Genomic DNA, 121,848 nt, shown 5'->3' with positions numbered 1-121,848 from the left:
TATCTGGACCCACCTACCCAGCTGAGGGCCCAGACACTCCTCCTTCCTGGTGAGCAGAGCCTGGGGCTCAAGCTGCCCCACCAGCCCCTCCGCCTTTATTTCACTCGTTCATGCATGCTCATCTCTCACCTTCCACTGTTTTACACCATCCCCAGGGCACATGCATTCCCTTTCAGAAAACCTCTCCAGGAACCCCTTAAGCAGAAGCAGAGACACAGACCGTGGTGGGGTGTCAGAGAGGCCCATGCAGGGAGGGATGAAGGAGGCAGGTGCACACCCTCAGCAGACATCTGAGGAAGCTTTACGTAGAGAGTGGCTTTTAAGATATTCCTTGAGCCTGACCTGTGGTGGTGCAGTGGGTAAAGCATTGACCTGAAACTGGTCAAGGCATGTAAGAGAAGCAACAAGTTCATGTTCCTGCTCCTTACCTTCCTCCTATCTCTCTCTCTCTCTCTCTCTCTCTCTCTCTCTCTCTCTCTCTTCTCTATAAAATCAATAAATAAAATCTTTAAAAAAAAAGAAATGCCTTGAATGTGGCAGTGGCCAACCACAGGTTAAGATGGGGGAGTACTTCCAGCAAGGGTATACAACCTCCAATTCTATTTGAACATTGGTATAAATTATAAATACACTGTTGAGGAAGCAGTATGAACCAATCCATTGAGGCAGAAAAACACACATCTGACAGAGTGGTCTCTGATGTCCTAGTGACCAGCCTGTCCCCAGCACCATCTACCTGCACCTCCATACCTATGAATTGCCTTGTGTCATCCCCACCCCCGGCCTGGTGAGGTGAGCAGAGTCATCACATTCCTCTGACAGATGCAGAAGCAAAGACCAGAGAAGCCAAGAGACTGGCCCAGGTTCACATAGCAGAAAGTGGTAGAGCCCAAAAGCAAAGCCTAGATCTACTCTCTAGATAGCCTGGAGCTTGTGGCCACCGTGCTCCCAGTCAATAGGGACTCTGGGGCCCCCCTGTACAACAAACCTCCACAGAAAACTGGGACTCTCCACAGCTTAACTCACAGCATTTACTTCTGGGGCACAGAGCTTCCCTCTCTCAAAAGAAAAGAAACACATAAAACTGACACACAAACCAACACATTCACACAGACTGCACAAACACCGCATGCACCCTCACACATACACCCAAACAACTTATATCGTTTTCATTAAATACACTCTCACACCAAAACACAAATTCACAGATACATTCATACTCCCTCTCAAGTACACACAGCATGTTATTATTATTAAGTTCACACAAACACAAAGGCAAGTGCAAATATGCCCTTTTTTAAATGCACTCAGGAAGAGGAGAAGACATATTGAGGTGTTAGAGAAAAGAAGAGAAAGAGAGTCAGAAGGAAGACAGATGAATCAAAGAGAAAGAAATAAGGAAGGAATCAGCAGATCAGGGAGCGAGTATAGAGCATCCAAAAAGGAGAAGGATTTAGGAAGAAAGATGGAGGGAAGAGGGGAAAAATGGGAAGAAGGAGATATGGAGGCAGTGGGAGACAGAGCAAGAAAGAAGACAGGAAGAAAGAGGGGAGAGGGAGCTGCAATTGGAGCCTAACTTTAGCTGCAGCAGCACTGATGACTCACACTTGAGGGGGGGAGCGTTGAGTTGGCTCCAGGTTTCTGTTTATATACCTCAATGAGCTAAATATATAGGCTAAGGGGTTCTTCTGTTCTGGTCCAGCAGCTCCTGTGTTCTTCCTCCCGCCCTCACCTCTCCTCCCCAACACACACACACACACACACACACACACACACACACACACACACACACACACACACACTGTGCTGCCTGCCTCTCTCTCTCCCAAGCCCACAGGGCTCTGCCTGTGCCCTCCTGCTGCACTAGCACACATCTTGCCCTTGCCTGCAGCTCTTCCTACCCAGCGCTGACCATGGGGTTTGGCTGCAGGCTCAAAAATAACATGGTCCACACTGCCCATTCTGATACCAGGCAGTCAGGGGGTGACACTTGTCCGAAGTTACACAACATTCAAATGGATGAGCTACACCAGAGCCTTCTGTAATTGTCAGGCCAGAAACTCCCCCAGGAGATGGGGGTGAGGGTCTGTGGTGATGAGGCTGAGTTCCCAGGGGTAGGCAGGCTGGGGGTTGGTGAAGAGAGAGTCAAATGTAGAAGGAAAGAGAGAGAGCACCAGTCAAGGCCCACAAACCAAAGAAGTAATAGAATTGAGGTAGGAGGGGGCAGGGGAATGTGATCAAGAGTCCTGGGAGCAAAATAGAGAGAGAATTCCATTGGCAAAATTATCTCCAAACCCACAGAAAGCTCTCTGGCACCAGCTCCCTGCACCAGACCTCCCAAGTAGGCATTCAAGGCCACCCAACCAACCCAATTCGCTTCCTGACAAGCCTGAGCTGTGTCGCTGTCCGCGGTGCTGAATCTTTTCTTTGTCTCTCCCCAATCTGGACAGTGTCCACTCCCAGGAGTTCAGTAGGATCGAAGGTGGTGGGAAGGAAGGGAAGAAGGAAACAAAAGACAGGGATTATTGAGGAGGTGGCCCCAGCCAGAGATTTTCACGGAGAGAAAGCAGTTTCTTCTTTGATATGGTTTTCAAATAGCCACAGTTACCAAGAACACCACAAGTGAAGATGGCTGACAAATCAAGGAAGCAAGGCAGAATGAGATGTCTGCAAAGCAGAGCAAGTGTTGACATGCACAAAGGAATCCAGGCTGGAGGGCGGGAGCTGGGTGGGCTGAGAGTAATGGCCTGAGCAGAGTTCAACCAAAGTGCTTCTAGTTTTCCTGTGTTTTATTACCCGTCTTGATGAAAAGGTTGTGAGTTTTCACACTGTCACAGAACAAACCAATCTATGACTTCCATTTCCCAGAATGCGTGGCTGTTTCATGTACTCCTGACAGTTCCATCACAATTCTGACAGTTTTAAAATTTTGTTTTCCTTTGGAAACATAGAACACTAACCCTCTTTTTCTCTGGCATATGCCAGGCTCAGGAACCTTGTTCCCTGGCACACACATGACCCCCTCCTCCATGCTCCAGTCACACTTGCCCCATCACTACACTGTCTTGTGCCTCCAGCCCTTTGCACATGCTGTTCCCCCCACTCAGAGTGCATTCTAGACCCACATTCTCCTTTCAGCTCTTCTGTCTCCTCTGGGACACTGCAGGGCAGGAAGTACCCCCAGAAACTAGCACAGAGCCTGTCATATACATTCACTTAATTTCCTTTCCTTCCATATGAATGAGCTGAGCCAAAAAAATTTCTAGCTACATATCCTAGGATTGGGGGGATGGGTGAATATTGATGCCTGGGGCAAGGAGAGTGTCTGAGGTGTTCAGAAGGAGAGGTCTCCATGTTCTTAAATAGAAAAGTACTGCCCAAAGCAACCTGAAAGACAACTTAATATTCTCTTCCTAGCCTTGTCCAGGTGGCTCAGTATTTGATTCCCCAGTCAGGGCACATAAAAAAAGCAACCAGTGAGTTTAGAACAGCTAAATAGAACAACTGAGTAGAACAACAAGCCCTGGCAGGATGGTTCTATTGGTTGGGATTTTGTCCTGAAGCACAGAAGTTGCTGGTTTGATCCCCAGTCAAGGCACGTACAGGAATGGATTAATGTTCCTGTCTCTCTTTCTCTCTCTCTCTCTTCTTCTCTCTCAAAAATCAATAAATAAAAATGTTTTTAAAAAGTGGAACAATAAGGCTTGACTTGTGATGGTGCAGTGGATAAAGCATCGACCTGGAACACTGAGGTCGCTGGTTCGAAACCCTGGGCTTGCCTGGTCAAGGCACGTATGGGAGTTGATGCTTCCTGCTCCTCCCTCCACCCTTCTCATTCTCTTTCTTTCTCTCTCTCTCTCTCACTCACTCTCCCCCCACCTCTCTTAAAAAAATGAATAAATAATAAAAAATATCTTTAAAAAAAGTGGAACAAGTTGATGCTTCTCTCTCTCCCTCCTCTCTCTCTCTCTCACTCAAATCAATGGATATATATGTTATATTTTATATTATATATAATATTTTATGTAATATATGTTATATATAGCACTATATATAATATATGTTATAGATGTTATATATAACATTATATATACACACACACACACACACACATGTATAGTCTTCCCTCCTTACTTTGTCTCATTTTGCAGATGAGAAAACTGAGGCTGAGAGAAAAGGGCTTTGTACAAAGTTGACCAGGGAGATAGTGGGCATCCTGAAGCTGACCAAGAGTGTGGGGATGTCCTTCTGAGCGGCAGCAGGCGGGGAGGGGGCCAGCTCGCTCTCCCAGGCCCCTGGGCCCTATTTGGCCACAGATGCCCCTCAGGAGAAAATCTTTGAGCCCCTGGCAGAAAGATGGCCCTGCCTCCCCTCCTCCACTACCTTACCTGCTACATTTCCATCTTTAATTAATCTGAGTCTCCGAGGAGATTTGAGTTGGAGTCTGAGGAATCGCTCAATAGTCCCTGAGAGGGTGGAATAAAAGTAGAGGGAGGGAAGGTTTTCTTTCCTGTTTCAAGGAAGGGAGAAGGCCAGGGTCTGGTTGTCCTCTGAGACCAGGTATGCCCTCTACTTTGCCAGCAGGGAGTCCCTCCATCATGTTTGGGCTTTGGGACAAGCAGGGTGCTGGGTAGAAGGTGAGGAGGTGGCTGGGAGAGGAAGCAAGGGGCTGAGGGGAAAACCCCGCTTGGTGTTTCCAGAGCCCAACTTACACGCACAGCCAGAGAATTGGGCATGAGAGCGCCATCATTGTGGTCATTACTTGAGGGTCTTCTCTTGTCAAGCACTTCATCCAACAGACCTTAATAACCTCACAGTATTACCATCTGCACTTTGTAAAAGAAGGAACTGAGGCTCAAAGGACAAGAAGAAACTTACCCAAAGCCACAAGATAGGTAAGGGCCACAACCAGGACTCAAAAATGCTCTTGCCTGACCAGGCGGTGGTGCAGTGGATAGAGCATCAGACTGGGATGCGGAGGACCCTGGTTCGAGACCCCAAGGTTGCCAGCTTGAGCGCGGGCTCGTCTGGTTTGAGCAAAGCTCACCAGCTTGGACCCAAGGTCACTGGCTTGGACAAGGAGTTACTCAATCTGCTGAAGCCCACGGTCAAGGCACATATTTGAAAGCAATCAATGAACAACTAAGGTGTCGCAACGAAAAACTGATAATTGATGCTTCTCATCTCTCGTTGTTCCTGTCTGTCCCTGTCTATCCCTCTCTCTGACTCTCTCTCTGTCTCTGTAAAAATAAAAATAAAAATAAATAGAATGCTGACTGGCAAATAATAAGAAATAGATAAGTGTTTTTAAAAATGCTCTTTCTGGGTCCTGGCCTGTTGGCTCAGCAGTAGAGCGTCGTCCCAGTGTGTGGAAATTCCAGGTTTGATTTCAGGTTAGGGCACACAGGAGAAGCGCTCATTTGCTTCTCCGCTCTTCCCCTTCTCCTTTCTCTCTATCTCTCTCTTCACCTCCTGCAGCCAAGGTTCCATTGGAGCAAAGTTGGTCCCGGGCTCTGAGGATGCCTCCATGGCCTCAGTTTCAGGTGCTAGAATGGCTCCAATTGCAGCGGAGCAACACCCCAGATGGGCCAAGCATCACCCCCTGGTGGGCATGCCAGGTGGATCCCAGTCAGGCGCATGCGGGAGTCTGTCTATCCGCCTGCCCACCCCCATCCCCATCCCCCGCTTCTCACTTCGGAAATATACGAAAAAGGAAAAAAAATGTTCTTTCTGGCTTGAAGCCCCTGCTGACAAGCTCCACTTCCACAGCAATCTCTCACACATATGCACTGCATCTCTGACAGGGAATCCCAGGGGACATCTAATCCAAGGATGTTGACACTCCAGGGACGAACCTCCTGGCAATGTCTGGAGATCCTGAGTTATGTGCAAATTACATCAACAAGTAATAATATTAATAATAACAATAGCAAACACCTGTACAGTCTTCGTTATGCACCAGACCTTGCTAAGCACGTTCACGTATAAACTCATTTTGCCTTCACAACAACCTATGACGTAGGTGCTAGTATCATCCCCTCCGTTTCACAGGTAAGGAGACTGAAACAACGAGAGGCAGGTAACTGGCTAACGGTCACAGAGCGAAAAAGTGGTGGACTCTCCGAGTCCTACAAAGTAAGGCTGGTTATCCTGATTCTAAAGAACAAGAAACAGGCTCAGAAGAGGGAGTGTGTCCCTCAAAGACATACAGGAAATGGCCAAGCTTAAACTCACACCCAAGTTTGATCTCTAAGTCCCAGCCTTTCCACTGAACTGAGTAGGTGGGGATCTCAAATTCCACATTTTTCAAGTGGGTCTGACACCTGTGTCACAGGTTAAGTGTGAGGACCAGATGGTAACTAGTAAATGAATGGGCACAAAAAACATGATCGCAATGTTCACAAAGCATGTGGTCATTTAATCCTCGCAACCATCTACAGCAGTGGTAGTCAACCTGGTCCCTACTGCCCACTAGTGGGCGTTCCAGCTTTCATGGTGGGTGGTAGCGGAGCAACCAAAGTATAAATAAAAAGATAAATTTATGCAGGAGTCCTGAGTTTGATTTCCGGCCAGGGCACACAGGAGAAGCACCCATCTGTTTCTCCACCTCCAGGCAACTTCTGCCCTGAGGAGGCCTCTGAAGGGGGCAAGCCTAGAGGCAGAAGGAGATATGTGGGGGAGGGCTGATGACCTGGGCTGGGAACATGGTTCTGGGGGTGGAGAAAAGGAGAGTCTGAGGGTGATTTAGAAGGTTCAGTGGACAGGACGGGTGACTCTTCTCATGTGCCGTGAAAGAGAGGGAGAGTGGCACCCCGGTTTCTGACTGGGGTGAGACAGAGGAAGGAGGAGCAGGTTTGGGGGGAGGTCAAAGCTGAGACAAGTCAAGGCTGAGAAGTCTGTGGGATATGTAGAACAGGAGGACAAGCTCAGGAAGCTTTGCAGATGTGAGTCTGGGGGTCGAGAGAGAGGTCTGAGCTTGCACGGATGGCTCAGCCAAGGGCAGGCAGACTCACCAGCCCTCCTTGTACCGGCTTCTCAGGAAAGGAGTTAAGTTGAGCTGCCAGAACCCACTGGGACAGAAATCACCCCACAGGTCCTCCTGCTAGCGTGCATCAGGCCAGGGCCCCAGCAAGCGGTGGCCACCTAGTACTCCCTCCTGAAGGGAAGTTGTCATGATGCCCATCTTCAGAGCCCCCCCAAGCAATTCTAGTGACATGACCTCAAGCCCAAGATGGCAGACACCATGGGCACCAGGCACTAACTCCAGCTTCAGGGAGACTCTCCCAAATCTGAAGGCCATCCTGCCAGGGCTATCTACGAAAGAGTAGTCTCCCGTGACAGATTATAGCCACGGTTTTAATAAACACCCCTCCTTCCCACACAAGCCTTGCCATCCATCTTCCCATCCTTGAGTCTGTGGACACCATATGCACCCTTCCAACCCCTCCAGGCTTTACCATCTCTCGTCTACACTGTCCCCTGCTCCCCTCCCATCTTCCTACCTCAAGCCTGGCTCATGTGAATCCCCAAAATAGTCCCTGGCACATTGCAGGTGCTAAATACATATTTTTTTTTACCTAATGAACATTTTTGTTTGACATGTATCCTAGAAACATCTGTCACGTACCTACTATGTGCTAGGCACCATTCTAGGCTCTGCAGCTACAGAAGAGAACAGATATATGTACTGTGATTGAGAAGACACACAACAAACAAGACTATGAAGCACCATGTGGTAATCAGAAAGTGGTATGTGTTGTGGAGAAAAGCAGCAGGGAAGAGCATGGGTAGGAGCGAGGGGTCGGGGTGCCGATGGCAGTCTGAACCTGTGCAGTGATTTCTGTCCCAGCCCCGGGCTCAGGCTTTAGCCACTTTAGCTCACAGAATCCTCACAACAAATCTTGAAGGTGGGTGTTATTATTCTTTTCATTTTGCAGGTGAGGAAACTGAGGTACAGGCAGTATCTGGCCCCTGTTCCCAGCCAGATCTGCACCAGGCCCTCTGGCTCCAGTCTGTGCTAGAAGCCACCAGGTTAACTGGGGTGGGGTGGAAAGTGGCTTAGACAATATCCAAGCTGAGAATCCTCTCCATGCCCTTGGGACAGCCACACAGGGTTTTTCCCCACACCCCTAACTTACTCAGAAGGTCCTCCTTCTTCGTTTATTTTTTTATTTTTATTATTTTTTTGTTTTTAGAGAGAGAGGACAAACAGGAAGGGAGAGAGATGAGAAGCATCAACTCATAGTTGCAGCACTTTAGTTGTTCACTGATTGTTTCTCATATGTGCCTTGACTGAAGGGCTCCAGCTGAGTCAGTGACCCCTTGCTCAAGCCAGAGGCCTTGAGCTCAAGCCAGTGACCTTTGGGCTCAAGTCAGCTACCACGAGGTCATGTCTATGATCCCACACTCAAGCCAGCGACCCTGTGCCCAAGCTGGTGACCTTGGGGTTTCAAACCTGGGTCCTCAGCGTCCCGGCCTGACGCTCCATCTACTGCACCACCACCTGGTCAGGCCTCCTGCTTGGTTTAATGCTCTGCTCTCGCCATCTAAATAATTTTTTAACAAGGGGCCCCGAATTTTTATTTTGATTCTTTTTTTAAATATTTTTTCACCATATTTGATAATATTTTCATCCATAGTATGCTTGTTTTCCAATACTGAGTAACAAATTCTCATAAACTTAGTGGCTTAAAACAACACCCGTTTCTAGGTCCCAGTTCCGTAGGTCCGAAGTCTGGGGCAGGCATGCCTGTGCCAGAGCCTTCTGAGGCTGAAATCAGTGTCTGCAGGACTATGTGTTCTCCTGGAGCCTGGGGTCCCTCTTCAGGCTCTGACGGTTATGGCAGAATTTATTTCCTCGCAGTTGCAGGACTGAGGCCCCTGTTCTCTTGTTGGCTGTGGGATGGAAGACGTTCTCAGCAATCCAGGCTGATGACAGATGGTGGCATTTTATTTTGCACTGGACACCACAATTGTGTAGTCAGCCCTGCCTGTAGGGTCACAAGGCCTCCAACAGACACCCTCCCCTTCCCCCCCTCTTCCTCTGGCCTGCCAGCCCTGTCACACCAAGTCAAGAGGCACTGTCGGGTGTCTCCCTCACCAACTCCTTCGTGGTAGTGGGCACAGATAATTCTCTGTGTCTCTTGCAAAGCCCAGCACAGGGCCAGGCACCAAGCAGAGACTAGAGCATATCGGCTGGGTCAGACCAGCTGCGGTGGGATGGAACGAACCAGCCCTTTCGGAGGTCCTTGGTGGAGTTGTCGGTGCAATTTCTGACTCTGCTTTCTACTTGGCGATCCTGCAATTCCTCTCTGGCCACGTCCTGACTCCTGTCCTGGGCTCCTCATCCAGATGCAGCCTCTCAGTACAAACCCAGTTAGGGGCTCTGGGGTCCAGAGGAGTATCCCCTGCCCCCTCAGCACCATCTGTTTGGAGTGAAGAGATTCAGACATTTCATGCCTCCCTTTCACAGGTTGGTGAAGAAGGCCCAAGGGGGATGACTCCTGCCAGCGAGGACAGGTAGGGGCAGGATGCGGGCCCCTGTCTCTGACCCTGTTCTTCTCTAAATGCCCCCTCCAAGCCATCCCGGGACCCTCAGATTTTTTCCTCTGAAGAGGAAGTCCCAGGGATCTGGCCAAAAGCTCAGCACACCCATAGGCCTCAAGCCCCAGCTCCTGGCCAAGGAAGTGGATGGGCAGAGGGGCGGGTTTCCTGGGCCTCTGCATTCTGAAGTCTGAGCCTTCAGAGGACTGGGATTCTGCCCACCGAGCAGACATAGGACTCTGAAGCCATGACAATGTCTGCTCCTCCTTGGTCTTCCTCTGAGAATGCCCCTCGCCTGACACAAGTCATCCCAGAGCCCCAGCCTCACCTCCTGGGGGCTCCTGGGGGCTCCCGGAAACTGTCAGGAGGAGAACTGGGGGATGTATTAGTCAGGATATGATAGGCTATGTTGTAGTAATAAATAGATCTCAACACTCTCAGAGCTTTATTACAACAATAATTTACTGCTTATTTGTGTCACCGTCCAACTGGACAGTTCCCTGCCACCCACATTGTACCAAGGCCATGGTAACAAGGAAAATGAGCTGGAGAGTGCAAGGGATGCTTTCAAGAGCCAGAACTCAATTCCTGGACCCATCTAATTGCAAAGAAAGCCATGGTAGAAGTGGGGAGACCAGTGAACACCACGCTCTGTCCTCGCCAAACTGACAAGGGAGGTAACGTGCGGCCCCTTCTGGGAACCGAGCCCCATCTTGCTCAATAACAGTCCCCTCTAAAACCAGCTCTTCAGCCCTACTCAAAACCAATCATCAGACAAAATGCCATCATCCTCACCCCACCTTCCCCTCCTGGCAGGCACTTGGCATAAGGTCAAAATCCCCTAGCAGTGTAGGAGCTGAGAGGTTTGTGCCGGACGGCCATGTTCATTCTTTTTCTCTCTGTCACAATTGTTAATTTATAATTTATACTCTCAGCTATTTCTAAAGAGGATTTCTTAAAAAGTAAAATAAAAGATCAGAAATCATTTAGGGAACAGGAGTGAGCTAGATGTACTAGAAATTTGAAATGAATATTTATCACAGTTGAATAATTTAGAAATGTAATACAATAATGTAATAAATTACATGTATTACCATAATACAGTCAAAATACTATTCAATCTGAGCTTCCTAGATGCCCAGACAAAAAAGGAAATAGAACTTCCTCCATATATTCATCTCTTCCTGCTTTTTTTGCCAGTTCCCGTTTCCCTTCCGAAAGTTTCTTCTCTCTTTTCTCCCTTGTTTTCAGATCCACTTGAGGCAGAAAGATCTTTCCCCCACCCATATCCCCTTGCAAGAAAAACAACAACATAAAGTCAAATGGCTACAGGATTACTGTAAGAAAGCCTAGGCCTACAGAAGTGAGCCTACAGAGGACTAGAAGGCCATTCCCACACTGACTTTTGGAGGGCAGACCACTTTCCCTGATGTACTATACATTAATTCACTGAATTCCCAGGATGACCCTGCAAGAGAAGTCTATAATGTTTTCCCCAATACACAGATGGGGAAACTGAGACCAATAAGGGGAAATGACTTTTGTAAAGTTATTCAGCTCCCTTCCCCTGAAGACCCAGCCTCAGGGCAGGAGAGCACCAAGCAGTGGGTGAGATGCTAAGAGTTCTGAGAGGGAGAGAAGAGGGGCATCCAGGCAGTCCCCAGCACGGTCAGGAAGGATCAGGAGGTGGAGATGACTCCCCTCTCCCTATTCCCAGATCCAGTTGCCGTGACAACAGGGCCGCCAGTGCCTGTTGTTGGGAATTTGTATTTTAATGAAGATGTAATTAGAATTAAGAAGCTGAGGCTGAAAGGGACAGAACCCATCCCATTCCTTTAGGAACCAGAACCCACTCTCACTCCTCACCTGATACTTTTCCTACCACCGCACCCCTAATGTCTGTCCTCCCTGCCCAGATGGGTACCGTGAGGTCCTAAGCAGAGAAGGGACTTATTCAAGGTCTCAAAGTGAGGCCAACTCCCCAGAGTCTAGCCTCTATCTGCTCTATCTGAAGAACCCCTTTATGTCCCCATCCCTGAGGGTGGGGTAAGAGTTGGCTGGGGAGGAGTGTTGGCTTGCTTAGGGTCCCCAAAGTCCTCCTCTTAGTCTTCCAAGTTTACTCCTTCCCCTCCCTGTAACTTCTCACACCTCACTGGCCCTGGGGGCCTCACAGGGCTGGGTGTCCCCTCCCATCTTACCTCAGGGGGAACTGAGGCCCAAGAGGGAGGGCATGTGCAAATGTCACACAGGAACGTAGTGGCAGAGCTGTGTCTTTGGCTAGTCAGGTTAGCACCATTAAGAAGATCCCAGCCTATGGTTGGTCTGAAATCCTTGCAAGAGGATGTTGCATGTTGACATACTCAACATGAGGGGTAAGGCGGTGTTTTTTTAACTGTTCACAGACTTCTGTAAAATGCAAGATAAATTAAAGTTATTATAACTGATTCTTTCAAAAAAAAAAAAAGAAGAAGATCCCAGCCTAAAAAAAAAAAAAAGAAGAAGATCCCAGCCTGAGTGGTAGTGGCGCAGTGGATAGAACGTCAATCTGGAACACTGAGGTCCCAGGTTCAAAACCCTCAGGTCTCCAGCTTGAGTGCAGAATTTCCAGCTTGAGCTTGGGATCATAGACATGACTGCATGGTAGCTGACTTGAGCCCAAAGGTCGCTGGCTTGAGCAAGGGGTGACTGGTTCTGCTGGAGTCGCCCAGTCAAAGCACATATGAGAAGCAATCAATGAACAACTAAGGTGCTGCAACTATGAGTTAATGCTTCTTATCTCTCTGTCTTCCCATTTGTCTCTGTATCTCACTCAATGAAATAAATAAATAAATAAATAAATAAATAAATAAATAAATAAATAGTTTAAAAAGAAGATTCCGCCCATGACCCCACCCAGCATCATTGTCTGACCCAGGCTCTCCATGGAGAATTTCCAGCCGCTTCTTCCTATGTCTTAATTGACTTCTTAAAATCAGTGATGTCAATAATTTGATCTTTTCATTACCAAATAATTGAAAAGAAGCCACCCTGTCTCCACCTGGAACATACCCCCAGATGGGGCCACTGTTTCCAGGTGCCACCCTGAACCCTGCACACCCTGAGATCACAAACACAGGCCCTTGAAGGGCAGCAGAGGCCCACACTAGCTGAGAGCGCAGCGTGAACGTGTGAGTGCCACCAGGCCCACAAGCAGCCCTGTGTTTCCTCCAAATCCAGCTCTCTGCACACTGTATGTACTCAGATGTTTCCTGAGTGAGTACATGACTGAGTGTCAGGCATGCTGCCTCTCACTGCCCCAACCCAACTCCCACCCTCCCGCGAAGCTCAGAGAGGTGATATAACCTCACCAGCTCCCACAGCTGGTGAGTGCCAAATGCTGCAGTTGAACACCGACCTTCTGACTCCAAGCTCTTGAACATTACTCTCTATGGCCTCAACCTACCCCCTGTGCGGATCACAAGAGCGTGGGGCCCAGCAGCTACATACACATCATGCACACAGACACAGGCACAGGTCCCAGCGGCACACTTCTGGCCCATATGGACATCATTTATTTATAAACATATAGCACTTACACTGTGTTCAGTGCTATTCCAAGTGCTTTGTACTCAATCCTCACAGCAATGCTATGATGATTATTATATTCAACTCACAGATAAGGGCATCAAGTCACAAAAAGGTTATGTGACTTATCCAAGGTCACACAGCTAGTGAGTGGAAAAGCCAGGATTTAAACCAGCACAGCCTGGCTCTAGAACCCATGCTCCCTCGAGCCCTCAGGATCCAGGAACTCTGGGCTCCTACTACCCCGAGCCCTGGGAAAAGGGCTAGATCATACTGCTCAAAACCCAATTCACAGAGGAGGAAGCAGGTCCAGAAAAAAAGGCAGCTTGCTTTTGGACACACAGCTGTGTGTGCAGTCTGTCAACCCCAAGCATCGGTGTCAGCCCTGAGGATTCCTCCACACACAGCCCTGCCTATCTCCCAACATCTCTCACCCAGGAGGACATTGATCTGGGGCACTGAGGAGAAGTAATTGCCTTGTGAGAGCATGGTCAGGAGGAAACAAGATGTGAGACACAAGCATCAGTTTTTAGAAAAGAAAGTCGAAACAGAGCCAGAGCCGGGAGACCTGAGAGGGACAAACAAGACCAGACCAGAGGCCAAAAGGAACCCCCTCCACTGACAATCTAGAACCAGACAGTGCAGAAATGGATTTTCTCTCAAGCTCTCAGGTAAACGCACTTCAAAGCCACTGATGACAGGAGTCAGAGGTGAGAGGGAGAGAGGAAGGCTGTACTCAGCAATAATGCAGGACAAGGTAGCAGAGAGAACGTGGAAGTACCGACACGCAGAGACTGGATCACTTGTCCGAAAAGACAACTGAAAATTCCATTCAGGTTTTCAGTTGAAGGTGGAGAGAGGCCAGGAGTTTCAGGACGGGGATGACTGAGGAAGAGCTGGAAAGAGAGAGGACTCAGTCAGAGAAGAGAGGACAGAGACACGAGAGACAAGAGTCAGAGATGAAGAAAAGAAGATAAAGGACACACAAAGACAGAAGGAAGAGAGAAAAGCAAATGCAAATTACAGGATCCTCGGTGTGCCCAACACACAATTCAAAAAGGCCACGCGTACAGACACCAGCACTCTCCCCACAGGCTCACACACATACTCATGCACACTCCTGCTCAGGACTCAGGGACCTGGGTTCTAGTGCTGACTCTGCTCTTGAAACACACTGTGACTTTACAGAAGACCCGTCTCCCTCTGAGCGTCAGGTGTCTCCTGAGCATTGGTGAGGTCAAGCTGGTTCTGGGAAGGCCAGGGCATGTGGGCAACAGGATCTGGGAAGGCAGCAACCACCCCATAATGTTTCTTCTATGTGGCAGAGGGCCCAGCTGAGCAGGCACTGAGGGGGACCTAAGGAAGGGCCACGGGCAGGTAGGGACCCAGTGCTTCCGTTACAGATAAGGAAACCGCTCTCTCAACGTAATACAGACAGGACTGGAACCCACTGTGCGACCCCAGATGCACCCTCTGCCAGGGAGAGGGACAGAGCAGGAGGGAGCTGCCTTTCCTGAGCCTGTCCTCCCAAGGGGTCCAGGGCAGGTCTGCCACTTCGGAGGTGCCCAGATCTGGGCACCTCGTTCTTGTCCAGAGTGGGAGTGGAGACATCTGTAATATTGACGCAAACAGTGTCTGGGCCCTGACCCATCCACTCCCTGTTCTAGCCGCTTTACAGTATTAGTTTACTGACTCTTCACACCCACCTTGTTAAGAAAAGCTAAGCCTCATTTAACAGAGAAGGAACCTGAGGCACCCTTTAAGAGATTGCTAGGGTCACACAGTCCCCTGCAGCCTCCCCAACAGTGAGGAAGGGGAGGCTCCCCAACAGTGAATGCCCAGCTGCTGCCGTTCGCACACCTTTGCTGAAGGAGCCCTCATCTCCTCCCGAGCAGTCCAGCCCCGCACTCTGCCTCAACTTCTCACCCACTCCTCCAAGCCAGGCCCAGCAAGGGTGTGTAAGCCCGGTCTTGGAAGGCCGCTGAGCAGGGACAGGAAGCTGGGGCCACGGGTGTGTGTGTGGGGGGGGGGGGGAGGCTGGCTGCAAAGAGCCAGCTGAGACTCGGGGTGGCCCGACCCCACACTCGGCCTGGACACCCCAACCGGGATGGCGGCACACCGCATCGCGGAGGGGTGCGGCGCGAGAAAGCTGTCCTGCGGCGCCACCTGGTGGCCGAAGAGGACTCCTGACCCCGCGGGTCTGGATGAGTGAGGTACTTACTGTGCTGGGAACGCCGCAGGAATCGCCCCGGCTCTAGGCGTCCCTGTTCATTCCGATATTAGAATGCAAAGAATTCCTCTGCCCCGGGGCCGACTGCTGACCATCCCAGGTCTGGAGGAGGACCAAGTACAGTAGAGCTTGGACCTGACCTTCCCGAGAGGCAGACTCACACATCCTACGACTACCTAGACATCTCTACCCACCGCCCAGAGACGTTCCAAACTCAACCTTCATCTATCTAATTCTTACATTTATGAAGCGCTTATATATGCCATGCACTGTTCCAGGCGCTAGAGATAAAACATGAACAAAACAAAGATCCCTGCCCTGGCTTGATGGTTCGGTTGGTTGGAGCATCTTCCCAATATTCAAAGGTTGTGGGTTTGATCCCTCATCAGCGCACACAGAGGAAGAGATCGATGTTTCTGTCTCTCTCCCTTCCTGTCTCTCTAGAATCGATTTTATTTTTTAATTTTTAAATAAAGTAAAATAGACTTTAAAAACAAAGCAAAGCAAATAAAAAAAGATCCTTGCCCTTGTGTAGCTTAAAATCAGGCATGGTGGGGAAACACAATAAACATCAAACAGAACAATCTAGGTATTTTAGAAGCAGTGGAACAGAGCATGTCTGACAAGTCACTAGGCTAGACACACACACACACACACACACACACACACACACACACACACACACACGGCCCTTACAGCAAACTCATGGAGTCTGTTGCCAATTAGACCGTCCTGCCTTCTTGGCTGCTCTAGGGCCACTCCTGTCCCAGGGAATGTAAACTCACCATGGGGTCCTCCTGCCAGGGACTCTGCCTTTTCATATAGCTATTCTTCTCTTCTGGATGTCTCCTGACCCCAGACATGCCAGCCCCATCCAGTGCACAAATGCTCAGGCCAGGCTGTCTTGATTCCCAGCTCCCATACCACCAATGTGACCTGGTCAGATACCTCGATCTCTCTGTTTCTTTATGTATAAAATGGGAAAACAATTATTTCTATTTCAGAATCTTCGGGAGGGGGGAGTGGGTTAACAAGTGTAAAACACTTAGAACAGCAACTTGTCTGACTAGGAGGTGGCGCAATGGATAGAGTGTTGGCCTGGGACACTGAATACCCAGGTTAGAAACCCCCGAGGTGCCAGCCTGAGTGTGGGATCATAGACATGAACGCATGGTCGTTGGCCTGAGCCCAAAGGTTGCTGGCTTGAAACCCAAGGTCACTGACTTGAGCCCAAGGTCACTGGCTTGAGCAAGGGGTCACTGGTTGGCTGGAGCCCACCCCCCTCATCCCATCAAGGCACATATGAGAAAGCAATCAATGAACAACTAAAGTGCTTCAACAAAAAAATGATGCTTCTCATCTCTCTCACTTCCTGTCTCTTTTTTAAAAATAAAATAAAATAAAGGACAGCATTTTGACATAGTTTTTTGTTATCATTAACATCTCTTGAGGTGTTTCTCTCCCTCTTGGCCTAGCTGATGGAGGTTAGACAGTGAGGTCATCCAGGAAAAACCAGCTGAGTCATTGCCGTGTCCCACACTCTACAGTGTCAGATACACAAAAGACCCTTACAACATGTTTGGTCCAGTGAATTTAGTGGTTCCTCCTCTTACAATTCACTTACTGAGTGCCTTCTGCATGCCAGGTAGTATTGGACTAGAAGCTGCAGATGGAGCTGTAAAGACAGGGTTCCTTTCTGCTGCAGGAGGAGTAATTTCTAGACCAGAAGTTCTCAATTTTTTTGGTCTAAGAACCTCTTCATGTTTTTTTAAAATTTCAGGATGCCAAAGAGCTTTTGTATATGCAAATATCTACTGCTATTTGCCACAGAAATGAGGACTGAGACAACTTTAAATATTTATAAGTTCAGCCTGACCAGGCGTAGTGCAGTGGATAGAGCATTTACTTGGGACACTGAAGACCCAGGTTCGAAACCCTGAGGTCACCAGCTTGAGCACGGGGACACTGGCTTGATTGTGGGATCACAGATGTGACCCCATGGACACTGGCTTGAGCCCAAAGGTCACTGACTTGAGCCCAAAGTCATGCCCCACCCCAAACCCCCACTATCAAGGCACGTCTAAGAAAGCAATCAATGAACAACTAAAATGCCACAACTATGAGTTGATTCTTCTCATCTCCCTTCCTGTTTGTCTCTCTCTCCCAATAAAACAATTTTTAAAATATTTATTAGTTCATTAAAAATAACCTCATTTCATGTTAGCATAATGTTGGTCAAATAAGTGTGTAAATATGATATATATGTTTATCATAGTTTATAGTTTGCATTGGGTGTAGGGACAGGCTGTAAGCAGGCAGGGTCGTTATAGCCTAAGGCTTAGTTTTAAGACAGCTTTTCCCCACGCCCTTGACTGTTGCATGATGTGGGGTGGTGCACTCTCATGAGGAATCCCATTATGCCTCAGATAAGTGACTTTGTATCAGAGATTTTCTTGTTTGTATAGTGAATTAAAGGTTTTGATTTCTACACTATAAAATGGGGCAGAGGAGCCCATGCAGGAGAGCAGAGAAAGGCCACATGGAGGAGAGGGGAAGCAGCCAAGATGGCAGAGTGCTGAAGGAGAAGCCAATTTGTGCAGAGTTTGTGCAGAGAGAAGGAGATGGGGAACAGAGGTGAACAAGGCTGGTGAGGTAGAAACCTTTGATTCTAGGAAACTCAGATAAGTCAGTGGCTTTGAGAGCCCTGAATGGAAAGGGAAGTGTTTTCCCACTGTGTGTATTTCTTACCCTCCAGGTGCAAGCTAGAATTAAAGCTAATGGCCCACCAGTTCTTGGCTCCCTTGTCTGTTCAAATCAAATGCAAACCTGCACAGGCCAGGCAGTTGTGAAGGTGGCCATGGCTATTGGCTTTACATTTGGCGAAGTCTGTGGCAGGATTTGATACAGATCGGTATGGAGCCACCACCACCTTTGAGCGGTGGAGTAGAGTACTGGCCACTGTTATGGTTCCCCGTGGCTGTCCTTTTGGGGGCCATAGGCTGGCTGACTTTTACAGCCATGGGTGAGGAAACTGAGAGCTCTGTGGAAGAGGCTTCCTGGGACCTGCAAACTGAGCAGTGGAAGGAGCTGGAGCAAACGTGGGAGAAAGAGATGCCAACCCTGGAGCTGGAGCAAGCACCAGAGAAAGAGGCTGACCAGGTTCGTGAGATTTCATTGGAAATGAAGCAGCCGCTGGAGAAGAAATCACAGGTTCATGAGTTGCAGATTGCCCTGGACATTGTGGAGAGCCAGCTGTGATGGGAAGCCAGTGTTGAGGCCGGAGCTGAGGCTGCAGAGCCTGCAGAGCAGAAGGCAGCGGTGGCCTGGGTCTCAAGCCCGGCAGTTCCTCTTTGGAGGATGAGGAGAATCCGGCTGGAGTTACAATCCACAGTCTCCAGAAGGTGAGAGCCCAGCAGCAAGGAGTTCTTACTACACCCCCAGTAGGTCTGCGATTTTTGGGACATAAGGGTGAATGCCATCATGCTCTCCGGAGCAGAGATGGAAATGCTGACTGCTATTGCCACGTGCTCCTCCTTGGGACAGTGTAAGACCTGCTAGGACAGCAGAGTTGAGGGCGATGGAGGAGGCCTCATGTGCGTGAACTGATTCCTGGACTACGACCGGAGTTGGCAGTGGCTCCTTTGTTGGATGGACTTACGGATTTTGGACAATGTGGAATCCCCTGATCGGGGTGGGGGGCGGCTTTGCTAAAGGCCCTCCCTCTGCCCCTGGAAGCTTTTCATACAGCTAGAAAGAAGTTAGAGGACACTTTGCACTTTTGGCAAAGTGCTCAGAGACTGGTGAAATGTACCTTTGTAATTGTTAAAACTGTATGTTTGTCATTGTAATTTGTGTAATGTGCCTAATTTCCTTGTGCAGGAATACCTGTGCTTTAGATTGTGAAGTGAGCAAAAGGGGTGGAATGTTGGTCAAATAAGTTTGTAAATATGATATATATGTTTGCTTGCTTATAGTTTGCATTGGGTGTAGGGGACAGGCTATAAGCAGGCAGGGTCATTATACCCTAAGGCTTAGTTTTAAGACAGCTTTTCCCCACACCCTTGACTGTTGCATGATGTGGGGTGGTGCAATCTCATGAGGAATCCCATTATGCCTCAGATAAGTGATTTTTATTTTATTTTTTTTGTATTTTTCTGAAGTTGGAAACGGGGAGGCAGTCAAACAGATTCCCGCATGCGCCCGACCAGGATCCACCCGGCATGCCCACCAGGGGGCGATGCTCTGCCCATCTAGGGCATTGTTCTGTTGCATCCAGAGCCATTCTAGCACCTGAGGCAGAGGCCATAGAGCCATCCTCAGCGCCCGGGCAACTTTGCTCCAATGGAGCCTTGGCTGTGGGAGGGGAAGAGAGAGGCAGAGAGGAAGGAAAGGGGGAGGGGTGGAGAAGCAGATGGGCGCTTCTCCTGTGTGCCCTGGCCAGGAATCGAACCCAGGACTCCTGCACACCAGGCCAACGCTCTACTACTGAGCCAACCGGCCAGGACAGATAAGTGATTTTGTATCAGAGACTTCCTTGTTTGTATTGGATTAAAGGTTTTGATTTCTAAACTATAAAATGAGGCAGAGGAGCCCATGCAGGAGAGCAGAGAAAGGCCACATGGAGGAGAGGAGAAGCAGCCAAGATGGCAGAGTGCTGAAGGAGAAGCCAGTATGTACAGAGAGGAGATGGGGAACAGAGGTGAACAAGGCTGGTGAGGTAGAAACCTTTGATTCTAGGAAACTCAGATAAGTCAGTGGCTTTGGGAACCCTGAATGGAAAGGGAAGTGTTTTCCCACTGTGTGTATTTCTTGCCCTTCAGGTGCAAGCTAGGATTAAAGCTAATGGCCCACCAGTTCTTGGCTCTGTTGTTTCATTAGTCTGTCCGAATCAAATGCGAACCTTCACGGGCCAGGAGGCCCGTGAAGGTAGCCGCGGCTACTGGCTTTACACATAAATAACATATTTTTATGAAAATAGTTGTTTTCTTCCAAAAGAAAACAATAGCGTGAAAACACTGATATCGTTTCTGTTTTTTTGCAAATGTCTTCAATGTCTGGCTTAATGGAAGACGGCCAAATTTTCATGCCGTACTCCATCTGTGCAGTATGTTGATTTGATTGAAGTATCTGAAAAAATATCCAGCTCAACATTCTCTTTTTTCGTAAAAATTGGTAAGGCCCCGCCCACTACGGAGCAGCCAAGAGGTTTGACCAACCAGGCTAGTCTAGTTGTGAACTGTTTCGGGAGAAGGCGTAGCCTGGTGCGCCAAGAGGCAGTTGGGCTGGGATAGGACAACAGATGCGTCCTTCTGATAGTTGCCCCCGCCTCCGACTCCCGCCCCTCTTTTTTCTCAGTGGTAAACCAGCTATCCCTAACGCATGCGTCTTAAGGAAGTTGGCATTTCTGCCCGCCCACTACGGAACCTTCTGTTCCCGCTCCAGTTTCCACGGAAACTACAAGGGTGGCCAAGACGGAAGTACTGTGAGGCGTGTGGGCGGGGTTAGGTGCAACAATGTCGGCGGCCCTGCTGCGGCGGGGCTTGGAGCTGCTGGGGGCGCCCAAGGGTGAGGAGACCCTATCGGGAGACGGCCGGGACTTGGCGGGGGTTCAGGTCATGAGCCTGGAAGTAACGGAACAATCCAGTCCGGGCTTATCTCTAGTACGATGGGAAGCCTGCGCGCCTTCCGACCCGGGTCCGTTTCTCTCTCCCCATAGCCGTCAAGGCCGCTCCGGGCCAGGCCAAACCGAGCGGGACACCGATGAAGCGGCCCCGAAAAACGAAGATGACCCATGCCGGGAAACTGCGGAACTCGGCCAAGGGAAAAGTGCCCAAGTCGGCTCTGGGTAAGCTGGGAAGGGGCTCTTGAGGCAGGGCTTGAAACGTTCGTCAGGCATTTCTAGAATACCTGCTGCGCCCCGTGCGCTGAGCGGAGGCTTGAAACAAATTTTTCCAGTTCTCGTGGTCTAACCCTAACCCTAATCCCTGGTGGGGAGAGAGGCATAAAAAGTTTCAAAATCAACGCGGTGTGATGAGGGCTTTGAAGAAGATTTGTGCTCTGAGAGACTGACAATAAAAGGTCAAATCAGACTTCTCCAAGGAAGCGACACTTAAGCCCAGATCTGAAGGAAGTATAGAGTAACCAATGGGAAGAATATTCTAGAGAGAAGGGCATGCAGAGTCAGAAGGGGTTTAGAGAGAAGTTTGTTACCTTTGAAAACCTGAAAGAAAGAGGCCTAGTAAAAGTGAAATATAGTGAACAAAGCTCAGAGATGGAGCATTTAACAGTTGATCTCTGTGTGCCTGGCGCTGTTCTAAACATTGTACAAATGTCCACTCATTTAATTCCCAACAGCAACCCTGTGAGGTCAGTACAGATGGTACAGGTGACAGCCAGGCAGTGTGCTTTCAGAGCTCTGCTCTTACCTACTCTGTTCAAGTGGAAGGCACTGTGAGCTGGGCAGTGGGGAGGGTGCAAAGATAAGAGAACTGTAGAACTGTGCAGGTAGAAGATATGGTGAGAGGGAGCACTGATGGGCTTCAGTGGTGAAGTGGCTATGAGGATGGAGGAAGAGGGAGCCCAGAATGAAGCCCAGTTTCTTTCTTTTTTTTTTCCTTTTTCTTTTTTTCCAGAGACAGCGAGAGAGTCAGAGGGATAGATAGGGACAGACAGGAACAGAGATGAGAAGCACCAATCATCAGTTTTTCATTGCGACACCTTAATTATTCATTGATTGCTTTCTCATATGTGCCTTGACCGTGAGCCTTCAGCAGACCGAGTAACCCCTTGCTCGAGCCAGCGACCTTGGGTCCAAGCTGGTGAGCTTTGCTCAAACCAGATGAGCCCACGCTCAAGCTGGCGACCTTGAGGTCTCGAACCTGGGTCCTTCCACATCCCAGTCCAACGCTCTATTCACTGCGCCCTGCTTGGTCAGGCGGAGCCCAGTTTCTAAAGAGCATCTTGTGGGATGTGGTACCACTTAAGGAGATGTAGACTTGGAGAGGGGCAGATGTGGGCAAGATGGTGGGAGGATATGTGGCAGGACTTGGTGAGCAAGAGTGTCTATGGATCCCCAGGGTATGGTGTGTGAAAGGTGTTCAAATGTTTGTTAAAAGAACTGTGAAGACCAAGGAGGAAACAGCCCAAGCAAAAGTGCGGAGTCAGAAAAGTGAGACTCTTCAGCAACAGTGATGTTGGTGTGAAGAGCATAGGACACCAGAGGTGCTCCCATCTAGCCCAGACCTTGTCCCATAATTGGCACATAATTGATGAGTGAGGGGATTTTCAAGCCTCTTTGGCTGCCACCCCTGTGAATACATCATCTCTTGCCTGGATTATTGTGAAAGCCTCTTAACTGGTTCCACCACCCTAATCTTTTTCTCAGCGCAACATCCAAAGTGATCTTATAAAATCATGCTGGACCTTTCTCTTCTCTGCCCCACACCCTCCTGTGAAAGCCTGAGTTCTTATGGTGCCTTATGAGGCACCTCATGGTCTGCCCCTTCTACTGCTCTCTCCACTCTTTCCAGCCGCTTTCTGTTCTTCAAATACATTAATCACACCTCTGCTTTAGAGCCTTTACACTGGCTATTCCTTCTATCTGGAATGCTCTTCTCCCAGATAATACACTCTCTCCCTTGAGCCTTTGCTCAGACATCATTTTACTGAGGTTTTCTCAGATCCTCAGGTTTAGAATTGCAGCCCTCCACCCCGGCATTTCTCATTGCCATTTACTATTTTTCTCCATAAAATCTATCACTTGAAATACTGTTTACCACCTCTCTTCCCACTGGCGTATAAGCTCTAGGAGGGCAGGAGTGTTTGCCTGTCAGTTTCCTGCTGTATGCTCTTCACCTAGAACAGTGCCTGACACACAGTAAGCACTTAGGACATATTTCTTGAGTAAATCACTTGAGCAACTGGGAGCCAGGGGGACTTGGAGCAGGATCTGTGTGGAGTGGATTTGACAGAAAGGAACCCAGGCCATTGCAGTAATCGAGGGAAGGAATGACGAAGCCTGTGGCGGGGCCATGGGGATGGGGCGGGGAGTAATGGGGATCTGTCAAGTAGGGACCCAAAAGGCTTTGAAGGCTTTCAGAGAGTAAATCTAAAATGATACTACCCTGCCTACCATCCACAGCCGAGTTCCAGAAGCGAGAGCGTCAAAACTACCTTGGAGTGAATCTGAAGTTTATGACCAGTGCAAGAAGCACCGTGCCTGAGTCCATCACCCAGCAGGTTTGGCTATGAGAAGTAGGCTGGGAAGAGAGAACTGAGGCTGCTCCTGGGGATTCCTGAAGATCTCAGCCCTGAGCATAGGGTAGAGGTTGGGCTACCCCATGGGCTCCTACATGGTTGTAGTGTGAGGGGTCTCCCCGTGAAGGGCTGAGAGCAGAGCAGGGCAGGTGAGAGGGTGGGCCAGGCCCTGCCCTCCAGGAGGCAGGTGTGCGGACCAAGAGAGGGGGCAGCACTTGGCCAGTTGTGCCAGGTTGTGCGGCTCCCTCATGTCCTGACCCTACATGCCCCAGATTGTGCAACAGAACCGGGGTCGCAAGGCCTGTGACCGACCTGTGGTCAAGAAAAAGAAGAAGAAGGCCGAGGGCACCGTGTTCACTGAGGAAGACTTCCAGAAGTTCCAGCAGGAATACTTCGGCAGCTAGGCTCCCGAAAGGGCATAGTGGGCGAAGCACTCAGGCCCAGCTTCCTCCCTTGACCTCACAGCCACTGCTGGCCCTAGGACCCTGCCATGCATAGCGGGGACCACACTGACTCAAGGAAGTCCTGGAGCTGAAGCCAGGGACAGGCTGGAGGGGAGCTGGTGAGCAGAAGGCCTGAGGATGGATTTAAATGCAGACAGGAGCTGAAACCCACAGGCTTGGGAGTAGTTATCTACCTGCCAGGAAGGAACAGTTCTGTTTTGTTTGGTTTGCTCTTGGCTGCTTGCTGTGGAGAGACCAGTTACTGGGCCCTAGGGGGCCATACCTCTAGGAGTGGGAGGGCTGCTGGACGTGCTTACATTTCTTATAAACGTGGGCCTGAGAGCTGTGTGTGTGCTACTGATCTGACTCCTGGGCTGTCACTCATCTCCTATGGCACCAGGGGCCTTTCGTCTCTTCGTCATCTCCCAATGTGATCTTTTTTTTTTTCTTTTTTACAGAGACAGAGAGAGAATCTGAGAGAGGGATAGGTAGGAACAGACAGAAAGGAACGGAGAGAGATGAGAAGCATCAATCATCAGTTTTTCCTTGCGACACCTTAGTTGTTCATTGATTGCTTTCTCATATGTGCCTTGACCATGGGCCGACAGCAGACCAAGTAACCCCTTGCTCGAGCCAGCGATCTTGGGTCCAAGCTGGTGAGCTTTGCTCAAACCAGATGAGCCCGTGCTCAAGCTGAAGACCTCAGGGTCTCAAACCTGGGTCCTCCACATCCCAGTCCGACACTATCCACTGCGTCACTGCCTGGTCAGGCCCAATGTGGTCTTAAAGCGCCAGGTCAGAGGTTCTCCAGTCCAACCCCAGGGTAAGCAGCCACCCAGAGCAAGTTCACCCAGCATCTGCTGACAGCCCAGAGGGGCCCTCCTCCCCTGCAAGTGGCAGCCATAGCTGAAAAGTTAGCCCTTGAGACAAAAATAGCACAACAGCTGCTGGGCACTCTGTTCCAGGGTCTGGGGAGAGGGAGTGCTGCCAGCCTGTTGCCCAGGTCCTGTGCTCTTGTAAGCAAGGGGGGAGGGGTGTCAAAGGCCACAATTTTTTGTTGTTTTTTACAGGGACAGAGAGAGAGTCAGAGAGAGGGATAGATAGGGACAGACAGACAGGAACGGAGAGAGATGAGAAGCATCAATCAGTTTTTCGTTGCGACACCTTAGTTGTTCATTGATTGCTTTCTCATACGTGCCTTGACTGGCCTTCAGCAGACCGAGTAACCCCTTGCTCGAGCCAGCGACCTTGGGTCCAAGCTGGTGAGCTTTGCTCAAACCAGATGAGCCCACGCTCAAGCTGGTGACCTCAGGGTCTCGAACCTGGGTCCTTCCACATCCCAGTCCGATGCTGTATCCACTGCACCACCTCCTGGTCAGGCCACAATTTTTGTTTTAACTCTGTCACATGAGTTGGGGGACTGGTGGGGAACTCAGGAGGTGACTTCTGGAAACAGTTACAGATTCGAGTCTGCCCGAGCAGAAAGGGGCTGAACCACCATGGGAGGCAAGGCTGGACCTTTCCAGCGGCTCAGTGCCTGGCAGGGGCACATGTTGATCAGATGCATGAGTGACTGGAGGGCGCTGACCAGAGCTACCCTCAGTGTCGAGGAGATACCAAGTTCTAGAAGGCAGAGGGCCTTGGAGGGATTGGGGGCCTCCTGGAGAAGAGGGACCTGGACACCTTCAGGCAGGTCTTACACTTCTTTCCCCTCCACCAAAGGGCTCTGTAGGCCATGGCATTGTCTGATGGGCCCCTGTGGCTGGAGTAGCTGGGGAGTGACAGTATGTGTGCCAGAGAAGAGAGGGTTCCAGCGTGATCCCCCCACACACACCCTGGAGCCAGAGAAGAGAGGGTTCCAGCGTGATCCCCACACACACACCCTGGAGCCTCTATTCTTGGTTATTAACCAGCTTTTCATCCTGAAAACAGAAGGGGCTACAGAACTGCCTGGGGCAGAGTTGGACCTGGTTCTATCTGCAGGAAGCCTCCATCTGCACAGTATGATGCAGGCCATCAGGTCAAGGCTACAGGGAGAGGAAGGTGCTGTGACCAAATTGGCATTGATCCACCTTAGATGTGTTTGCTCCTAAGAAGGGAGAGGGTGGTCAAATCCTCCACACCCCTTCTCCCTCCCTCCAGCTGAACTTTAATGACTGGTGGGGAGAGTTACAAACCCAGATAGCCTTAGGGACTCCATGTTTTAAGCAGCTCAGCTAGAAGCTGGCTCGGCTGCTGGTGCCAGGAGTTTGCTTCTCAGAACAGCCTGACCAGCCACTGAGCTCTAGGGCCCCTTTCTAACCAGGGCACCTGCTGTTAATCACCATAGGTTCGTGGCCTTACCGATTATAGAGATAGGTGAGAACGGGGCTCTGCCACTTCTCTGCTTGTGGGTTTCCCAGTAAGTCTTAACATTTATGCCACGTAGCAGGGTGTGTGTCCATGCCCCCTTTGCATGACTAACAGTAGTAGTGTTCACCCCAAGATTCTGGTCTAACAGGTTGGAGTAGGACTCAGGGGTCTATATTTTAACAGTCATCTGAACAAGTCTGGTGCAGGTGGTTAGAAGGTGGTAGGTTCCCAGGGGAGGAGGATGTGTCTGTCACCATGGGGGAGGCGGGGGGAGGGGGGAGTGCTGCTGACCATGAGTCCTAGGACCTGGTGACTGAAGATCTCGGAAGGAAAGAACGTGGCCCAATGAGAAGACGCTGAAGGAGGAGGCCTGCCCCAGTTGAGACATGATGGATATGAAGCACCTGGAATCCTTTGGGACTGCTGACTGATTTGGGGTGAACTACCTACACTCCCTGGTCCTCTGATGTAAAGGGTTGGCCAAGAGATTAGGCAGGAGTGGGGCAGGACTGCCACATGTAACCTCCCTGGGGCCCAGCTACAGGCCAGCCCAGAGCTGGTATGGAGAGAGTTAACTCAAGTCCCCACAGGGAGGCTCCCAATCTGGGGACTTCCTCTGAGGGCGCTGGAGCTGGGGGCTGGGAGGGGGAGCTGAGCTGTCTTGAGAAGTGGGTGGGACTGTCCCCTCAAAGTGTATGCCCACCTGAGTCTTTGCATGGGCTGGCTTCCTTGGGTACTCTCCCCATTCTCTCTGCATCCACCAACTATCCCCCATCTTTCAAAGCCCAGTTCAGGCACCCTTTTTTCTCCAGGCTTGTCCGCTGTAACCTGTCACCCAGGAGTCCTGGCTCCTTCCACTGACAGCCCTAATTTCTGGAGCTGTTACTTTACTTGGTCTGACCATCCACCTGCTGTTCCCCACTAGGCTTTGAGCTCCCTGCGCCCCTGCCCACATGGTTTCTGAAGGCCCTCAGTGTTTCCAACCTCTTCAAAGGGGACACAAAAAAAAGCTGGACACTGTAAGAACACCGAAGGTTCTAGTAGCTCTACCACTCTCCTGAAGATCCTCTTCCGTGTGCTTGTTTCCCGTAGGACCTGGGTGATGGGAGTCATAACTCCAGCTTCATCTGATTATAAGGTTTGGATGAGAACTCCCACCAACTGCTTAAATCAGTACTTGGCTGTTATTAGTGACACCCGCATCCCAACCACACTCTAAAGCAGTGGTCCCCAACCCCCGGACTAGTATGCAGAGAAAGAATAACTTACATTATTTCCGTCTTATTTATATTTAAGTTTGAACAATGTTTTATTTTTTAAAAATGACCAGATTCCCCGTTACATCTGTCTAAGACGCTTGTCTCGGTCACGTGATAATTTACCCATCCCACCTTAAAGGCCGGTCCGTGAAAATATTTTGACATTAAACCGGCCTGTGGCCCAAAATAGGTTCAGAACCACTGCTCTAAAGCATCTACGCATCAGTTTTAGTGTTAACCACTTGATTACAGACCCAATGATCTTAGTCAAATTTGCTTACACTCAGGGTAATTTCTGCCATAGCAACCCCCCAAAATAATTTTCACCAGTCCCCAAGTATAAAAATGTTGAGAACCACTGATATACACTGCATCTTTGCATAAGAAACTAATCCTTTCTTTGGAACTGGTCCTAGGAAACATGAGAAGGGACCTGGCCAGGAAAGGCCTAAGGCAAAAGGAAATGTCTGCCTTTTATTAGGAGTCACCCAGTCACAAGACCAGGATTGCAACAAGGCAGCACCAACCTTCCCAGTTATGCTTCTTTCAGGCATTTCTAGGGATGGTAGTCATTCTAGCTGGCTGTGGACAAAGGAGCCTAGCTGTCTGCCAACCTTTGGGCACAGCTCTGGCAGGAAATGTAGACCAATTGTAGGAATCCTTCACCAGCTCTCATGTTTTGTTGCAGCAGAAACCCAAGAGCTGCGGTCTCCCTGAATGGTTGAGGTTTCTACAGAACCGTAAAAGCTTTTAAGTAAAATTAAACCAGTGCATCCAGCCGAAGATGAGAAGCCTTATCAGGGAATCAACAGATGCTGGCCAAGGCCTGATGAAGGGAACAGGTAGAACTAGAGTGTGGGCTGCTCCACCCAGTTCCCTCAGGCTGAAACCTCCCAGTTGTTCCTAACCAAGGGTTACTGTGGGATCTAGCCCAATTCACAGGTTTGGGGAAACCACCCAGGAACCTGCCATGGAGGAGTAATGGCACAGCCCAACCTCTTTGGCCTAGGGTCCAATGTCAAAGTCTATGGTGCAAAATCTAATTCCAGGATTTGGTGGGGTCATCTCCTTGAGGCAAAAAAAAACAGACATAACAGTTTCACTACAAAATATTGTACTTTCACTACAAAATATTTATTACAACACATGGCTCCAGCACAAGCCACTATGTACAAGCACACACCAACTACTCTAATGAGGGGGCCTTTTTCTTTCCCCTTGCCTTGCGGACCTCCTCTATTAAGTCTTTCAGATACTGGATCTCCTTAGCCAAGGAATCCGCCTTCTCTTTCAGAGCCTCATTTTTCTTTTCTAGCTCTTTACACTCCCCAGACAGGGCCTCCTGCTCTGCCCTCTTTTTCTGGCGGTACCTAGTGGCTGCTGTCTTGTTCTGTTCCATTTTTTTCAGCTTTTTATCTAGTTTCTCACCCTTCACTTTTGCTACTACCACCTTCTCTCCAGAGGGATCATATGGTTTGGGGCGAACAGAACCACCAAGGTTACCTGGAGACAGCAGGCTTTTATTTGGCGAGGTCCTGGAGGTAGAGGGACTATGCTGGGGAGAGCCCAGATAGGACTCAGGGCTCATACAGATGCCACTGTCATTGTCTGATGTGGCATCTTCCTCCTTTATGCATTGAGGAACTATGGTAATATAAGCAGTGGAGTCTGATTTCCTATCTCCTTCAGAAATATCAACCTCACTGCCTAGCTCTAAACTAAAGGAATGATCTGCAGTGGGGGACAGGGTCTCTGGGGAAAGGGGAAGCGGTTGGAGGAAGGTAAAGGGGTCAATCTGGTCAGTTTTTGGTAAACTTTCTGGAAGATGGCCAATTGGGTTCACTGTCTTGGAGGGCTCCTTTTTAGTCTCCTGTTCTAGGGGGTTAAAGAGATCACACGTGTCATCAAACGTGGCCAAAAGCTCCTCAGGCATGGTTTCCAGGTCATCTAAACTGAATAGGGCATCAAAGTCAAACTCCTTAAGATCCATTTTCTCCACCATCCAATCTGTCCCGGAGAAGGCATCCTCTGCAAAATATTTTAAAAAGAATGAAATAAATTCAGCCAGATGCACAAAGCAACAAACTCCTACGACCAAACCTCACCGGTAAACAAAGGGCAGGCACTCACCCTTACCGTTGTCTGAGGCTTCGACCAACCCATCCACAGTCAGCCATTCGGAGGAGCCCGCCTTAGCCTTGTCGTTGGAGAACCCATGAGGTTTGAAGTGCTTGGCCACCTCCAGGTAGTCGTCTAAGAGACCTAGGCTTTCTTCAGCCCCCAAACCCGACTGGTCGAAGGGGGACATCAAGTCCCCCACCAACACCCTGCTGCTCAGGAAGCTCATCTCGGTCATGTTGTGGGGCTTTGTTGGAATCGAGGAATGTGCTTAATTCGAAGGTGTCTTTGTCGGTTACAGCAATGCTGCTGCTGAATGCCGTGAAAAGCCTGAACATAAATCAAAAACAAAGTTCCATCAAAAATCAGCTGCTCTGAAAATTTCGCCTTTTTACTCCTAAGACAGGATGGCCCGACTCTACTTGGCTGTAGAACATCGGGAACACGTGGCCCCAGAGCCATTGTGCCGACCTTCCCCGTTCCCTCATCAGAGAGCTCAAAATGGACGCCCTCGGAGCTCGGCCTTTCCTCAACCGGCCACAAGAGGAAGGCGCTGCATCCTCACGTCCAAATACGGCCGCGACCGCGCTGCCTCGTCCTCGTCCCCGCCCCCTGTGACTCACGCCTCGCAGGCCGCGCCGCCCTGCCCCGCCGCCATCTTTGCTCCTGCCACGTTTTGCTAGGCGCCCGGCGGGACTCCTGAGAGGCAAGGCCACCGAGGGCGTCTGACCCCGGGGCCAAGCCGCGCTCTCACAACTCAAGAGACAGCATGTCCGCGACACCCAAACAGGACCCACGCGTCCCAAACGCTCATGAAACTGCTTCCCACTCAGCGACACCGCCACGCGCCCATGCAAGCCGCAAACAGACCCAGGGGCACAAGGCCAAGCGGTCCAATCCCCAACTTACGCCATGGCTTAAGCCGCTGGGGGGTGCCGCTGCAGAGCCTGGTGCTGCTGCTGCCGCTGCAAAGGCCAATGCTGCCGCAGGCACTGCTGCCTCTAATGCGCCATGGCGGCCGCGGACCTGCGGATGCGGAGATAGGAAGGGCCTCGCTAGCAGACTACATGGGCAGGTAGAAGAAGAAGAAATGGCCGCAACAAGCTGACCGCGGAGTATTTATACATTTGGCTTTATGAGGACGCATCACAAAGGGAAAATCCTTCCGCTGATGTCACGTGATCATCACTTCCCACGCACTTGTTTTCCTCTGTCGACGCCCTACTATTTTGCAGCCAACGCCCTTTTCGTCCAGGGCGTGGTTCTAAAGAGAAAATGAATTATTTTAAAGCCTCAAGAAAGGAAGGACGCATTATTTTACAAGGTTTCTGAGAGCGAAGAGTCATTCTTCCCTCTGCCGCCAAAGCGCGGAGGGATCTACCAGGCACGCCCTGTTTCCGGTATTCGCTGAAGGGGGGGAGAGAAGTATTTCACGCCAAGAAACGTTTTTATAGTGAAGTCCGAGGCCGATTTATTATCGCGCGAGATGCCGAGAAGAGCGCGCATGGTGTTGATTGGTCAGGCATGGTGAGTCATATATATTTCGAGTTTTTATTGGCTCAGGCCCCGAGGTGGGTGGGCTGTTCAGTGATAGAGCCTGGGTTCGGGAGGGAGGGAGTGGGTGGGCTAATAACCTGATGCATTTCCCGGTTAAGGGTTCTGACGTTCGACCGCTCATCTTGGTGGCACTCCTTTGCTGTGGCCTTCTCAGGCTGGCCTGTAGCTGCCCATGACCGATTCTAACCCAGAGAGTCCCAAATAGTGGCGTCAGACCCCAACCCCTGCGGTCGCTAGTTGCCTGCTCTTAGTGTGGCTCCAATTAGGGACCAGGTTGCAGCTGGAAGATGAAACTAGTCAAAAAGACCAATCATTTCTTGTGCGCTTTCACCACGATGAAGGCCCTTCAGTACTGAAAAGGGAGGCTGAGGACCTCAGGTGGAAGGTCACCTGATCCATGCCCACCTACCAACAAAGGCTAGCTGGCGTCCTTACTGTGAACTCCGTAAAGTTGAGTCGGGAAGATGCATAATCCTGTAGCCCAACCTATTATATTTTTCCGTATCCATTCTCCTAAAATGTTGGCTAGCCTATTAAAATATTCAGTCTATTACAGGGGAACTTCTTTTGGTTTATGTAAGTTCAATTTCTCTAAGAACAGGAGAGATTTTATTCAACGGGGACTGCCAATTCTGTAACTCCCAAGCATCCACTTCCTAGCAAGTCCTCCTAATGGCCGTGAGAAAAAGAACCCACTCCCGCTCGCGGGGGTGTCAGCAGTCCGGTCGGGGTCATCAACTTGCTCTGAGGAACTGTTAGGAGCGCTTGAAAGCTCTCTCTGTCATCCTTGAATTCCCTCCACAGTGAGGCCCTCTCAGAACAGAAACCCTGAGTTTCGACCTCCATTTCAGTGGGCCATACAAATATTTCTGAGGGCTGTGCTGTCAAAACATTTGGAAAGCACTGTCCTAGATAACTACAGACCATTCATTGACTTTATTCATCTAGCTCAATTTCTTTACAATGGTAAATAGAGGACTAATGTGAAGTCACATACAATTCTCAAAGACAGTATGGGGTAGGGGTTAGAAGATAGATTCTAGAGGTAAACCCAAAAGAATCCTGGCTCTTCCATTTATTAGCTGAGATATTTTGGTTAAGTGACTTACTTTAGCTGAGCCTCAGTTTCCTCATCTGTAAAATAAGGCTGATCCTTATCCTTGGAATGAGGTAAAAAATGTGTAAAGCACTAAGCAAAGTGCCTGGTACTTGATAAGTGCTCAATAAATGATTACTATTAGAACTCAATGCTTCTGACCCTGACATCCCAATACCCACCTCCCCAGCTCCATTACTTCTTCCTGCTTCCTCAGAGGATTCCTATCATTTACTGAGATGAAACCAACATCTATAAACAACTGGTATGTGGAAAGCATACTGGATGCTGGGATAAGTGTCGTTTTTCTTTCCCCTGGGGGAATCACAGTTATTGAAAGACAGAAGTTTTCTAGTCTTTCAGTGCAGAGGTGGTAAGAATCCCTGAGCCACTACACAAGGCTTCCAAAGGCATAACTAAGGACCCACAGGGCATGTCCTCCTTTTGCTGTGTGTCAAGAGATTTGTTAGGGCCTCCTAAGGGTGACCATATAGATGGCTGAGAAAAGTAACACTGTGCTCGCTTTGGCAGCACATATACTAAAATTGGAACGATACAGAGAAATATTAGCATGGCCCTGCGCAAGGAAAAAAAAAAAAGAAAAGTAACACTGCCCCAGTTTTGATAGTGCAGTGGTCATGGAAGAATGACTTCAGTAAGAAGCTTGTCACATCCATTGTATTATAGAGACCCAAATCAAGCATTTCAATGTTCTAGCTGAAATGAAGAACCAGTACCACTCCTGTGGGAAAATGTTTCATACCACACACAAAAGTCAAAGCTGTTGAAAAGGAGACTTTTATTTTCTTCTTCCCGTGCTGAGAAAGAGCATCATATCCCCTAGCTTTATTTCCTCCCTCAAGGAGAAAAAAGGGCAGCAGTTCTCTGGGTCTCAGGGTTAAGCTGCTTCTATGTGGAGCTAACCAACACAGGACAGAAAAATTGGTTACAGATCCCAAATCTACCAGCCAAAATCAACTTCTACAGAAGGGCAGGCAAGTGACTGGAAGGCAGATTGTGGATCTGGCATGGGACAAAGAATGTAAAGACTACAAGGTGATCAAAATGAAAAGGTAAACAACACACTGTATTAAGTTAACCCGGAACCCACATCTCTGGTACTTTGGCCACTTAAAAGAGTCAGCAGTGTCTAAAAGGGCTACAGCTGCACAGTGCTAGTCCTAGGTGTCTCTTTGGCCTTGAACTCCAGCAGGAAGGGCAGAGTTCTAACAAATCCTGTGACAGCAGAAGTTCTCAGCCAGGGTCATAGTCTCAAGAAAGATGTATCACAGCAGAGAACTCTGGACACATGCAGGGATCCCTGCTTACAAAAACCCCTTGGGGCCTCTCCAGGGCCTTTTGAGCCTGAGGCTGATTCCTCATCAAAACCATTTGTGCTCTCAACTTCAGTGGCCTATAAGGGAACAAAGTCAGCTAAGCTGGAGTGTCAACCAGTAGACCACCAGGGGCCGACACCCAGGAAGACTGTAGGCCTCAACACAGCTTTTCCAAACATAAGCTTTGATTATCTGAAAGTCACACCCTAGTGCAGTGGTTCTCAAAGTGTGCGCCAGGGCGCACTAGTGCACCTTAGACTTCCAAGTACACCCTATGGTATTCCAGAGAAATATGTGCCTGTTGGGGGACCAAAAAACCAACAGGGTTTTTGGAGTTTAGATTTTGGGGGGACAGAGGTGTGGGGAATTGGCTGTAAGCTGACAATCTGCCTAACCCCGACCTCATTTTCCTGATTAGGTTGCAAAAGGCTGTTAAACTGAGGTGTTGGATTGTTTACACTACCCCCCATGTTCCTCAGAAAGGCAAGTTTCTTCTATCCTTTGTTTGGTGTAAAGTTAAGATGATATGTACGGTGGGGATTTTCTGCACTTAACACAATTAAGAGTAAAAAGAGAGGAATTCAATGTATTGATGAGGAAATGAGAGTTTGCCTTTCAAATATATGCCCAATGAAGAAATTGCTAGGACACATCAGGCTCATGTTTCTTATAAACACAAAAATGAAAAAACACATTTGCACCAGGACCTGCCAAATTTACTAAAATCTTACTAAGAATGAATGTATCTATATATATAAAAAGATAACTTTTTTGTCGTTTATTTTTTTTTTTTTTTTTTTTTTTTTTTTTTCATTTTTCTGAAGCTGGAAACAGGGAGAGACAGTCAGACAGACTCCCGCATGCGCCCGACCGGGATCCACCCGGCACGCCCACCATGGGGCGACGCTCTGCCCACCAGGGGGCGATGCTCTGCCCATCCTGGGCGTCGCCATATTGCGACCAGAGCCACTCTAGCGCCTGGGGCAGAGGCCACAGAGCCATCCCCAGCGCCCGGGCCATCTTTGCTCCAATGGAGCCTCGGCTGCGGGAGGGGAAGAGAGAGACAGAGAGGAAAGCGCGGCGGAGGGGTGGAGAAGCAAATGGGCGCTTCTCCTGTGTGCCCTGGCCGGGAATCGAACCCGGGTCCTCCGCACGCTAGGCCGACGCTCTACCGCTGAGCCAACCGGCCAGGGCTGTCGTTTATTTTTTAACCCGTCTTTTTTAGGAATTTTAAAAAGCTTAACATAAAAAATGTGACATAAAAATGTTTTTTAATGTCAGAATAAATTTAATTTTGTCATATTTATTTCATTTAATTACCATAAAAGCACACTTGGACTTTATATTTTTTCTTTAATATTTGACTTAATTAATTATTATAACATATTTCTCAGAAATTTGTATATAGTGCACCTACAATTATTTGTAGGATTTTAAATGCGCCCCGACTTCAAAAAGTTTGAGAACCACTGCCCTAGTGTCCAAAGAAAAATACTGTTGTCCTGAACTCATTTTGGGGGGAATGGGCAACAGGGAAAATCAAAATACACTTTGGAATTGATTAGACTTTCAAGATGATGATTGTTATTTAAGCGTGGTTTGCTAACGTAGATGGTGTAAAAAAAATTTCCAAATGGAGTAGGACTAGATGCTATTACTTCAAGAAAGATAGGAGTTCCTGAGTAGAAAGGCGGACTGGTGGGAAAGGCAACACATCTTTCCCCAAAGAGTAAAAGGGGAAGGGGAGCAGGATGGTGCCCTCTTCCACCCAAGAATCTCAAAGTACTTGACTGTCTTCCATGTTTTATGATAAGGCCTGCTGAGCTGGTCAGCAAAACCATGAGAACCAGGGCTGGGAATTCCCACTGCTTCTAGTTCCAAGGACTTCTAAGAGGTTTTCGCTTGTGAAATGGCAAAGTTACGGTTTTTGGTTTTGTGAAATATATACTGCTCACAAAAATTAGGAGATATTTTATAGCTTCATATTAATTTTGAAATATCCCCTAATTTTTGTGAGCGGTACATTGGGAAAAACAAATCCTTTATCTCAATGAATAACCACCCATCCTTTGGCAACACTTTCTCAGTCTGCTCCTCTCCTGGTTGCCATGCCAGGCTCCACCCATTACCCTCTAAACCACTCACCCGGGGCAGCACTTGGGCACAGAGTCTTAAAATTCCAGTTTGATTGTGATAAACAGCCAGGCTGGAGAAGCCATCTCAGGGTTCTGGGCTTTGTATTTCTCATTCTCTCCCAGTACCTTCACACAAATTAAACAACTGAACCACTTTAAGGGACCCTTACATATGTATAAGAGGCAGGAAGATCCTCCAAATGTAGCCAAGGTTAACCTTAGTTCTCAACCCCTAATTTGTGACAAAAAGGAAACAGGAATCTCTACTATAAATTCACAGGATAGCTGAGGTTTCAATGCTATTTACAGAGCCGTTTCATATCGCTGTCATTGGGAAGGAATGAGACAGCTGCAGAGAGCTTCATCAGAATCTCGCTGATTGGAGAGGTAGTAAGGATAGGAAAAATAACAACACTTGATAGGAGGAAAACAAAATACTAGTTGGACAGATCAGAAACAGAATTTTCAGGCTCTAGCCATAAACAGGAAAAAAAACCACAGAACAAGAAGGTACACTGGCATTGTGTATTAAACACTCCTCTCCACCCTCAGGATACTTTTTACATTGCAGTAAGTAGTGCAGTTTTAGCAGTGGGAAACAAGGAGCGTAGGAAGTCCCACCTCCCTCCTCTGTGTTTTAGCTGTGTGCACTCTTCCCAGGTAGCACCGATCTCCCCAGGTGCTGGGTGAGAGACAGAAAGCAGGGGGCAGGGGGATCTGAGCATGTCTGCTTGCCCTTTGGCCTCTGGAGGTGCCCGGAGAGTTCAACAGACAGCCCTCTCATACTCCTCTGGCAGACTGTTGGGACTGTTCTTGCTCTAAAACAACATCCTAGAAAGGCAGGGCCTGATGGAAGAGAAACATGGTCACAGCCTCAGCTGGTGAGTGGATCTTCCAGCTGACATTCTGCCGGCTGTCAACCTCCCTTCAACCTCTACAGTTAACTAAGGCTGTGCTATTGAAGGCCTCATTCTACTTGGCAATAGGCAGGGAAAGGGGTGAACAAGAGCACTTGCACAGCAGCGCTGCCCTTGCAGCCCCCTCCCCTCCCACGTAGTCAGACTTGCACACAGTGGCGCTGGTCTGGACCAGCCCGAGATGATGCATAGGCATCAGGCACCCAGACCTCCCCCATTCTGCACTCTCACTGGTGGCCAATAAGAAACACACTCTCCAAATAACTGCATTCAGTTTATCTCGAGCCCTCACTCCTGTCTGAGTCAATAACACTGTTCCCATGAGACCTTCTCAGCACTGAGGGTATGAGTTGGTCAGGCGGTCTTTCCCAAGAACCTGGGTCAAGGGCCAGCTCTTCCGCCACTTTACCCCAGAAACCCTAAATACTATCTGTACACTCTCTGCAGAGTTCAGCTTGAAAATATGCGATCATAACTTCAGTGACATTCAGCTAAAGGCATTATCTTGATTAGGCAGATGTGCTCCAGAGAAAGGAGCTAAACAGAAGGCATGAACAAAAGGAAAAGGTCAAGAAGACACTGAACAGAAACAGGCCAAAGGGCAAGGCAGGGCAGACAGGAGCAGAAAACCTGGGCCACATGCAGAACACCAAGTGGTTTCAACAGCTTGGGCCCGTGTTCCACTTTCTCAATTCATTCTAGAAAACTTAGCCTAGAACAAAGGGGAGAGAGAGGAGTAGGGGGCACAGTGTTTGGTAGCAAAAATAGAAAGGGCTGGGTTTGAGAAAATAGATTAAATAAGAGATGTCTTTCCAATCAGCATGAAGTGACCAGGGTAATGAACAGCAACACAGAAGGGACCTAGGGACCCTGTGAGGCACCAACTATATAGCCAAATGTTTCTAACGGAGAATCCAGGGCCTGACTGCCCAACACCCACTTGGGCCTTCACCTGCCCTACGTCTGCAGCAGCACCTCTGGCTCAGACAATGAGCAATAGAGAGTGTATCCCAGTTCGTCTATTTCTTCAGGGGTGAGCTCTGCAAATAAGTTCACCTTGGGGTTTAGGGCACTGGGCAGGACTCCAGCCTCTAGGTACCTGATGAGTCCCCTCAAGGCCTGAAGGAATCGATCGGCCAGCATATCTGAAGACCAGTCAGCCTCCTCCTGGGCCAAGTGGAGGATGACATTTGTGAGCTGGCTGGCAGTGAGGTGGCCCAGAGCTGGGGTGGACTTGCATATGGCCTTAAGGATCTTGAGGCACAGAGAGCGGCAGCCTGAGTCGGCCTGGTCCAAAGCCCGCAGGCGTGCCGTCTCAGCAGGACGCAGGCTCAGCCGCCACAGGTTGTCATACTGGGCTAGCCGGTGTGGTCTGGCCACCAAGACAGTGTCACCGAGGGTCACTGATGGCAGGAAGTCAATGACAAGATGTTTGTCACGCTCATACTGCACTTCCAGAGTCAGGGCCCCTGGGGGTGGTGCTGGTCGGATCACATAATCCAAGAGGGACCCTATGGCCGGCCAATTGATGGAGCCAGCCACGACCTTCTCAAATGTGTCTGCCACTGTCTTTGGGGAGAGGTAGCCCCCGACTACACAGCGGTCCCAGTAACTGCTACCACGAGGAAAGTACTCTGGGTTCTCACGACGAACTAGGAAAAAGCCAGGGACATTCATGATGGTATCCTCGCCAGGAATACACGACCACAGGTTCTGCTCCAGCACAAGGGGCACAATGAGTTGGATGTGGTCAGCTGTCACCACCTGTTGGAGAAGAGTTAAAAAGGTTTTGAGGGATTTAATCTGCTCAAGAGACCAACTTCTCGAAACACAGGGCCTTCCATCTTATATTCCCCCAACAATGAAGGAAACTAAGGATTCTTTCTTGACAACCTTTCCTTCTTTATTTTTTTTTTTAACAGAGACAGAGAGAGGGACAGACAGGGACAGACAGACAGGAACAGAGAGATGAGAAGCATCAATCATCAGTTTTTCGTTGCGCATTGCGACACCCCAGTTGTTCATTGATTGCCCTCTCATATGTGCCTTGACTGCGGGCCTTCAGCAGACCGAGTAACCCCTTGCTCGAGCCAGTGACCCTGGGTCCAAGCTGGTGAGCCTTTGCTCAAACCAGATGAGCCCGCGCTCAAGCTGGCGACCCTGGGGTCTTGAACCTGGGTCCTCAGCATCCCAGTCCAACACTCTATCCACTGTGCCACCACCCGGCCAGGCCTTTAAATTTTTTTTAAAGATTTTATTTATTCATTGGGGGGTGGGGGGAGGAAGCATCAACTCTCATTGTCCCTTGACCAGGCAAACCCAGGGTCTTGAACCAGCGACTTCAGCATTCTAGGTTAACGCTTTATCCACTATACCACCACAGGTCAGGCATCCTGTCAACCTTTCAATTCAAATAATAGACATAATGAGGATTCAAACCCAGTTTGTCAGACATCAGAGCCTAGGCTCATTCCACATCATCTTGGGGCACGTACACAGGACATTCCCCACGCCTTGAAGACCCAGTAAGAAAAAAACTAGAAAGGAGAGACAGGAACAGGAATATAGGAAGGAAGAGGCCTCTGTTTCCTAGAGGTTGTATGACTAAAAATAAGAAAGGGTTAAAGAAGACCAAGATAAATTCAATTTAAAAATAAGGCCCTGGCCTGACCTGTGGTGGCACAGTGGATAAAGTGTCGACCTGGAAATGGTGAGGTCACCGGTTCGAAACCCTGGACTTGCCTGGTCAAGGCACATATGGGAGTTGATGCTTCCAGCTCCTCCCCCCTTCTCTCCCCTCTCTCTCTCTTCCCCCTCTCTCTCTCCTTTCTAAAATGAATAATAAAAAAAAATAAGGCCCTGGCCAGTTAGCTCAGTTGGTTAAGAGCATCGTCCGAAAACAACTAGGTCAAGGGTTCAATCCCCAGTCTGGGCACATATGGGAAGCAACCAAAAAAATGCACGACTGAGTGAAACAACAAATGCTTCCTTTCCCTCTCCCTCCTCCTCTCTCCCTTTTTCTCTGTCTCTCTAAAACTCAATAAAAATTAAGTCCTGGCAAGATAGCCAGGTTGTTTTGAACATCATCCCAGAGCACAGAGGTTACTGGTTCGACGATCCCCTGGTCAGGGCACATACAGGAGCAGCTCGATGTTCCTGTCTCTCTCTCAAAAAGAGAGAGAGAGAGAGATCTATATCTTTTCTTTTTAAAGGTAACTTTTTTTTTTGTTAGGCTTATTCATTTTAGAGAGAGAGAGAGAGCAAGCGAGAGAGAGAGAGAAGGGGAGAGCAGGAAGCATCAACTAGTAGCTGCTTCCCATATATGCCTTTACCAGACAAGCCCAGGGTTTTGAAATCATGACCTCAGCTTTCCAGGTCAAGACTCTTTTTTTTTTGTTTGTTTGTTTTTTTGTATTTTTCTGAAGCCGGTAATGGGGAGAGACAGTCAGACAGACTCCCACATGCGCCCGACCGGGATCCACCCGGCACGCCCACCAGGGGGCGAGGCTCTGCCCACCAGGGGGCGATGCTCTGCCCCTCCGGGGGGTTGCTCTGTTGCAACCAGAGCCACTCTAGCACCTGGGGCAGAGGCTGAGGAGCCATCCCCAGCGCCCGGGCCATCTTTGCTCCAGTGGAGCCTCGGCTGCGGGAGGGGAAGAGAGAGACAGAGAGGAAGGAGAGGGGGAGTGTCGGGAGCCGATCCACTAGTGCTGGCTAACAAGGTCACAGCAGAAGAAGATCCACAACTGCTGGTTGACAAAGTCACAGCAGAAGAAGACCAATGGCTGCTGGTTAATAAAGTCACCACAGTGAAGACTAATAGCTGCGGGTTGACAAAGTCACCGCAAAGGAAAGGCACGATACTTCCCCCTTTGACCTTTTTGAATTAATCTGGCCTTATATCCCCCCTTTTCTGGGTGTGTGCTATCATTTATGGCACAGGGATAATAGTACCGTACTTTCCCTGTAGATTCATAGTAATTTCTTTGGAAATGAGACAGAGGGTGTGAGTTCCACAGAAAAGCCTGTAAGCCCCTTGAACTGGGCTCATAGACATAAGAGGCTGGCTATGATATCCCTCGTAAAGGGTTAAGTTTGTAGGAGAATTTCTTCTTATTAATCATGTTAGAAAGAATAGATTGTGACTTATGAATAGGTAGGAAACAGTAACTATACACAGAGCACCTTTCAGCCTTCACTTAATTCATCACTTTTCCTCCCTAGCCTTTTCATGTGGTAGTGTAGAGAAACTTTACTTTCTTCTTGCATACCTAACCTGCAGGTGGTGAAACACTCTGAGAAGAATAAAGTTAGAACTTAACTAGTGCATGAATATAGTAAATAAATAAAATTTGACTAGACAATAGAATCTTAGACAAGGTAGAGTTATTAATCAGTACTGACCTTTTGGAAGTCTGAACCAATATTGTTATTGCTGTTCAAGTTATTGTATAATTGTACTTTGAATGACTTACCACCTGATTTATAGTTTATAGAAATGAATTAACTGTTACCTAGAAAATGTAACCATAGTGAAACAAAAACAATGACTAATCAATGTATTCTGAATATCATGTGATTGTAACTTAGTGTGTGTGCATAAAAGGAAAGCTAGACCAGCAATTGAGAGAGATGCCTGGCAGTAAATGCTAACCAGAGAATAAAGAGAAAGAAAAGAATCCGGCTCTCTCACTCGATTCGCGCCGATGCCGTCTCTTCCTGTGGGACCCCTGGATTCCCCCTGGGGCTGGACCCCGGCAGGGGAGGGGTGGAGAAGCAGGAGAAGCACTTCTCCTGTGTGCCTGGCCAGGAATCGAACCCGGGACTTCTGCACGCCAGGCCGACGCTCTACCACTGAGCCAACCGGCCAGGGCCAGGTCAAACTTTATCCACTGTGCCACCACATGCTAAACAAATAAAACAAAGAAGACCCAAGATATGATCTCCAAATGCTCTCAGTGCGCAGAACTCAGAAGTAGTATGACTATAGTCTTTCTGGCAAGCCTGGCACACTGATCTTTTATACCAATAGCACTATTCAGAAGCATCTTGGTCTGTACCCAGCACTGTCCTTCATAAGAACTGCCTTGTTACCTGCAGATCATCATAGAGGCTGCCACTCAGGTACATGTCCCGAAGTGGCATGTCAGGCAGCTTGGCCCGCAGGAATCCCCGGAGCTCGGCACATATGTCCACAGCAGCTTGCTTGGCCCGAGCCTGCTCGCCAGCAGGGATGGCAGCCCGGTTCCGGTAGTAAGAAAGAAGTTTCTCCTGCAGGGACATGCGGAGTCGTGACTTCTTCAAGTCTACCTGGCCCTTCCTGGCCAATGGCTTAGGCCGGGGTGGGCAGAATGTATCTGCCAAGGCAAGAGAGAGAAGCATGTCAGCTCTTCCCAGGCTTGCTCAGTCCACGGCTGCCTCAACCCAGAAAGAAGGGCTTGGCACAAAAGGCAAGTCCTAGCATGGTGCCTGGCACATATGTGCTCAAGAAATGTCAGCTGAATGCAGGAGTAGTACCTAGAGCCCACAGGGAAGTCCCAGAAGAGGCAACAGGCTTTCTCACCTGTATCAAAGGCCGAGGAGTCTGTGGGAAGGGTCTGCAGGGAACGGCTCAGTCCTGTCTTCATGTCCTTGTTCAGCAGTCGGGAGGAGCCCATCCAGTTTGGCTCTTCCCAGCTCCTTTTCCCTGAATGGCTCAGGCGGGTGGGACTGGTAGGGGCACTGATTGCCCTATCGTACATCTGTAATAGCAGCGAGGACCCCACACATGTACCTTCCTTCCTGTTTCCCTCCTTCCCAGCAGCCTTGCCCTAGTGAGTGTAAACCACTGCTTTTCCAACACCTTTGTTTTATTCTAGATTATGGAATACTTTTCTCCATGTAGAAAAGTTCAGGAAATATGAAATTATATAAATAAGAAACAGATTTATCCATAATGTCACAACCCAGAGGTAAGTATTACTATTTTGATATACTATTTATTTCTGGAAAAAATATATTTATATAATTAGAATCCTACTTCTATATACTTTTAAAACCTGGTATTTTCACTTATAATTTTTATCATTTCCCTGAATCACTAACAATGAATTGGTGTTCAACATTATGGTACATTTTCTGACTATACAACATTATACCTTATGAGTGTAATGGTGAACACTGATTAATTATTAATTAATTTATTTAACAAATACTTACTGAGTGGCTACTACGTGCCACTAACTGTTCAAGGTATACAACATACAGCACTAAACAGAGAAACCCAATCCCTGCCCTCATGGAATTTTCAGTCTAGTTAAAGGGACACAGGCAATACATAAACAAGTTAAATACAAAACATGCAGACAGAGATAAATGTTAAGAAAAATAAAGTAGGAAAGGGGAAACAGGAAGTATATATGTGGTGGGGGTGTTGCTATTTTAAATAAGATAGTCAAGGAAGGATACTTTTATTATTTACAGTTTTTTACTTGCTGGAATAAACTTTATTTGTATCTCCAATGATTTATTTATGGCAGAAACCTAGCAGGGGACTTAATTCTCTTAAGGTCTCCTCTAATAATGCCAAATGACCACGTTACACTCCCATGAGCAGCATCAGAGTCTTGTTCCAGATCAGCTCCATTCTGAGGAGACAGCCCCCCACCTCTCCCACCCCAGCCTGGGCTGCAGGCACTTACCCGCTTAACTGCCAGTGTAGCGATGCCCAGCATGGCTGCTCCACCCACCCCCAGCACCAGCCGGGCATTGGAGAGCACAAAATCAATGGCTGTGCCGATGCCATTGTCATCCTTCTTGCCTTTGCGCTCACCGGCGCCTGCCATTGCTCACCTGAGAATGAAGGCAGAACACAGCCATTACCACCTGGGACCTCAAGAACTGTCCCTCCTGTCTCCCCAATCAGGCCAGTACCCAACCAGTTCAGGGTACTCTGAGTTCCAGCAAATCCACTGCATGCTCTGCGGTCAAGAGGGTGATGCCCCTTCCGTGATACACCTACATGCAAGGGGGGGCCCATCATGTTTACTGTGGAAAAACCTCTCCACTAAACTACTGATATTATAAAAAGCATTAAGATTATTTTAGTCCTTTCTTGCACTAGAGTACCCCCACCACACAATACAACCCTCTCCTTTTCCCTGCCCAACATTATAATGCAGATTGTGTTTTGATCCTTTGGTCATTACTTAATGGAAGGTTTGATCTCAGAAGGTCTATCTAACAGATGACAGGAAGCTCATCTCACCCCAATGCATCACTTCACACATAGGGAGGTGACTTGCTAGAGGTCCCAGAGAAAGGAAATGGCAGAGCTACCTCCAGAACTCAGGATTCCCAACTCCTACTACAATGCTTTTTCTACTGTATCATATTTACCCTTACTCAAGTCAAATTCTTCCTGTTCTACTTATTTTCTCCAAAACACAATAAAAAAGCACATAAAATACTATGGACCAAACACTGCACACAGATTCATGACTAAAAGTCTATATGTAAGAAGAAAATAACCTCTGTGGACACTCCCACTTAACAGATGCTTTGTTTTTTCAGGCAAGTGTGCAGGGGACTCAACCAGCTCAGGTGAGACTGGCACTGTGAGGCTGAGAATAAACACAAAGGATACTGTAGACTTGGCTGGTAACTGAAAAACAAAAAAATATACCTAATCAAATGCACTTGGAAAATGAGCTAAAAAATGCAGACACCTAAAAGAAGTTCTTGGGTAAAATACAGAAGAGGCTGGCCTCCAGTACATAGCTCAAGCGAGGCAAGCACACATTTGCTCCCTGGCAACAATGGAGTCATCCAGATTGAAGTTCCCCTTGTCCCCAAATAAGCCCATTTCCCATGGAGTTAGAACCCTGGGCCTGACCCAGATAAAGGATGGCGAAACGGTTCAGATCTGAACCCTGCTCTTTACAGCTGCTATTCTCTTCTATCTCCTGTGTCCCGCACACCAGGAAGTACATAGGGAAAAACAGAGCTGTACACCTTTCAGGATCCCAATACACACAGAATGGGAGGATGGAGGCAAGGCCCTGGTGCACCTTCCAGTGTCAGCATCCTTCTAATACCATGTTACAACTGAGATTGCTAGTTTCACAGCTCATGACAATTGCCTATACCTCCCTATCCCCCAATAAAGGAACATTTCTGACTACTTATTCCAGCAATTGAGTTAACTAGGAGTCACTGTCAAATCCAATAATATTTTATCCCTAACTAGAGTTCACAACATTGACGGTACTTTTTTCCCCATTTTACAGTCAATAGAAGCTTCATGTTAGGGACATATGAGACCACTTGGACAAATGAAATATCTCCCCACTTCAAATGCATAAAGCATGCAAGGAAGAAGAGTTCAGCTCTGTATTTATATGATAGGTGGGCTCAGGCAAGAGTGCTAGTCATTTTCTCTCCAGTGGCCACTGAGACAGAGAGGGGACATATCAAACTCAGCTGAGGCAGAGTAATCCAATCAGGACCATGTTGAACATTACATGGTTCCCAGAAATAACGATGGCCACTATTTTATTTTATTTTTTTAATGAAAGAACCTTTACTGATATATTCACAATAGGGAGAGACACTGGATGCAGGCACCCCCTAAATCAGTGTTTTTCAACTGCCAGTCTGCGGACTGATCCACCAGAAATTTCGTGCTAGTCCTCAAGAGTTGAACACCCTGATGTTATATGAAGATCATAGACCCAGTGATCTTGGCCAAATTCGCTTATGCTCAGGGTGATTTCTGCCTTAGTGGTCCCCAAAATAATTCTATTTTCACCAGTCCCCACATGTAAAAAGGTTGAAAACCACTGCTCTGAGTGATCCTTGGATGTGATGCAGCAGACCAGAGGGCATGTCCTCCCTCTGAGCAGAAGCCAGAAGGAGCCCCCCTAAACCATTCAGTCCCTGGCCCTCCTGATGTAATGACTAGTAAGAGCAAGGCAGTGATGCAGCAGAATAGAAGAGCCTGGATTTTTGAGTCAAATCCTGAGATCTAGGCCCTGGCCGGTTGGCTCAGCGGTAGAGCGTCGGCCTAGCGTGCGGAGGACCCGGGTTCGATTCCCGGCCAGGGCACACAGGAGAAGCGCCCATTTGCTTCTCCACCCCTCCGCCGCGCTTTCCTCTCTGTCTCTCTCTTCCCCTCCCGCAGCCAAGGCTCCATTGGAGCAAAGATGGCCCGGGCGCTGGGGATGGCTCTGTGGCCTCTGCCCCAGGCGCTAGAGTGGCTCTGGTCGCAACATGGCGAAGCTCAGGATGGGCAGAGCATCGCCCCCTGGTGGGCAGAGCGTCGCCCCATGGTGGGCGTGCCGGGTGGATCCCGGTCGGGCGCATGCGGGAGTCTGTCTGACTGTCTCTTCCTGTTTCCAGCTTCAGAAAAATGAAAAAAAAAAAAAAAAAATCCTGAGATCTAGTACTTGCCTGTGAGCCCTGACTTATTAGTTAGGTTACCTCAAATGACTTACTTAACCCCTCAGCTATGAAAAGGAGATAATGATGACTGCGTGGCCTAATTCATAGGGTTGTAGCAAAGAAAAAACATCCACTAAAACACTGTATGAGAATGCTTTATAAACTGTAAAAGTACTCCAAAAATGTGGGCTTATCATTAAGTTTTTTAAGATTTCTACCCACAGGACAAACAGTCAACTTCCAGAAAGCAGTCAGCAATCCACACTGTCCTCTAAAACTCACACTGATGCTATCCTGGGCTTGAGATCAAAACTGTTTGTTAAGCAGGCTTGTGAAAAGGCTTTCCTACTCTAGGGCAATATGCTCCCCCATCCAAGGACCCAGTGACCTGGAAAAGGAGAAAGCATTCATGAACCCCAACAGGGAAATATAAGCTACTATTTCATTTATTGATTTTAGAGAAGAAGGAGGGAGAGAGAAACACTGACTTGTTCCACTTATCTGTGCATTCATTCATTGTCTCTTATATATGCCCTGACCAAGATCAAACCTGCAACCTTGGTGCACCGAGACAATGCTCTTACCAACTGAGCTACCTGGCCAGGGCTAAGCTCTTATTATAAAAGTTAACGCACTGGCCCTGGCCAGTTGGCTCAGCAGTAGAGCGTCGGTCCAGTGTGTAGAAGTCCTGAGTTCGATTCCCAGCCAGGCCACACAGGAGAATCACCCATCTGCTTCTTCACCCTTCCCCCTCCCCTTTCTATCTCTCTCTTCCCCTTCCGCAGCCAAGGCTCCACTGGAGCAAAGTTGGCCTGGGAGCTGAGGATGGCTCCATGGCCTCCACCTCAGGTGCTAGAATGGCTCCTACCACAACAGAGCAACAGCCCAGATGGGTACAGCATCACCCCCTGGTGGGCATGATGGGTGGATCCTGGTCAGGCACATACAGGAGTCTGTCTGTCTGCCTCCCTGCTTCTCATTTCAGGAAAATATAAAAAAAGCAAAAAAAAGTTAACACATTGAAAGTGCTTTTCCACTGTACACTGTCCTCTCAGGTTCTGCTGCTCTAGCCTGGAGCCTCCTAGGAGACAAAAACTCCATCCCACAAGAAGAGAGGGGCCTGGCTCTTCAGTGTAACCAAGAAGGAGCACCATTGTTTAATGGGTACAGAGTTTCAGTTGCATAAGATAAAATAGTTCTGGAGATGTTACACAACACTGTGAATATTCTTTTTTGGGGTGGCTTTTTTTTTTAAGCTGGCACCCTAATCCACCAAGGATGATCTCTCTTTCTCTCTCTCTCTTTTTAATTTATTGATTTTGGGGGAGGGAGAGGGAGTAGGAAAAAGGGAGGAAGAGAGAACGAGGGCGAGAGAGGGAGGGAGGAGGAGAGAGGGAGGGAGGGAGGGAGGAGGAGAGAGGGAGGGAGGAGGAGAGAGGGAGAGAGAGGGAGAGGGAGGAGGAGAGAGAGAGAGGGAAGAGGAGAGGAAGGAGGGAGGGAGAGGGAGAGAGAGACATTGACTTGTTCCACTTATTTATGCATTCATTGGTTGATTCCTGAATGTGCCCTGATGGGGATTAAACCCACAACCTTGGCATAATCGGGACGCTGCTCTAACTGAGCTATCTGGCCAGGGTGCTTTTCTTTTTGCCATTTTAAAAATATAACATTTAGGCCCTGGCCGTTTGGCTCAGTGGTGGAGTGTTGGCCTGGTGTGTGGAAGTCCCGGGTTTGATTCCCAGCCAGGGCACACAGGAGAAGCGCCCATCTGCTTCTCCACCCCTCCCCCTCTCCTTCCTCTCTGTCTCTCTCTTCCCCTCCGGCAGCCAAGGCTCCATTGGAGCAAAGATGGCCCAGGCGCTGGGGATGGCTCCATGGCCTCTGCCTCAGGCGCTAGAGTGGCTCTGGTCGCGACAGAGCGATGCCCCGGAGGGGCAGAGCATCGCCCCCTGGTGGGCGTGCCAGGTGGATCCCCGTCGGGCGCATGCGGGAGTCTGTCTGACTGTCTATCCCCGTTTCCAGCTTCGGAAAAATACAAAAAAAAAAAAAAAAAAGTTTGGGGTCTAAAAACTGGGTGCATCTTATACAGAGGTTGTAGATTTTTTATTTGCATTTCCCACTTTTTCGCACTTGTTTTTGCGCTCATTTTTGAAGACAGTGATTCGTCATCAGACACACACAGATGAGGACAAGCTAATGGATGGGAGTTTTGACAGTGACAAGGAGTTGTATGAATTTTATGATGAATAAAACTTGAGTTCAATAACTTTATAATGCTTTTTTTTTTCAAATTTCGGGCCCCAAAATTAAGATACATCTTATACATGGGGAAATACGGTATTTGTTGCACAAATGAGGTGTTTTTTGTTTTTTTTTGTTTTTGTTTTTGTTTTTGTTTTTCGAGGAGGGGGTGGTGGCAACCAGTAATCCAACTCACAGTCAAATTAGATTAGGAGCACAAAGACTCAGTAACTCACATTTCATTCCAGACTCGCCACCCTTCCTGGGGCAGGCAGGCCCCATGGGCATCAACCCACCCTGGCCCTCCACTGCCAAAGGCTGGTCTGCCAATTAACCTCTCCGTGGCTGAGGAGAATCTAAAACCACTGCATAAGGATCCTCCTCCTGTTTTCCCTCTGGAGGTTAAAACAGTACCATCCACCCATCTGGTAAGCCTTACACCTCTGTTATCTTTCATTTTTCTTTCTCCTCCTCCTGCCTCGGCCAGCTGCTCAGAGTCCCACTGCTGTTCATGTTGTATTTATGTGCAGCTGCCCTACCAGCTCAGTCCCTCAGTCTCATCTGGCCAGATTCACTGCCTCTGGTGTCTCTCACCAATTATTCTCCAGGCTGCCAGTGCCACAGTTCTTCTCCCACGACATTTCACCACTTACAAAGCTGTGATGGTCCCCCTACTATCAGTGGTCACAATCTCTTCAACAGGAGATTCAGTGTCCTTCTGTACCTGGTCCAGCCTCAACCCTAGCCACCTGCCTTACAGGTGCACCATTCAAGCTATGTCAGACTCAAGTTTCCAGACTACAAAGTACGTTTCCACCTCCACCTTTGCTTATTCTTAACCCTCTACTCAGTGTCCTTCTACTTCTCATTTGAGGCAGACCTCAAGTGTCCTCTGTTCTATACTACCTGCGATTCACCACAGGCGTCCCCAAACTATGGCCAGCAGGCCACATGTGGCCCCCTGAGGCCATTTATCCGGCCCCCGCCGCACTTCCAGAAGGGGCACCTCTTTCATTGGTGGTCAGTGAGAGGAGCACTGTATGTGGCAGCCCTCCAACGGTCTGAGGGACAGTGAACTGGCCCCCTGTGTAAAAAGTTTGGGGACCCCTGCGTCTATCACCACCTACTAAGGCAGTTACATTCCTGCCCTTGGCTCTAAGCTCTGTACCCAACCTTCTAACATAGAGCTGCTCACACTGGAATTCTGCCTGTTCACCTCCACATTATACCAAGCCTTTTGATGAACCATGTCCTTCGTTTCTATCCCAGAGCTTTACCAGAATGCCAGTGCCACAGAAGGCCCTCCAGGAAAGTGGCTGAATTAAATATAATCATTAGGTTATATTTAGTGGGACTTCTTAACAACACTGGTATCGGGAGTAAACAGAGCTAATACCACTTGTCAAGTAATTCTAAGTGCTGTGTGTGCACTATCTCATTTAATTCTAACAATTAAGAGGCAAGTACTATTATGTCCATTTTACAAATGAGGAAATGGAGGCCTGGAAAAGTTTAGTGATTTACCCTAAATCCTACAGCTATTAGCAGTCAGGCACTGTCCTCTGACATCTGTACACTATATTTTGCTTTAAATTACAGACTATTATAACAGACTACAGTTATGTTTGAGGAATGTGATCAGACCCACAAGGTAACTGAGTGCACTGAAGAATGAGCTAGTCTGGAACCGAACCCTAAGAGTTTTAACCAATGTCTTTTCTAACATTTTCATTTATAAAATGGTGATAATAATTCTATTCCACTGGGGCTTGAAACTCAGACTCTATTTTTTCTCAATAAGGCAACAAAGTTCTGTTAATATGTCTGCAGTTTCTCCACTAATTTCTAATGATTAAAGGACTTTGGTCACTAAAATAAAAGGGTCTCCCTCTCCTGGTCCCCTGCAACAGAAAAAAAAATGAAACCTATAGGAAAAAGGGTCTACCTACCTGAAGCTTCTTACTGCATGTGGGAGGTAGGGGTGGGAGAGAGCAGAAGTGTTTACAGAAGGCACTTCTACCCTCTTTCCCGTGGAATTAGGATGAGAAAGGAAAGCAAAGGATCCTAAATAATTCCCCCCAGTTTGCTGTGGAGGAAGAACAGGCCCTTTTCCAGCTGCCTCTCCCGGGCTTCAGGATCCTCTAGCTTCTGATTTTTCCGGAACTCACGGCGGATGGAGGCAAGGTAGAAGTCCCGGTCAGTGTAGCGAAGCTCTCGGCCCTGGCGCAGCAGAGCTCGGTAGAGACTCAATACTGCCTCTCGGCTCCATGGGGCCATGGGGGACCGGCAGGGGCTGGGCGTCAAGCTATAAGCAGAAGGGGAAAAAACAGAAGTCTAGAATCAGAATTAATAACAGAAAGGCCTATAGAAATTATCTAAAATTCAAGAGTTCTTAATCTAGGTCTCAGAGACCCCAACACCATGCTACAACTCAGTGGCAGGGTTAGGACTAGGTCCCAGTCTCTCAATCCCCCTTTCTGGGAAAAATTACACTGAAGGGCCAGAACTTGGAAGTGGAAATGCCTGGGCTTGGATTCTGGCCCTACCATTCACCACGTGACTGTGGACAAAGTCCTTAACCCCTCTAAGCATCAGCTTTTTCACTTGTAAAATGGAGATGATATGTTAACAGTCCTACCATAATTTTGAGAACTATGTGAGATAATACATGTAAAGTGCTCGTAGTACAATTTCACTACAGGGGTGGTCTAGAGACTGATTGAAGCCCTCTCCACCATACTTAAATCCTGATACCACTACTAATGAGTAGATCACCTTGGGCAAGTTTCTTAACCCCTCTTGTGCTTACTTCAGTTTCTCATCTGTAAAATGAGGATTAAAACTGTATTCTGCCCATATGGTTGGTATGAGAATAAAATGAGTTAATGTATGTAAACGTGTTTAGAACAGCACTTAGCACATACTGCACACTCTAACAGCGATGGCTATTACTAGTGCCACCACTCCTGGTTTGTAAATGCTCAGTATTAGATTTAGTTTCACAAAGACTGCCACCATCCTCCTTCAGTAACAAAATCCTTTCACAGAGTGTTATCATTTGTAAAGTGCTTTGTCATCTATTATCATATTTAAATTAAAGAACCTATGAGGTGATCAGGGCGCATAACAGTAAAAGTGAACACCTGCTGTTTACTATATACCATGCATGTTCTAAGCATGTCCCATATCTCATTCTATTAACAATACCAGGATCATCATTAGCCCCATTTTAAGTGGAGGAGACTAAAGCTCCAGAGGGGTGTGACTTGCCCACAGAACGCAGCTGTAAAGGGGGTTACCCTTCTGACCCCAATTCTGACCACCTCTGTATGGTCAATTACCACTTGCTGGGATCTTACAAGTATACACACTTCTTGGTGCGCTCCAAACTTTCCCAACACAGCGCCTGGCTCATACCAAGGGCTCAAAACTAAGCTGAATGGAAAAGGGAATCCTAACAACGTCCCTATGTGGAAGAAATGATCACCCCCGTTTCAGAAATAAACTAATGAGACTGAGTGAATGAGGTATTTGACTGGTAAAAGGATCTGGTCTTTGGGGCCAAAGTCAGCTAGCCATCAGCCTCTGGCCTTGCTAACTTCTTGCCTGGGCTTGAGCAAGCCACCGTCCCTTTCCCTCAACTGCAAAGGGACTACCCTCGGCCCCAAGGGCCTCCCGGAGTGGGAGAGATGAGTTTTAAAAATCAACAGGAAAAGTGCTTTATGAGGTAGGAGGCGACTGTCACGCAAGGGCTGTTAGTACAGGTCTCTCGGCGAGTGCGCGGCTGAGTCCCGGCAGGTCCCCAGGTGCTCCACTGACCCCCGGGGGGATCGGGTCGAGTAGGGGTGGAAGACCCAGAGGCTGGGGCAGGCCGGCTCGGGGCGCCGGAACGGCTTGGCAGAGAATACTCAGGGCGCACTGGGGCGAGACCCCCGGCGTCCTGGCCCGGGCCGGATAGGGGACTCCGGCCACCGCCCTGAGAGGAGGCCCAGCGAGCCCCAGCCCCCGGCCCTCACTCCTCCCCTCACTCACCCGCGGACTGCGCGCGCTACCACTCCTCGGTATTCGCCTCTCGCCCGGTACCTCTACCCGGGTCACCCACCAACATGGCCCCTTCACTTCCGGGACACGACCTTGTGCGCAGAGCTGAGAGGAGGGACTATAGAGGCGGACGGAGGCGGGAGGACTTCCGGTCTCCCCTGTCCCAGCCTCTCTTGGGGTGGGCCCAGGACCTTCGTCGGGTGTGTCCCCTTGATCGGACCGTGCCCAAGGTCCTGAGCCCCGCCTTCTTAGTGGCGTCACTAGAAACGGAACTGTGGAGAGCGTTCAGGCCCCGCCCTCCCGGAGGGACGTGCTGCAAAACAGCAGAGGCGGAGAGCGCAAGGGGACGTCAGCTGGGTAGACCCCCCCCCCCAAGCCTGCTGCCAGCCCTGTAGCCTTTCAGGGGATCAGGCCAGACCTTAGCACCGTCTGGGCTGTGACTATGGGGGTACCTGCGGGAATGCTAACACCAATATTCCCTATCATAGTTTTCAAAACTCTTCCAAGCCCATATTGTCAGATCGATTTCGAATCTTTTCATTCTTTTTTGTTGTTCCAACTTCCCAGGCCCCTTATCTCCTGGCACGCCCCTTCCCTTCAAGGTCCACCTCAAATGTCCCCTCCGAAAGTCTTTTCCAGCCTCTTTCTTACCCCTTATCCAACACACTTAGGTGCCTCCTTTGGGTCCTCCAGAAATGTCTGCATACAGTTAGGGTTTTTAAGCTGGTCAACAACAAAACATTTATTGGCTCCTGTAATTTACCAGGCACTGTTTTTTAATTCACCCACTGGCTTCTCTGTCTCTCACCAGCTCCTTATGGCATCTGTAAACCTCATTGGGTGCCCAGCTCTGAGTGAAGTCAAGGAATGCTGGACTCTGGCGTCAGGCCCAACTGGCTCTCAGTTCCAGCTCCACTATTTAGGGACAGCTGCCCTCTGGCAATTTTCCTAATCTCTCAGCCTGTTGTGAGGTTTTAAAAAGGTATCTAGCACTTAAGGAGTAGTTGTTCTTTCATTAGTGACCTTTGCCGAGGGTCTCTAATCTGCCACAAGCAACAGAGAGATCAAGGATTTCCTGATAGCTCAACCACCAAATACTTCCAAGATCTGACCACTCCCTTCCTCACTGCCCCCTCCCTGGTCTGAGCCCCTATCTGATTTTATACAATAGATGAGAAAACCAAGACCCAGAGAGAGAAGTCATTTCTGAGATACTGAGCTAGGCAGCAGAAAAGCTTGCAGTGGAACCCAAATCTGTCTGACTCTGAAACGTGTTCTTTCCTCTCTTCCAGGCTGCCCTACTTTGCTCTTCTCTTTAAACATTTTTGTGACCCAAATAAATCTAAATGGTGACATTTCCAGCTAGAAGACCAGGTGACCTTTCGTATACCTTCTGATCCTGCTTTTCTATAGAATATTATTTTTAGGAGGGAAGGAAGGGCGTTCCTTGGGGTCTGCCCTTCAGATCAGTTCCCCTAGACTTTTCTTGTTCTTCAGGGTTTTCTCTTTACCTCCAGAATCACAAGGCCCCTCCTGCTTCCAGTGCTTCCATGGCAATGTGTGGGAGGGGAGAAGACAGGGCAGTTGAGGCAGGCGTCTGGCATCCACAGGTGTTCTTGGTGACTAGTCTTAGAGACCTCAGCAAGTTGCACTGATCCAAACTCAGAGCTCTCTGCTGGGTTAACAGGACAGGGGACCTTCTGGGATCTCTCTGGCCGATACTGCAGTTTTGACAGAACCCCTGGTCTCACATCTGGATGATGGCAACAGCCTCTTATGGGATCATGACTGGAGGGCAAGAGAGAAACCCTTTTTCAACAAAACAATGACTCACACATAATAGGCATTTAATTGTAGAATTAATTAATTAATTAACAATTTCCAGAAAAGTAGAGGGTTTGGGAGAGTTGAACCATTTCCCTTCAGTCAGACTGGTCAACTCCAGTCTAATTTGAAGGGGCATATGGGGTGGTGATGAGCATGGGCAATTGGTTTAAGCTTTGTGTGCTTTGATTTCCTCATCTGTGAATTGGACAAAAATGGACAAAACATTTTTGTTGACTAACCCATGAGAACTAGCAGTATTGTTCCCAATGTATTAACCAAGTAGTCACTTATTCAACATTTTGTGAGCACCTAGTCTGAGTCAGGACTAGAGGCATGAATGTAGAAATAAAACACGCCGTTCCTGTCCTCAAGAAGTCCAGGGTCAAGCAAGGAGACAGACAAGTACATGGACAAGAACTAGGAGAGAAGCCTTGACCGTGAGATGCAGAAGAGCTTGTGAGCCAGTGTAGAAGCCGGGAGGTGAGCACGACCTGGCTGGAGCACAAGATAGGGAGGTGAAGGCGTGAGACATGAGGCTGAACAGATGAGCATCCTAGGGAGGAAGTGATGGCCTGCAAAGTGTGCTTCAGGTGGTCACATCGGCACCACTAGTCAGTTATAAGTTTGAATCCCAGCTCCACCTCCTGATGGCTAGGTGATCTGCAAGTAGGTTCTCAACCTCTCTGAGCCTTGGCTTTTCTTTTCTTTTCTTTCCTTTTTTTTTTTTTTTTTTTTTTTTTTTTTTTTTTTGGTGTGTGTGTGTGTGTGTGTGTGTGTGTACATGTGAGAAAGACAGAAACAGAGGCAGAGAGGAAGGGAGAGAAAGGAGATGCATCAACTCGTAGTTGTGTCACTTTAGTTCTTCATTAATTGTTCCTCATACATGCCTTGACTGGGGGCTCCAGCCATGCTTGTGATCCCTTGCTCAAGCCAGTAACCTTGGGTTTCAAGCCAGCAATTATAGGATCATATCTATGATCCTACGCTCAAGTTGGTGAGCCCGTGCTCAAGCCAGTGACCTGAGGGTTTCGAACCTGGATCCTCAGCATCCCAGGCTGATGCTCTATCCACTGCATCATTACTAGTCAGGTCTTGGTTCTACACTCATAAATGGGGACTAATATAAATAGCTAAGTAATCAGAACTTGAGTTAACTCTTGCTAACTAAAATGGAAGAAGAGATAAGAAGGTCAAGCAGATTTCTGCAATGAGAATTATAACTGTGGCTGAGGTTTTAGGAGCTCATCAGGTGATGGAACAAGAAGTAATCCAAGCAGACAATGGGGCCATGGCCCACTGGAGAGCTCAAAAGACTAGAACCTAGGCCCTGGCCAGTTGGCTCAGCGGTAGAGCATCGGCCTGGCGTACGGGGGACCCAGGTTCGATTCCCGGCCAGGGCACATAGGAGAAGCGCCCAATTGCTTCTCCACCCCCTCCCTCCTTCCTCTCTGTCTCTCTCTTCCCCTCCCGCAGCCAAGGCTCCATTGGAGCAAAGATGGCCCGGGCGCTGGGGATGGCTCCTTGGCCTCTGCCCCAGGCGCTAGAGTGGCTCTGGTCGCGGCAGAGCGACGCCCTGGAGGGGCAGAGCATCGCCCCCTGGTGGGCAGAGCGTCGCCCCTGGTGGGCAGAGCGTCGCCCCTGGTGGGCATGCCGGGTGGATCCTGGTCGGGCGCATGCGGGAGTCTGTCTGACTGTCTCTCCCCATTTCCAGCTTCAGAAAAAAAAAAAAAAAAAAAGACTAGAACCTAGAGGATGCAGGAAAAGAAGTCCAAGATAAGACTGTTGAGTCCCAGCTGGGTATCTCAGTTGGTAGAGCATCATCCCGATAAGCCAAGGTTATGTTTTCGATCCCCAGTCAGGGCACATATGAGAATCAACCAATAAATGCATTAGTAAGTGGAACAATAAAACAATGTTTCTCTCTTCTCTTTCTCTCTCCTCTATCTCTCTTCCTTGCTTTCTAAGAAAAAAAAAAAACTGGTGAGGAAGATGGAAGGCAGGGCCCAGAAGTTCACAGCTGGGATTTGGCCTTGATCCAACTGCACTGGGAAGTCTGTGCCATGATCAGACTCACATCTTGGAAAGAGCAGCCTTGCTACTTTATAGGGACTAGACTGGTGGGCTGAGACCTGCAGGAGATCAACCCCCAGGCCTCTGCAGTATCCCTTGAGAGAGTCATCACTGGACAGTAATAGTTGGTACTTGCCCTGGCTGGATGGCTCAGTTGGTTGGAGCATTGTCCTGAAACGTAGAGGTTGATGGTTCAATCCCTGGTCAGGGCACATACAGGAACAGCTCAATGATCCTGTCTCTCTCTTTCTCCTCCTCCCACCCCCTTTCTGCTCTCACTAAAATCACAGCCCTGTGAGGACAGGGAATGAAGAGTAAATGGGAAGTGAGAAGAAGACAGTGGTTTTTCTGGAAATGAAAAGGGCAAGATGAAAAGATAGGTTGAGGAGAGAATTGGTAGAGGGAGAATTGGTAGAGGGAGCATCCTCAAGGGACAAACTGGAGGCCTACATGGCCCAAAGGAGATGGAGGGGAGCCTGAGAGAGCAGGCCAGGTACCCCTTACCTACGAGGGAGCAGGGCAAGGCAGCCCCAGGCTTCCCTACAGAAGGCAGAAAGGGTGAGTACCCTGAGGCCTGCATCTTACCAGTCTTCTTCCCTTCACTTTGCCCAGTAGGACATCTTACAAAATTGAGACCCTCTGTAAGTGCCTGCTGCCCTGAATTGGAGGGAAATTGCTGCTGGATAACAAGACAGAAAGCTCAGTCCAGACTACTTCTGCCTCCTCAGCCCTCCCAGGGGAGGACCCAGAGTGGAGTGAGGGTACAGGCACTATTATTACCCGGCTGATGGAGGAGTTGGCTGTAACCGGATCAGCGGAGCTCTGGGATGTGAGCCAGCCAGAGACCCGGAAATCACTCACAGAAAGAGCTGCCTCCCTCATAATAGAGTTTGCTATAATCAGATGTCATCGATCCTGTACTCACTAAACTAAAATCTGATAGCCCTACACAAGAGTGAGGTTTCAAGTGAGTGAAACTTTACTGCCCACGTTGTGCCAGGTGGTGTTGAAAAGGGCAAAAGGAATGGAAGCTTGTTTGCTGAACACTTCTCCCTTTGCCAGGCAGCAGGATTGGGAGACAGGGGCGGGCAGACGCACAGGCTCAGAGCCTCGATCCCAGCACTTCCACCTCCCACCTGTGCAACCTCTGTGAGTTTCAGGACTTAGGAGAAAGGTGGGTAGGCTGAGTACAGTGCCCAGCCCAGAGCAATTGCTCAATGAATGTCACTTGGTCTCCTTTTACATCCTTTATCCCCGTTGATCCCTACTACAGTCTCATGTGGGCTGGGTATTAATGTACCCATTTTACAGCTAGGCAGCACCATTCAGGCTAATTGTAGCCTCTACCTCTATCTCCACCTCCTCATCCTCAAGGGACAAACTGGAGGCCTACATGCTAGGCTGGTCCAAGCAGTGTTCTCCTTGCTACACAAAGAGCTTTGTAAGTCCCAGACAATTATAAAAGACAGCTTTCCAGGTTTGCTCAAATAGTTAAACAGGGGTCCCCAAACTTTTTACACAGGGGGCCAGTTCACTGTCCCTCAGACCGTTGGAGGGCGGACTATAAAAAAAAAATGAACAAATCCCTATACACACTGCACATATCTTATTTTAAAGTAAAAAAATAAAACAGGAACAAATACAATATTTAAAATAAAGAACAAGTAAATTTAAATCAACAAACTGACCAGTATTTCAATGGGAACTATGCTCCTCTCACTGACCACCAATGAAAGAGGTGCCCCTTCCGGAAGTGTGGTGGGGGCCGGATAAATGGCCTCAGGGGGCCGCATGCAGCCCGCGGGCCGTAGTTTGGGGAACCCCGAGTTAGAAGATCTGGCAACTCTAGGCTTCCGACCTATGCTGGGAAATAGTCATCACCTTTGGACAGAGTATGAGCTCCCCAGCTCACCCCAATCCCCCTCACTCCCTATTGTCTCTTCCATGGGTGCTCACTCCTTTCCATTATCTATTGGGCTCCTATAGTCTTCTGAGTCTGCCAGGCCTGTGTAGGGTTTCTCATCCTACATAGGAAGAAAAAGGAATCAAAGAAAAGTCCAACTGCCCACCAGAGTCACGATGAGTACATTCTCTGCCATATCTTTACAACTCTCATCACAAAGCACTGAAACTTAAAATATAGGAGAAAGCTGAAATAGTATAGCTCATTTTGAACCTGGACTTAAGTCCAAGGTAAAAGTCTCCATAGCCCAGGAAAAGAACTGAAGCCAACGCCCTAGGTATAGGACTAGAAGCTAGACTCCTGAGGGATGCTGGGGCTTGCAGAGTTCCCAACCCATCTGCTAGGAGTTCCAGAAGAAGACAATGAAGGTATGAAGAGATGCAAACCAAGGATATTCCGGTCGAGGAAGAAGTGTTCCAGGATGCAGATGGGTATGGTGGGCCTAGGGTCACTGGGCTTAGAGCCAGGGTATAATGAATGGCAGCTCTCACAGCTGTTAGAGACCTTAGTGTTTATCCAGCTCAAACCCTCCCTGCTGGATCTAACACATATACATGCGTGCGCACACACACACACACACACACACGTCAGCCCAGAGATCGGAGACAGGTCAAATTGTAATTTTTAAACTTTGTATATCTTTGGTATATTCATCTGGGAGTCACTTTTTGGTGTAAGGCATGAGGGAAAGATTGTAGTCCTTTTACTAAATGGCTGTCAGATAATTATAAACTAATTTTTCTTTCTCCTGATGCCACAAGATGCTACTTTTAACCAAACACTGTGCATATTTGAGGACCCCACCTTCAGGTCTTCAGAATATTGTGACTACTTTGAATCTGCTGACTCCTGGATCAGCGTGACCTCCCTCCAGTCACAGCTTTGACAGGGCCACTTTGAGTCCACAGGTCAGAGTCCTCCTCAGGTGGTCAGGTTTGTCCTAAGGACCCACCAGAACCAGTTATTGGAGGCTGGTCTCTCGTGGCTGCTTCTCTCTGCACCTGCTCCATTCTTCCCCTTTCTAACCCACTTCCTCTGACAGGCCCAGGTCATCTCTTCAAACCAGGCCATGCCAAGGGCAGTGCTGCCCACCTGCAGGTGGATGGACTGCCTTTGAGTCAGGGGTCTACTCCAGTCCAAGGATATGGCACAAGGTGGCATGACAGAGTAGCAGGGTGACTTAGCACTGCAGATGATGGGGAGCCACAGATGATGCTAAAGTTAGGAAGGGGTAGTGAGAGGAGCAGGTCCAGGGCTGCTGGGTGTGGTTGTTCATGCTGCATACTGAACAAGGGCACCACATCCAAGGGGCGCCTTTCACATCAGACCTGTGGAGTTGTAGGTTTCTTTGGACATTTCTTTGACAGAAGGCAGTGATGTGTCTTCTAATGAAACAAGAACATTATGGCAATTTTTCAATAGCTGAGAGTAAAATGTAACGAGGAAGGGATGCCCTCCCAGTGTGCACGAAGGCCTGTACAGACTGGGGTAGCCCTGTGTGGAGAATGGGTTGGCTGGAGGAAACTGGCAGAGGGAGAAGGAAGAGCAAGGGACCATTTCCACATTGCCCGGTCAGGGTCCAGGCTGTATGGCAACACCAGTAGTTAAGCCAAGATGTGTTCCCAAGGATGAGAGGCGCTGGGAAAGACCCTAACTGTGGTTTAGATCAGTGGTCCCCAGCCTTTTCTGGGCCACGGACCGGTTTAATGTCAGAAAATATTTTCACAGACCGGCCTTTAGGGTGGGACGGATAAATGTATCACGTGACCGAGACAAGCGTCAAGAGTGAGTCTTAAATGGATGTAACAGAGGGAATCTGGTCATTTTTTTTAAATAAAAAATTGTTTAGACTTAAATATAAATAAAACGTAAATAATTAAGTTATTTATTCTTTCTCTGCGAACCGGTACCAAATGGCCCACGGACTGGTACTGGTCCACAGCCCGGGGTTGGGGACCACTGGTTTAGATGACAGTTGTGATGTTTGTACACGTTCTTTGTCCTTTGAATCTTGGAACTTGACCCACTGATGCTCTCCTGCTTGGTTGCTGGCAAACAGCCTTTCCCTTCCTGGATGTCTTGGCAACCCACAGTCCAGGCACAGGCTGGAGGATGGGAGCCCTTTCAGAACACAGCTCCGCAGAGGGAAAGCCATTCCTATGGGTGGGCCTCTGCCCTCCGTGAGGCAGAGAGGACAAGTGACCCTAACCAAGGAAGGCAGCTGCCCTGGTCTGCCAGGGTGTGGGGGTCTTTGGGGTTCAACTGTTTAGGGACATGCTGGTGGGGTGGATATCAACATCTACCACCATTAATAACACAGGTGTGGGGGGGCATCAAAGGAAGGGTGAATTATTATGTGTACAATTCAGCAGATTTAGTGAGTGCTGCTAGGCCCTGGGCAGAGTGCTGGGGACATAAAAGTGAGAAAGACACAACCAATAGACAAGACAGATGCTCCAGAGGTGTCTGCTGTTAGTGTTCATCCCAAAGCTCTGCCACCTCCTGTGCAAGTTCTGGAAAATTCATTTCCTCATCTGCAAAGGTGGAGAAGAGGATGGGCCCCTCTCCGCTGCCTGCCTTCCACATTTTGAGGTTCTCCTACCACTCCCTTCATTGCTTCATGTTGTTTCCTAGGCTTGGCTTTCTACTTATAATTTTCCATGATTCTAATTTTTATATATTTGTTTTTCCATTTTGTGGAATGCATTTGTATAAACTGTCTTCAATCCCAAGTGGCGTCCAGCCATAAGAAAGAGGAAGGAAAGGAGAGCAGGGAAGCAGCACCACATGTAGCTGACATGCCTCGCCCTCCCACTAGGAGACACTGCAGCACCATGAGAGGGTGGTGGACACCCTGGTCCTACATCCTGCCCGGGAACCATGTACCTTTGAGCAATTTCTACCTTTAATCTCCCTGAACCCTCCCATCCCCCACCTCCAAACTCCCATGCTTGCAAGTGGGAGGAACCCCCACCCCCAAATACCATTAAATTCCACTCGAAAAGCTGATCTTCCAATGACCATCACATTGGATCAAATGAGGTGATGTGAGCAAAGTGCCTGGCATGTACACAGAAGATGCTCAACAGTGTGTCCTCCTACTCCTGTGATTCTTAACCTGGGCGGTGTTGCACTTCAGGGGACATTTGTTTAGTAATGTCTAGAGACATGGTTGATTGCCACACTCGGGGGAGTGGATGCTACCGGTGTGTAGTGGGCAGAAACCAGGGATGCTGCTAAACACCGTATAATGCACGGCCCCACACAAAGAATGATCTGGTCCACAACGTCAGTAGCGCTGAGGTCAAGAAAACCTTACCTACTCCCAATCTATTTTGACCTCCTAGAGAACAAAAAAAAAATGTGTCCTGTCCATTTCTATATCTTCCTCAGGGCCTGATGTCCTGTAGACAGTCAGTAACTGAGTGTAGGATTGAGTTGAAAGGCAAGCAGTGGCAAAAAAGGTGGCATAGGCCTGACCTGTGGTGGCGCAGTGGGATAAAGCGTCGACCTGGAACACTGAGGTCGCCGGTTCGAAACCTTGGGCTTGCCTGGTCAAGGCACATATGGGAGTTGATGCTTCCTGCTCCTCCCCCTTCTCTCTCTCTCTGTCTCTCTCACTCCTCTCTCTCTAAAAAAATCAATAAATAAAATATTAAAAAAAAAAAGGTGGCATGGATATGAGGGGTGGGACAGGTGGGTGTCAGAACAGAAGCACTAATTGTCACAGAGGGGTCACGTGCCTAACTGCATTAGCACGGGAACTTTCTGAGAGATGAACTAAATTTGCAAAAGCAAAATTGCTTCCTAAGCATCCTAATCAGATCATTTTAAACACTAGCCATCAAGGGGACCCTTAAAAAGCTTTATAGAATTGAGCACCCCCCCTATGGTGCCCCTGCCCCAGGAAGTGATCATGGTGAACTGGACTGGCTGAATTAGGAAATTCTCTGTCTTCTGCAAATCTCAAGAACATTGTGTCTTTTTCCTTCCATCACCAACCACATGTAAAGTGCTTGGCACATTGTGGATGCTCAGGAGACACTAGCCCCTGCTCTGGCCACTCAATGCTGCAGTCACTCCTTCCCATCTCCAGTCTTGGTCTCCCCATCTAACATGGAGGCTGCATAGCTACCCCACAGGCAACCAAGGCAAAGCTCAAAGTGTATCCACTCCCACCATCTCTGAGACTCTTCTTAGAAAACACCCAGAGGGCCCTCTCCCCAGGACAGTGCCGGTATCCATGGGTCCCAGAGGAAGCGTCCAGGAAGCCCCCCAGCCCACATTTTATGGCACCAGGCACCATCACTACACAAGTCCAAGGACAGCTCCATGGGATAGAGGTGACCAACCCTGAATGCTGCTATCCTCAGCTGCTCCAGAGGGTGATGACAGAACTAGCTCTGTAAATCCAGGCCTAGCTCTGTCCTGCCATCAAGTGTCTGTACGACCTAAGGACCCCACAGGCATAGGGAGGAAGCAGCTGAGGTGGGCACGTTGGTCTCAATGCCCCAAGAGCACAACTGTGGGAGGACTGCTGGCCTCTCAGCAGAGGCACCAAAGTCTTCATTTAGATCCCCAGAAGTCCCTTTGCCATGAGAGAGTGGGTGTTGCCAGTCCCAGGCCTGCTTCTCCTTCTTCCTGGAAATGCCTGTCCAGCGCCTTCCCTTTCTTAGCCCACTTCCACCAGTGAGAAGGAAGGACAGACACCCTGTGGTGCTGGGGGAGGTAGCTGCACCCTCCTCACCTGCTGTCCAGTCCTGGGAAGGCTCTCACCCCAAAGATCCAGCCCTCCATAGTGAGAGGCTGCAGCAAGACTAGAGCCACCCACTTGCAACCCCCCTGCCGCAGAGCACCCCCAAACTAGCCACACACACACCACACTCTTCAGACTTTGTGGCTGTTTTTATTATTAATATTATCTTAAGCATCCCTTTAAGGGTGAAATGAAATCCAACCATTTACAGAGAAAATGATTTCAGAATGTACATATTGATTTTTCCTTACCAAAATAATAATAATAATAATAATAATGGTGTCCTTAAATTATACATTTCCCAGGGCCCTGCTATTTGCTTGGACAAGTCCTGTCTCCTGACCCCCCCAGTCACTTTGCCCCCAAAGCTCTCTCACGCCTGCCCCTGGGAACCAACATGGCCTATGGGTATGCTGGGCCTCCTTAAATCTATAGGCCATAGGGCAGGTGTTCCCTGGGAAAGATCTGTGTATGTTGACAGGGCCAGTGGTGTACCAGCATTCACATTCACATTTTGGTTTCCCTTCATAATGGGGGAGTGGCTCAGGATTCCCCTGCCCCCTAAATTCCCAGTGTATGATGTGATTACATGTGAAACTCTTAAACCCACCCCTCTGACAGCTGTCATCTTGCAAGGGCCAGGCCTCCACTTGGCAGTGACCATGAACATGCCCTCCTGGGTCTGAGGGGAAAGGTGGGGCTTGACAAGTCTAAGCTCCTCCCTTCTTCCACTGCCCCTGAGCTGGTGAAACGGAAGCCAGCCTGGGAAGAGGACATCCTGCCGTAGTAGGAGGCGGCTAGGAGCATGGGATAAGGAGCTGGCAAGGAGGGAGATTTCTCAGCTGGGGCTTGGGCATGATTCAGGAGCCCTGAGACTGCCTATTCAGGGGTAAGCAGTGGTGGCTGTTCTCCTGAGTCACTTCTTAGCCCAAAGAGGGATTGGGGGGCTGCTGTAACTCTAAGAGAAGGGTCCCCTTGAGGGACTCTCTAGACAGTAGGGAGAGGGGGCAATAGAGCCCCTCAGCCTTCTTCTTTCCTGCCCACCAGAGACTGCATTACAGCCAGCTCTCCAGATCACACTCACACTGGGAACCTCCCCAGACAGAGCTGTAGCAAAGGGACAACCTCCTCTTCTGGCCCGTCAGGAAATACCCAGAGAAAGTCCCTGATGGAGGTTGGAGGGCACGGGGTGGAAGGATGGCCAAGAGGAGCTGGGAGGTAGTGGGCACTCAGCTGTTCAGCCCTCAGGTCAGGATTCTCATCCCTTGGACTGAAAGACAGACAGACAGATGAACCATGCATCCCTTTCAGCCTTGCTTTCCAGGCTCCCCAGGGGCTTTCTGCCTCAGTCATTTTGGGGTACTGTAGGTGGTGTGGCCACAGGCTCCAGATCCCGGGTAAGGGGGTGGGCCTGCACTCTGCTCCCACATCCACACAAGTATCTATGTACAGGGACACATCAACACACACAAGTACACACAAACATGCACCCATGCCCATAAATACACACACATACAAACATGTACCATTCCACAGGCAGCCTCTGCACCCTGGCATCACTGGGGGAGCATCCAATGGGGCCTCAGGGGAGGTGGTGTCTTACCTTTCCCCTAACTGCAGGCTCTCACTGCACCCCAGCCCTGGGGTGGCAGTGATGGGGGCAGGAGTAGGTTGTTCCAGGAGCTACAAACATGAGAGGAGGATCTCATGACTATAACAGTCATTTCTACCCTCTTTCCCTCCTCCAGCGCCAGAGATGCTTCCTGTCCCCTGTATCTACCTTCTCCATCCTTTTTAAGTAAGAGAACTAAGCTGAGGCTGGGCACATGGCAGCCCAGCTTCCCTTGCAGCTCCGTAGCCATGTGACTAAGTCCTGGCCAGCAGATGCGATCAGAAGTGACTTTGCCATGTCTGGTTCAAGGTGTTAACAGCAAAGGGTATGCGTTTCCCTCGCTTCCCCCAGGCATGTGGTGGTGGCAACTGGAGCAACCACTCCATCCAGAACTGGAAGACATGTATGAGGCAAGCAGAGCTGCCCTACATGATCCAGACCACCTCCCTCTAGACAGTTCCATTAGAAATATGCTGTCTTGCTTACACCACTGTATTTTGGGATCTCTTAATTACAGCAGCTTAGAATCCACTTTAATGAATACATTTCCTACCCCCATAGGCAAACTAAGAGGAATGAGATGACGTACAACTGGCCTTAATGTCCCTCTTGGGCCCAGGGCAGCCTCATGGCCCCTTCCTGACCCAAGCCAACACCAAGAAGGGGCACAAGGTTATCTCCACCTGAGACAGTGGAGAGCTGGAGCTGTGGAGTCCAGCGGGAAAGGGACGCCCCCAGGTCTGACCTACTAGGCTGGCTGATGTCCCATCCCACCCTCAGAACTGGACTCCTGGCCTTGCAAGGACAAGACAGCAATATAAAAAGTAAGAAGGAACATCAAAGCCAGGTTCAGAACTAAAAGGAAGACCCTCCCAGGCTTCCCCAGGCCCCACACCTATGTCAGCTCAGGAGGGTCTGGGGAACACAAAGCCATCCAGTAGAGTGGTGTCCTGTGGGGCAGGTGGGCGGAGTTCTCCGCTCCTCTGGCCCAGCACTTCTGAGGACACTGTGCTCCTCCCAGTTGGGTGCTGTTTTTTATCCCCTCCTTTCTTGGAGTCTCAAATAGTTGGACCCAAATACAACTATTTACAGAGCAGGGGACCTCCTGGCACATCCCCTTCCAACTGCAGGTCCAATTCCCACATGGCCTTGGAGAGAGTTTCTCCAGCTTCGTTCCCCACCCTCCCCTGTTACCCAGTAACCATCATGCACTCTACACTGGCACCGCCTAGCCACAGTACTCTTGGAGGGCAGAAAGGTCAGGCTCCCCCTCCTGATGAGGAATGATGTTTTTGAGCTCACAGGCCTGACCCCAGATTCACAAGGGTTTGAATAGGACAGATTCCCCTCTATCCATCTTCTCCTGGTCTTCTTAAGAACCCCCAGAAGTTAGAAGGGGGCAGGAAGATAACAGGAGGGGCAGTTACCACCCCCGGCCCTGCCACTGGCCCTAGAAGATCATGCAACCTTAGCCTTCCACCACTTCCAATTTGGCCCTGGCAGGTGGCCTTCCCTCGGAACCCCTGTTCCGCGGCCCACCTTCCACCGTGCTCTTGGGCTCCTGGTAGGGGTTGTCTAGCAGGTATCGGAACTGGTTGTAATTCTGGAGCAGGTACTTAGGGGCATACATGTGTTCACTGGGGTCGGCTGGCGGGTATTCCTGCTGCGTGCCATCAAACCAGCCCCCGGTGCGGATCAAGCTCCGAATGTAATTGAGGTCCCGCTTGTCCTCGTAGTCACCCCAGCGGGGAAAGTCACCGTTCTGGGCAGACACGAGCTTGAAGTAGATGCCCTCGGGCGTAAAGCACCAGGAGCAGTGCCACCCAGCAAAGTGCAGAGGACTGCCCAGCGACCACTGCACCAGTATGTGGCCGGTGCGGTTCTCGTACTGCCGGAAGTTGGGCATGGTGTAGTACTGGCGGCGGCGCAGGCGGATGCCGTCCAGCCCGTACACTGACTGCAGCATGTCCACCGTGCAGCCCGACACCACCTCCAGGGTGCCCGGCTGCTTCCAGAAGAAGCCATAGAGTGACTTACGCATGTGGAATGCAAAAGGCTCGGTCCAGCCGTCATACAGCTTTAGGAAGAGCACGCCATCGCGCGCGGGGATCTCATCGGCATCGTCGATGATGAAGACGTCGTCGGGCCGCAGGTTGCGCAGGCGCGCCACGCCGTCCTGCGTCAGAAAGGTGCGCAGGTAGTCGTCGGCGATCCAGCCGTCCTGCCGCCCGCCGGGTGGGAAGTGGTCCAGGAAGACGTAGAGCACCTTGTGCCGGATGTACTCAAACGTGCCGTTGGTCAGCATCTCCCGGAACTTGAGCGGCCGTGGCTCCCCGTAGGCCGTGAAGTTGGACTCGCACACCACAAAGGCGTCCACCACGTCGCCCAGCTCGTGGAAGCGCACGTCCAGCAGGTCGAACTCGTGGTTGATGTTGATGGCGTTGATGACCCTCCGCGGCACCTCCCTGGGCACCAGGCGCTCCTTGGTAGGCAGGTTGGAGTACTGCACCACGGTGGGCACACCACAGCTGGGACCGTGCCAGCCCGGAAGGCACACGCACTCCACCCACTTGCGCCGAAGGCCCCGGCTCCCCACACGCTCCCGGGCGCTCAGCAGGTGCCGGGCTTGGCCCCTGGCAGATGAGCCATCGCCTGCCTCCAGCTTCTCCTCTGGTCGCCCTGATGGAGGCTTCTCCAGCATCTTGGTGCCTGGTTTGAAGCAGACACCCCCAGCTTTGGTGCGGATGAAATACTCAGTTGTGTCCTCGGGCAGCACGAAGTCCATTCGGTGGAGTTCCTCGGTGGCCTTGCTTGGTGACAGTGGCTGGAGCAGGGGCGAGTGGGAATAGAGGGGGGTACGCAGCAGGTCGGAACTCCCCGGCTCTGGGCTGGCTTGGGGCGTGACTGGGGCATTGTTCCAGAAGAAGCTGGACACCAGGTTAGGGCTGAGGGAGGCCAGTTCTCGGGGGAAGGTGACATAGGACAGGGTCTTAAAGAAGTGCAAGAAGGAGATGAGGCACAGGCCAGCCATACAGAACATGAGAAAGAGCTTGTAGCGTCTCATCTTCATCCTGCAGGAAAGAGGGAGAGAGCAGACGGGTCAGGAGTCTGCATTCCTGAGTGAGGGGAGCCTGAGGCCCTTCTAGGAGCTGAACTTGAGGAGGCCTTTGCTGCCACTGTTTGTGAATGTCCTGGCCACTTGCTGGTGACCTTGCATGAAGTCACTTCCTGTTCTCCCTCCCCAGGGAATTAAGCCTGCTATTCCAACCTGCTGTACCCAGTCCCCCTGGAAGCCCCAGTATCAAGGAAACTCCCCTCCCAGTTCAGTGCCTCCCCCCTGCTCCCACAGTCCTCCCCCCCCCCAAGAGACCATCAGGTCACCACACACCCAGCCTCTGCAGCCTTCTTCTCCACCTAGCTCACCCCACCCTGATTGTACCAGCTGCATTGCTCCAGGAACAAAATGCATCCTGGGAAAAGCTCAATCCTGCAGTGCAGCTGCCTCAGGGGGCTTACAGGTCCCAAATGAGGGGGAGAGCAGGCTGCAAAATTGCAAACATGGGGGCTCTTCTCTGCACTGCCTAGGGTGATGTTCTGGCTCATTCATTTGTTCTTTCTTTCTACCTGACCTCCATTAATTTTATTTTATTTTATTATTTATTTATTTGTGGAATATTGACAAGTTGTTTGAATACCTTTTCACAGAAAAAATTCACAGGTCTCAAGAGATGCCATTTAATGCTAAAATATTTAAAGGCTAAAAGTAAGTAAAAGTCCCCTCACCATCCCATGCCGTATACCAGATTGATCTATTGATCTCTAGGCATAAATAATTTGATCTGTTAGAGGTATATTGCTGGTTTTAGATACACTTTTTTCTGTTCTCGGGTTAATAGTTTTCATAAATATCATATTGGACACTAAGACCAATCAAACTTTTTCTTAATCAATAATAGATTAAAGAGATTTTTCAGATCAGTAGAAATCTACCATTTCCTTTTAAATCTTACATAATATTCAGTGGGTATTTTGAATGAATCAATCTCTATTCATGACTGGTTCATGAATATAACTATTATCTATTTATGCAGTCTAATTTATCAATTTGTTATGGCTGAGGAGAGCCTCACATATATATATATATATATTATTTACAATTTCAAGTTATTTGTGTTTATCAGAAAAGTTACATAGATGAGACTTCCCCTACACTCCTCATGCAGTCTTCACTAGGGTCAACATCTTACATCACCACCATACATTGGTCACAATTAGGAAACTGAAATAGGCACGTTACTATCAACTAAACTCCACACTTTATTTGGATGTATTGTTTATCTCATGAAAGCCTGCGAAGCAGGAGAGCACTCTCAGCTCATTTTGTCCTTAAGGCCAAGGAGGTGGGTGGGCAGGCTGGGAGGTTACACCCATTTGGCTGAGTGGAACCACCATTGACTTGTTTGGGGTGACCCACCAAGTCACAGGAGGGGTTGGGACAGAAACCTGGCCTTTGGCATCTGGTGTCTTCATTTCCCCTTCCATAGATTCCCATCTGTGGGGTACTGTCCTTTCACCTAGAACATTTTTTCCCTTACAGTGCTCCTTTCTGTGGCTTCTCCTTCTCTGACTCTTTCTCCGAGTCATTTGGGTGTCTTCCTGCCACACTCTCCCTTTCACTTCTTAATTCTGAGGACAGCAGGGTACAGTGAAATGATACTGTGACCTTATTCATGCAAGGCTCCTCACCATTGTGAACCTCAGTTTCTACATCTGTGAAATGGGTACAGAGTTCTTGGCATGCAGTATGTGCTCAGTAAACTTTTGTTCCTTTCAATGCTCAAACCTGGAAAGCTACAACATAATTTCCAGCTACATGGTCATAGGGCACAGAATCATGAATGTGTGATCTAGAACAAATTTTAGGACCATTTCCTTCAACCTTTTCATTTTATAAAGGAGGAAACCAAGGGACTTCAAGGATTTTCTCAGATTTACAGAGCTGGAACATGAATCTGGGTGGCTTGACTCCTGTGCTACATTCATACTTTTCCTGGCCTCACCCTGGCGAGGAGTCCTTAGCAAGCTAGTGAAGAACAGTCTCGTGTCCAAGCCCCTGGTCAGGGCAGTACTTACGCTATCCAGTCCAAGATGTGCCATCTCCTGGACCTTCCTGGAGCCTGCCCACAGGTGGCTAGCACAGCTGACTGCAGGCAGGTAGGACAATGAGGGAAGGAGGCCTAACTTCTGCTGAATGTCAGCTGTCCCAGGACAGAGTGGAGCTGATCTCCATTGGCTTTTGGGAAGGTGGGAGAGAGGGCCTGCTCCTTGGCAGCATTTTGAAGTGGGTCTTCTGGACTCCACAATGGATTCCAGCCCTGCTCTGGCAAAGTGAGTCCAGGTGAACTAGGCAAGCAGGGTGGTGGAGGGGCAATGGGGGGATCCCAAGAAAGGCAGAAGAGCTGTTGCCATGGCAGGGACCAGGTGTAAAGCAACTGTAAAATTAGGTCAGAAATGCAGAAGCCTGCAGTGACCCACCTAAGGATTTCAGGACCTGGCAAGGGAGCCCTGATCCTTCTGGTATATTGTTTATCCCTTCTTGGGACCTGCCTCTGGAGGGCACATCCCAATCTCTGTCCTGGTTGGACTGAACTGGCCTGTGAACTGTGGAGGCCAGGGCAAGGCAGGGTAGAGCCAGGACTAAATCCCCTGGCAGCAGTGAACAAAGGCCTTAGCAGGTAAGAAACTCAGGGAGGCAAGTAAATGCCTTGCTTCTCACAAAGGGGACCCTGGGACCCCACTGAGATCACAATCACCCGACTCCCCAGGCTAGCTATCAGGATCGCTTACACCTGGCCAGCTATGCCCTTTGGAGGACAGACTCACCAATGCCCCTTCGTAAGGCCCCACCCCAGCTTGCTGCCAAGAATTGGAACTGAGCATGAGCATGTTTCTCTAATCACCTGGGCTGCTAGGAACCTCAAAAGTCAACAGCGGTCAGGCCAGAGCAAGTCAGTGTCTCATAATCTACATTTTCTGGGGTACCTTCACTCACAGCTACCTGTATTTTTTAATTCTTATTCTTGGCCTGATTCCTTTTTGTCATACATGTATATGTATATTACCGAGAGGGACAGGAAGGGAGAGAGATGAGAAGTATTAACTCATAGTTGTGTTACATTAGTTCCCTGATTGCTTCTCATACGTGCCTTGACCGGGAGTGCTCCAACTGAGCCAGCGACACCTTGCTCAAGACAGCAACCTTGGGCTTCAAGCCAGTGACCTTTGGGCTCAAGCCAGCAACCATGGGATCATTTCAGTGATCCCGCGCTTTAGCCAGCAACCCCACACTCAAGCTGGTGAACCTATACTCAAGCCAGATGAGCCTGCACTAAAGCCAGTAACCTTGGGGTTTCAAACCTGGGACCTCAGTGTCCCAAGCTGACACTACCCACTGTGCCACCACCAGTCAGGCTCTTCATATATGATACTTTTGATAAGTACTTAAAATACTTATTTTGTGTGACAGAGAGAGAAAGAGGGACAGATAGGGACAGGCAGGCAGGAAGGGAGAGAGATCAGAAGCATCAATTCTTTGTTGCAGCACCTTAGTTGTTCATTGATTAATTTCTCATATGTGCCTTTACCAGGGGGCTGCAGCAGATGGAGTGACCCCTTGCTCTAGCCAGCAACCTTGGGCTCAAGGTGAGCCTTGCTCAAACCAGATGAGCTCGTGCTCAAGCTGGCGACCTCGGGGTCTCAAACCTGCATCCTCCGTGTCCCAGTCCAATGCTCTATCCACTGTGCCACCACCTGGGCAGGAAAAATATATTTAAAAATTTTTTTTTATTGATTTTAGACAGAGAGAAGGGAGAGAGACAGAAACGTCTGTTCCTGTATGTGCCCTAACCAAGGATCAAACCAGCAACCTCTACATATTGAGACGATACTCTAGAGCTATCTGGCCAGGGCTCAAATACATTTTTTGACTCAGAGGCATATAAGTAGGAAACAGAATAAATACATAAGCATTGGGAACTGGGGTCTCATTTAAGTCTCAACCACCCTGGCAGGTCACTGTAGCGGCTGTTTTTACAGATAGGGCAATGAGACTCAGAAAGCAGATACTTCCCCCAATGACAGTAAGTAGGTGGGCAAGTCAAGACTTGAACATAAGTTCTGTTCCTAAGCCAGTGCCTGTATCCCTCCTTACAGCTGACCTCTCCCCAGTGCAGATAACGTGGCTGTTGGCTGAAGCCATGGAACAGAACTGGGCCCCAGCCAGTAGCATGTCTGCGTCCATTATAAAGCATCATAGAGACAGCATCAGGTGTGTAACCATAAAGGTGATGGTCACTGACACAACCTAGCTATTGTCCTGAGCACATTGTACACACAACCTCATTGAATCCTCCCAACATGAAGCAGGCACCATTGTCATCCCCACTTCACAGATGAGGAGACTGAGGCCAGAGAGATGATGTAACTTGCTCAGTGTCACACAATTTGTAAGGGTCAGACTCGATTCTGTGGGGTCAATAGTAGGATTTAATCCAGTGGTAAAGCTGTCCTGAGCCCCTTCCATGTGCCAAGTTCAACCCAAGTGGGCGACAGGGTTCTATGAAATGTCTATCTAGTGACCAGTGAAGACAACCCTATTGGATGAAACAGCCACTGTCACATTTGACTCACACAACACCCTACAGGATGTTCACCCAACCTGTATTATCCATTAGGTCAGCAGCAACTTCCTAAGAGCATGCTTTGTGCCAGGCACTGTGCTAGACCCCGGGAGCACAGGAGTCCATGCAGCAAAGACACCCCCCCCCATGGAGCATGCTTGGGGTGAGCAGGGGAAGGGGCAGCAGTAAACAAACAAGTCAAGTAATAGTATACATCAGAAAGGGTCATGCTCTAGAGAAGAATAAAGGAGAGGAAAGGAGAGGAGGGGGGTGGGTTCAGTGACAAAGAGGGTGGTCAAGGCAAGTCTCACCAAGATGAGCGTGCAGAGGAAGAAGGTTCCAGGCAGAAGAAAAAGCTGCTGCTCAGGAGGAACTACAAGAACAGACCAGAGGGAGGTGGATGGGCCCAAATCATGCAGGGCCTAGGGTCATGGCTGGAAATGTGGCTGTCATACGCCTCTGAGAAGAGAAACATGATCTGCCTTGGGTTTGAACAGGCTCACTTGGGTTGCTCTGCTGAGAAGAGGCGGTCTCCTCAAGGGCAGAGTTCTCCCAGCCTTTTTCCTGACTGCCCACGGGGAACATTGAACCTTGTTTCCTGACTTCATATGAACCTGAGCCTCAGGGCCACTTGTCCTGAGTCTAAATTCCCCCGTCTATAAGATGGAATATGAGCATTCTTACCCTGCCCACTTAAACTGAGACTCTGAGTTGGAGAGACCAACCCACAGCCCATCCCTTTCCCAGTGCCCACCATGTTTGTCTCTCTTCCACTGACAGTCTCTCAGCAGCAGGACTGCGAGGTCACAGGGAGGGAGCTGTACACAGCAGGTGCTCAGTGAGAGCACCCTCTGTTGCCCTGAGCCTCCTCAGAGGGCTCCCCATCACTTGCACACACACGTTCTGGAACCAGACTGCCTAGTTCCAATCCTGGCTCTGCCATTTCCTGTGTAGCCTTGGGTAAGCTGATAATTTTCTGTGCCTCCCTTTTCTTATTTATATAAGTATTCAGCAATCACGTCAAGTGCCTAGAACATACCAAGGTCTCAAGAAGCTTGAGCTCTTATCACTATCGCTATTCCCCCGGCTGGCAGAGAGTAGAGAGAGCCTGGGGTCAGGGAGGAGCAGCCAAGGCAAAGGCTCAGAGCTGAGTCCTAGCAGGGCCTGGGCCCCAGTAGCAAGTGGGTCCTGGGCAGAGCCTGATCCTGATTGGGGGTGGGGTGGGAAATGATAACCTGCTTCCTGGGGCTCCAGGGAAAGAAGGAAAGAACTGTCAGGCTTTCTAGGAACCTCCCCAGCAGGACCCCCCCCCCATATTCCATTAGTTGTACCCAGCCCCAGGGGCTGGGTCTCCCATTGAGTGTGTGAAGGTGGTGAGCAATGGGCCAGGTACTTCCTGGTAGCCAGATAATCATGGACGAAAGAGGCTGAGGCTGACCCTGACCTGGGATGGCAGCAGGACACCCACCCTGGGCCTCCTCCTCCTGTGTTGACTCAGCCTCACAACCAGCCATGATTACGCCCCACCTGGCAGGTCCCGGCTGAGAATATTTTCTTCCTTTCCTCACTCTTCCCACTTCTCCCCTTGGGCTCTGCTTGGAAGACTAATGGAATGAGGGAGGAAGCAGATGAGCCCAAACCCCACAACACAGCCAAGACCTCAGGGTTGGGGCTCAAGGTGAGTCCAGTGGGGGCTCCTGGCCAGACAGAAGACAGGTGCTCACTAGAGGCTGCTGGCTGTGACTGTGGAGTTGGCCGGGGTGCAGACAACCATGACAGCTGTCACGGGGGTGGCAGGCAGCTCCCATGGAGCTATCCGTGGTCCTGAGATCACCTGCGCTGACCAGGGTCCTAGCTCAACCCTGGGGGTGCCATCAGGTGGCCTCACCCTGGTCTCTGCCAGCCTCCTCCATGGTTCAGTGGCTCATGTTCTTTTTTTTTTTTTTTACAGAGGCAGAGATAGACAGGGACAGACAGACAGGAACGGAGAGAGATGAGAAGCATCAATCATCAGTTTCTCATTGCAACTTCTTAGTTGTTCATTGATTGCTTTCTCACATGTGCCTTGACCGCAGGCCTTCAGCAGACCGAGTAACCCCCTGCTGGAGCCAGCGACCTTGGGTCCAAGCTGGTGAGCTCTTTGCTCAAGCCAGATGAGCCCGTGCTCAAGCCGGCGACCTCGGGGTCTCGAACCTGGATCCTTCCGTATCCCAGTCCGACGCTCTATCCACTGCGCCACCACCTGGTCAGGCTAGTGGCTCATGTTCTAATGGCCACTTCACATGTTGGCCAACTTCTGACCCCCTTCCTGGTGTCCTCAGCTCTGGGACAGACATTGGGGAACTCAATTCCTCCAACTGGGAGAGGGAGACAGCTGTGGTCTGTGTCCAGCAGCAAACAGGTCCAGCCCCTAGAAGGTGCTCAGGGCACTCTGTCAATGGGGGAAATCTTGGAGGTCAGCCCGCCACCCTCAGGCTCTACTCCTGGGCAAGAATTTGCTCACTTAACACCCCCAACCTGGAAGCACCTTCACTGCCTCTCAAAGAGTTCTTCTTGAAAGGGCATCTGGACTTTGAGCTGAAGTCCACCTCCCTGTGCTTACCTTCCACACCATCTCAATCCTGCTCCATGTGACCTGAGGGCTCTGCCCACCTCTGTGAGGAAGGCAGGGGGTGCATCTTTGCAGGCAACCCTGCCGTGATCAGCAGCTCCCAAGACACAGAGTAGGCCAGTGGTTACGATGTCAGATCTGAACACTGCTGCTGGCCTTGGCAAGTTACTCCACCTCTCCATGCCTCAGTTCCTCTTCTAAATAAAATGGAGGTATAACATTCCCTGTCTAATAGGATTATTGTAAGAATCAAATTAGTTCATCCATGCTAAGAGCTAGTAACCGGGCCTAAGCATACAGTAGGTGATCAGTAAATATTGGCTCCCAGTGTCACTTGAAGTCAGAAGGATTTGGTTTAAATCCTAGTATTATAACTTACTAGCTGTGTATCCTTAAGCAAGTTACATAGACTCTCTGGGCCTCAGTCTTCAGAAGAAGAAGGAAGATGTCATCTCTCCTTTGTAGTCCTGTGGGAGAGCTAGATGAGCCGAGATGTCAAACCCTACACGGAGCTTGGCACTTGGTAGATGCTCTCAAACTGCCTATTTCTTTCCTTCCATTTGGGTTTCCTGCCAGATGACCCAGCTGAACATGCAGGTCTGGTTCCCGGCCAGCTTTGTTGAAGGATTCAGCAGCTGCAGGGCTATGTACCACCAACAGGCACCTACCACCTTCCAGGGCATTTCTCAGTGATTTACTGGGCTTTCCAAGGCCAGCCAGAACCTGAGGAATCTGGAGCTCCATGGAGGGTTCAGCTCCTCTCCCGGGGTCTGAAGGGAGCTCAAGAAAGCATATTGTCCAAACCTTTGCCCCAGGCCAGTGTCCCTGCCAAATGCCCATCTGACTTATGCTTGTCCAATTTTCAGAACTGCCCATTCCAAGCCTATAGGCTACTGGAAGTTCTTTTGTTGGCCTGAATCAGCCTACCTGGAACTTCTGCTATTGCTACCATACCCTTTCTTGAAGTTAAGCTGAGCAAGTCAGCATACCAGGGATCAGAAGACAGTGACCATGACTTCTATACTCCCTCTGCCACCAGGACCAAATAAGGGTCCTTCCAACATGAGGGTCCATGATTCCACATCACGAGATGGACAGAGGAGGTGGCTAAAAACACCACAGAGCCCAGAGTTCTAGCAAGATCTATGAAACTGATGCTGTGTTTATTTCTTCCCTCCTCATTGTTTTATTCATTCCTTTGGTTCATATCCAGGAGGCAGGGCTCCAAAGATCAAGCCTAGAGGCAGGGGTCACTCTACAGCCAGTGCATTGTCCAGGCTACTGGTGGACATTTACTGAGAACTTTCTGTATACCAGGTGCTGTGGTGGGAGAGAAACTAGGGGCCAATGGCCAATCCTGGAGGAACTTACATTTGTCTCCACTTTGTAGATGAGGAAATGGGGGCTTAGGGAGGTTAAGGTACTTGGTTAGCCACATAGGACTAATGTAAATGAAACAGATGGAAACTGAGACACTCCTCCCCCAGGCATCCTGCACTTGCTGACTTGCTGCAGGCCCAGCAGGACTGCAGATTTTGGGGTCCTGCCTCAGCTAAACACAAACAGCCTGGCTGAGGGAGGACCTGGTGTACCAGGGATTCTGTCTCCTTGGTGCACCCCAAAGCAAGGACTCCTTCTGTTCCAGGTGACCCAAGTCCTAGCAAATCTTGTTCACCATGAAGCAGCAGCTATCACAGCTAGATAAGGAAACCAAGGCCCAGAGGGGAGAGGCACAGCTACACTGGAAACAAATTCTGGGACTAGCCAGGCACCATGGGAGGAAGACAGGGTACCTATGCCACCAGAATACCCAACTTGCCTGGGCACAGGGTCTAGGCCCCACTTTCTCTGCTGGCTCAGCTTCAGGGTGGGGGTACAGAATGCTCAGTCGAATGCCCATGCCCAGAAGCCCTTTCCATGGTGAACCCTACCTCTCCCCCGCCTCCACAACCAGCTCCCTATCCACCTTTCCTTCTCCATCTTCCAAGTCCCTCCATGCAATCCCAGCTCCTGCCAGCTACCACGGAGGGCAGACATGTATCTGGGAACGTTGATTTCCAAGGCTGGAACCTGTTCTTGCTCCCTGGGGTCACCTCCCCTTTCCCTACCAGTCATTGGCCCACCCAGGACATCAGCTTCTGGCCCCCAAAAGCCCGTGGGCAATGGGGATGGAGAACATTCCCACCATGCCAGAATGTTCTATGGACAGCACTGTAGGCTGAACAGATGAGTCATACTCAGGTACCAGCCAATGGGGTAGCCGAGCTTACAGCCTGCAGTGGCTCCACCGTACAGCATTGAGGCTCACAGCTGTTGTGATCTTGGCCTCTCTCGATCTGTCCCCATCTTGCCTTATTCATGCTAACACAACTGTCACCACTTATTACATGCTTAAATATGTGCCAGCTGTTGGGGGGGGGGGTCATATACTTGACCCTCACAACCATCCTTGGAGGCAGAAAGTATTATTATCCACATTTTACAGATGAGGAAACTGAGGTTCAGAGGGTAATACCATTTGTAGAGCATTCTTCTGATATCCTCTACAAAGCCAGTTCTCCAGGGCTTGAGACCCACACAGCTTCCACTTAGAGGGGCCGGGGCCAGGTGCCGGTGAGGCTGGCCTTGAAGCCACTGAAGACTCTGAGTGGGGCAATAGCATCAGCCTGTGCCTGTGGGTGGCAAGTTTGTTATCTTCCAAAAGTGTCCAATAACACGCTCTTATTTTAATTGATTTGAGAGAAAAACATTGATTTGTTGTTCCATGTATTTATGCATTCATTGATTGATTCTTGTGTGTCCCAACTGGGGATCAAATCCACAACTCTGGTACATCAGGACAATGCTCCAACCAACTGAGCTATTCAGCCAGGGCAATAAACATGTCTTTTTGATGGTGGAAACTCAAGGCCTGTGCTGGCCAATCCACCAGCCACTCACCGCATGTAGCTACTAAGCACTTGAAATTGGGGCAACTGAAGAACTTACAATTTAAATAAAATGTCAGTTTTAATAGCCACATGCAGCACATGGCTACTGAATTGGACAGAGTAGGTTTAGGCTGGACTGGGGAGAAGAGAGGCAGGGGCCGGGTCCACTGCACCAGTCTCAGCATGTGGGAAGAGACAGTGGGAGAGGCCGAGAGGAGGACACTCCAGAGCACGGCTGTGGTGCGGGCTGTGGTGCGGGCTGGGGGACAGGGGACGACACAGGAAGAGTAGAGGACAGTGCTGAGCTGTTGCTGAGGTGCTCATTAGATACTGGACGATGGAGAGAGGGAGCAGAAGGACACAGTCCTAGGGGGCCACTTGCCATCCCAGACCAGCAAGAGGATGAGTGGAGTGGGGAACTGATAGGGCTCTGTGGTGGGTGGGGAGAACAGATCTGGGCTTGGAGCTGTGGTGCAGCAGGGAGCCCGGTGGGTGGGTGAGGTCCTCACAGAGCTCAGTCCAGTGGAGGGATAGAAGACAAATGAGAAAACTAGCCAGGTGTCAGGGAGGGCTTCCAAGGAGGGGACTTTTCAATCAAGACCCAAGGTCCAGCAGGAGCCACTGCAGAGAGTGGGGAAAGCACCCAGGTAGCAGGCCAAGGACACAGAGGCCTGTGTGTCAAGAACCCCCAGTGCCATGCAGCAAAGGGGGGGGGGTGTCCTGAGTCTGGTGAGGGGCATACAGGGTGGCAAGGATACTCCATGCACCTCAGGGGCTGCCAGGGCACAAGCCTGGCCACTCATCTCAATAGCCACCCTGCTGGGTCTGCCTTCCTGATGCAGGTAAACCCTCTAGTTGGGCAAGGCTGGGGACCAATGGGCCTGGAACATTCTTCCCAGGAGATGGTGCCTCTATCAGCATTACCTTCTTCTTAGCAGCTGGCACTTATTGAGTGCTCCCAGGTGCCAGGTGCTGTGTGCACTTGCCTTCCTCCGTTTATCCTCGCAGTGACTGGGCAGTGAGGAGACAGACACGGGAGTTGAGGGACCTGCCTGAGACCCAGCAGGCAGCAGGACTCACACCCAGACGCCACTGCTGGGGGGCCTCACTCAGCATCTCAGCGCAAGGTCTAGGCTGCCCCCTTCAGTCTTGCCGGAGGCAAGGGTCCCTCTCACCTCTGCTCCAGCCCCAGTAGGAACCAGCAGGCCTCCATTTTGCAGGTGCCCTGGAGAGCTCCACCAAGCAAACCCCTCTGCACAACGCTCCCCTCTCCACCCAGGCTGCACTCTGTGAGGCTGTGGCACAGTGTTTACAACCACATCTCTCAATGCCCAGGATCTATGAAAGGCTGAGGGAGCCCAGAGCCCCTTTCCAAACCCCCCTGAACTCCAGCAGAAACAGATCACCCTGGACAGGATCCTGTGCAGGCTCTCCAGTAGCTTGAAGAGGGTGGGGTGCTCTAAAAAGTAAAAAAAACCTCTGATGTAAGGTTGGAATGCAGGAGGCTCTGGGGCCTGAAGCCCCTCAGGGATCTAGTCCCTGCTCTGCACTGCAGACCCCCGTGCTGGGCTGCCCCCTACCCATCTGTACTGCCCCTCTTGTCCATACCCTCCTGCTCCTCAACTTCCACCCATCTCCTGCTCCATGATATTTCCCCAGCCCTCCTGGCTAGGAACTTGAAGATGAGCAAGGGAGGGTCCCACACTGACTGGACCCACCACCCTGGGAGTTTCTGTTGGCCTCCTGTTTGCCTGACCCTAGCCTCTAGCCAGCAGGGCCGGGCTGCATGGCCTGGGGACACCCCAACCTCACACCCACGGCGGGGTGGGGGGCACTCTGAGCTCTATCCTTGAGCCGCGTCTGGAGAATGCTCTGAAGCCTTTAGCTCCCTTCCCTAATTTTACCCTCCCATCAGCCCCCATCACTATGACAGAGTCTAAGTGACCAGCCTGGCCCACCCCTGGCTCGCCGTGCAAGTGGCGGCAGCGTTCTGGACCCAACCCTACGGCTTCCTGTTCCCCACCATTCCACCTTGCCTCAGTCCAGCTTGGCTCCTCCCTGGGCCCCTCCAGCCCACTTACCATCCCCTCACCTGACTTGGAACGGGCCCAGGATCGCAGCCCACAGTAAAAAAAACCTCTGATGTAAGGTTGGAATGCAGGAGGCTCTGGGGCCTGAAGCCCCTCAGGGATCTAGTCCCGGTGCCTGACTTTTATGGCTCAATGGCAGTTGTTTCCTCCCTGGAGGCTGTCCCCTGCACCCCAGGGCCAGTGGGCAGCAATTAGGTGACTACATGAGAAACTGACCTTGGCCTGGCCTGGTGCCAGTGCTGCCCTTTCCTGGGCCAGTTTCCCAGCTCTGTCTCTTCCCAGCTGAGTCGCCTAACCTCTCTGGGCTTCAGTCTCCTTGTTTGTATAAAAGGGTTACCAAGCAACAGTGCGAGGCTCCCCACCCTGCTGCAGCCGCTCCTCGATGCTGGGTGCTCGGGTAGGGGGAACATCGAGGTTTCTGTCTACAGGTGAGAGCCGTCAGTGCCCAGTGCTCAGTGAACCACGTGCCTATCTCCCCTCGGAGCCTCGCACGCTCCTTCTCTGGGCAGCCCACCCTGAACTGTGCCCTCACTCTCAGTGGGTTACTGGACATTTTCAGTAGAACACAGATGGGAAACAGAGGAACAAGGTACACATGAAAGAACTTGCCCAGTGTCTTCAACAAAGCGGGGCAGGGAGACCTGGGTCTGAATCCTGATTCTGCCCTCAGAGAACAGGAGCTGTCCTCCTGCACGTGGGCCCAGTACTCAGCAGCCTTGTGGGTGGGCGCAGTCAGGATGTGTGGCTGATCAAGGATGAGAAATTGGAGTGCCCATAGGAGACTCCCAAACAGCTCTTGCACTACCTGGGTTGAGCCGAGGCTCACCATTAGCAAGGCATTCATTCTGTGCTTGGAATTACCCTCTTCAGGGTTCTCTCAGGAGGGTGAAGGCATAAATCTGGCTCAGAAGAGGGTTGGGTGGTGGATCTGCAAGCATTCGTGTTGCTGGCGGGTGGGGGAGGGGGGCGTGCTTGAGCACCTTTAAACATGTTGTCCCAAGGTCTCCTCCCGCCTTCAGAGACCAACTTAGCCCTTGTCTCCCCTGGGTGGCCGCTCTCAACCCAGCCGGCTCAGGAGACCCCCATTAGCCTGGCGAGAAGCTTCCAGTTGGCCTACCTGTCTGCCCTGAAGGCTGTGAGTGCCTGAGTTCTGCTCCCCAAGCCGGCCACGCATTGGACCACAGAGAGGTGAACATCCAGTGAATGGATGAAGGATATACCACTGCCCTCTGTGCCTCTGTGTCTCCAGCCGTCAGATCGGATAACGCCCACCTAGCAGGGTTGCTGAAGGCCCAAGTGAGGACAGCTGAGAGGACACCAGGCATGGGGAAACTCCCCAAGGGCACAGGGGTCTGGTCATTTCTGGAGGGAGAGCCTGGCTGGGACCGATGGCAGGGGGATGGGGGAAGGTGAGTGCCAGGAGGGAGAAGGAAGGAAGAGGAGAGAGACCAGGGTCCAGCCAGGGTGTGGTCAGAACAGCTGAGAAAGCAGCTCAAGCCTATAATAATTGAGCAAATGATTAATCATTAACAGAGCTTCTGATTAGAGAAAGGAGAAACTAGCTTTTTCCAATTCATAAATAGAAACGTGCAACCAGTCCTTGGACAAATGTTGACCAAGCCCCATGCAGACTTATCACTCCCGTCCTTATGGAACACAGAGGTTCCTGCACCTTGCAGCCACTCGGCCTCCAGCCCAAATAACCCACCTTGCCCTGTCCAGAGAAGGGAAGGCAGCGAGCAGACAAGTCCAGGGGGCTGCAGGCTGAGACCAGCTCTGTTTGCGGGTGCAGAGCCCCACAAACATGCTGACCACCTCCAGCCTGTTTCCACATCCCTGGGGTGGAGATCAGGACGCCCAAGCCTCCCAGGCTGACTGAGGAAAGCAAGGCCGGTGAGGCCAGAGCCAGTGCCTTCTCAGAGCAGAAACTTGTTTCTGGGCTGCTGTGTGGGATGCCCTTTCAGCGCCAATCTCTCAGGGGGCAGAGGGGAGGGCACTGAGATGAGACAGCAGCTCTTTGGAATCTGAACTCAAAGGGAGCTGGATTCAAATCCTTCCCGGCCCCTCCTCAACCCCCTGTGTGATCTGGTCACTTAATATCCCCAGGCTCAGAGTTCCCGTCCTCAATGTGGGACCGTCTCAGCCCCTCACCCATGAGGAATAACTGGGGTAACATCCAGAGTCTTGACATAGACCAGCCTCTGAGCTCTTGAGCTGAGTGAGACTGATGCACCCCCGCCCCCACCGCCTCACCCTGTGCCTGGTTGAGGAGGGCGCTTGCTGCAAGGCCTGTCGGCACCTCCCTCCAAGGAGCTCCCAGGCCCTAACCCCTATCCTCCTCACTGGCCTCCTTCCTGCCTCTCCATTTTTAAAAATTCTGCCTTAAAATTCTTAATTTTTGAATGAGAATCCCTGCCTTTTCATTTGACACAGGGCCTCACAAATTCTGTCACCGCAAAGTTCCCATCAGGCCATGCTCAACACACCCCTGTAACCCCCCCGTACCCTCTCCCCACACACTCAGAATGAAATCTAAAGTTCTGTGTCCACAGGCCCTGCCAACCTGGTCCCTGCCTCCTTGCTGACCTCACCTCCCTTGTCAGCTCAGCTCCAGCCACAATCCATACCTTTCTGTCCCTCCTACACCCCAGGTCCACCTGTCTCAGGGTCCTCACACTGGCTGTTTCCTCCACCTAGAATGCTCTTCCCTCAGATCTCCACATGCTGACCACCTCCTCAGAGAGGCCTTCCTGACCGGCCAGCTAAAGCGGCCTTCCCCTCCCCAGGTCATCTGCTCCGCAGCACTCCCCGCTACGGAAGCTGTCTGTCTCCTTGTTTATGTGTTAGTGGTCTGTCTCCCCCACCCACACCCTGCTCACTTGGAATGTCAACAATAGGAGAGCAGGGTCACTGTGGGCCTTGGTTACCGGTCACTGCTGCTCCCACCCCTTAAGACAAAGCCTAGTCTGGATGCAGAGCTCCACAAACAGCTGCTAAATGACAACGGAACTCTTTTTGAGAGCCAATGACAGATTCTGAGTAACAAGTACCGTCTGGTCTGGGGGTGTGGGGGCCCTGCAAGCCTGGCCAGTGTATGCCCACACGTAGCAGGGGCTCTCCCTTGCTCCAGCAGCCCCAAGAAAGCGCCGTGCCCTCAGCCCAGCTGAGATCAGCACTGTCCTGCCCAAGCAGCCCCGGCAGTGCCAGCCCTCCCTCTGGGCTTGCCTGTCCTTCCAGAGACAATATACAAAGGGCCACTTCAGTGCAGAGCCTCAGCTCCATCTCCAATGCAGAAGGCCTCAGGGTGGGGGATGGGAAGGGAGAGCCAGCCCCACCCCTCCTCTGTCCTCATGGGGTCTTCCCTTGCACAGGGCTACAGAATCAAGCTTAAGGCTAGGAGGCTTTGTTCCATGCCTTGCACTGTGGGGCATGGGGGTAAGGGATGCCCCATGCAGAGTGGGGACAAAGGTTGGTCCCCACATATCTAGGCAGTAGGAGTGGGGTGGTGATCCCACGGGCACCTGCCATGTGTACAGGGTGGCAGGTGTGGGTACACCTGTACTGAGAGGCCTGAGCATTAGCGGGGGTAAGGGAGAGAGGAGAAGACCCAGTGAGACCTGGGCCAGGCCACAGGGAAGGCTGGGGCCTGCGTTCTGGTCAGTTTCCACCCTGCCTGGGACCCTCTCCGCTGCAAAACAAGGTGCAGAGAAATTACTCCAATAGTTTCCCAACAAGCTGTGCTGACAACCCGTGACCGGAGCCTGACTCCCAGGGATGCTTGGACAACTTTGGAATTCCCAGTGTTGGAATTCCTCCTTTTGGGCCTCGTCAGTGATGTGACCATCCCCCCAGCCACCCATGCCAGGAGCCTCCCTCTTGCTGACCCCACACGCCTATCATCAAGCCCTGTCTATTCTATGTCCTATGCTTCCCAAATCCCACCCCTCTTCCAGTGCCACTGTCCCGTGCTAGTTGCACTATGATCAACACTCACGTGGACAACAGCAGCAGCTTCCATATAGAGCTCCCAGCCTGGTCTCCATGAGCCACGTAAAAGCCACACCTGACGCTGCCCCTCCCACCTTGGAGCCACTGCCCTCCGGATAAAGTCCACATCCTCTAGGAGGCTTGAAGTTGGTGTGTAATCTTACACCCCTGTCCCCAGGCCTGTCTCAGGAGGGCTCAGCTGAACTACACCTCCTCCAAGGCTCCCTGACCCTATCTTTGGAAAGACCCTGGCCTGCCTTGCAGCATACCTCACCCCACATGGAGGCTGTGCTGCCTACTCTCCTGCATCTACTCAGCCCCAGCCTGAAACAAACCTCAGTTTGTTGAATGAATTAATGATCCTCCCCCAAATCTACATTTACTGTACCTTTCAGTAAATGCTGCTGGGCTCTCAGGCCTTATCTGGGGCTTGGAAAAGTGCCCTCAGGTCCTAGTTATGCCTACAGTGTGATCCGGGCTCACATCCCCAAAAGAGCTGGTTCATCTCCATGAATTCCCAGGGTCCTTTCCAGTGGGGGTGGGGGTGGTAGAGAGGGGAGACAGGAAATGACTCCAGCCTTCAGAGTGCTCTGAGCAAAATGATGGCGGATGGCCAGGGGGAGGAATGGGAAGGAAGAGGATGGAAAATGAAGCAACAGATCCAAGTGGGTTAGGATCCTCCCCACAGGAGCTCATGGCTGCGAGCCTGGCACACAGTAGGTACTCAACAAGTCACTGCTAGTGCAAGAATGAGCCTGAACTCCGGCTCTGCCACCCCAGCTCTGGGATCCCAGGAAAGAACTTGACCTTCTCCCAGACTATCTGCTGACACAAAAAAGGGGAGGCTGGTAAGACCCACCCGCAGGATCCTCAGAGGGACCTGAGGAGGTGACAAGGCTACACTTGGCCCAGAGTCCGCAGCTCCTGAATCTGGGAAACCTGAGTACCACAACTGACCTCCTGCTGGGAGCTGTCTGGATGGTGCAGGTGCACAGCTGGTTGACTCGGCTGCTCTGGGCACCTGGCGAGCCTCCACTAGGAGCTGGAACAATGACCCCTTTCTCTTTCCCTACCTACCCAGTTACTCTCCCTCCACCCTTGCCTGCTAGGACACCAGCCCCTTTGGGTCAGGACCCGACTGTCTCCACAGGGGACACTCAGTAGCCTCACCAAGTGGCAGGAAACACAACACAGGGCTGCAGGCACTGGGCCCCTGCTCCTTAACATCATGAAAGTGACCACCCTGGCCGGATAGCTCCGTTACTTAGAGCAGCATCCTAAAATACAGAGGTTGCCAGCGCGATCTCCAGTCCGGGCACATGCAGTGGCAGACTGATGTTCCTCTTCCTCTCATGCTCTGCCCTCCCTTTCCTCTCTCTCTAAAAAAACAAACAAACAATCAATAAAAAAAAATTTTTTTTCTATATCATGAGAACTACCAATCTGTTCTGATTGTGTTAATTACTTAGTCCTTCCCATGTGCTGCACCCAGTGTTTCAAAACAGGCTCCCTGTGCTCAAATATCCCACTGACTGTGGGGAAGGTGAGCAAAAACAAAACAGCAGCAGCAAGCCCTGGGCCAAGTGTAGCCTTGTCACCTCCTCAGGTCCCTCTGAGGATCCTGCGGGTGGGTCTTACCAGCCTCCCCTTTTTTGTGTCAGCAAATAGTCTGGGAGAAGGTCAGGTTCTTTCCTGGGATCCCAGAGCTGGGGTGGCAGAGCCGGAGTTCAGGCTCATTCCTGCACTAGCAGTGACTTGTTGAGTACCTACTGTGTGCCAGGCTCACAGCCATGAGCTCCTGTGGGGAGGATCCAGCTCGCCAGTGGAGGCTCAGTTGGTTGGAGCATTGTCTCAATGCGCCAAGGTTGTGGATTTAATCCCCAATCAAGACACATACAAGAATCAACCAATGAATGCATATATAAGTGGAATAACAGGTTGATGTTTTTTTTTCCTCTCTCTCTCCCTTCTTTTCTATCTAAAATCAACAAATAAATTTTATATATATAAAGTTTATCATACAGTCTAGAAAATTTGGAAATCATAGTGAAAGAACTAGGACAATCTCACACACCATTCTGCCACCTCTTGGGCTAACATTCTGGTCACAGGCTTTTTTCCAGTGCCTCCTTTGGCTGGAATGAATCATCGACATGGATTTCTTGCCAGCTTTTGGACAACATGCATTTTCTCTAAGGAGCATTGTCCTCCACTCTGCAGGACCAAACTGCCGACCTGAAGCCTGGGGACTTTGCTCTTTCGGCTCCTTCCCATCTCCACAGACCTGACCTGGATGTGTTAAGGCTCCAACTTGGGACAGGAGTAGGGGTGTAGTGCGGTCCCACGGCCCCAAGATCTCCTCCTACATATCACAAAGGGGACCCACAGCCACTCTCCATGACACTCTGGGGCAGTCCCAAGTGCCCCAGACGTCAACATTCCCTTTGTGCAATGGGTGGCTTCAGCTGGCCACAGGGCCTCAGGCGACCAGCCTGGCCCCTTCTCTGGGCTGAGGTGACAGGACAGTCTCCTGGGCTGGGCTGCACCATAGAGTTGCTTCTAAGAGCCGCACCAGGAGGTCCCTTGGTCTTTTCCAGAACTCTATCCCTTTGTCATCCAGACAGAAGGAATGGCAGGGTAAGCTCAACTGATGGCCTGAGTGACCTCCACCCAAGTCCTCCTGACCGGGTCCTCTCTTCACTCCACTGGTATGTCCTACCAAGCCTTCAACAGACCTGCCCTGCCCGCAAGGTTCCCACCATCCCATGGTGCCAGACAGAATCCCCTTTAGGGTGGGCATCAGCATGGCTACCTGGAGGTGTCTTAAAACGCTTTGAGAAGTACAAACGTTCATGTACGTCCTCATGCCTCCTGACCATCCAAAGTATGATCAATGTATTTTTAAAATGTGTAAGGCAACATTTAAAGAAAAAGGCAAATGCATGTTCTTCTTGTTTCCATAAATTGGTTATCGAACAAACAAGATTTTAAGTTAATAAAACTGGAACTGGAAGGCCCTGGACGGTTGGCTCAGTGGTAGAGCGTCGGCCTGGCATGCAGGAGTCCCGGGTTCGATTCCTGGCCAGGGCACACAGGAGAATCCCAGCCATCTGCTTCTCTACCCCTCTCCCTCTCCTTCCTCTCTGTCTCTCTCTTCCCCTCCCACAGCCAAGGCTCTATTGGAGCAAAGTTGGCCCGGGCACTGAGGATGGCTTTCTGGCCTCTGCCTCAGGCGCTAGAATGGCTCTGGTTGCAACAGAGCGACGCCTTGGATGGGCAGAGCATCGCCCCCTGGTGGGCATGCCGGGTGGATCCCGGTCGTACGCATACGGGAGCCTATCTGACTGCCTCCCCGTTTCCAACTTCAGAAAAATAAAAAAAAAATTAAAAAAAAACTGGAACTAATTTCATTAAAAAAAAACAAAAAAAAAAACAAGGCCCTGGCCGGTTGGCTCAGTGGTAGAGCATCGGCCTGGCATGCGGGGGACCAGAGTTCGATTCCCAGCCAGGGCACATAGGAGAAGCGCCCATTTGCTTCTCCACCCCCCCCTCCTTCCTCTCTGTCTCTCTCTTCCCCTCCCGCAGCCAAGGCTCCATTGGAGCAAAGATGGCCTGGGTGCTGGGGATGGCTCCTTGGCCTCTGCCCCGGGCACTAGAGTGACTCTGGTCGCGGCAGAGCGACGCCCTGGAGGGGCAGAGCATCGCCCCCTGGTGGGCAGAGCATCACCCCCTGGTGGCATGCCGGGTGGATCCCGGTCGGGCGCATGCGGGAGTCTGTCTGACTGTCTCTCTCCGTTTCCAGCTTCAGAAAAAAAACAAAAAACAAACCTCACTCTCAGGGGTCAGCAAGCATGAAAAAAACTCACTACTCAAAGGGTTAAAGGATGAACCAGGAGAGGAGGAAAGGGTATTTTCTGGACAAAGGAACAGCATCTGCAAAGGTCCAAGAGGAAAGTCAGCACCTGAAATTCTAGTCCAAGTGGGGGTGCTGGTGCATCACCTCTCCCCACATACCAGTGCCTAGAGGGAGTGACCAGGGTTTCTGTCACATTTCCCCCCAGTGGTGGATACAAGCCCATGGCCCATGCTCAGAAGGTCCCAAACACTTCTGACAGCAGTGACATGCCAGGCCTCAGACCAGCCTGAGGGGGCCAGGTCCCTGGACAATCCCTAGGAGGGGGTCTTTAGGGCCAATCCCTTGTTGTGTAGTGACTCTAATGGTGGTCATTCTGAGTAGCCAAAACCCATTTGCCAGGCACCCCTGAGCCTCCCGGCAGTAGCAGAGTTTCACACTCTCTGGTCTTCACCTTGGGCGAGTGGGCTGTGACCTTGGTCCAGTTACCTGCACTCTGCAGGCCTTGGCTTAGAGACCAAAGACTGTCCTGGGCTGTTCTGAGGACCAGATGGGGTCAAATCATGTACCAGCCTGAGCTCAGGCCTGGCTCTGTCCCCACTGGCTATGTGGGTTCCCCAACATTGGCTGCTTCAGGTACGTCTCTCCCCAGCCTGGGCAAAGGATCTCCTCTGACCTCCGCCCCCTACCGATCGATGTAGGGTGCCCTCCAGGGCAGGTCTTCTGACCCGGGACACAGGCACAGGTAAAAGAGAAGAGCCGCACCTCTGCGTCATGTGAGAACTGTGTGAGAAGAAGGGTATGAAAGTACTTTCTGAACTGCAGGCGCCACACAGGCTCATTCATGCTTTCGCCAGCCAGGCAGGCTCTGACTGGAAGAGTTACCTCCTGGCTGTATGACCCTGGCAAGTCACCTCCCCTGTCTGGGCTGCCCAGGGCTATGGAAACACTGAAATGAAATCGCTGAAGAAAGCACCAGCATCTCCTCAGGAATCTTCCACCTAAACCAGCCAAACAGCCTTGTTTCCAGAAGTGGCCCTCATCCGCCACTCTCACAATCACCATTCAACAAATATTTAAGAAATACTGCCCTAGCCTGACCAGGTGGTGGCGCAGTGGATAGAGCATCGGACTGGGATGCGGAGGACTCAGGTTCAAGACCCCCGAGGTCGCCAGCTTGAGCGCTCACCAGCTTGGACCCAAGGTTGCTGGCTCAAGCAAGGGGTCACTAGGTCTGCTGTAGCCCCACAGTCAAGGCACATATGAGAAAGCAATCAATAAACAACTAAAGTGCCACAACAAAAAACTGATGATTGATGCTTCTCATCTCTCTGTTCCTGTCTGTCTGTCCCTATCTATCCCTCGCTGACTCTCACTCTGTCTCTGTAAAAAAAATAATAATAATAATAATAAATAAATAAATACTGCCCTAGCCAGAGCATCGTCCCGAAGTGCAGAGGTTGCCAGTTCGATCCCTGGTCAGGGGACATTCAGGAGCAGATTAATGTTCCTGTCTCTCTCCCTCTCTCCCTTTCTCTCTCTAAAATCAATAAAATAAACATTTAAAAATTTTTAAAATATATTTATCAAATACTTTCTCCATGTCAGGCATGGTGCCAGCCCCCCACACGTGCCTGTGTGCCCAGCCCGGGAGTCCAACCCTTCCCCTGTCGTCAGCAGCTCTCCCTGTTCCCCTTTCCCAGCCATGATTCACCCAGGCAGCAAAAGGTGGACAGCCATTAGGGGTTTATCCAGAGCATTAAGTAAGCTCTGGTGGTGGTGGTGCTGGTGGTGGTGGTTGTCCACAGCCCACAGGGACCTATTTCCCAATGGAGACAGCAGCAGCAGGTGCTCCTGGAAAAAAGTAATAGGGACCTAGATAGACAGCCCTGTCTGGGGTCCTACTTGTGACAATTCCAGCCCTACCATCTCCCAGCCTTGAGCCCTGGGCCCCAGGACCCCTCCCACTGCTGAACAGGGATAAACAATAGTATCTCTCAGAAAGTTAAGAGATTTCCAGGTATAACGCAGACAAAGGGCTTGGCCCAGTGCCTAGCACATAGAAAGTGCTCAATAAATAGCAGCAAATTATTACAACTGGGAGGTTGACGTGGGGGAAACAGCCTGGAAAGTCATTCATCACGGGTCTGTCGACCAGAATCTGGAAGCCCACTTCTGTTCACCCCCACACCCACCCACACAGCTCAGACACTGGTCTGTGCTGCTTCTGCTCCTTCTGGGACTTTGGGCAGCCAGTTGGGCAGCTGGAGGACAGCAGGCCTTGAGGCTGATGTCAACACAGCTCTAACATCTAGTCCTGGCCCTCAACCTGCCCCTCCCATACCCTCAGGGATGCCCGCTTCAGTGGGAACCAAAGTCTTGAGCCAAATAAGTTCTAAATTTCTAAAACAACAAAGTAATTAGGTGTGTAAATGATTCCTATTGTTCCAATTTTATTTTTAGAGAAGAGATGAAAATAACTGAGGAATTTCCATTCCAACAGGGAAGTTTCCATTTCAGGGACCCTGTTAACCTTCTGGATTATGGGTAAGGCCTTGGGCCCCCTTGTGGGCCCTATTATAGACCACTCCATGATGCTCCATGACCCTTCCACCAAGCCTGTTTCCAGCCAGTGGGAGGCTCTCAGCCCCCCGTGAAACCTCACATTTCCCTTCTGGGAGATGGGACAAGCAGGGTCCTTGTGACCATCCTGCCATAGCCTGAGGCTGCCCTCTGGAGGGTCAGTCTCCTCCACTAGGGCTGGAGAAAGGGAAGGAATAGACAGAAGAGCAGAGCTGCTCCCTTGGGCTGAGACTCATTCATTCATTCGTTCATCTGAGCTCCTATAGGTCTGAGGAGCTCGGTCTAGTGGGAACATGTGACAACAAGCAAGCTCTGGGGCCCACAGCAAGAAGGCCAGGACTCACACAGGCTTCCTTACATGAGTGATGCTCTCAAGTTAATATATAAAGGATAGGTCAGCACTCACAAGACACTGTGCCTCCACTTTCCCATCTGCAAAGGGGTTATCACGGTACTTTTGTCACAGTTTGCTGTAGAGATGCAATAAATGTTAGCTATTAATATTACTTATGGATAGGCACATGAGAGGGGCTATAAGGCCGAAGACAACAGCAGAAGGGGGAGAAAGGGTGTGATTTGGGGTGAATAGCTGGCATTATGGAGGAGGCTTTTAATGGGTGACAGTTTCAGTGAACAGAGGAAGAGATGGGTGGAAGAAACATTCAGAAAAGGGAACAGCAAAAGCAAAGGAATAGAATTTGAGGCTTGGGACCTCTTTGGACCACATCCCAGAGCTCTGTTAAGCTAAAGCTTGGGGTCAACAGGCCATTCTGTGCAGAAGACCAAGACCAGGCCAAGGTCAAAGGGAGTCCCTAGAAGAAAGATCTAAAGCAAAAGCAAGGCAGGGTCAGAGGCAGAAAGCTCCAGGGAAGGAAATACCAGCCCTCTGTTCCCTCTGCTCTCAGTACTACTGTGGATACTTATTCAGGGTGGTCTCTAGCCCCACCCTCAGCCTGTCCAACATCTAGCCCTACAAGCCCTTCTACAGTACAGTATGGCGTGGCAGCTCCCCAAGTCCCTTCCTTTTTGTTCAACCATCGTTTATTAAGCACCTACTGAATGCCTAGGTGCTGAGCTGGTGTGAACCTGATGGTGGGAACCTGCTCCCATTATGAGATCGTTAAGCTGTCCTCAGCTTGAAATGGGCCCTGCTGGGAAGATTTAAAGTATGGAAATGGGCCAACACTGCTCATCAGACAGCCAGCTGCCAGCATACCACTGCCCCCTGCCCAAGTAATGTACATAGAAAGAAAGGTCCCTGCCGATAGGGACTCACAGACAGAAGGAGAAGACAACACGAATGTGGCCTACACATGCATTGGGGCTCGCTGTGTAGTCTCTGAGGAGGCAGGGGTGGGAACAGGGAGATTCATTCTGGAAGGAGGGCAGTGAACACCCACCAGAAACTGAACGAAGCTGTTCAAATAGCAATAGTGTATACCATCCCCATTTTAGAAACAATGAAACTGAGGCACAGAGAAGCAGGGTCACTAGTCCACAGTCACATAGTAAGAAGTAGTTGGGCTAGGATTTAAACCTGGGCCACTGGATCTGAAATCCTTGCTTTTTAGCTTCTGCATTTGACTGCCCTATGACACAATTATTATGACTCTCCCTCTGCCCCTAAGCAAACAGCACAGAGCTGGGTGGACCGTGGGTACCCAGCAATATCTGCTGCCCAACTGGATTCTAATCTTCTGAAGGCAAGGCCTACACTCTCGCCACCTGGCTACCTGGCACAGCGCCCCTCACAGGAGGACATCATGTTTGTTGACCTGAATGTCTGAAGGAACTTCTGGAAAGGAGCCCTGGTCCCCATGTGGTGGATTAGAGCTGGCTGGGAGGGGATGCACCATGCAGTATGGGGAACAAAGAGGCTTTGGCCTTGGAGAGCACAGCAGGGTCCCTTGAATGCCACAGCTGGTGGCCAGAAGGTGGTAGGAACCCAAAGGGGCAAGAGGAGGCTGTCTGCGAGGACTGCCCTGTCCCTAGCTCGCTGCTGCTCTCCTCTTCTCCTTGAAGAAGGATGTGGACACTCAGTTCTCCCAGCCTTCAGCTCCCTCCCAGTCACATCCAGCCCTCACATGATCCTCACCAACACCCAGTGAGTGAATGAGTGGCCAGGCAGCTGGCATCGATGTCCCTTTCTACAGGTAAAAATACCAACGCAGCAGCCAGTCATTTCCTATTTCTCAGGTGCCAGGTACCCTATGTGCATCATCTGCATCATCGCATGCAGTCCTCTCCACAACTGTGTGCAAGATTCTCCCCATTTGACAGATATGGCAACTGAGACTAAGAAAGATGATTGCTTGAGGTGGTCCAACTACCACAGAAAAGAGATCACCAGTGTGCGTCAAGCAGCCCTGACTACATCAAGGGCACTGGGCAGACCCTCAGAAGGGGGGCAGCTGAATCAGCTAGTGTCACCCCCAGCCCTGTCAGAACAGAGTGCCAGCTCCCTCTCCTCCACCTGGTTCTCCCTCTCCTCCACCTGGTTCTCCTTTCCTTCAGCCTTGGCTTCCCTCTCTTCACCTGTCTTCCCATTTTGGCCATTTGAGTGCTTGACACCCCCCAACCCCCATCCATCTCTCAGCACACACCAGGCTTCTGCTCAGGCCGTTCCCTCAACCAGAATGCCTCTCCCACGTTCTCCATAGAGTGAACAAACTCTTCCAGCATACTGTGATCATCTCTACAAGCAAGTTCTCTCTCCCCCTTGGGCTGGCAGCCCCTCTTCCAAACTTTCCAAGGACGCTGTGCTTTTCTCCCTAGCACTAGGAAGCATTAATGACTCCACAGAGTTGCCAGCTCCTGGGGGGCAGGAGAAGGAATTGTCTTGCTCTTCCCTCCAGTCTCACACTTGGCCCCATGCCCAGATCTTTAGTAACTGTCCCGGGAGGTGATACACTAGTGCCTATAACTCCCCCATCAAGGCAGACGCTGACTGGTGTACCAGGACTATAGGGTTGTGGAGAGTGCCAGTTCTAGGGGACCACGGAGGCATCTCACTGGGGTTGTGTTCCTGCCCACACCCCTCTGGGGCATCTTCCAGAGCTCGGAAAGTCACCTGACCTCAGGCCACCAAGACTGGCTGAGACCCATCTCTGCTTCTCCTGGCATTCCAGCTCAGGCACCCCCTCACCCATACACTCAGGCTCGCTCCTCTCTCCACCCCAGGTTCCAGAACTCACTGTTTGCAGATATTTATAGCGCCCTCCCCCAGCCAGGTTCCCTCCCTCGCTGTGGGCAATGCAGTGGAAAAAGCGGGAGCCTCTCTACAACGGTTGGGGTTCTCTCCCCACATCCCCTGCTCGGTCCCCAAAGGCAATCACAGTCCCGCCCCCGACCAGCACCCCGACGGCGCCTGGGCCTCTACCGCCGCAGCCGCAGCCCAGGGTCGGGGGTGAGGGGGAGGCGGGAGCTAAGGCCTCCCATTCCTCGCCCCGCCCCGCGCTGGAGGTTTGTTGGGGGGCGCAGGGCACAAAGCACTGCTCAAGCTGGGTGCTTCAGTGACGACCCAAGCCGGAGCCGGGGAAGGAGGGGTCGCAGAGATGAGGCTCTGCCCTCCGGGGCCAGGAAAAGCTCTACTGTGCAGCCGATTGGGGGAGGGGGCGCCAGAACCCCTGCATCCCTCCCCCATCTCGGCCCCCCACGCAGCCCCCTGGCCTAATGCTCCCGCCCCCGGCCCCAGAGGTCAAGCTCCGGGAGGGGGCAATGGGAGCCGTGACTGGGGACGCCGCGAGCGCGAAGGAGGCGGCGCAGAGATGGAGGGAGGGCCAGGAGTGCGGGATGAAGGGGCTGCAGCGAGGGCCCCCAGGACGCCAGGGTCAACTCACCCATCGCCTGCTGGGTCTCAGCAACGGCGGCAGCAGCGGCGGCGGCGGCTCCGCGGCCCCCGGGGCCCCCGGCGGGGAAATGCTGGCGTCCGCCGCAGCCTCTCGCCCCATCCCGGGCTCCGGCGGCGGCGGCTGCGGCAGGCGCCCGGCATCGCAGGCGGCGCGGCCCCGAACCGGCCCTGATCCCCGCCCCTTTCCCCCACCTCCACCCCGTCCCGCGGGCCCGGCACGGCCGCCTGGCTGCACCCCGGGGCCGCAGCGGGGACCCGGCAAGCGGACGGCGCGGGGGAGGGCCCCGCGGGAGGCGCGCGGGAGCGCTGAGGCGAGGCCCGAGCACGGCGCGCAGAGGTGCCCGCTCTCGCCGGGCTCTGGCGGCTCCAGCCCCCGCCCCGCCCCCACTGCGCCCCCTCCCCTCCGCCGCCTGCCGGGCTCTGTTCGCTGCGCGGGGCTGGGGCGTCTCGGACTGAAGTCTTGGGCCGCAGCCGCTCCGCGCCGCCCGCGTGTGCGATCAAATGTATGTGTGAGTGTGTGCGCGCCCCTGCCTGTGACCGTGCGTGCGCCAGCCCACGGCCCGGTGCGTCCTGTGCGGTGGTGTGTGTGCAATGGAAGGCGGGGCGGGTCAGAGAGTGTGCGCATCTGCCGTGTGCATGGGTCTGCGTGTCCGGGTCTGTGTTTTGCAGTGTACCTTGTTCTGTGTAACCTACAGTGTGTTCCCAAGACTGTTCCTGTGTTCATGGCTGTGCACATCTGCTTGTGCCTGGACCATGATTGTGTGAACACATCTGTTACTGTGTGCAGAGGAGCTTCTAGATTTTGTATTGTGTGCGTGCCTGGCCCTGGGCAGCTGTGATAACATGTACACGCATTTGTGACGTTGCGCAGAGGCCTGGTCTTATACTGTGTTGCGTGCATTGTGCTGGGCCTGTTATCCTGTCTACACAGGTCTGTGTGTCCTTGGGGGTGGCCGCAGTACACCCGCCTGTGGTCCACTGGCCTTCGCCTGCCTGGCGTTCCAATCCCTTCCATGCATGCATATGCCCAAAGTCTGTGTGCAGGCCTCGCTGGGCTCCCAGGTACAGACCTTCCCACCCCTGCTTCCCTCCTTGGTGAGTAGGAAGCCCACCTGTCCTGCTCACCTCTTGAGCTGACTTGTCTCGGGCCACTCCGCCTGCAGCTGTTCTCCTAGCGCCCATTTCACACTCTGGCCCATCATGCTCTTGCTGGGCACTCCAAGGCAGCCTCCTCGCACTTCCTGCCTTTCCCGCGGCTTTTTCCGCTTTGGAGGCTCCATCCATCGGGCACTTCCGCCTACGTGTGCAAGGCATCCTGGGTACACACCAAGCCCCACTGTGGGCCATAAGCGAAGGTGCAGCAGGCAGCGTCCGGAGACGCCTCAAGGCAAGGTCTCAGCAAATATCTGCAAGGGCATTCTGGGTCTTTGCTGGGCCTTTGATAGGTGCCCACTATCTACCCTCATCCATCCTTGCCAAGCACCCAGAGTGACCCTTCTCCACCATTCATCTGAAAAGGTCTTTCTCCCTGAACCTTTGATGGCTCCCACTTCCTTAATTAAGCTCTGTGCCTGGGCAAGGCAGAAGGAGGCCATGATGACCTGGCACTATCCCTTTCTCCGGCCTCACCACCCACTGCTCTCCTGTCTCTCTGGAGGCTCCCTCTAAGCCAAGGGTGGGCAAACTATTGTCTGTAAGGGTCAGATTGTAACTATTTTAGGCTTTGCTGCCCATGGGGTCTCTGTCTCAATTACTCAACTCTTTTTGTAGCAAAAAATCAAGACAATATATAAAAGAATGATCATGGATGTGTTCCAATAAAACTTTATTTATGGACACTAAAATGTGAATTTCATATAATTTTCACATCACAAAACATTATTTTTTGCTTTTCTCCAACATTTGAAAATGTAAAAAGCATTCCTAGCTGGTACTGCTCTAAGTACACCCCTGTACTCTTTGTAACATCCCACAACTCACCTGCTTCAGGTACTCAGACACTCCCCAAATCCTATCCATTCTGCCCACAAAATGTCAGCCTCTTCTTTTCTCTCCCACCTACTCCTCCAGCCGACTCCTCGTCCTTCTCTTTCTACCACCCACATAACCCTAACTACTGCTCATACATGTTTTCCTCCAATTCTCCATGACTCTGCCTGGGGACTTTGGCCATCTGGAAAGGGCCAGCTCAGAGAAGCTTTCCTTGCCCCTGACTTCCCCTGGAGAATGTACTGTCCCTCCACGGCCTCCTGCAGCAGCTTGGGTATCCCTCAGACTGTGAGAAAAACACTGTTTCAGGTCTGTCTCCCCCAGTGGATTTGTTCTGGGCATCTCAGAAATCTCGAGGCTGGCCCCTAAAGTGGTTCTGAACAAACCTCCCCAAAATGTGCCACTTTGAGCATGTGGACAATTTTGAGTGGAAGGCAATCAAGACCCAGCAGACTCAAGGAAAACCTTTACTTCTCCCTTAATTACCTAAAACAATATAGATGGGGACCTGGCCCAGAAAGAGAAATGACTTTTTACTTGAATGATCTCTCTGTAAAGCAGGACAAATATCTAAATACCAAACATCTGCTCTTCTTATCCTGTGACTTAGCCTTCTCCCTTTGGAAGCTCAAGCTCCTATTCCATTCCTTAGCTCAGAAAGGCTTATAAGCCTCAATTGCCCAACTCCTCCTTGGGTCTCATATCTTTGTGGGGGCCCCAGTACAGGGGGTCCTCAGGGTATGACAGTCTCGACATAGGACGTTTCAAGTTTACCAGCTCAATCCCATAAACACTTTAAAAAATTGAGACGTGAGTGTTTCAGCTTACGCCGTTAGTGTCATACTTACCGACTACATGGGGGAACTAGTTTAGTTGCACGTGGTGGAAGAGTATGCAGTACAGTGTGTATATTACAACATATTTATGTCCTTTTCCTTTTTCTGTGACTTGGTTGTGTTTTATGTTTGGGGGTTTTTTTTGGCAAGAGAGACAGCAAGACAGAGAGAGGGACAGATAGACAGGAAGGGAGAGAGATGAGAAGCATCGATTCTTCATTGTAGCACCTTAGTTGTTCATTGATTGCTTTCTCATATGTGCCTTGACCAGGGGGCTTCAGCAGAGCGAGTGAACCCTTGCTCAAGCCAGTGACCTTAGCTCAAGCCAGCAACCATGGGGTCATGTCTATGATCCCATACTCAAGCTGGTGAGCCCGCACTCAAGCCAGATGAGCCCGTGCTCAAGCCAGCATCCTCGGGTCTTCTGCTTTCGGGCTGATGCTCTATCCACTGTGCCACTGCCTGGTCAGGCGTGTTTTTTTGTTCTGAATTATGATTTTACAACTGTGTTAGAGTATGTAAGTGACTTAGGCTAGGGTGTGTTTTGACTTACAACAAAGTTAGGGTTATATCACTGTCATAGGAATGAAACCCAAGGATACCCTCTATGTACGTAATTAAATTTGTTTTTTTCCTGTTAATCTGTCTTATGTTAATTTGACCAGAAAAATAACCTAGAAGAGTAGAATGAAATGTTTTCCTCCCCTACACCCCCAAGCACTAAGCTGAGCACAGACTATCATATCCCTTAATTTTCATAGCTACCAGCAAAGTAGAGGACTTGAAGTGACATGCCCAAGGTAACAAGACTGGGGACCCCGTGAACCAAGACTCCAACCCAGGTTTGTGGGGCTTTCTCTTCTTCATTCTCTTTGCCTGGATGCAAGGGCAGTCTGTAGCATTTGTCTGTCACCTAGTGTGTGCTCTTTCTGCCCATTATAAACTCATCCCCCTAAAACTATGAACTCTAAAGGTCTGGAACAAAGCCTGAGCCTCAAATTTGCATTTTTGTCCTTTGAAAATTGTTAATTGAGATGGATGAATAAGTAATAGCTACTCTGTACAAATGTGAACATTACTGAAGGGTGTCCACTAAAACCAGAAAGTAAGAATGGAAACTTCCCAGCATCGGCCCCAGCCACCCAGTTTCCCTCTAAGCCTGTTTGATGTGAAGTCATTTTTTTGTGACCTAAATACCAATACATTATACTTATGGCTTGGCTAGACTCCCCCTTTTTTTTTAATAAAGTTAAAAACAAACATGCTCACTTGTTCTTGACTCCCAGGTCCTGCCCATGAGGCAGAGTGAGAGGTAAGAACTTGTGGAGCCCTGGTCAGTTGGCTCAGCAGTAGAGCGTGGGTCCAGAGTGTGGATGTCCTGGGTTCTATTCCCGGTCAGGACACACAGGAGAAGCAACCATCTGCTTCTCCACTTTCCCCCCTCTCCCATCTCTCTTTCTTCCCCTCCCACAGCCATGGCTTGGCTGGAGCAAATTGGTCCCTGGTGATGAGCATCACCCCAAAGGGGCTTGCCAGGTGGATCCCGGTCAGGGTGCATGCGGAGTCTGTTTCTCTGCTTCCCCGCTTCTCACTTAAGAAAAAAAAAAGAACTTGTGGGGTGGGTCCTATTGTACAGAAGTAATTAATTTCAATCTAGGGTTTTGGACAAGTTGCTTGACTCTCAGTTTCCTTATCTGTGAAATGGGAATAAAGAGGGTTCTCTCATAAGGCTCCTTGGAAGGTGAAATGGATCTCTATTCATTAGGTGCCCCCCCCAGGGGGCCTGTCATCCAGTCGGTCTTAGCTGCCACTATGACTGCAGGACCACTGTCTCCTGAACCTAGAGTACAGGGCTGGGCATACAGGAGGCATTCAATAAATATTTGCTGGAAAAAAATAATGCCACCTGTATGCATACTGCCTGTCATTAAAAAAACAGTGATTGTCCATTTCGACCTGTCTAAAAGTGGCTACTTTGGGAAAGCTGTGTCTCCAAAGCCCTGCTTCAATGGGCTATACCCTGCATTTCTCACTGGGACATATGTGGTGTTTTTAGACCCATGCAGGAGGAAGGATCCAAAGATAGGCACCCCCATCCCCACCCCAGGAAAACTGTGTGGAGGAACAAGAGTGAAATTCCCCTGGCCTGGCCTGCCCTGCCCAGAGCTGGCTGGGTCAGGAAGTGCCTGCGGGCCTGCTCCTGGCATTCCAGCCTCCCCCTACTCTGGCCTTTGTTCTCCTGGCCTTTCCAGATTCCCAAGCTTCTTGGGACTCCCTCCAGCTCCACTGGCCCTTGGTTGGGGCCATATCAAAGTCAGCCTCTATCTGCCCACTGTACTCTCACAGTGTCTAGGGAGCTGTGTGTGAAAAATACCTGCTCCCAGCCCGAAAGATGACAAGTGCCTTGTTCAGTCACACATACCCTGCCCCTGGCAGAGTCCAGCACACCAGGTCACTTCACTCTCCTGGCCAGTCCCTGCAGCACAGGAGCCCACGTCTGAGGGAGGTGGCCAGGAGTTGGAGCCCCTCCCACAGGCTTCCCGATATCATCCTTTCCCTGCTAGTGTTTACAGAGGCCTGGCACACAGAAGGTGCCAACAGGTGGAGAAGCTGAAATTATCATTAAGACCTGAGTTCAAAATAGGTCCACTGCATGTTCCAGTCATTTCTGTGCCCTCAGCTCCAGTTTCCTCATCTGGAAAATGGGGATAATCACTGCCCTGGCATCACAGTGCTATCATGCAATCTGGACCTGCCATCTTCTCCTTTTCTTCCCATCATATCTCCATGCCATCAAAGGAGGTATGGGGGAATGCCTGGGCTCAGTAGGTGGTCCTCCCTCCCCCACCTCCTCTGGGGCCAGGCTGCCTGACAAGGAGGCTGTGGCAGCCGGAGTTGAGAGGAGATACAAGATTAGCTAGCCCAAGGTGGCATCACCTTACAGCTCTGCTGTCCCCTTTCACCTGGACCCTACTTGGCTCTGGGAACAATTGCTAGGTCTGTTATCTCTTTCAGGAACTGCTGCCTGGCGCTGATAGAACCGCATTCACATTCCACTCTGGCTGAGTCAGCTCAGGCTAGCCCGGGGTCTCCTGGTGAGGAGTCCCCTGCCCGGTGCTACAGGCAGAGCAAACTAGCTCAACGCTTTGGCTTCATCTGCAGAACAGGCTTGAGGATTGTGGCTTGCTGACAGCTGGCAGCAGTGGTATTCAATTAATGTTTGCTGGCTTCAATGTTTGCTTTGGTGGCGCATTGGATAACGAGTCAACCTGGAATGCTGAAGTTGCCGGTTTGATACCCTGGGCTTGCTGGGTCAAGGCACATAAGAGAAGCAACTACTGTGAGTTAATACTTCCTGCTGCTACCCACCTTTCTCTCTCTCTTTCCCCTAAAATCAATAAAAATAATTTTTTTAAATCTAAAAGAAAAACTATTTCTTCCCTTTCCTTCCTCATCACCTGTTGACAAAGTCTCTAGACTTGGCATCTTGTCCCCTCCATGCACTCCATCCATTCATTCACTCACTCACTCGTTCCTGAGCCCCTCCCCAGAGCACACAGCATACAGCCTTCTGAAAGGCCTGAAGTTTCTTCAACTTTTCTCATCTCTACACTTTGGCATATATTAGTCCTTCTACTCAAAGAGCCTTTCTGGAAATGCTGTTCATTCTTCAACACAATCTATGTGTTCCCTCCCCTTGAAGGCCACTTTGACTCCTGGTTCCAGAGGCCTTGCTTCCGCAGACCATCTCTCTAAGTACTCACTCCACCTTCTCAGCCTGCAGGGTGCAGCTCAAATGCCTCATCTCTCAGAGTCTCCTCTGACTTCCTCTGAATTCTACCTTCGTGGCCCACTGCAGGTGTCTGGGACCCTCTTAGGACCCTAAATACTTCTTGTCTGGTATGCTGGTCTCCTTGGGATCTCTTTGGGCACAAAGATGAGAGGGGTTTCCCCTGACAACTAGCTCAGTGCTGGGGGACAGAGGTCCAAAAATAGGGGTCTCCTGATGCTCCAGGTTGGGTGTCTGAGCCAAGTCCTGCTAGTTAGACCCTCTCTGTCTGGGTGACCTTGGACAAGTCCCTTTCGGCAAGCCTGTTTCCATACTTGTCAAGTAGCGGGGATGAATTTGACAGGGGTTCATTACCTGGGGGTCAGATGATCCAGAAATCTCCTAAAAGTCCTTGTAGCATGATGTGTTTGTGGACATGTGAATGTGTACGCCCATGCATAAACATGGGTATGAGTATACTCATGTGAATTTGAGTGTGTGCATGCATGTGCAAATATGTATATGTGTGCCTGCCTGTCTGTGTGTGTGGAGGTGTGCACACACATGTGCCTGTTTTTCTGGGAAAGGGTCCTTGGCTATTACCGGATTCTGTGTTCAGTTCCCAGTGATGGGCTTCTACTCCTTCAGATGCTCCTCCTCCACTCCCCGGGGCTCTCCAGATTTGCCCTTTCACCCCTCCACAGCTCCTGCCTACATTCTTGCTGTAGCTTCCCCACTGGTATTTCTGTTTCTGCTCCTGCCCTATAGAGCAGCCAGGGTGACCCTGGAATGCACAAGTCAAACCACCTCCCTCCTCTGCTCAAACTTTCCTGGGGCTCCCATCTTACCCACAGGGAGGCCAGGGTCCTTTAAGGGTCACAAGGGCACTCCTGGTATGACCTGGTGCTTCCCTAGTCCCTTCCCTCCACATTCCCTGCACTCATTAACCTCCTTTGACTGGCTGTTCATTGTCTGGGCTGCTCTTCCCTCCCACCCCTGGCATCACAAGGCTCCTTCTCCTCGCAGTCTCAGTGCAAATGCAGGACCTCCTCAACCACCCCCTCGGTGATCCCTCTTCTGCTGGCCCTCCTTTCTCCCCTAGCACTTTTTTTTCCCCAAAGCTGGAAATGGGGAGGCAGTCAGACAGACTCCCACATGCGCCCAACCGGGATCCACCCGGCATGCCCACCAGGGGGCGATGCTCTGCCCATCTGGGGCGTCGCTCTGTTGCATCCAGAGCCATTCTAGCACCTGAGGCAGAGGCCACAGAGCCATCCTCAGCACCCGGGCCATCTTTGCTCCAATGGAGCCTCGACTGCGGGAGGGGAAGAGAGAGACAGAGAGGAAGGAGAGGGGGAGGGGTGGAGAAGTAGATGGCTGGGATTCTCCTGTGTGCCCTGGCCGGGAATCGAACCCGGGATTCCTGCACGCCAGGCCGACGCTCTACCACTGAGCCAACCGGCCAGGGCCTCTCCCCTAGCACTTTTCACCTTCTAGCACATGAAGTAATTTCCATTTTTCTTGTTCTTTTGCTTGTCTCCCTGTAGAACAAAACCAGTACAAGGGCTTTTGTCCTGACTTTGCTGTTGGCTCCCCAGTACTTAACACAGCCTGGCACATAGTAGCTGCTCAATAAATGCTGTCACATAGGAAGGAAGCCTCAATAAACCCATGTTGGCCTCCGTGAGTATGTTTGGAGAGATGCCCCTCATCTATAAGTTCTTATATGGGTGGTGTGAGGGCTGGTGAGAGTGCAGAGAGAAAAGCACTGGTCTTCCAAGCAAGGGAAGACCATGGGACTGGAAAAGTCCTCCCATTAGGACCAGGGTTGCCATGTGGTTGCAGATAGATGGGACCCAGGGTTCAAATTGCCTTTTATATTATGAGCTGCACACTTAGCTGGGCCCTAGCAACCACTCCTAGAAACTCAGAGCTTAGTCTATCTCTACCCCTCTGCCTTCCCCAGGCAGCCCCACAGCCTCACGTGCCCAGTCCCCGGGTGAGAACACTGAGGCACAGCACAAACCCACAGCCCACTCGATGGCTGGCTACTCGGCCAGAAAGTAAGTGATAGACACATAGGGAGCAATTTGTCCTGAGGACTCCACAAGCTCCAGGGATTCCACAGGTGCTGAGAGTTAGACTGAGTCAGCAGATGGAAGCTGAGCAAGTGACAGAGGCTGCAGCCCATGGCCAGCCCAAAATATAGCCTGTTGGAGTGAGGGGCTCGATGCCCTATACAGTGGTCGGCAAACTCATTAGTCAACAGAGCCAAATATCAACAGTACAACGATTGAAATTTCTTTCCAGAGCCAAAATTTTTAAACTTAAACTATATAGGTAGCTACACTGTTATTAACTTAATTAGGGTACTCCTGAGCTGGCCTTTGCTAAACACTCAAGGGGCCAAAGAGCCACATGCGGCTCGCAAGCCGCGGTTTGCCGACCAAGGCCAGGAGAACAGGCTGGGTCACACATGCCAGCAGAGAAGAGTAGAAGCACCCAGACCTGTATGCACACACCTGGTACACCTATGGCATGGCCACCCCATTGGCCAGTAGGTGCACTCACTGGGAGCGCCCCAGACCAGTGTCACACACGCACGCGCGCACACACACACACACACGCCAAGCCTTATACATACTGGCCTGCAGACACACTCCATGTGTACACACACAGGACACACCTCCCTGTACCAACAAAGCCAGGCTGGGCACTCCCCACAAGCTCACATGGCAACATTCCACAGGACCAGCACAGGGAGGGCAAGGCTGGGCACAGCCCACCCAGAGACCCCTCTCCTCACTCCCATCCCCTGCTCTCATCCCACAGCCAGCACCTGCTTTGGCAAAGATGCCATAAATGGAGATGGGGGCACAGCCCAGTGATGCTAACTCACAGCCTATCTACAGCAGTGTCAGTTCCTGGGGCTCATCAGTGAGATTCCAGCCTCACAACTGCCAAGTCCTTGCCCGCAGCCCTGTGGCCACATCTCCCAGGCCTGGAAGGTGATCTTTGGAACATCTAGTCTGTTCTCACTTGTCTGAACCTAAAAGCCATGAGCCCAGAGGAGGCCCGCTAAGGGTCTCCAAGGTCCTTTGGGTCAGGAGGTTTTCTGGTCTTTTTGATGACCAGAAATTTAATTAACATGATGATGCAGGGAACCTTGCTCAGGGGGTCGGGCTGTCTAGCTGGAGCCAGGCTGATGAGTGAAACTGGAAGAAGAAAGAAAGTCACCCATGAAATGTGTGGTAGGTAACAGGAAAAGGCCACAGGGTTGGCTCTCTGCCTGGGGGCCTGTGCTGGCAGCAAAAGGCTCAGCCACAGACCTTCAACCCATGTATACCCTGAAGTTGTTGGGACTGTCCAAATGTTGGCTCAATTGAACCTCACACCTGCAAACTGGCAGAGGGGGCTCCTGTCCCATGCAGCTCTGATTACATACCTTTTATGAAAAGACAGTCACTCTCTCCCATGGCAGCTCTTTATCATGGGACAGCTTGGGATGCTGGAAATCCTAGATCCCACTGCCTGGAACCAGTCAGAGCAAGTCAGTTTCTGCACTGACACCATGGTCCTTCAGAAATTTGGCAAGAGTCCCTCCCCCCTTTCTCCTCCCAGGTTCTTTATTAGCTTCTCCTATTCCATCCCAGCCCACCGTCCCACATGCTACCCCCAACCCCCATGGCTTGATTAGTGCAGACACACACAGAGGGCCTCTTGGCTTCCTGATCTGCCCATCCTCCAGTCCACATGGCCTGCTTTTGCCCTAAGTTTCCTGGCTGCTATTGTACAATTCCTGCAAGCTGCTACATGAAGGACAGGGGCTTGGCATTTGGAAAGGATCATGGGCTCAAAAAAATTCTGGTTTAAAAAAAAACCCTCAGCCACATGATAATATAAGATTCTGGATTGAAACATGGATTAGGGAAGTAGGGTTCAAATTCTGTCATTGCTGAGGCTTTGGGCTAGTCATTTAACTTCTCTGTGCCCCAGTTTCCTCTTGAGTGAAATGGGAATAAGAATTGTACCTCCGGCATTGGGCTGTTGAAGGAATGAAGTCAGTTTGTACATGGTAAATGCTTAGAATAGAGTGCTATCATCACTACATCTTCTAGGTGGCATTGCCTAGAAACTTGTCTGCTCAGTCCTTCTCAGTGACTTCTCCACCCCTTCTAGTTTAAGGTCATGGAATCTTCTAGCTGGAGAACTTTGAAACCATTGAGTTCTAACCTACTTGCATTACACCACTGAAGAAACCAGACTCAGAGAGAGGCTGGGCCTTATCAGGGCCAGAGGAGGCTGCTAGGACAAGACCCCATAAGCATGGCCTTCAACCCATAGCAACACATGTGGCCCGAGGCCAGGCCACTCTCTCAGGGCCTGCAGTGCCACCCTTCAGAATATAGCCCCGGCCAGGAATAAGGCTACAGAGGTCAGGGCCCTAGGATCTGAAAGCCTAATGCGAGGCAGAGCAGGTACTGAGCTCCAGGGCCTGTGCTGGGTGGCCATGGTGCAGCTCCTGAGGTCTTCGGGGGATGGAGGTAGGGGAAGGATTTACATGTCTGTTCCCCACTAATCCCCATCAACATCAGAATCTGGGAATGACATTTTCTCAGAACCTGAGAGGCCGGGGTAGGGCTGAGGCGGAGCTGTGGGGAGGAAGTTTCTCAGTGTCAGGAAGGCACAGGGCAGGGCAGGAGGAGGACAACAGCCACAGCAATGCTCCCTGCCAGCGGCACCCCCTGCAAAGCCAGGGCACGGCCTATAGGATGTTGTTACCAGCAGGATGAACAGGCCTCACCTCATTCCCCACTGGGGCTTGGCCACCTCACCCTCAGAGGGCAGGGAGCAGGATAGATGGGGCCGAAAGGGCCTAATACTGAGGCCTGAAGAGAATGAGCTCGGAGGCTTCTGTTGCCCCTGGGCCTGGCCAGAGCCAGCCTTGCTTCCTCGTCCAGCTGGAGCTGCTCCCCGGAGCTTCCTGGGGAGCCACTCTTGTGGGGCAAGATGACCCTGGGAACCAGCCCAGGCCACACAGCAGGAGGCGGCCAGCAGCTCACAGGCTGCCCCTCCTGTACTTGCTCATGGGTCACCATCCACTCTTCAGCCCTTGTCACACAGGAGCATGTCAGTAGGTAGTGTTTGGCTCTGAGGGCAGGATCCTTGCATGGAAAAATGCTTGCTAAGATGCCTGCCAATAATTCCCCCCCAACTGGAAACTTGGGCCCCACAGCCCCCTACCTGCCCTCCCTTGGAGTCTGGGTGGCCTGTGTGCAACTTGCTGTGACCCACAGGATGAGGTAGAAGTGACTGAGAGATTCCAGGCCAAGGCCCTAAGACGCCTTGCATTATTCATTTCTCCAGCTTGGAAGCCCAAGGCCATGTGAGGAAATCAGATTTCTCTGCTAGAGAGAGTTCCCAAGGGAAGAAGCCCTGGAGCCCATATAGGGTGGAGAGCAGCCTAGCCCCTGGCAGTCAGTCACCCCAGCCTACACTGCACAGAGCAGAGACAAGTGGTCCAGCAGGCCTGCCCAGCTCTGTCCGAACTGCAGAATTATGAGCAAATCCATGCTGGTGGGCTGCTTGCTACTCAGCAATAGATAACCGATACACTTCAAGTCCTGAAATCTTAAGGTCCTAAAATTTCAGGCTTACAGCTATATGACAGTCAGAGCTTCCACTGGTGGCCTGGGCAAGTAACATCACTTCTCTGGAACTTGGTTTCCACCAGACAGGGGTAACAACGGCCCCACGTGGCTTGGGGTGAGGGTACACGCACAGGGAGTGAGTGAGGCAGTGGAGCACAGGCTGGCCCAGAGGCTGTGTTTGAGCGACGTGAGCGAGGTGTGGAGGCCTGGCTGCTCCAGCCCCCTGGAGGGTCTCTGGGCCACAGCTCTGACCACAGGATGATGGTTTCTCTCTTCCTGAGAGACAGACAGTGCCTGGCTGGGACTGCTGCTTCCATCCAACCTGTTGAGGCAGATGGTGTGGGAGGCAAAGAGGGTCATTCTCTTCTCCCACCTCAAGGAAGTCATCAGGCTCCTGATATTTGGGGTTTTTTTGTTTGTTTTTGTATTTTTCTTAAGTTGGAAATGGGGAGGCAGTCAGACAGACTCCCGCATGCGCCCAACTGGGATCCACCAGGCATGCCCACCAGGGGGCGATGCTCTGCTCATCTGGGCCATTGCTCTGTTGCAACCAGGGCCATTCTAGCTCCTGAGGCAGAGGCCATGGAGCCATTCTCAGCGTCGGGCCAACTTTGCTCCAATGGAGCCTTGGCTACGGGAGGGGAAGAGAGAGGCAGAGAGGAAGGAGAGAGAGAGGGGTGGAGAAGCAGATGGGCACTTCTCCTCTGTGCCCTGGCCGGGAATTGAACCTGGGACTCCTGCATGCCAGGCCAACGCTCTACCACTGAGCCAACCAGCCAGGGCTGGTATTTGGGTTTTTGAGTTAAAAAGTTCTCTAGAACTGAGTCAGGTGGGCCCCTCCCCAGCTGGCTAAAGCTTCCAGGAACCTGGAGACACCAGGATCCCATGAAGGGCTGTTGCTGCAGGGACCTAATAGGCACCCTGTCTGCACAGGGACCACATCACCTCTAAGACTCCCACAGTCTGGTGAGGTGTACAATGTGAGAGACAAGGGGACTTCCCCAGGGCCACGATGTTTGTGACTCAACCCAGACTGGTGGCTCTTCACATGTCCTTCTATACCACTGGGTTCTTTCTTGAGTCAGTGACCACCAGCCAGTTTGAGGGGTAACACCTGCTGTTCAGACCCACCATACCTCTGCCAGCGCCCCAAGCCCTGCTGCCGGCATGTCCCCATGGGAGCCACTCTTATGGCGCAAGGTATGGAAGGGCTCAGCTAAGATGGCCCTGGGAGCCAGCCCAGGCCACACAGCAGGAGGTGGCCACCAGCCCACAGCAGGAGGCGGCCCCCAGCCCCCAGCAGGAGGTGGCCACCAGCCCACAGCAGGAGGAGGCCCCCAGCCCCCAGCAGGAGGCGGCCCCCAGCCCCCAGCAGGAGGTGGCCACCAGCCCACAGCAGGAGGAGGCCACCAGCCCACAGCAGGAGGTGGCCCCCAGCCCCCAGCAGGAGGCGGCCACCAGCCCACAGCAGGAGGAGGCGACCAGCCCACAGCAGGAGGAGGCCACCAGCCCACAGCAGGAGGCGGCCCCCAGCCCCCAGCAGGAGGAGGCCCCCAGCCCCCAGCAGGAGGAGGCGACCAGCCCACAGCAGGAGGCGGCCACCAGCCCCCAGCAGGAGGAGGTGACCAGCCCCCAGCAGGAGGAGGTGACCAGCCCACAGCAGGAGGAGGCCACCAGCCCACAGCAGGAGGCGGCCACCAGCCCACAGCAGGAGGAGGCCACCAGCCCACAGCAGGAGGTGGCCACCAGCCCACAGCAGGAGGAGGCCACCAGCCCACAGCAGGAGGTGGCCACCAGCCCACAGCAGGAGGAGGCCACCAGCCCACAGCAGGAGGCGGCCACCAGCCCACAGCAGGAGGCGGCCACCAGCCCACAGCAGGAGGAGGCCACCAGCCACACAGCAGGAGGTGGCCACCAGCCCACAGCAGGAGGAGGCCACCAGCCCACAGCAGGAGGTGGCCACCAGCCCACAGCAGGAGGCGGCCACCAGCCCACAGCAGGAGGAGGCCACCAGCCCACAGCAGGAGATGGCCACCAGCCCACAGCAGGAGGAGGCCACCAGCCCACAGCAGGAGGAGGCCACCAGCCCACACGCTGCACCTCCCCTGCACTCCTTCCCCTTCCTCCCTAGCTCATTTCCGGTTCTCCTGTTGAGAAACCGCCAGAAACAGAGATGCTCACCCCCCAACAGAGGGACTATGGGACCAAATTTCTACACAGGAGGGGCTTGTGTAAGAGGAGGTCTTGAGCAGAGATGGTGTCCTTAGCTACTCTTGACAGCATGCATACCTTTTTTTAACCCTAAATTATCTATCTCATTAGGGCTGGTAGAGATTGGGGGTTACCAAGACCCCCTGAAGACCACCCTGGTGCTGCCACAACTGCTGTCCGTAGGTGCCTGTCCTCCGGTGGCAGGTCCTCACTAACCCACATACACAGTTTTACCCTCCCCACCCCCCACCGCTCTCTCCTGTTGGCCCAGACTCATTGCTCACTGCCGGCTGCCTCCTGAAAGCCCTGACCCCACACTCTGGCTCCAGGGAAGGAGATGGTTCAAGCAGCTGAGGCTTGAGGCTGGTTCCTGAACTGTCTTCAAGAGCAGACTCCAAAGAGGAAGCAAAAGCCCAGAGAGGGGGAGTGATCTCCTCGTACCACACAGACAGAGCTGAGCCTGAAATCCCACCCCCTCCTTCCCAGCTTCCTGATCACTTCTTCGAAAGTCACAGGAAATGGCCCTCCTGGGACTGAAAGGAGGATGTGAAGTGGCCCCAGCTAACCCCACCCCATTTCTAGTGACCACCACTCCTCTGCCACTAAGATTATCACCAACTTTTTTAAAATGCCCATTCTTAGAAGGTGATTTACCTTACCTCCATCTGTTTCTCCAGATCAGGAGGGACCATCTCCACTTTATAAATGTGGAAGCTGAGGTGGGAGAGGTTTAGAAGTCCCAGAGCCAAAAGGTATGGAGCCAGCCCTGAACCCAGGCCTGTCAGGGGGTTTCAGAGCTCCTGCTCTCTGACCCCGTGTCCTCCACCGTCCAGTTCAGAGCAGGGAGTTTGCCCTACCTGCTCCCTTTACCTAGTGCCCCAAGTCTCCTGGCGTGGGCCCTGAGGGCAAGAAGAAGCATTGATCATCACATGGTGTTGGTCAAATAAGTTTTAAATATGATATATATGTTTGCTCACTTAGAGTTTATATTGGGTGTGGGACACAGGCTATAAGCCGGCAAAGTTGTTATAGCCTAAGGCTTAGTTTTAAGACTAAGCTTTTCCCCACACCCTTGACTGTTGCAGGATGTGGGGTGGTGCACTCTCATGAGGAATCCCATTAAGCTTCAGATAAGTGACTTTGTATCAGAGACTTCCTTGTTTATATATTGGATTAAAGGTTTTGAATTCTACAGTATAAAATGGGGGCAGACTGGGAGCTCTCTCTCTCTCTCTCTCTCTCTGTTCCTGAGATTAGCATTAGAGAGGAGAGCAGAGAAAGGCCATGTGGATTCAAGGAGAGGCAGCCAAGATGGCAGAGTGCTAAAGGAGAAGCCAGTTTGTGCAGAGAGAAGGAGATGAGGAACAGAGGTTGTTGGGCAGATAAAATGTATTATGCTCACTTTGTTAAAGATGGCGCCACTGCCCACGTGGAGGCCGTTGCCCAGGTGATATTAATGTGTGTCTCTGTGGATCATTGCAGCCTGGGGCTTGGTTTTGGGATTAAGCCTTTCCCACCCTTTTTGATGTGGGGTGGTACAATCCAATCATGCCTCAGAGAAGTGACTCTACTAGAGACTTCCCTATTTTGTATATTGGATTAGAGGTTGTGAAACTACAATATAAAATAGGGGCAGAACAGAGTTTGGGCTCTTGGTTCCTGAGATTATCATTAGAAGAGAGAGCAGAGGAGAGCAGAGAAAGGCCACGTGGAGAAGGCCAGGAGAAGCAGCCAAGATGGTGGAGTGCTGAGTGAGATGCCAGTTTGTGTAGAGTTTGTATTTGGGATAAGGAAGGAGATGGAGAACAGAGGTGAATAAGTCTGGTGAGCTAGAAACCTTTGATTCTAGGAAACTCGGATAAGTCAGTGGTTTTGTGAGCACTGAATGTGAGTGGGTTTTGGAACCCAGTGTGTATTTTTACTTGCCCGCCGGGTGCAAGCTAGAATTAAAGACTATGGCTCATCAGTTTTCAGCTCCGCTGTTTCTTTACCGACTGTCTGAATCCAATGCGAACCTGCAAGAGCTGGGCTGCTCTGATGGTAGCGTTGGCCCTGGCCTTGGCTTCTGGCTTTACAGAGGTGAATAAGACTGGTGAGCCAGAAACCTTTGATTCTAGGAAACTTGGATAAGTCAGTGGCTTTGGGAGCCCTGAATGGAAAGGGAAGTGTTTTCTCCCTGTGTGTATTTCTTGCTCGTTGGGTGCAAGCTAGGATAAAGATGATGGCCCACCAGTTCCTGGCTCCGTTGTTTCATTACCGTCTGTCCGAATCCAATGCGAACCTGCATAGGCCAGGAGGCTGTGATGGTGGCCGTGGCTACTGGCTTTACACATGGCAAACCCTGAGGCTGCAGGAGGGGCATCTGCTACGTGGACTCACAAGCTAGGCCTCTTACATCTATATTTGCACACAACTGTGAGTCTCTGATGTCTCCAGCCCTGGAGCCAGGAGAGGGGCTGCTTCTAAATCAGGTCCAGCCCTGGCCAGGTAACTCAGTTGCTTAGAGCATCATCCTGATACATCAAGGTTGTGGGTTTGATCCCCAGTCAGGTCGTATACAAGAATCAACCAATGAATGTATGACTAAGTGGAACAACAAATTGATCTCTCTTTCGCTTTCTTTCTAGAATTTATCAATACATTTTTTAAAAAATTAAGTATTTTCCCTGACCGGATAGCTTGGTTGGTTAGAGCATTGTCTCAGTACACAAAAGGTTGCTGGTATGATCCCTGGTCAGAGCATGTAAAGCCAGGAGCCACAGCCAGGGCAACTATCACAGCAGTCTTCTGGCCCATGCAGGTTCACATTGGATTCGGACAGTCGGTAAAGAAACAACAGAGCCAAAAACTGATAGGCCATTTTCTTTAATTCTAGCTTGCACCCGCGGGCAAGTAAAAATACACACTGGACTCCAAAACCCAGTCACATTCAGTGCTCACAAAGTCACTGATTTATCCGAGTTTCCTAGGATCAAAGGTTTCTAGCTCACCAGCCTTATTCTCCTCAGTTCCCCATCTCCTTCCTTATCCCAGATACAAACTCTACACAAACTGGCATCTCACTCAGCACTCCACCATCTTGGCTGCTTCTCCTGGCCTCCTCCACGTGGCCTCCTTCTGCTCTCTGCTCTGCTCTCTCCTCTGAAGATAATCTCAGGAACCAAGAGCGCAAGCTCCCGCTCCATCCCTATTTTATAGTGTAGAAATCCAAACCCTTAATCCAATATACAAAATAGGGAAGTCTCTAATACAAAGTCACTTTCTGAAGCATGATTGGATTGTACCACCCCACATAAAAAAGGGTAGGAAAGGCTTAATCCCAAAACCAAGCCCTAGGCTACAAGGATTCTGCCTGCCTTTAGCCCACCCCAACACACATTAATATCACCTGGGCAACGGCCTCCTCGTGTTATCTTTTTTTTTTTTTTTTTTAAAGGAATACTTTTATTTATTCATTTTTAAAGAGGAGAGAGAGACAGAGAGGGAGAGGAGAGAGAGACAGAGAGAGAGAAGGGGGGAGGAGCTGGAAGCATCAACTCCCATATGTGCCTTGACCAGGCAAGCCCAGGGTTTCAAACCAGCGACCTCAGCATTTCCAGATCGACACTTTATCCACTGCGCCACCACAGGTCAGGCCTCGTATTATCTTTAAAAAAGTGAGCATAATACATTTTATCTGCCCAACAGAGCACATACAGAAACAGATCAATTTTTCTGTCTGTTCCCCTCTCTCTAAAATCAATAAATAGTGCTGGCTGGATAGCTCAGTTGGTTAGAGCATCATACTGAAGCACAGAGGTTGCTGGTTTGATCCCTGGTTAGGACACATATAGAACAGACTGATGTTCCCATCTCTCTCTCTGTCTCTCTCTCTCTCTCACTAAAATCAATAAATAAAATTTAAATAAGTAAATAAATATTTTGGGGGTTTTGTTGTTGTTTTGTTTTGTTTTTGTTTGTTTGTTTTTGTTTTGTTTTGCTTTTTTTTTTCAGAGACAGAGAGTCAGAGAGAGGGATAGATAGGGACAGACAGACAGGAACAGAGAGAGATGAGAAGCATCAATCATCAGTTTTTCGTTGCGACACCTTAGTTGTTCATTGACTGCTCTCTCATATGTGCCTTGACTGTGGGCCTTCAGCAGACTGAGTAACCCCTTGCTCAAGCCAGCAACCTTGGGTCCAAGCTGGTGAGCTCTGCTCAAACCAGATGAGCCTGTGCTCAAATTGGCGACCTCAGGGTCTCAAACCTGGGTCCTCAGCATCCCAGTTCGACGCTCTATCCACTGCGCCACTGCCTGGTCAGGCAGTAAATAAATATTTTAAAGATTAAATATTTAAATTAGGTCTGGTTGACAGTCATTCCTCCCTCTTTCAGCTGCTACCTCTGCTTCCCGGGAAGAATTCCAGGCCCTGCATGTTCCTGCCTACCAACCCTGAGCCCCTCCTAGGGTGGAGAAGTTGAGGCTCAGAACTGAATAATGACCTGTCCAAGATCATGCAGTCATGCCATATCATGTGATGGCCAAATGGGGCCAGAGACCGGGGCCTCGGCGCATCCGGAAGAACACCCACCCCCTCACCCCACACTCCTCTAGCCCCAGCTGTGTGACTTTGGGCAAGCCGCCTTCCCCAAGCTTCCCTTTTCCTGAGGCCTCGGTAAGTCCACCTTTTTCACCACTGTTTCTGGAGCACTCACAAAGACTGCTGGGGTGTAGCCTCCTCCCCATCATAACCAGCCCTTCAGAAGCAGGCAGGCATGTGGGGGGGTGTGGAGCAATCTGAGCCCAGAGAAGGTGTCACAAGGACCCCTCCCTCTGAGTCCTTTTGTTTTCCTCCTGGCTTGCTGCTGATTACTGTCAGATGATATTCATATCATTTTCTTGTTTGTTGTCAGTCTCTCCACTGAACAGGACTTTTGCTTGTTCTTAATCAGTGCTGTCCTAATCAGGACGCACAGGCACTCAGTGCATACTGCCTGCTGGACTGAGTAGGTCAGATGGGGCCAGACTGGCAGACATTGTGATATAAAGGAGAGGTGATGGAGGCTGAGCCAGTTGAGGTGGGGCTGGAGAGGGGAAGTGAGACCACAGGACAAGGTGCTATCGAGGTGCTGCTGTCAGAGATGTGGGGAAGGAAGAGGAAGTGCAGCTGACACCCCAGTGGGGTGTCTGACAGCCACCCACCCCTGACAGCTGGGTTCAGGTTGGGTCCCAGGTGGGAAATCGCAGGGTAGAGCAGGAACTGACATTAGTCCTCATAGGCCCACCCACACCCCATCTCCTCAAACTCTCTCTGGCAGGCCCAGGATGCACACCCTTCCCTCTGGAAGCCTTCCCTGATTCTCCCTCTCCACACCCAGCCCCACGATGAATTCCTCCTTTCTCTCCACTTGAATTCATGTATTCACTCTCTCATGCACCCAGGAAACAAGTCTGAGACTGGCCCTAGGGAACACAGAGATGACCGTGGCTCGAGGGAGATAGACCCAGAAGCCAAACCACAGCATTACTCAAAACCAACAGTCCTTGAAAGCTCTTGTAAAAAGAACATTTCCCATGAACCCTGGGGTGGCCTCCAGCCATTTAAAAAAAATTTTTTTATTAATTCATTTTAGAGAGTGGAGACAGAGAGAGAGAGAGACAGAGAGAGAGAAGGGGGAGGAGCAAGAAGCATCAACTCCCATATGTGCCTTGACTAGGCAAGGCCAGAGTTTCGAACCGGTGACCTCAGCATTCTAGGTCGACGTTTTACCCACTGCACCACCACAGATCAGGCCTCCAGCCATTTTTATTGCAATGTTAACTGCTCCCAGGCAGAGCCCAGGGTAAACCTCTTATATTTATGCTTGCCTCCAACAGGAAAACCAAAGCAAATTTATAAAACGTCAAAAATATTAGCAGAACCAGTGAAAATTCAAACTGACAAGAGGACTCATCACAGACAGGCCCAGTCACAGGGCCCACTGGTCAGCAGCTTGAAGAGTTCAATGAAGAGTTGGTTCTCTAGGGCTTGGTGGCCTTGATCACTCCTTCCTCCTCTGTTCATCCCCCACCCACCCCACAAGGCCCTGGCTGGGTCAGATCCTGGACAGTGTATGGTTGTCCTGAGCACCCAGGCCTTTGGGGACTGTCTCCTCCATCTTCTCTCATTAGCCACCAGTGACTATAAAGTCTCAATAACCCTGGACCCTACAAATCCAAACACCCTAGGGGCAGGATTTTTTTTTTTTAATTGTGGTAAAAATATATATATCATTATATTTACAGTTGTAACCACTTTTCAGTGTGCAGTTCAGAGGCATTAAGCACATTTCCATTGTTGTGCAACCACCACCACCATCATCTCCAGACCTTTTCCATCTTCCCGAATTGAAACTCTGTCCCCATTAAACACTAACCCCCCCCCCCCGCCCATTAACCACCATTCTACTTTCTGTCTCTATGAATGTGATGCCACTGGGCACCACAGACGAGTGAATACTTTTGCAACTGACTTATTTCACTTAGTATAATGTTCTCTAGGTTCACATGTTGTAGTACATGTCAGAATTTCCTTCCTTTTAATGAATAATATCCTAGCGTATGGATGGACCACATTGTGTTTCCCCACTTACCCATGATGGGCATTGCATCCTCCGGGGGGCTGTTTTTGCCTTTTGGCTGTTGTGAACAGCGCTGCTGTGAACACTGGTGCAAACAGCTGTTCGAGTCCCTGCTCTCAATTTTTGGGGATACACGCTCAGAAGTGGAATCGCTGGGTCATATGGCAATTCTATGTTTAATTTAGGACTTATTTTTTTTTATTACAGTTGGCATTCAACAGCATTTTGTATTAGTTTCAGGAGTACTGCACAGTGGTCAGAAAATTATACATTTCCCACAGCGCTTCCCCCGATATTCCCAGTACCCATCAGTACCCCATTACTCAATGTTATTGACTAATTCTCTCCCTGTGCAGTATTTTACATCCCAGTGACTCTTTTGTAACTACTAATTTGTACTTCTTAATCCCCTCACCTTTTCCACCCAGCCTCTCAACCCCCCTCTGGCATTCATCAGCAGGACTTACTTTTAAGGTGATACACTGTAGTTCCGATGATCCTGAATATTAGAATTACAGCCAATTTGTTCTTAATTCATAGACTCAAAGCCCACTAAATTTTAAACCCTCATAAATATGCTGCAGATAATGTCCTGAGACTCGAGGTTGAGACCCTCCAGAGCTGCACCAGTGGAGGAGGCGGCCAGCGCACACGGAGGTGTTCTGTGCGGGGGTAATCGCTCGTATTTCAAACACTTAGTATGAGCATGAAGTCTTATTAGTAATTTTTACATATTGACTAGTAATTAGTAATGCTGCTATGTTGAAATGATACTATTTTGGCTATATTGAGTTGAAGAAACGATAGCATTAAAATTAATTGCTCTTGTTTCTCTTCACTCTTTAAAATGTGAACACTGGGGAATCTAACGTGGCATGTATGGCTTGCATTATCTTTCCATTGGAAGCTTAACCCAGTGGTTTTAGTCCAGGTACTTTCTGAGTCTAGAGGAGCCACCTAAAACCTACAAGCCGTGGCTGGTGTTTTTATGTACTTATTTTGAATAGAGGTGAAGTTCACATAACATGCAATTAACCATTCTGAGGTGTACAATTCTACATGCCATTTAGTACATTCACAATGTTGTAGAATTATCACCTCTCTCAAGTTTCAGTTTCCCATCATCCCAGAGAAACACCCCGTGTCCATTAAAGTAATCACTCCCCATCCTCCTTTCTCCTGGCCCCTGACAACCACTAATTTGCTTTTGGTCTCAATGCATCTGCTTATTCCAAACATTTCATTTAAAGGGAATGAAACAATATGTGACCTTTTGTGTCTAGCTTTCTTTTTATTCTTCTTTTTTTTATTAATTTATTGTGTTTACATAGATTCTAGTGTCCCCTTGAATACATCCTCCCCCGTGTTCCCCAGTATGTCCCTCCCTATCCACGTCCCCATAACGCCCTCCCCCTTCCCTCCAGGATTTGCTTTTTTGCTCTCATCCCATTTTATCAGCCTATCATCCCCTTTCCCTCTGTCCTCTTTCCTTCTGGATCCTTTGATCCTGCCTCTGTCTCTATTCAGCTCCTCAATTCATATTATTTGTCAGATTCCTCAGATGAGTGAGGTCATATGATATTTTTCTTTCTCTGCCTGGCTTATTTCACTTAGCATAATAGTTTTCAGGTCCATCCATGTTGTCACAAAAAATAATATTTCCTTTTTCATGGCTCATAGTATTCCATTGTGTGTGTGTGTGTGTGTGTGTGTGTGTGTGTGTGTATATATATATACACACATACACACACACACACACACACACACACACCACAGCTTTTTAATCCAATTGTCCACTGACGGGTACTTGGCCTGTTTCCAGATCTTGGCTATGTAAACAATGCTGCCATAAACATGGAGGTGCATTTCTCCTTTTGACTCGTTAATGTGGTGTTCTTGGGATATATTCCCAAAAGTGGGATGGCTGGGTCAAAAGGCAGTTCGATTTTTAATTTTTTGAGGAATCGCTATACTGTTTTCCATGTTGTAAGGTACCAAAAAGCTGAAAATTAATATTATATTCTGGGAGGAAAGGTCAGGATTTCCTGTCCTTTCCTTGAAAAATGGAGGAAAAGGAATGTAAAAGTCTCCTGATTTACAAGGACGACTAGGATCATTTGGTTTTAAGTTCTCTGAAAGGATTAAAGTTAACTAAGGAATTTCTTCTCTTTCAATAGGAGGCAGAATTTACATACCACCTTGGCATTGATTGTAGTTCCTCCCTCTCCTGGAATCTTGAGAGTAAAATACCTCTAGGCTAGTGAGGGAAGAGGAACCCTGAAAGATTTCTACATATCTTTTTTTTTTCTCTTTTTTTTTGTACATATCTTTGATTATGTTACCTTGAAAGTTTTAATGTTTCTGTGTATCCCCTAGACCAGGGGTCCCCAAACTACGGCCTGTGGGCCGCATGCGGCCCCCGGAGGCCATTTATCCTGTCCCTGCTGCACTTCTGGAAGGGGCACCTCTTTCCTTGGTGGTCAGTGAGAGGAGCATAGTTCCCATTGAAATATTGGTCAGCTTGTTGATTTAAATTTACTTGTTCTTTATTTTAAATATTGTATTTGTTCCCGTTTTTTTTTTTGTTGTTTGTTTGTTTGTTTGTTTTGTATTTTTCTGAAGCTGGAAACGGGGAGAGACAGTGAGACAGACTCCCGCATGCGCCCGACCGGGATCCACCCGGCACGACCACCAGGTGCGACGCTCTGCCCACCAGGGGGCGATGCTCTGCCCCTCCGGGGCGTCGCTCTGCTGCGACCAGAGCCACTCTAGCGCCTGGGGCAGAGGCCAAGGAGCCATCCCCAGCGCCCGGGCCATCTTCGCTCCAATGGAGCCTCGGCTGCGGGAGGGGAAGAGAGAGACAGAGAGGAAGGAGGGGGGGGGGGGTGGAGAAGCAAATGGGCGCTTCTCCTATGTGCCCTGGCCGGGAATCGAACCCGGGTTCCCTGCACGCCAGGCCGACGCTCTACCGCTGAGCCAACCGGCCAGGGCCCCGTTTTGTTTTTTTACTTTAAAATAAGATATGTGCAGTGTACGTAGGGATTTGTTCATAGTTTTTTTTATAGTCTGGCCCTCCAACGGTCTGAGGGACAGTGAACTGGCCCCCTGTGTAAAAAGTTTGGGGACCCCTGCCCTAGACAAATGTTATAATCGTGTTAATAATTGTGCCATAATGTCATGCTCTCCCCCGCCCGCGTGTGATCAAGGGATATAAGCAGCCCCTGAACTATTTTTGGGACTGCACGATTTGGGCCTGCAGATGCCCCATGTCAGCCATATGCGGCTGGCATATTAAAATTTCCTTCTTTAATATAACTCTTCAAAATTTATCGGGATTGGGTGTCTCTACGTGACCTCGATGAAGTGAGGTACAGCAGTGGTCCCCAACCTTTTTTGGGCCACGGACCAGTTTAATGTCAGAAAATATTTTCACGGACTGGCCTTAAGGGTGGGACGGATAAATGTATCACGTGACCAAGACAAGCATCAAGAATGAGTCTTAGGTCCTGGCCGGTTGGCTCAGTGGTAGAGCGTCGGCCTGGCGTGCAGGAGTCCTGAGTTTGATTCCTGCCAGGGCACACAGGAGAAGCGCCCATCTGCTTCTCTACCCCTTCCCCTCTCCTTCTTCTCTGTCTCTCTCTTCCCCTCCCACAGCCAAGGCTCCACTGGAGCAAAGTTTGCCCGGGCGCTGAGGATGGCTCCATGGCCTCTGCCTCAGGCGCTAGAATGGCTCTGATTGCAGCAGAGTGACACCCCAAGATGGGCAGAGCATCGCCCCCTGGTGGGCATGCCGGGTGGATCCCGATCGGGCGCATGCAAGAGTCTGTCTGACTGCCTCCCCGTTTCCAGCTTCGGAAAAATGCAAAAAAAAAAAAAAAAAAAAAAAAATGAGTCTTAGACGGATATAACAGAGGGAATCTGGTCATTTTTTTTTTTTTTTTAATTTTTTTACAGAGACAGAGAGTGAGTCAGAGAGAGGGATAGACAGGGACAGACAGACAGGAACGAAGAGAGATGAGAAGCATCAATCATTAGTTTTCATTGCGCGTTGCAACACCTTAGTTATTCATTGATTGCTTTCTCATATGTGCCTTGATCGCGGGCCTTCAGCAGACCGAGTAAACCCTTGCTGGAGCCAGCGACCTTGGGTTCAAGCTGGTGGGCTTTTCCTCAAACCAGATGAGCCCGCACTCAAGCTGACGACCTCGGGGTCTCTAACCCAGGTCCTCTGCATCCCAGTCCGACGCTCTATCTACTGCGCCACTGCCTGGTCAGGCGGGAATCTGGTCATTTTTAAAAAATAAAACATCGTTCAGACTTAAATATAAATAGAACGGAAATAATCTAATTTATTCTTTCTCTGTGGACCGGTACCAAATGGCCCATGGACCGGTACAAGTCCGCAGCCTGGGGGTTGGAAACCACTGAGGTACAGTGCCTTTCAGAATCTGGGGTGCAGTACTTTATAACATCCATAGTGGCTGCACCAGTCTGCATTCCCACCAGCAGTGCAGGAGGGTTCCGTTTTCTCCACATCCTTGCCAGCACTTATTCTGTGTTGTTTTGTTGATGAGCGCCATTCTGACTGGTGTGAGGTGATATCTCATTGTGGTTTTAATTTGCGTTTCTCTAATGATTAGTAATGTTGAGCATTTTTTCATATGCCTATTGGCCATCTGTATGTCCTCTTTGGAGAAATGTCTATTAATTTCTTTTGATCATTTTTTGATTGGATTGTTTATCTGCCTGGTATTGAGTTTTACAAGTTCTTTATAAATTTTGGGTGATCCTTATCAAACGTATTGTCAAATATGTTCTCCCATTGTGTGGTTTGCCTTTTTATTTTGTTCATATTATCTTTAGCTGCACAAAAGCTTTTTAGTTTGATATAGTCCCATTTGTTCATCCTGTCCTTTATTTCCCTTGCATGTGGAGATACATCAGCAAATATATTGCTGTGAGTGATGTCGGAGAGCTTATTGCCTATGTTTTCCTCTAGGATGCTTATGGTTTCATGACTTACATTTAAGTCTTTTATCCATTTTGAGTTTATTTTTGTGAATGGTGTAAATTGGAGGTCTAGTTTCATTTTTTTTTGCAGGTAGCTGTCCAATTTTCCCAACACCATTTGTTAAAGAGACTGTCTTTACTCCATTGTATGCTATTACCACCCTTGTCAAATATCAATTGTTCATAAAGGTGCGGGTTTATTTCTGGATTCTCTGTTCTGTTCCATTGATCTATATGCCTGTTCTTATGCCAGCACCAAGTTGTTTTGAGTACAATGGCCTTGTAGTATTACTTGACGTCCGAAGTGTGATACCACCCACTTTATCCTTCTTTTTCAAGATTGCTGAAGCTATTCGTGTTCTTTTTTGGTTCCATAATTTTTGGAATATGTAAAGCCAGTAGCCAGGACCACCATATCACAGCAGCCTGGCCTATGCAGGTTCGCATTGGATTCGAACAGTCGGTAAAGAAACAACGGAGCCAAAAGCTGGTGGGCCATCATCTTTAATCCTAGCTTGTACCTGGCGGGCAAGTAAAAACACACACTGGGCTCCAAAACCCACTCACATTCAGTGCTCACAAAGCTACTGACTTATCCGAGTTTCCTAGAATCAAAGGTTTCTAGCTCACCAGACTTATTCACCTCTGTTCCCCATCTCCTTCCTTCTCTCTGCACAAACTCTGCACTAACTGGTTTCTCACTCAACACTCCACCATCTTGGCTGCTTCTCCTGGCCTCCTCCACATGGCCTTTTTCTCCTCTCCTCTCTGCTCTCTCTTCTAATGCTAACAATCCCAGGAACCGAGAGCAAGCTCCTGTTCTGCCCCCATTTTATAGTGTAGAAATCAAAACCTTTACTACAATATACAAAATAGAGAAGTCTCTAATACAAGTCACTTATCTGGGGCATGATGGGATTGCACCACCCCACATCAAAAAGAGTGGGAAAGGCTTAGTCCTAAAACCAAGCCCCAGGCTACAAGCATCTTGCCTGTCCACAGCCCTCCCCCAACACACATTAATATCACCTGGGCGACAGGCTTTCCATGTGGGCAGCACCATCTTTAACAAAGTGAGCATAATTTATTTTATCTGCCCAACAGAATATTTGTTGTATATCTTTGAAGAATGTCCTTGGGCCTGACCAGGTGGTGGTGCAGTGGATAGAGCGTCGGACTGGGATGCGGAAGGACCCAGGTTCGAGACCCCGAGGTCGCCGGCTTGAGCGCGAGCTCATCTGGCTTGAGCAAAGAGCTCACCAGCTTGGACCCAAGGTTGCTGGCTCCAGCAGGGGGTTACTCGGTCTGCTGGAGGCCCGTGGTCAAGGCACATGTGAGAAAGCAATCAATGAACAACTAAGAAGTCGCAACGAGAAACTGATGATTGATGCTTCTCATCTCTCTCTGTTCCTGTCTGTCTGTCCCTGTCTATCTCTGCCTCTATAAAAATAAATAAATAAA

At 50.3% G+C, this 121,848-nt stretch overlaps 5 protein-coding genes and 1 non-coding gene across 15 annotated transcripts; 2 read left to right on the top strand and 4 right to left on the bottom strand.

Annotated features, from left to right (window-relative positions):
* The first annotated feature begins 20,768 nt into the window (after positions 1-20,768).
* On the top strand, positions 20,769-24,378 carry RPS19BP1 (ribosomal protein S19 binding protein 1). Its single transcript, XM_066361272.1, has 4 exons — positions 20,769-20,902; positions 21,054-21,182; positions 23,478-23,575; positions 23,866-24,378. Exons 1-4 carry the CDS (start codon positions 20,851-20,853, stop codon positions 23,995-23,997), a joined length of 411 nt encoding a protein of 136 aa, XP_066217369.1. The 5' UTR covers positions 20,769-20,850; the 3' UTR covers positions 23,998-24,378.
* Positions 24,379-28,757: 4,379 nt separating this feature from the next.
* Positions 28,758-30,872, bottom strand: ATF4 (activating transcription factor 4). 2 transcript variants are annotated; one of them, XM_066358462.1, is made up of 3 exons: positions 30,675-30,872; positions 29,784-30,095; positions 28,758-29,675 (listed from the first exon to the last, which is right to left on the bottom strand). In XM_066358462.1, the coding sequence occupies exons 2-3, from the start codon at positions 30,001-30,003 to the stop codon at positions 28,834-28,836; spliced, it is 1,062 nt and encodes a 353-aa protein (XP_066214559.1). In that variant the 5' UTR covers positions 30,004-30,095; positions 30,675-30,872; the 3' UTR covers positions 28,758-28,833. The 2 variants fall into 2 exon arrangements, with proteins under 2 accessions (XP_066214559.1, XP_066214558.1); XM_066358461.1 differs by having other exon boundaries at positions 29,778-30,095; positions 30,675-30,871.
* Positions 30,873-32,933: 2,061 nt separating this feature from the next.
* Positions 32,934-33,040, top strand: LOC136390298 (U6 spliceosomal RNA). The gene has a single exon (XR_010748716.1). It is a non-coding gene; the product is annotated as a U6 spliceosomal RNA (small nuclear RNA).
* Positions 33,041-34,949: 1,909 nt separating this feature from the next.
* Positions 34,950-43,778, bottom strand: MIEF1 (mitochondrial elongation factor 1). Of its 2 annotated transcripts, none has more exons than XM_066358460.1 (4): positions 43,639-43,778; positions 42,371-42,548; positions 41,902-42,164; positions 34,950-38,571 (listed from the first exon to the last, which is right to left on the bottom strand). In XM_066358460.1, the coding sequence occupies exons 1-4, from the start codon at positions 43,663-43,665 to the stop codon at positions 37,765-37,767; spliced, it is 1,275 nt and encodes a 424-aa protein (XP_066214557.1). In that variant the 5' UTR covers positions 43,666-43,778; the 3' UTR covers positions 34,950-37,764. The 2 variants fall into 2 exon arrangements, with proteins under 2 accessions (XP_066214557.1, XP_066214556.1); XM_066358459.1 differs by lacking the exon at positions 43,639-43,778 and adding an exon at positions 43,488-43,631.
* Positions 43,779-50,532: 6,754 nt separating this feature from the next.
* On the bottom strand, positions 50,533-50,745 carry LOC136387263 (mitochondrial ribosome and complex I assembly factor AltMIEF1). The gene has a single exon (XM_066358463.1). The coding sequence runs from the start codon at positions 50,743-50,745 to the stop codon at positions 50,533-50,535; it is 213 nt and encodes a 70-aa protein (XP_066214560.1).
* A 12,510-nt stretch (positions 50,746-63,255) lies between these two features.
* MGAT3 (beta-1,4-mannosyl-glycoprotein 4-beta-N-acetylglucosaminyltransferase) lies at positions 63,256-94,483 on the bottom strand. Of its 8 annotated transcripts, XM_066358456.1 has the most exons (4): positions 84,042-84,136; positions 66,277-67,808; positions 64,729-64,808; positions 63,256-64,395 (listed from the first exon to the last, which is right to left on the bottom strand). In XM_066358456.1, the coding sequence occupies exons 2-3, from the start codon at positions 67,805-67,807 to the stop codon at positions 64,750-64,752; spliced, it is 1,590 nt and encodes a 529-aa protein (XP_066214553.1). In that variant the 5' UTR covers position 67,808; positions 84,042-84,136; the 3' UTR covers positions 63,256-64,395; positions 64,729-64,749. The 8 variants fall into 8 exon arrangements, 7 of the variants coding, with proteins under 7 accessions (XP_066214553.1, XP_066214552.1, XP_066214554.1 ...); XR_010748099.1 differs by having other exon boundaries at positions 64,729-67,808; XM_066358455.1 differs by having other exon boundaries at positions 63,256-64,808.
* Between the last annotated feature and the right edge of the window lie 27,365 nt (positions 94,484-121,848).

This window comes from Saccopteryx leptura, chromosome 1 (assembly GCF_036850995.1).
Source record: "Saccopteryx leptura isolate mSacLep1 chromosome 1, mSacLep1_pri_phased_curated, whole genome shotgun sequence".
Classification (NCBI taxonomy): domain Eukaryota; kingdom Metazoa; phylum Chordata; class Mammalia; order Chiroptera; family Emballonuridae; genus Saccopteryx; species Saccopteryx leptura.
This window is presented reverse-complemented; position numbering and strand designations above follow the sequence as displayed.

Coding starts and splice junctions, on each gene's coding strand:
- RPS19BP1 (XM_066361272.1), top strand. CDS start 20,851: ATGTCGGCGGCCCTGCTGCGGCGGGGCTTGGAGCTGCTGGGGGCGCCC. Junction 21,183..23,477: donor AGTGCCCAAGTCGGCTCTGG/GTAAGCTGGGAA, acceptor TACCATCCACAG/CCGAGTTCCAGAAGCGAGAG. Junction 23,576..23,865: donor CTGAGTCCATCACCCAGCAG/GTTTGGCTATGA, acceptor TACATGCCCCAG/ATTGTGCAACAGAACCGGGG.
- ATF4 (XM_066358461.1), bottom strand. CDS start 30,003: ATGACCGAGATGAGCTTCCTGAGCAGCAGGGTGTTGGTGGGGGACTTG. Junction 29,676..29,777: donor AGCCTCAGACAACGGTAAGG/GTGAGTGCCTGC, acceptor AATATTTTGCAG/AGGATGCCTTCTCCGGGACA.
- MIEF1 (XM_066358459.1), bottom strand. CDS start 43,631: ATGGCAGGCGCCGGTGAGCGCAAAGGCAAGAAGGATGACAATGGCATC. Junction 42,549..43,487: donor CTACACTGGCAGTTAAGCGG/GTAAGTGCCTGC, acceptor CTGCTATTACAG/ATGTACGATAGGGCAATCAG. Junction 42,165..42,370: donor CTCCTCGGCCTTTGATACAG/GTGAGAAAGCCT, acceptor TTGCCTTGGCAG/ATACATTCTGCCCACCCCGG.
- LOC136387263 (XM_066358463.1), bottom strand. CDS start 50,745: ATGGCCCCATGGAGCCGAGAGGCAGTATTGAGTCTCTACCGAGCTCTG.
- MGAT3 (XM_066358452.1), bottom strand. CDS start 67,807: ATGAAGATGAGACGCTACAAGCTCTTTCTCATGTTCTGTATGGCTGGC.